The 144,179-nt window shown below is 37.8% G+C and overlaps 1 long non-coding RNA gene across 4 annotated transcripts; it reads right to left on the bottom strand.

The window, feature by feature from the left end:
* Window positions 1–68,517: 68,517 nt before the first annotated feature.
* Window positions 68,518–143,524, bottom strand: LOC148215882 (uncharacterized). Of its 4 annotated transcripts, none has more exons than XR_015796347.1 (6): window positions 143,461–143,524; window positions 112,342–112,384; window positions 105,170–105,300; window positions 99,218–99,353; window positions 72,440–72,624; window positions 68,518–71,502 (listed from the first exon to the last, which is right to left on the bottom strand). It is a non-coding gene; the product is annotated as an uncharacterized LOC148215882 (long non-coding RNA). The 4 variants fall into 4 exon arrangements; XR_015796349.1 differs by lacking the exon at window positions 143,461–143,524 and having other exon boundaries at window positions 68,518–71,270; window positions 71,365–71,502; window positions 112,342–114,758; XR_015796346.1 differs by lacking the exon at window positions 143,461–143,524 and having other exon boundaries at window positions 112,342–114,758.
* Window positions 143,525–144,179: the final 655 nt, after the last annotated feature.

Here is a 144,179-nt window from a genome sequence, read left to right as displayed (position 1 = left end):
AGTGGGACGAGAAGTTCACCCGACTAGAGGAGAGAGTCGAGTGGCGCCTAGACGCCATGGAGGCGATGCTCCAGACCCTGCTACAGAGAGTGGGACCATCGGCGGTGAGCGATGGGGCGAGCAACGGGGGTGGCGGTCCGGCACCCCAGCCGGCACCGCCCACGATGCCCCGGTCGGTGGACTGACGGGCGGCAGACGCCTTGAGACTTCGAGGCATCACTGGGAAGTTCTCAGGGGACCCTGAACAGCTGCCGCATTTTTTGACGCACGTTAGGGGGTTCATGCAGAGGGGTGGTCACCTATTCGCTAGGGACGAGGATAGAGTATCCTACGTGGCCGAGCTGCTAGATGGCCAAGCAGCTAGCTGGGTGATTGGACTATATGACGCCAACGCAGCGGAACTACGGAGTTTCCCGGACTTCATGCAGGCGCTCCGGGACAGATTCGAGGACACATTGAGCGCCAAGCGGGCGGAGGATGACATCCTGCAGTTCAGACAGCGGGGCAAGTCGGTATCGGAATACGCCCTGGAGTTCCGGAGGTTGGCAGAGAAGCTCACGGACTGGCCAGAGTCCCTGAGGGTGAAGTATTTTAAGAGGGGGCTCAATCCAGAGATCCTGGAGCGGGCACTGGGACGGGACGACCCGTCCACAGTGAAAGATTGGATCTGGCTGGCCGGAACGGCGGAATCGGCATGGCGGCAGATCCAACAAAGCGCGAGGCGACGGGACCAGACAAGGGACCAGCCGAGGGAGAGAACTCCCGAGGAAAGGCGGAGCAGTCGGCGGCAGTCCACTGGGGGGCGAGAGGCGACCAGAGCTCCGAACCTGTGCTTCCGGTGCGGAGGCAGAGGCCACCGAGCGGCGCAGTGCCCGACGGAGCGGGAAGGAGCCCCACCACGGCCTGAAGTCAAGCCCCCGCGTGCGACCGGGAAAAGGGCCGGCGACCGACCGCGGAAGGGGGCAGTGGCGGCGGTGACCGAAAAAGGACGCGGGGGGTGGTCGACCCCGGAGACGGCGTCCTCTGGAGAGGACTCGGAGCCGGCGGGAAACGAGGCGCGCTCGCACTGAACGGCGTCCCAGTGCGAGCAGGGGAGTCGAGGCGCGCGGACCCAATCGGAGACGAGGACTGCCCTCCGTTCCAGGTGAGAATACACATCCGGGGGGTGAGATCCGGAGGGGAGGCACAGCTGCGGGCGCTACTGGATTCAGGCTGCACCCACTGCTTGATGCACCCAGCTGTGGTCTCGGGGCTCGGACTACAGCTGAGGCGCCTCCGGGAGCCCATTGCATTCAGCCAGCTAGACGGCATGCTGGCGGGGGGGGGCCAGCTCAGTATTACACCGAGCCGGTCCAGATGACGATCGGGAGTCACCGGGAAGAACTAAGATTTGTGGTGGTCCCGGTGGCCGACTACGCGGTGGTACTCGGCTTGGCGTGGCTGCGGCGACGGAACCCACGGGTCGACTGGACGGTGGAGGCAGTGCGGTTCGGGGTCGACAGACCGGCGAAGTGCGAGAGCAGAGGGGACCGAGCCGTGGAGACGGGTGCGGCTGCAACCACAGACGGGCAAGTGGAGGATCCGAGACCCCGGGAGACGGGGCGAGAGCAGACGGAGCCTGAGACCCGGGCGGCAACAGCAGCAGCAGCAGCGCTGGGACCCCGGAGACTCGCAACGATCCCGAGGCATGGGGAGGCAGCGGCGACTGGCGAGACAACTGCAAAGCGAGAGGCAGGGTCCGGGGAACCCATGACGGGCGGCGGAATCCCGAGGCAGTATTGAGACCTGGTGGCAGCGTTCGGGGAGAAGGAGTCCGACCAGCTCCCTCCACACCGGCCCAGTGATTGCGCCATCGAGTTGGAGCCAGGGGCGACTCTGCCTAAGCCGAAAATGTACTTCCTGTCAAGGAGAGAGATGGGGGCTCTGCGGGAGTTCATAGACAAGAACCTAGCGCGGGGATTCATCTAACCCACGAAGTCACCATTAGCGGTCCCGGTAGTATTCCGGGAGAAGAAGGATGGCTCGCTCCGAATGTGCGTGGACTACCGGGGGCTGAACGCAATCAGCACCGAGTACAAATACCCCCTCCCCTTGATGAAGGACTTGATGTCGCACCTGTCTAAGGGGAGGGTGTTCACAAAACTGGACTTGCGCGAAGCTTACTTCAGGGTCAGGATCCGCGCTAAAGATGAGTGGAAAACGGCGTTCAACACGCCGCTCGGAAGCTACCAATTTTCCGTGATGCCGTTCGGATTAAAAGGGGCCCCGGGGGTATTTATGCAGCTAATAAATGAGGTGCTGCACGACCTACTCTACCGGGGCGTCCTGGTCTACCTGGACGACATCCTCATCTACACCGAAACCCTGGCGGAGCACGTGAGCCTGGTGCGCACGGTGCTCCAGAGACTGCTGAAGGCACAGCTGTACGCGAAGCTATCGAAATGCGAGTTCCATCGAGAGCAACTAGACTACCTTGGCTACCGAATATCCAGCCGGGGAATTGAGATGGACCCGGCGAAGGTAAAGGATATCCTGGGCTGGGAAGCGCCGCGAACCCGGAGGCAACTTCAAAGCTTCCTAGGGTTTGCGAACTTCTATAGACAGTTTATCCCGAACTTCGCCCAAATCGCCCTTCCCCTAACAGACCTGCTAAAAACCAAGGGCACTGGAAAAACCCCCAAGCCCGGCATGACACTTGCGTGGACTGCAGAATGCCAGGGGGCGTTTGAGGAGCTAAAACGGCGGTTCACAGCGGAGCCGATCCTGCGCCATCCCGACCCAGATCGGCGGTTTATAATCCAAGTAGATGCGTCAGATGTGGCAACAGGGGCAGTCCTGCTCCAGCCCAGCCCGGAGGGGGCCATCCACCCATGCGCCTACGCCTCCCGCAAATTCACCGAGACGGAGAAGAGGTGGATGGTATGGGAGAAAGAGGCGTACGCAGTCAAGTGGGCACTGGCCACGTGGAGGCATCTACTGGAGGGGGCAGCTGAACCATTCGAGGTGTGGACGTACCATAAGAACCTCAAAGCCCTGAAGACCCCGCGTAAGCTATCCCCCAAACAGGCACGGTGGTCCCAATACTTCGGGAGGTTCAGGTTCACCCTAAAACACATCCCCGGGAAGCGCAACTTCCTAGCCGATGGACTGTCTCGCATGCCCCAGCACGCCAGCCTACGGGAGGAGATTGTGGACTCCATCATCCCTGCCAGCAGACTGGCTGCAAAGGCGGTGACCCGGAGCCAGACCAAGGGGGAGCGACGGGACGCGGCGCCTGAAGTAAGGCAAGGGTTCGTGGAGGCGGCGGAGCGGGACGCTTGGCTCAAGCAGAACCGAGAGGCACTAACATGCCAAGAGGGGTTGTGGTGGCACGAAGGAAAGCTGTACGTGCCCGAGGGTTGCCGATGGGAGGTCATGGAAAGAGCCCACGACAGCCGGAGCGCGGGGCATTACGGCTTCGTGAAGACGCTCCACTTAATTCGGCGGCAGTTCTGGTGGCCCACGCTCCGTAAGGACGTGGAGGCGTACTCGGGGGGTTGCCCGGTGTGTGCGACGGCGAAAGGGGCCAAAGGCAAGCCTAGAGGGCTACTCCAGTCGGTAGCGGAACCCGACGGCCCATGGCAAGAGATTGCCATGGACTTCATAGTAGAGCTCCCGGAGAGTAAGGGGAAGACCACCATTTGGGTGGTTACAGACTTATTCTCCAAACAAGCGCACTTTGTAGCGTGCCGGCGAGTCCCCACGGCAGAGGGGTTGGCGAGACTATTCGTGCAACATGTTTACCGGCTCCACGGCGCGCCCCGACGGGTCGTCAGCGATCGGGGCGGCAACTTAGTCGCGCGGTTCTGGAGGGAGTTCCTGAAGCGGGTGGGGACGAAGCAAGCCCTTTCTTCCGCGGCGCACCCGCAGACGGATGGAGCCACGGAACGCCTGAATGGGGGGCTCGAACAGTACTTGCGCTGCTACGTGGGGCACCAACAGGACGATTGGGCGGAGCTACTACCGTTCGCGGAAGTGGCATACAACAACGCCGTCCACAAGAGTACCGGGTTCTCTCCGTTCAAAGTAGCCACCGGGAGAGACTTCGTCCCCATGCCGGAGTTGCCTCAGCCGGAATGCCAGATCAACTCCCTGGATGCCTGGTTCGCCCAAATCGACGCGACCCGGCGAGCGGCGCACGCGGCATTGCAAAGAGCCAAAGCCAACTACAAGAAACACGCGGACCGCAAGAGGCTCCCCGAGGAGCAGTGGAAAGTGGGGGACCAGGTGTATCTGTCAACCAAAAACCTAAAGACGCACCAGGCATCGAAAAAACTCAGCCCGAGGTTTGTGGGGCCGTTCCCCATTGCAGAGGTCATCAATCCAGTAACCGTCAGGCTGACGCTCCCGAAAAGCCTCGGGAAGATCCACCCGGTGTTCCATTGCAGCCTGCTAAAGCTGCACCAGCCGGGGAACGCCTGGCACAAGACAGAGGGAGTGCCACCACCCATCATGGTCGGGGGGGAGCAGCATTTCGAGATCAACCAGATACTGGACGCCAGGAGGCACAAGGGGCAGGTCCACCTCCTAGTGCAATGGAAACATTTTCCCAAGTCCCACAGCGAATGGGTGAGTAAAACCCACATAAGGGCGCCGGACCTAGTGCGGGACTTTTACAATAAATACCCCGGGAAACCGAAATAGAGCCGGGGGAGGGAGTTGTCTTCAGGGGGGCGGTATGTCAGGTTCGGTCAGCACGGGGCTTCAGGGAAGCTCGCAGCCAGACTACGCGGAATCCACCGGCGGTAGCTAGCGGGGAAAAGAGGAACTGAAAGTGCCGCTAGTTAACGGGCCACCTGCGCCCAGCCAAACAGGAAAACCGCAGCGGAAGCTTTTAACTATAAACTGATAACGGCGCGAGCCAACAATGAACGGGGCCGCAGGCAGCGAAACAAGATCGCAACGCAGCACAGAACCCTCGGGCTTGCACGTAACGGGGAGGGACCAACCCAGCCGGAGGGGAACTGGCAATCAAGGACAATGGACCCTGACCGAACCTGCCATCATGGACAATCAAGGGGGATTATTGGGGGGCCGATAATCCGCAGCAGCAACGTGATCGCGGGGCGGGAAAAAAGCGCGGGAAGGGGGGAATATAACAAGTAATGCAATTGTACCAAGCCAGTCCTGGCTTTGCTTGTGACTACTACGTTACGCATGAGTAAACCTTCTTTGTGAACCACACGTGTCACGAGAGTTTCTCTGTCGAACGGGGCAAACCTCACAAGAGGAACATATTTGTTTATATTGTATTATCCGAATTAGATAATTTCCACCAATAGATAGCAGTACCTACTTATATAGGAGACCAACCAAGAATATTCAGTCTGTAATGTAGACTGGAAAGAGCCCTAGCTACCTTATACATTTTCAAAAGTAAGTCTTCTTCCCCCCTGAAGAAGGAGGAAAACCACGGATCTGCTGGGAGAAAAACACATAAATGTTTTACATTCCTGGCAGAACATCTTATTGTTCTCCTTCCTTCTTTATGTATACTCCTATATGCTCTAGAAGATCCTCCAGTGTCCTAGAAGGCTAAAAAGGGAACAATCTTTATATTAAGGATCCATTTCAGTTCTATAACAGCATTTGACATATTAGCAACACCACTATAATCACAACCGATCCAATATAATGTAAACAAATGGCAATTTTGCTAAAATGGCATCACGAAATCTCACCAAAGTCTGATCCTCTCTGCTTTTGCTCCAGGAATGTAATCTGGTGAGGCAACAGGACCTGCAAAGCGGGGGGGGGGAGTATGAAAATTCTTGGTTGTTCTGTTTCTTGCTGCATCCTAAAGGTCCATAGCTAAATTGAAAAGCATATGCCATATTTATGCATTATGGGAGAAGGTGTTAATATATTTTAATATTATTTCATAAGATTTTGTTCTGCTTTACTCCTTTTGTAATTTTTCTTCTCTTTATGGAAATATTTTTTGTTGGACGGATGGGAGCGGTTGCTGAGCATGGATCCCATATGGCTTGCCAGATCTAATTTGTTAAGTGCCATTAGCTACTGGGAATTTGGATTTGTGCTATACCTCCTTGTTCTTAACCTGGGAATATTCTCAAGCAATTGCAACTGGAGTTTAGCCCGCCCCAGGGAAAACGTTCTATGACCAAGAAAATGGCAGGTAAATGTTAACATTAAAATTATTTTAAAAAACAAGCAAACAAAAGCACTCCATCTTAGCGTGAAGAAAAGTAAAATTGTCTGCTGTGGTATGTTGACAGTGTCCATTAACTTATGTCCCAGGCACGTAAGTTACACTGTACTTTTTTTCATATTGAACACATGAATGTTCAGTATTGATTGAATGAAGCAAGTGCACATAAATCACTGCAATGAGTGCTGTGATGGGCTGTTGGCCATTTAATTAATTTCAATCCAATAGGTGTTGCCCTTCTCCTTTCATTCATTCCCTACTGACTTCCTGGGAGACTTTGGTGAAATACCTGAGGCCAAGTTTATCAAGTAGGGCTAAGTCTTTTTGAAAGAACAACACGCTGTTAGCTGATTCAAAAGGGGTGACAGAAAGATCAATTTTTCCTGAGATTGTCCTATCAGTCCCATACAACTACATTAACGTTGCTTCACTGTGATCTTGTCAGCAGAGTCAATCTGGCCATATGCATAGTGATGCAGTGATTATAAATGTAGGAAAGGGTCTGCTCTAGATGAAAAAGGAGACCTGGAATAAGCAGACTAGTTCATCTGGCAAGAAGAGAGGAAGCAGGAGATATTTGCTCTGATGTGCAGACCTGTAGTTCATATTGATTAAGCTTGGCAAGCAAAGGCAAGGATATGTGACCTCCTAAAGCTGAGCAGCAAACATCTTACTTCAGTGCAAATAAGAATTGGTGGCTAGGAAAGGTATGCTTTGGACTTTTAATGTGTTGCCTGGAGTGTCTTAAGCTTTAATTCCAGCTCACCAGCTAGTTAATAGGGCTGTGCAAAACCTTCAAAGGGGGTTAGAGTAAGCAAAGCACAACTCATTAAAGCAGCAGCCTTGGAGAATTTTGTGCACTGTCTTTGAAGGCTGAGCCAGACGGTTTGCACACAAATGTGCATGTATATACTATATTTCTGCTGGGACTACCAGGAAAGTGAATACGTACATGCAGACAGACAGGGATACCCTTTGGTGCAACTACAAAGCCTTTTAGAGGGATGCTTCCTCATGCCAACACATTTTGAAATGTACTCTTCTGAACACTTTGTACAATCCTGCTAGACAAGCTGGAAAAACTGGAAGTGAACTAAGTCATTTGGAGGAACTTCTCAGCCCATAATCCTGTTCAACTGAAATCAAAGAATGCTTTGTGAATACGCTTGTGGAGGACATATTGAGATAGTCCCAACTGAATTTTCCTGTTCATTTATTAGGAACCATGTGCAGCAGAACATGTATGTGTAATTAGTTCTAAGGCCATTAAGAGAATCCAGAGAGAGATACTTAAGGTCCAAAAGGAGAAGTAAAGATTACAAAGGTGTTAGAATGCTCTGATAGAAAACCTGAATCCTTGATTTAGAAGACAGAAGAAAGAAGAAATGTTGGGCTTGGAAGACAAGCACCGAATATCAGACCAAAAAAGGGAGTCTCTTATTTATTATTTCCATTCTTCATGCCTCTGGTGGCCAATAGGATAAAAAGTTCAAAGAATCAACGTGTTTGGTTAGGCATCTCCAATATCTTATTCAATCTGATTGAAAAAGAAACTCCTTTTGATTACATCCAGTGAAGAAAAGTTTGGTGATTTTTTTTTTAAATCCTTTTTTTCCTGGTACTTTATTTAACAAGCAAAAAATAGTAATAGCAATAACTTCATAGTGCACACCAATGATCAATGCTAGCTTTGGCAAGGTCAGAAACAGCCTGAAATTGGAGTAGTCTGTTACAGTAATAAGGGACAGGCGACAAGCATTCTTCAGTCTGAAAGCAGAAGGTCTCCAACTTTTTGCATTGTGCAGACAGAGGAATAGGCACAAGAATTGAACCTTAATTTTATTACAAATAGTCTTTGAATGTTATACTTGGCAGTCACTAGAATTTGTTCTTACTATATTTCCTCAAATAGTTTTAATTATTACAGATTTGTGTTTGTGTAGTGACTTTTATTCTATAATCACCTCTCCAGCAGTTTGCAACCCCCACTTTCAATTAAATCCCAAGACATCAGGAAATAATTCCTTCCTTTGGGCTTTTTCAGATCAAATATGGGACTGTCAATTAACATTTTGTAGAACACAATTAACCAGTTCCATATTGTTATCAAAAAAAGGAACATGAGTATGTCCACAAAGTTCCAAAGAATCAAAGAAATCTTAAAGCTCACTACAACAGTTACATACTGTAGTTTGGCTATATTACAAAAAGCCACATATAGGATGCCCTACTTAATTTCTGGAAATTTCTGATGACTAGTTCTTCCTTGAAAACAAAAGTTGTTTACATATGCACCAAACTCTTTAATTGCCCAAACACATATCAAATGCAATTTAAATAATAATAATAATAATAATAATAATAATAATAATAATAATAATAATAATTTGAGGATCATTTTCTTATCTATGTAAATAAGAGTCAGTTGATCAGTTGTTCATTTATAGACTATTGCAAATTTTAAAATCTATCAAGAAAGTTAGTTTGACTATTCTATTTGTATAGCACATAGCCACATAATAAATTCCCAGTTCAGATCTTAAATAATCACATATTCTCTTCCTAAAGTTTGCCAAAAATTAAAATAATCTAAATCTGCCATCCCTTCAGGTTGGATTGTCATGACTTCCAATAAATTGTCATAGGGTCCTATATTTTTATTGGAAATTGTATTTTGTTCTATTTAATTAATGTGGTGTGATATACTCTTCTTACCTAACTTGACCAACAGCTTAGGTATAATATTAAAAAAAAAAAAAAACCAACACATTGTATGAAAAAAAAATGTATTCTTATTTATAAGTAACTTTAATTATGCAATTTTGAAAAGTTGGACATACATTCTGATATTAAACATTACAGCTCCTAATCCTAATTTAGGCCCCTTACTTGTTACAATCGTCTGCCTAAAGTCCAAAGAATTGCTACTGTTTATTCATAGCATAAGTTTTAGCCCCTGGTTTTCTATTTTTTATTTTTTAGGAATGACAGTGACAAAAGTTGATTGCAAGCAAGTAAAATGATCCGAACCCAACCCTCCTTTCAAAAGCTGAAAAGAAGGAAAAGAATAACAGCGGAGGATTATTTGTTCTTCTGTGTATTTTTTAGCTGTTACGCAAACACAGCTGAAATTGCACAAGATTATATGATCTGTAGAACTGCTCTGAGCAGTATCCATGGTGACAAGTTGAGGGAAAGGAAATGGGAAAATATTATTAGACTGCAAATGGTTACATTAAAATCAGTAGCATGGACATTAAAAGTAAAAAAAAAAAAAAAATCATTTGCCCAAACACTTTTTTCTTTTGTTATAGAACACAAATGCAGAATTATAAAATCACTGCTAACAAGCTACAACAGTCCACTTTGGAGAACAGTGATCATTTAATAACATAGGGTTTTTTAAGGGAAAAAGAAAAAGACTTATCTGATAAGTAAATAAGATCTGTCCACATTGTTCAATTTTAAAAAAGAATACTTTAGATAAGTAAATTATTTTTACTTTAAATGTAATGGTCCATAAGAGAGACAAAGGCTTGGACAAATGCATATAGACTTAAGACTAAATTTAAGACTAGGTTTAAATCTTCAATTGTGGGGCTTTAGAAATGTGAATTGTAATAAATAAATAAATAAATAAATAAATGGCCCCATTTATTCAGTGAATTGAAGAACTGATTGTGCTTGCTACTTATGAGCAGATTGTCTATAGATGTAGACTTTGTATGGACAAGTATAATGAAATATGGGACTCATTTATACAAAATACAGTAGGTTAAAAATGATAGTCATATAAATGTATTAGAAACAAATATGTACTTGAATAAAATTTGCATTATATATATATATATATATATATATATACACACACACATGTGTGTGTATATATCTGTATCTGTATCTGTATCTATAGCTATATCTATCTATATCTACTGTTATAATGATATGCTAAGTTTTTTATTTCTTTTGTTGTATGTTTGTCACATTTTTGTAGTAGCATTTTTTAATTTTTTTCTTCTTGATAGTGTATTATTATTTTTGTGTTTTATCTTTCTTTTTGTTATTAATTAAAAAGCGATAAAATTTGTAAAAAAAATAGAGAAGCACAAATTATTTTGAATAACTAAGACTTATTTCTGAGAAGACATGGACAGGATTACAATTTGTTTCTTAATGGATCTACTTTGCTTTAATGGCTATTTTATATTAATTTAACAGATGAAAATAATAGAGTGCTATCTTGAAAATTTATTCTGCATGTTTTAATCCATTCCCATTTCATTGAAAAACAGGTATTTTTATTTTTAAATTGGTAAATTGTCATCAGTGGGATTCTTTGATCTTACTTTCATTTTAAATGGTTGCATCCCTACATCCCAAAGGAGGACTTTATGCAGAAATTCATATTAGGAAACGAAGACAGATAAAAAAGGCTACAAAGTGATGGACTGGTAGGCATGAAAACATCTTTCTACCTACCTAGGAACAGCATGGTACACTCAAAAATACTATTAAAACATTCCAACAAAATCCTAAAGCATTCTCAAAATAAAGTAGAAAAACAGAAGCCTTTATTTTTATTTTATTTTTTGTAGGGAAGGTAGGTTTTAGTATAAAAAGGAAGCATTTTGGAGGAAGACAAGTCTCCAGTGCTTTAACATGTAATAATCATGCTTTATATTTATTTAGCCATAACCTAAATAGGTTGTCCAAAGATGTTGCCTCTCCTGCAAGTGGAAAAACTATGAGCTTTTTGTGAGAAATTAATAAGTGGCAGCTGTGCACTTTGATTCTCTGAGATTTAGTGGGTTGGCTTGAAGTTTCATAATGGACAGGAGCAGTCTCACTAATTAATAGGTTTTCCCATTGCAGGCATCATTTTAGAAAAGAAATGACAGATGTATCTTCTAACAGCTGGATATAACTATGAACTCCATCAAGGAGGTTTCCAGGGTTATCGAGGGATAGTGGAAGCCAAAATATTTCCCTCTATTCTTCCTGCTACCCCCTACATCTGAAGAGAAAAGTAACAGCACTTCATGAATCACCACAAATTAATTGTCAAACAATCACAGTAGATTAATGTCTGAGTCTGAATTAAAACATTTAGCAACTGGTAGGTGGTTTCACCTGAAAAGAGAATACTTCTTTCCAAACAAGCAAATGAAGCTAATTATGAGAAAGAACAGCTTTTCATCAGGATATGTCCAAAACAGTAGGCCCTATTGTACAGATCATTTTTTAAAGGGATTTTTCACTGAAGACATAGTTGGCATGGAATCTCTACCATACAAGTACTTCATAACTAGATTCAAATCTAATCCAAAATAATAAATCTTAGAATATTCTGGTATGAATACTCCTCTACCAGTATTTCTATATAAATGTTTTCATATCTTCAGGTGGAAGGTTGTCTATGGAACGGCATGGCACATCCTGTGTAGAAGTGCTAGATCTAGCTTTTGTGGGGAAAGAAAAAGATAACTATTGAAAAAAGTTTGCAAATATTTCCAGACTTGAATAGAACAGAGAAGATGAGTGTAGCTCTTACTTGCAAGAGACTTATCCAGCAACAGTGAATTAAATGAATAGGAAACTGAAATAAAATATATTTTATAAAATGTATTACATTTGGTGTAATGTACACTATTGCTCAATAATATTCACAGCCACTTCTTGTTTTCTCTAAGTGACACATTCTTGTATGTAAATATTCATTTTTGTGGTTGCAAATGTTTTCTTGTGCACATATCCTCTCTCTCTCTCTCTCTCTCCCTTTCTCTCTCTCTTTCTCTCTTTATGTGATAATAGACTTTCTGTTTTATCTGAGCTTGCAATTTTGGCTTATTGTTGAACCATGTCTGACCTTTAGGGACTTCATTTCCTTTTGGTCAATCAATGGTGTTCATGCATTCATCCAGAAGCTTTGCTATTGCTCAAAGTCTTCTTCTTAGCTTTGTAATAACTTGAGCCTTATCTTCTAGTTCTCTGGTTGGATGTTCAGTTTCCTAATCCAGTTTATAGACATTCCCATTACTTTCTCTATGAAGAGTTTAATCTGAGTTTTTTTTTAATTTGCTGTGGACCACAGGAATGGTCATAGGGTGCATGCAGTTACTCTTTTCACTTTATTTATTTTTACAGGTCTACATATATAGAAATATATCTATCTATATCTATAATTATCTATATGAATGGCAACCACTGTGGTATACAGGTAGTCGTCATTTAGCAATCATAATTGGGACAGGCAACTCCATCGTTAAGTGACATGGTTGTTAAAACATCACATGACCATGACGGACTTACAACGTCACTTCCTATTCGGTCATTAAGTGAGACATCACATAACCACAACTTGCAATTTCACTGCTGGCTTCTCCATTGACTTTGCTTGTCAGAAGCCAGTTGTGACGTGCACAAATGCGAGATGCTGCAAGAGTTGTAATGCAAGGACTGGTCGTCAAGTTACTTTTTCAGTGCCGTCAGACCTTTGAATGGTTGCTAAACAGGGTAGTCGTTAGGTGAGGTCTACCTGTAGTGCTAAGGTCCTGAACTAGGAGAAGGGGCACCTTTGGCACAGAAGTTGGCTAGCTGATCTCTCTCTGCCATAGACTGGGAAGTCCAAAATAATCTCTCTCTCAACTCATACTGGATCAGCATGGTAGATTACAGTCCAAAAACTTCAATAAAAAGGCCTCCATCTTTTTTCTTTTTTTAAAAAAGCCATCTGACAAATATAGTTACACTTCTACAGTTAGCCTACAATATTTGGAATGAGTTCTGCCAACTGCACAGCACCTTTTCTTAGAAAACATTCACTTTCCTTCCAAACTGAACAATTTACAGTATAGTGCTGAAGCACAGATCATCTTATTCATCATAGCTGACCTGCCCTGTTATTTAGGCTATAGCTTGTTCTATATATGGGTATTTTGGCACTAATTATAGAGCAGATTGTGTGGGGATTTCTATGAGACTGCACTATGGCAATACAGATTAAGCAATTAACCTTGATGTCACTGTAATTATTAAGATACTTTAGCAAAAAGAACTAATTTCCCCACAGGATGTTCTGCTGAAATCAACTTTTTCTCTCTTTAAGATGCCAAAATAGGGAATGCTAATGGAAAATTAAGTTTGTGATTTTTAATAAATCTGGAGGGTATACAGTTCTTTTGCAGTTTAGCAGTTTTGTGCCATGTAATTCCAGTTAAGACTTGACAAATTACATATGCAGGGACCTTTTTCTTTATCTAGAATTACAGTGATGCCTTTATTTTGTGAAATATATTTAACAGAATGTCTGCTACTGAAGATATGTGGAAATTCTGCCCGCACATTCCTATCCTTTAAGGAAGGGACTACAGATAATATGTGCAGACTGCTTTTATTTTTTTCCATATTCACAGATCTTAATGCTATCAAACCCCTGCTGCCACCTTTCTGACCAAGGCAATTACATTTCTACTGATGGTAGCTATATTTCCATGTGATTTCAATATATTCTCCTCACGTATTTCTTCGTAGGCCTATGTAGTTTGGCTGTGATCTGCCTTGATCAGGAGCATTGCTTCCTACAGAGATCCACAGAGAAGAGAGCCAATGAAGGATCAAAGAGAGCTGAGCTGCCATGATGGGTCACTTTGCTTAACAAACAGAGGGTTTCATACATATAGTTCATGCATTAAATTTCAATCCTATTTTTCCTTCCAGGACTTCAAGGAAGTGTACCTAGGGGAGCTGTGCAAGCCTTCAAAGAGATGCTTTGGTATAAGGTGCTACAGTGGAATTATTTCAGAGGGGCACATCAGCAAAGTAGAGCACAGAGGCTGCACCACTTTACAGCAGCTGCTTCTGGGGTCTCCAGAACATATGTAGCCCTCCTGCAGAAGACACTTGCCTTTATTTAAAATACTTGTATGGCCACCCATCTTAAAACCAGAACTCTGGGCAGCTCACAACCATAATATAAAAACAACATCAAACAAAATTGCAACCCAGGAAGAAAAACAGAAACAATAAAAAACTTGTAACCCACCATACTCTCTTGCAACACAGACTTCACCCTATCACAGTGCTTGGGGGAAAAGCCAGCTGTTAATGGCTTTCCAGAAGGTTAAAAGGGTAGAGGCCGGCTGGATCTCAAGGGTAAGGGTGTTTTATATGTCCTGCAAGATGGCAACATTTAAGGGAAGGGATATGGAGCATGCCTATTTTATCTGATCTGGCTGGACAGGCAGGCACCCTCAGGGAGAGGCATCTCTTTTCTGGTCAAGGTGGATCAGACTTGATGATTTGCTTTAAACAATGAAGCAATGAGGCAGTTTGGTCTCTAAAGCTGAAGCAGCAGCTTCAGGCATAGCATCTGCTATTCCTGTATTGAATTTTTCCACACTAGATTAACCCAGAGAGGTAGTTTGGGCTAAGGTGACTAGCCCAAAGTCACCCTGCAGTGGGAAGGGAAGGGGAAGTTGGAGACTGGATGAAAGTTTTTCAGATCAGCTGGATCCAAGGCTGGCCTCTTGAGGAAGAGGCATTTCAGGAGAGGGCTTTATGTACCTAGCTCAAAATGTTTATTTATGCCATTACTGTGCACTGCAGTAGGGACAACACCTTGGATGGTTCTTTGGAGAACAGGGCATTTATCTTCTTGGCCTCTGCTTCTCTAGTGTATCTTCTTAGCCTGGCACCCAGTGCTGTGAGGCTTTGTTTAGGAGTCTTTAGGGCTTCAGATAGAGTCGGGCCCATGTATTTTTTCAGTAGCCGAGTCTTATTGTTAATCTCCACACCCTTCTGTATTTCCACCAGCTGACTAATTTCTCTCCAAGTTGCCTTGATCTTAGCCTCCAACCTCATTTTCCAGGTGAAGGGCATGTGCTGCTGTTCTTCTTGACCATGTAGCCAAGCATCTTCAGGATTACAGAATCTGTAGCGTATACCAGTTCATGGGTTTGAATTAAGGTGGTAGTAGGGAGGGAAGGTAGTGTATATATATATGTGTGTGTATGCGTATGTGTGTATATATTTCATATATATATATATATATATATATATATATATATATATGAAAAGAGGTCATTTGTAATGAGACTTTGATCTCTAAAGTAAAGGTATTTTTAAAATAACTTTCTAGGTGAAATAAAACAGAATGTGTTTTTTTTTTAATTAACTTTGAAAACATGGGTGTTTGTAGGCAAAACATTTCCTTAAAGCTAGCATGTATGATGTTGTCAAAAATCAAGAGAAAGATCAATGGAGACACAAATGATTAACTGATTCCTCCCCCATATGTTCAATGCCAATCCATGCAATGTGGTCTCTTCTAGCCAAATATCCAGTGAAATTAGCTTCGGGTGAGATAAAAATTCTAAAACTGATGAAAATGGAACAGAAAGCAATTTAGGGAATTTGCATTCATTAATTGTGGCACATTCCTTTTACATTATTCTGCCAAAAAATTAAAAAATTTGAAAGGTTCATTCTGAATACTCGACTGACTGGGTTCACAAGTAAGCTAAACAAACAAACAAAAAACTTTAAATTATGATAATGTACATTTGTATAAAGTTAGAACTGTTATGAGATAGATTTGTTTTGAAGCAGAATGAAAAGCCAGCATTTCTTTTCATCTATTCCTCTATGCAAATTAGAGAAACAATATTGGGTGGAGAGGCTTTTATGTATATATTTTCTGTTTGATTCATACACGAAATATCTTGTAGCTATACACTTTTGCCTTTAAGGAGTAGCCAGTAGTTTAATTCATAAAAGGAAATTGTTTTCATCAAATGTAACCTCTTATTTTTAAGGAGGATGGAATTGATCAAATCACTAACTCATGATTTTCTCACCATAGGTATTTCAGAGAGTCCGCCACAGAATTTCAAAAATGTGTTCTATTTCCAAAGGAGATAACTGGTTACCGCAATTAAGAATGCTTAAAATAATTTAATATTAATTATACTTCATAACTTCTTACTTTCGTTGTATTGCTTGCTCAATTTATTAGTTAGATTTGTTAGGAACTCAAGGCAGTGCATTTTTTTTTCTCCACAACAACAATCCTGCAAGATAGACTGTGCTTAGCATGAAAATGATTGACCCAAAGCCACCCAGTGAGTTTCTATGGCTGAAGGTTGACTAGGTGGCTGTTTTTAGTCCAATACTTTAACCACTACACCTCACTGGCTCTCTATTCTAGACTTTTACATTCATATCTTGATTCTTTCTGGTCTGAAATGTGCCAGGGTCTTGCCCAAAGCCTAAAGGAAGAATGTTCCTGCTTCAATTCCAAAACCACGGAAACCTAAGAAGACATTAATAACAGCTTCAATAGACCTTAATGACATTATCGCTGATGCTATACAGCAACTTGAGGTAAAAAAAAAATGTTTTCTATCCTCCAATTTATTTATTTATTTATTTATTAAATTTATCTCCGCCCACCTCCCCCTAATGGGGGACTCTGGGCAGCTCACACAGTGCATTAAAATAATAAATACATATAAAATTGGAAAAAATAAAAAAAGTACAAAAAACTGTACAAGACATTACCAAGAAAAAAGTCCAAGAGGGAGATGGTTTCCCAGGCTGGAGATGAAAGGCTTCTAAGGGATTAGCCATCCCGCCACTTGATGTCTCCCCTCCTCCCCCCAAGCCAAGTGGCAGAGCCAGGTCTTCAAGTCCCTCCAGAAGGCCAGGAGTGAGGGGGCCAATCTCAACTCCAGGGGCAGGATGTTCCAAAGGCCGAGGGCCACAGCCAAGAATTGTCATAGAAATTTTTGTTCCCTGCAAAATTGGAAAATATCACTGAGAAGCTCAAGTCTCTTTAAATCATTTTAGCTTGCCAGCAATCAAGGCATGCTCAACTATGACTCAAATGGCCACTTTTTAAGAATTCTGGTAAGATGCACACACAAAGTTGCACATGTTGGATTCACCTGGAAATCAGTGGGGCTTATATTTCAAGTGGTGTTTTCAACCATTAAGGTCAAGCCCATTACTGAAACGCAGTTGCTTCTATGTCTTTATTTTCTGTTCCTCTTCTTCTGTTAACTTTTGTAACTTTCTTCTTGCAGCTATTCCCTGAATATGAGCTTTCCCTCCATTTCACCAAGTTAGTATTCCTTTCTGTTCCCCTAATTCTCCAAATTAGTTTCACGTATAGTAACACACTTTGGTTGCTTGAACATGTTCAGCTGACACACGTGAGGGTTTACAAGTAGAGTATCTGCATGCAAACTGCACTCCAATGAGTTCTGGAGTGTGCAAGTACCTCTGAGTCTTTTACTTGTTTAGCACTAAGGTTTGCTAAAAATTGTTAAGCACATGCAACTGAACACTCTTAAAAGTTTAACAGAAATTAGAAGTCCTGTCTCATCAGGATTCCCAGTTGTTTGGAAGCATGGTCTGCTCAATATAAGAGTCCAGCAGGGCTCAACACACAGCTGATCTTTATTTATTTATTTATATTTATTTAGGTTTCAAATGTATATATGCTGTCCATCTCACTGTAGAAGTGACTCTAGGTGGTGTTACAAGTATAAAACTATAAAATCTTAGAAAAGAATATACAAGTTCAAAACTACAAAAGGTTAAAATTAAAACTAAAAGTTAAAGCTATACTACAAACTTGGTTAAAAATCTTGCTTATTTAGACAGCTGAACAGGGTCAGTCCTAATGAATACTTGGGTATAACCATGTTGGAATTTAAAGGGGTTGACTAGACTGAAAAATTGAAGAAGCATCAACTAAGAAGAACAGAATGAAAAGCCACTACCATATCATATTCATTGCATTGGTATGCCCAGGAAGAGTCAAGAAAACTTCCACTGAATATATTCCACTGAATATACTTAGAGCCTCACTGCAGATCTTATCTGTGAGGTTCTAAGCAGATTTCATCCATCGAGTTTTGCAGAGAAGCTGGGTCCAGGGGTTGTTGGTCTGGGTCTTACATAAGCCCTTGCCTGCCTCTTCCTTCAGGTCATAATATACAGTATAAGAATAAAACCATAAAAAACTATAGAACTTAAAGCCATGTAAGAATACCATAAGAATGACATCCTCAATATCATAGCAATATAAGTTCAACTAAAAGCTCAAAGAAACAGATAATTGTTAACGGAATGCCAAGAGGTAACAAGCACCAACCATAACTGAACATGGAAGGAATTCCACCTTTGAATTTTTTGTGTTCAGAAGAGCAAATATCAGGTCTCAAATGATGTAGGCTTTTATATATAAGTACAAGGACCCTGAACCTGACTCAAGAATGAAGTCATTTCAGTACAAAAGTATAATATGTTCCCAAAAAGTCTCATACTTTTAAGTGTAAGCTGAATTCCTTATGGTTATTTGGTTGTCAGCTTACCCACATTCCACAGACATCCGTAGAATTCAGCTATTCAATTATTCCCCTTTGTCTCTTTTTCAGGTTTGGCTCATGCAATCAAGGCACCTATTGCTATAGTCATGTTTTAATAACTCACAATTGCATGTGACTATGGACTTCATTACCACACATCATGTATTATCTCATAGTGCTAATTAATGTGAACATGTTCTCTGCTGGATTTTTTCTGCTATGGTCAATTTTGATTAACAGATATGCATTGCCCAGTCATTAAGATTTCCCATGGTGGTCATTTTAAGTGTGTGTGTGTGTGTGTGTGTAGGGAAAAGGGCCAGTTTGGTGTAGTGGGTAAGGCACCAGGCAAGAAATTGGGAGACTGTGAGTTCTACTCCTTCCTTAGGCACAAAGCCAGCTGGGTGACCTTGGGCCAGTCCCTCTCTCTCAGCTGTAGGAGGTAGGCAATGGCAAACCACTTCCGAAAATATTGCGAAGAAAATTGCAGGGACTAGTCCAGGCAGTCACCTGGAGTCAACACTGACTCAGAGGCAGAAAGAAAGAAAGAAAGAAAGAAAGAAAGAAAGAAAGAAAGAAAGAAAGAAAGAAAGAAAGAAAGAAAGAAAGAAAGAAAGGGAAGGAAGGAAGGAAGGAAGGAAGGAAGGAAGGAAGGAAGGAAGGAAGGAAGGAAGGAAGGAAGGAAGGAAGGAAGGAAGGAAGGGAAGGAGAAGGAGAAGGAGAAGGAGAAGGAGAAGGAGGAGAAAGAAATATATGGAAAACTCATCTGTAATCTATGTTAGAATTATTAATACTGATTGAGATCCAATAGGATGGGACATCCATCCATCCATCCATCCATCCATCCGTTAGGTTTTCCTTTAGAAGTTTAAGACAGAATAAAGGGGCTTTTTTCTCTAATTTTATTTCCATTGCAACAACCGATGAGGTAGATTTGAGGGAGAGGTAATGACCAGCTCCATGTCATCCAGTTACATTTCCTTCCTTCCTTCCTTCCTTCCTTCCTTCCTTCCTTCCTTCCTTCCTTCCTTCCTTCCTTCCTTCCTTCCTTCCTTCCTTCCTTCACAAACTCATATAGCCACCCACCTACCAGAAAGAACTCTGGGCAGTGAGTACTACAGCTAAATGTGGACCTGAATCCATACTTTCCTTTTTTCTAGTCTTCCCTATACTTTACTGTATTCCTTTATTTAATAAATATATAATTTAATACACACTTCATCATGACTGTGTTCTAAACCAGCTGCAGAGATCTTCAATGGCAGTCCCATGAAAAGCACATTGCAAAATGTAAAACCATGCAATAAAACAATACAAAAAGCAGCCATTTAGAAAAATAATGTAGTTTCTAACTAACCTATCATCCCTACAAGATGTCCACTACACACTCTAGACCAAAGCCTAGGAGAACAGCCAGTTTTTAAGGGCTTCTTTGAATAAGGTCAGGGTGGGGGGCCCTACAAATCTCTGGAGGATATGATTCCAAATGGCAGATGCTATGATAGAGAAGGCCTACTTCCTGGGTCCCATCAGATGACATTTTTATTAATAGGCTGTGATCAAAATTCATTCAAAGCTCACTCAAAACTCAACTCAACTCCAGTTTTCTATTAATAGAACCCTTCCAGATGTCATCTTTCCAAACTAGATTACAGCATACTATCTTTCATTAATAGTTCTATGCATGTAATGACTTTGTCTCTTTGTTTTCTTCCAAAAGGTGAGAATGTTCTACATGCAAGTTTGGAACATCTTCAAGAAGAAATTGAAAATTTCATCTGATATCTAAACAAAATAAACAAATGGAAATTCCAAATCTTATGAAATATCAGAAATTTAAAAGATTTTTCCTTTGTTGAACTGACATATGAGTGAGAATCTGTTGAGATATTCCAATATTATTTCTCAGTTAAATCTTTTGGCATGTTTGTCTTCACAGCACAGTTTATATCTGCCTCTGATGCAGCTGCTTTATTTTGCCTTTAAAAAAAAAATCATTTGAACAATGCAACATGGATGCACAACAAAATCAGGCTTGTCTGAATATTATGATAGCTTTAATACTGTTTTAATAGACAGTTCAGGCTATTAAATAGTACTGAAATACTCTTTTAAAATAGCAGCAATAAATACTTTAGTGCACTAGAGACTTCAGCAGACTAATTAAGGCATGATGTTGGAAGTCTGGGAATTGTTGATTAACAACCAAGCAATTCCATCACATTAAAATTGTTGAAAGTCATGCAAAACCTGAAATGGTTTATGTAATGTATTCCCCCTTTTTGTGGTATTATGATATATCCCTGATTCTTAGTCAAACACAAATACACTTATAAAATTGTGCTGACCTAGAAAGAAAATTTCATCATGAAGATGGGTGATTCTGTGCACTTTAAATAAATTAGTTAAGTCTTAGCTTATATTTAGTCCATACTTCAAGTACTGGGTTACACAAGCATTTACAATCAGGTTTTAAAAACAAACACTCCATTAAAAAGACATTTTAAAAGTACAATTAAAATATATCGCAAAATTATGACTTTGGAATATATTAATATTACGTTTACAGTGCATAAATTATTGCTGCTTCAATTCCAGTTTCAATCAGGGTTGCTGGGCCATTAATGCATCATAAAATTCCACTGTCAGTAGCTATCATTTGGTAGTGAGGAATTTGCTCCAGGTTATTTCACATATAAATGGTAGCTTGAGAGCACAATGTTATTGTGCTCTTTTCTGTATTGTTAAAGAGTCTAAGTAGAATACTTGGTTCAGGTAGAAATGTAATGTTCAAAGTTAGGTCTTTGTTTTCTGCTGTCAAACTTGGAGAACTATGGAGTTCTACCTAGTCGCGTGGCAAAAGAGTATAAAACACTCTAAAAATAGGAAAAGGGAATGAGCTCAAGATCACCCAGTCAATTAATCCATCATTCATTCAGTCAAGAAATCTAGGGCAAAGTCTTTTCTCAGCAAGAGACATCTCTGTGTTGAAGTTATTCTTTTTGAAATGGCATGTTTAGCATTAGTGTATAATTATCAGAGAATTCTCTTAAAAAAGAAAAAAAAGAATACAATGAAATAATTTGGTTCATTTTCCTCTGTCACTAACTCAAGTTGAATGAAAACCATCGATTTCCGTTCTGAAGTATATTTCAACCAGGAGCGTTGTATCCACAGACAGTTCTTTCGGTGTCAGCCCCACTACATATTACCGGACCAAGAAAGTCACTCCAAAGGAAATTTAAAAGTACTTTATTATATTTGCTACAGTAACAGGGTCTTGCAAGTCTGATTGTATTTTGCTTCTCCTCCATACATTCACCTCCTGTGAATCTAAGGTGGTGTCTGTCTGAGCTGTTTCCTCCTTCCCTCAGGTTTCTTGGGCTTGAGTTGCACTTCTTACCTCACTGCTATGAGAATGGATCTGGTTTATCTCTATCAAGGTCATCTTATTTACTCTCTAAACTTGGGAAAAGGAAAAATTGACAGGCTACCTGCTACGTTTCCATCCCAAATAAGGAACTCCAAAATGAACAAAGAACAAAGCAATAGTAAACTACTTTTACACTGTTGCTAAGATGGTTGTGTGTATGTGTGTATGTATCACCAGGAACTGAGTTTGATGGCAATTTTAACTTTTTCGTACAGTATTTTCCTATGAGCCTCTTTTTAGTGGAAAAAGATAAGTGTGATTATATTCACCTTTCCCAGAAGGCAGACTTGGGAATAAAGTTTGTTCCAGAGGAGGTTGCAACTGGAGGTCCAACTGTAGCCTACTCTGGTTCTCCCTACCAAAAGCTGCAGAGAGAGGAAACTCACTTCATTGTGGCTTAGTCTATAAGCAGCCAACCCTGCAGATGAAGACTGTTCTGTTCTCTTACTTGGAGAAACTGGTGGTCCTGATCCAGCAGATGGTTAGCCTGAGGAGTTGGTAAGCAATTAACCCCCTGAGGCTGACTTAGCAAGCAATCAGCAAGAGCAGGGGTAGGAGGACTTAAGTGATAAGGGCACCAGTCCTACAGAGTACCTACTCCAAGGGTGTTCCAAGCACTTTGGAAAGCTGAGCAGAGAACTGCAGGTGTGAAATGAAATGAAATGAAATGAAACTTTTGAGAGGATGTAACCTTTATAGAATAAAAGATTTCTATAGCAATAGGGAACCTCCCACTAAAGAACAGAGACAACCATGAATGGTTGACCAATTGCCATGCCTTTTTGGTTATCAAATTTTATTGGGTAACAAAGATGTTAAAACATCATCAATTTGCCCTTACAGCAATTTTGAGAATGTAATACTTACTTATCTAGAAGAACCAAAAGAAACAATTAAAAAAAAATGTATAGGGTACTATTGCAATTAGAAATAGGAGATCCACCTCTCAGTTTAAAGGAAGCTTGATTGTGGTTAAGCTGTACAGGTGACAGAATGGCAGGCATTATGGAAATAAGGTGGATTCACTCAGCTTCAGTGCAAGATTAAACACTGATGGCACTTGACTCCAGTCAGATTGGCACATGTGTAGCATAACTATTTTTCTAAATGCTGGAGAGGATACCTACAAAAGGGGCTTTTTTCATTTGTGGTGTCATGTAATAGTTACATGTTTCTGGTCTATATATTTTGGTGAGATAAGTGTCATTACCAATTAAAGAATGGAATGTTCTTTGGAGTTAGGGCTGTTGCATTTATTTACAGGATTGTATCTAAAAAAAAAAAGTAAGTTATTATTTACTTAATTTTAGCAGATGAAATAATAATTGCCCAACGTTAGAAAAACTTAGGTAATCTAATAACTGAGATGTGGATTAACAAGGCCTCTTCAATTGTCATGTTAGAAAAAAATACTGATAAATTAAGAATGAAATCTCAGAGGCAGGAACTCTAATTCCATCAAACTTGGGTGAATGTCTATAATTCACACCTATATTCAGGCATCAAGTATCCTGACTCTTTTTTGGGGAACTTGACAATCTCAGGACTGCATTCCTGTGTCTTTACTTCCTGCTCTGCCTCCTTTGAGCCAGAGTGTCTAACTTCTTTGACATTTGATTCCTGGATTATCATGGACTACATTTGCATCTCTAATCCTATACTCAGTTTTAACTCTACCCTAAATTGCCTAGTGGCTCAGCTCTTGAGGACCACCTGTATATATATTTCAAGTCATGTGTGCACTTGCGTAGCTGAGTCTCTGCCTGCCTTTATGTGTGATGGCTTGCTACTTGCCAAAAACCATCTGTAAACAAAAAAAAAAGAATGTAAGCAAACTAAACAGGTTATCAATGTTGTAACTAAAACAGTTCACATGTCATTGGCCTGTAGAATTCATTACACCAAGATGTAGTGATGGCTGCTTTGAAGGGGAAATGGATAAATTGATGAATGATAGCTCTGTCAGCGACTCTTCACCTTGAAGGCTCAAGTTATGAGTAATTCAACCATCTTAAATGCTAGAGAAATTAATTTGAGTGGGGTGTGCAATGCTTTGGAGTTGATTCCAAAGGAGTGTTTTGGAATTTGAAGAAGTATGAAAGTAGCATCCATCTGTAACTCTTAAAGGAGCTGCATTTTTCCCTTATTGGATGCAGCTACTGAGAAAAGCCACCTGATCCTGAGAAAAGTTGCAGGAGGTACCACATTTGCACCCCTCTCTATTCCAAAGCACATTTATGGAATTGAATCCAAGGAGTTGTGTAGTCTTAGTTTTTAATATCATATTCCCAAATGTATCCAAGTTTCAGTCATTACTAGCATGTACAATATTGTTTTACTAGACCTGACTGCCATTCTGAACCATGTATCATGCCAATATCTTTGAAGTATTATGATTCTGAATATGATTTACTTTTCTGTAAAAAGCTTGACTGAAACACTGAACTTGCTTTTGAACTCCTATGTATTCTGACTTTTGGAATCTGCCTTTGATCTTTGTAGCACAAAGAAAAGCCCTCTCCATCTCTTTTCTCTTTCATGTAAAGCTTCCCTGATGTGAGAAATAAAAATTTCATCAGGCAAACATAAAACGAAATTTAAAATACAGGTGAGAATCTAAAGAGTTAAGGTAATGGTTTAAGGAGTTAAAGTGGCAGGACCTGACCTTCTTAGTTCCATCAAAACATCGGTGGAATGAAGATGTAGCAGCAAAAACTGAGCAATCTTTAAAGGAAAAAAAAAAGTGTGCACAGTTCTAAGAAGCCAAAATTGTATCACGTTACTTTCTCTTGTGCACCTTGGCTCCCCAAAGTATAACTGTATAATTGAAACTTGGTTTTGCTGGTATTTGAAGTGTGCCATCACAGAGAAGGACCTCACCACTCAACCATCATTCATGTGTAGAGGGAAAAATTACAGACATGCATTACAATATTCATAGGTGCATAGGTTCCTGCAAGTGTTATTGATCAATGAGTATGATAGAGTTTTCCCAATATTTTTAAACAAATTATACTCATATATATGACATTGACTGTTCTGATTTTCTTTTTTTTTCTGAATATGAATATAACACAGAATAAATTGCAGGTTTTGCAAGTTTGCTGCATATTTACTACTGGATTTTCCTTTATTATTTTGTTTTTAGAATGTCCTTGGTAATGCTAGCAATGCTGGTAGAGAAGTAATTGAAATATTATAAATAAAATGAAAATTCCTTAAAACACTAAAGAAACAATTGATTGCAACAGGTTATTTATGACTATAATTAACGTTTTACTGAATTCCTTCCTTCCTTCCTTCCTCCCTTCCAACTAAAAAGATGAGTGAAAACAACCAGAAAATGGACAGAATTATAAATAATATTCCTGGCATATCTACTAGGGCACTATAAAGTTTTTCTTTCAAAGAAGAAAAGGCTTGAGGAAAGAGCTAGTACTCCAAAGCTCATCAAGGAAGATGAAAAGCTGTTAAAAAGGCACAAGATGCTCTCCAGGAAGAGCAAAAAAAAAAAAAAAAGAAGAAGAAGAGAATGATACACAGCAAGCGGAGCCAGAAGAATAGCAGCATGTAACTGTGAGTGGCAGAAAGGTCAGGAGGCAGTTGAGGACCATAGCACTTAGCAACAGTTACCAGTCTCTGACTCACAAAACCAATATACTTCAACCAACAAACTTCAGAAAACATTCTGGTGAACATGCAGATCTCCACTGTCCAGCAAAATCCAGGTATCACCTTGAAGAAGAAAAGGCGAGTGGTGGTAATGGGCAGTTCCTGTTAAGAGGTACTGAAGCTGCTGTGTGTAGTCCTGACAAGACATTCTCTTCCAGGTACCCAAATTTATGATGTGACTGATAGGCTACCAAGACTTTCCAATCCTATAGATTATTACCCATTCCTGATTATACTTGTGGGAACTAATGATACTGCAAGAAAAGACCTTGAAGTAATCTGCAAAGACGACAAACACCTGGCAGGAAGGATCTGGGAATGTAGGTTGTTTTTTTCCTGTATTTTTCCAATGAATGAACATGGTTCAAGAAGAGAAAATAAGATCCTAGAGATGAACAACTGGCTATGTAGATGGTGTCATCAAGAAGGATTTGGCTTCATTGACCATGGATAGATTTACCTATAAGAATGACTACTGGCAAGACTACTGGGTTGTAGCTCACAAGGATAAGGAAGAGTAGATTTATCAAGAGAATTTTAAACTACCTGCCATGTTTGTCAAGACAAATTTAAACTACTTCAAAGGTAGTAAAACACTAGAGTTGAGTATACAGCTGACAAGGGAGGATGGAGAAAGTAGTCATACAGCTGGAAACAGAAGGGTAGGATGTAGGCAAAGAAATGGGCGAGAAAATACAAGAGTCAGGCCAGTAAGAGGTGCTAACTACGGACCAAGATGCCTTTATACCAATGCATGAAGTATGGGAAATGAACCCAAAGAACTGGAAATCCTAATACAGAAACATAAATATGATGTCATAGGTATTACTAAAACATGTTGGGTGATATACATGAGGAGAACACAGTGCTGGAAGATTACAACTTATTTAAAAGAAATAGGGTTAACAAAATGGAGGAGGTATTGCTTTGTATGTGAGGAGAACATGTGAATCTTCAGAAATTTATGTTTTGGAGCAGGTGAGCCCTGTTGAGAGTGTCTGGGCAAGATGAAAGGAAAAAGAAATAAAAGGGACATAGTTGTGGGAGTTTATGATAGGCCTCTGGGACAAACTGAAGAGAAGAATGAAATCTTCTGCAGCAGATGACCCAACTATCTTGTATATAAACCTTATTAAAATTCTACACATAAAATAGAAATAAAAAGAAAAACACACAGTCACACAATACATAAACTTATACAAAAACATAAACCTACAAACACAAAACTAAATATCTAACTTAAATATCTATCCATATAGATATTTAGTCCACTTCCACTTTCCGCACAGATCCATTAACCATTTCTTATTCTTTTAAATGACCCAACTATCAAGGAAGCATAAGATAGTGATTATGAGGGATTTTAACTATCCAGATATTAGTTGGAAATCTTATTCTGCTGACATTTACAGGTTCACAAAATTCTTGTTCTGTCTCACAGACAACTTCATTTGTCAAAAGGTAGAAGAGGAAACAAGGTGGGGGGAAGCGTCTCCTACCCTGGATCTAATCCTCACCAATAGGGACGAAATGATTGAGGATATAAAGGTAACTGGGAAACTGGGAGCTTCCTGTATTTCAGATAGCACAGGGATGAGAAACTACAAACAGACTTCAGAAGAATGGATTTTGATGGATTCAGAAAGATAATAGGAAGTATCCAATGGTTTCCTATCCTAAAGGATAAAATGTCCAAGAAGGCTGGGAGCTTCTGCAAAATGAGATACTGGAAGCACAAACCCGAACAATTCCTACAAGAAGGAAGAATGGGAAACACCTAAAGAGACCAAACTGGGTCTACACAGAACCGAATAAATTGCTTAAAAGAAAAAAGGAAAAGTACCAGAAATTGAAAGAGGGGAATATATTTAAAGAAGAATAATACAAAACAGTTTGCAAAAACTGCAGGTCTAGCATGAGAAAAGCTAAAGCCCAGTATGAGGTTAGGCTAGGAAGGGATGCCAAAAATAACAAAAAAAAAGGGGGGGGGTTCAGTGAAAAGCAAAGGAAAGTCATGGAATCAGTAGGTCTTCTGGAAAGACAGAAGGTAAATGTTTAAGGAGGATTATGAGAAGGCAGCACTTCTCAACTCCTATTTTGCTTCTGTTTTCTCTCAGAAGGTGAAAGAGCCCTTGGTTGGCTTTCACTGTGCCATTGCAGGCAGAAGGGAAGGAAGTGAAATGAAGCTCCAGATAAGCAAAGAGCAAGTGAGGGAATTCATAGCTAATCTAAATGAGTTATAATCTCCAAGTCCAGATGAATTACAACCTAGGGTATTGAAGAAACTAGCAGAGGTAATTGCAGAACTATTCTCTGTAATCTTTCAGAAGTGCTGGAGCACAAGATTTCTCTCATAGCATTCTAATTAACAAAATGGTCAAATATGCGTTTGACAACTCAGCTGTTTGGTGGATCTACAACTGACTCAAGGATCACACTACAGACTGGTTTTAGCTAATTTGTTTGTAATAGCTACAAACAGTAGCTGGAGTGACATCTCAAGTGGGTGCCACAGGGCCAAGTGCCATTCAATGCTTTTTCATAAATGTTATAAAATTGAGGGAGTTCTTACCGAATCTGAAGATGATACAAAGCTAGAAAGGGTGGCTAATACTTGGGAGAAGAGGGGAAAAAGTCAAAAAGACTGAGACAGGCTAGAAAGAAATGGAAAGAGATTTAAAAGGGGGAAATGTAAAGTCATGTATCTAGGTAAGAAATATGAAAGAAACACGTACAGGATGGAGAGAATCTGGTTTAAGAGCAACATGTGTGAGAAGGACTTGGGCATACTTGTAGATCACAAGCTCAGCATATCCTAAGAATGTAACACACCTGCAGAGAAGGCCAATTATATCCTGAGGAGCATCAAAGGGAGCTTAGAGTTCCAATCACAGGAGGTAATTTCTACTCTGCCTTGGTCAGGCCTCACTTAGAGTATTCCATTCAGTCCTGCATACCACAGTTTAAAAAGACATTGATAAACTATAGCAAGTCCAGAAAAAGGCTACCAAGATGATAAAAGGACTGAAAACCATGTCCTATGAGGAATAATTAAAAGAACTAGGTACGTTTAGCTTGCAGAAGAGAAGGTTGAGAGATGATGTAATAACTGTCTTCAAATAACTGAAGGGATGTCACATTGTAGAGGGTTGGACTTATTTTCACTTGCTCCAGAGGGTAAGACTAAAACTAATGGGATGAAGCCTCAAGGATATAGATACAGATTAGATATTAGGAAGAACTTCTTGACAGGAAGAGCTGTCAGTCAGTGGAATAGGTTACCACATGGAGTGGTGTCTTCCCCTTCACTGGAGGTTTTCAGCAGAGGTTGGATAATCATCTATCAGGGATGGTGTAGTGAATCTTGCATTGTGCAGGGGGTTGGACTTAATGACCTCTTAGGTTCCTTCCAACTCTCTGATTTTATGAAAGCTGTGATTCAAAGGCAATTCAGTTAAATCTCCTTTGAATCAAATCTTCAAATAAAAATGCCAGTTGGATTAGATGCATTGAATCAAACTGATTCAGTTATTTGTTGTCATTGGGGAACGCACGCGTTCACTTTATTTATTTATTTATTTATTTATTTATTTATTTATTTACATGAACACTTATTTTCAGATCAAACAGATTATGCAAATTAAATTATTTGATTGATGTCTCCATTAGAACATTTCAATTGGCTTATCGAATTGAACCCATAATTCAAACTGGATCTTGGGTGACTTGTACACACTACTGACTCTTGGCTGACACAATTTATCTTCATGTTTTATTTGATGCATTCTTAGGAGTTATTTTCTTCAAATAATACTTGAATCTTTCTGCTCCACTCAAGAATTCCCAAGAGGGGGGTGGCAAGAGAGGCAAGTGACATCCTGTGCATTATGACATGTGCAGTCCGTATGACATCAGTAAATGATGTGCTGAATGTCATTTGTAATGTGACATCTTGATGCGACTGACACAAATAACATAATTCACACAAATTGTCAATGATATCATGACACATGTGATACCACTGTGGCTTCTATCAGCATCTATGCAGTCAGGGTGGTATTTCTTTGCTAACCTTTAAAACAGGCAAATTGAAAGTGGTAAATGAGCATATCCCACATCTATCTATCTATCTATCTATCTATCTATCTATCTATCTATCTATCTTTCTTTCTTTCTTTCTTTCTTTCTTTCTTTCTTTCTTTCTATTTATTTATTTATTTATTTATTTATTTATTTATTTATTTATTTGATTTCTCTCCTGCCCATCTCGCCTACAATAGGGAACTCTGGGTGGGTTTTTTTTTTTTTTAATCTGCACTCAGTCATTACCGACTCTGCAGTGACTGCTTGGACGAGTCCTTGCAGTTTTCAAGGCAAGTGTTTCAGAAGTGGTTTGCCAGAGCCTCCTTCCTAGAGCAGAGCCCAGCTGGCGTGCGCAGAAGGCGGGATTTCCGTTGCTTTGCGCCCTTTTGGGGCGCACACGGTTTTTCGCGCTTACCGGCAACTGCTCCCAACTCCTTTTTGCAAGGCGCCGCCAGCATTTTTCCTCTCACCGGAGTGAGAGTACCCATTTATCTACTCACGTGAGTTTTCGAGCTGTTGGGTTGACAGGAACTGGGGAGGAAACAGGAGCTCACCCTGCTAACGCGAAGGCTGGACTCGAACCGCTGAAGTTTCTGGCCAGCAACTTTCAGCATCATTAAGCTGCTGTGCCACCGCGTCCCCTTCTCTCTGTGCCCAGAGAACTGCTCCTGTCTGTGCTCCTGCATTCAGAAGATGCCAGTCACAGATGCTGGCGAAACGTTAGGAAACAAAACTTCCAGAACACGGCCACACAGCCTGGAAGACCCACACCAGCCATTGTATTCTGGCCGTGAAAGCCTTCGACAATGCTTTAGAAATTGTTTTAGTGATGCAAAACCTTATTGTTCCAGGATGACTGAGGGAGTTACTTTCTCTGTCACCTGTAACACTCCTTTTTCTGAATGTGAGAAAACTGCAACATGGATTCTTTCATTATACCCTCTTACGGAACTTAACTAAAGCATTCACAGTTAGGTTGAAGATCACTGGAGAACTTATTATGCAATAGAAGATAGGATAATAATACACTCCTCAGCCACCTTGTAACTCACAAAACCAACATGCCAATTGATATTGAGAGAGAAGGATAATACAGATAACATTTTCAATGCAATCCTGGTTCAAAACAGAACAAAACAAGCATTGTTCCATGTTTATAGCAAAACAGCTCCACTCAGAATGTGTCACTAGAAAATTACAAGCAATTCATGTTCTAAAGAAACAAAATTCAAAAGGTTTAGTGTATTCCATCAAAGGAATTATGAGGATATGAAAAAAGCATGTTGCTCCATTATTTTTCATTCCAGAGCAACAAAAGTGGATTAAGTGCCAGTCTATGCTGATTGCTATCCACTGCCTAATCTACAGAAAAAACTGGCCAATGGGATATTTTTGTTTAAATTACAAAATCTTCTTAGTTTTCTAGTGCAATTTCTAAAGAGAGTTTTAAAAATTGCATTAGAAACTAATGCAGCTCAGTAAACATAATCCTGGAAGAGGTAAATTAAATATCTAACTGAGAATAAGGCATATAAGGTGAACGGGGGTTGGAAACCCTAGAGACATTTCTTTTCCTCATGTTTGAAACTCTGCTATGAATTCATTCTACTGCAAGTACTGAGGGAAATGCAAATTGTACAAAAGGAGCATTAAGGTATTTCAGACAAATAGCTGCATTCAACATGACTGTAAATGAAGAGTCACAAATTTCTTTCCAGAGAATTAACAGTGCAATCCTGTGTCTAGCTAGAGCTACTTAAAATGAAAATGAATTGATTTTCATAGTGGTCTTTGCAGGTAAATGATATGCTAGGGACATATAGTATCAATTTACTTTCTTGATTTTTCCACCAAACAAGCTATCTAGGAATCTTAGCCAAAAATATGACAAAGTAGAACTGCCTATTTTAATAGGGATGAATTCCTCAGGAATTACAAGAAGGAAAAATAATGTTGCTAAGGAAACATTTCACTGTTCCCTTATGGCCAGGTAAACCTAGCTGAACTAATGATGAGTTAACCCTTTCATGATGGATTGTTGTTTCTATTGCCTCGGACACAGAAACTTTGTTTACACTCTCTAGAGAGTGATGAAAAAATGTGAGATTATCTATGACATGCATATCTGAACTACCACCAAACATGAGATGGTTGAATGCCAGCCCCAGTTGGTGGACATTGCTCTAAGGACCTTTGTCCATTCGTCCATTCCCTGAGGTGGAAGAAGGATCTAGAAATCTTTCCATCCACTTCAATCTTGACCATTTTCTCATGCTGCTGTTCGAAATAAGCAGCAACCTCCAAGTGCCTCTTTTGAGAACCTACTCAGAGCAGCACCTATAGACTGACCAGTGAGACAACAACTCTGGCTTCATTCCAGTTCTCTTCAATTAAACAGTGCCAAAGATTAGGAGCCAGGAAGGGTGCCTTCTCTGTCATGTTGCTTGCCCTCTGGAATAATCTCACCCCAGAGATGTTCCTTAAATCCTCCCTATTTTCCCAGGCCCTCAGGTAAGATGTTTGTGGAGCCCTGGTATGTTGTTTGATGTGTGTTTTGTTTGGATCCACATGTCCTTTATTTTGTATTTTTTAAAATAATAATAATAATAATAATAATAATTATTATTATTATTATTATTATTATTATTATTATTATTATTATTATTTTAAATGTAAGCCACCCAGAATTGTTCTGGGGATCAGCAGTGTGGAAGAGCAGGCTGCTTAGAAAAATTCCAGGCACCGGGGCTGCCTTCTTCCCTTCCCATCTGAGTCTTCCCCCTAGTGTCAGCACGGCAGAGTCGCCAATAGGCTGCAACCCTGAATCAGGTGTGGGAGGAGAAGGGAGTTTTGGAAGCTCTCCAGCCACCAGCAAGCAGAATAAAGCAGCAGAAGAAAAGAAGGTGTTTTTCCTTCAAAGGGAGTGAATGGTCCAGAGGAAAGGAAGTACAGAGGCACAGTGACAAAAAGTGCAAATATAAAAGCACAGTGTGGAAAGTTGCAAATACTTTACATGCTGGCCATTAACAGAGAAGAAAAAGGCAGAAGAAATTCCAGAGAGAGGAACTGAGGCAGAACAGTGTTTGTAAGAAGAAAACTTTGCAATATAATAGTATTGCTACAGGGTATAGTATAGAGGAAATTCTATAATAGTAATTGAATAGTAATAGAGTATAATCATTGTTATAGTGGTAATTAGTATAATGTGGAAATAATAGCAACAGGATAGAATAGAGCCAATAGAAAGCACTCACCCATAGATTTGTATATTTCACTTTTGTATCTGTTTTTTTTTCCAAAATAAAATGTCTCCCCAACCCTTATAAGGAGACATAAAAAACCCACCTTTCCAGGGTCCCGTGCTTTTGTGGATCTTTTGAGTCTGGGTCAATCTAATTGGGTACAGTTTTAAAAAGAACCTGTGATGGACAGCCTCCAAATCTAACAAACTAAAAGAAACCATTCCAGAGAACAACACATAAATTGTCTGCTTCGGGCAATGGATTAGAGATTAGACATAGGATGGCGAGTTGGCTCCAATTTGGCTCCTGTCAAAGTCAGTGTTTGTAACAACTATTCTGTTTTGTCTAATGGTAGGATCATCCTAGTGTCCCTGCTACTTTCTCCAGCCCAATTTCTTCAACCTTTTGCCTCTTTAACTATTGCATTTGCTCCCTTCTCTCAGATGTTTGCAGCTTTGCTTTGCCTTGTTTTTAAAGCTTTTCTTCCTAAGATAACTTTCCTCTGCAAAATTCTCTGGGCTCTACATAACATGCAGTTAGGCGGTCCAACCCAAAAGCTGTCTAAGTACCTCTTACCACATTTTCATCCAGGCCAGTTATTATCTGTCTACTGTATGAGGTGGACTCCTCTTCTGAGTAATTTTAAGGTTGGTTCTGGGTGATACTTTTACTACATTATCCATCTCCCTATTCAGTGCAAGAAATCTAGAACATCCACAAAGGGCTGGTGTCCAGTCTTCAGAATCTCCAGTGGCTGGGCTGAGTTTAGTTGCTGTTGTTGTTCAATGAAATTTCTCCCACAAGAAATCATCAGAAGCCAATAAAAAGTACCTAAGTGGATGTGTTAAGAAGGGAAGCAAAGTGTACACTTACGTTTCAAATGCTAGAAAAGAAAACACATTATGTAGTTTCATGTCCTAACTGCTTTGATCTTTTCCACCAGATCCTATAACTCTTCTAATAGTGACCATACCATAAAAATGTTCAGTAGTTTACAAGTCACCCAAGTGAAGGGGGTATTATTCTAATGTTATCTCATGCAGAACAAGGGTAAGTCTTTGCATAAATTTAAAATTTCTATTACTAAATGTGAGGAAGTAGGTCTTTTCCCCATCACTAATTGGATAGAAAGTATTATATCTAAGGCATAAACCAAATTGTGTGAAACATTATGAGTAACAAGCATTACGATATGTTTTGCAGCAAAGGGGGTAAATCTAATTTTGTCCTGAAATGCTACTTCTGTGTATTTCATGCTGGGTATACCTTGTATTTTTCTATTAATATTAAAATGTTAATTTTATCCAATTGCTGCTCACACCACATTGGTACAGATTCATATATCATTTATAAGATGCTAAATCCCGGTGTTCAGAACTAAACAGAGCTTGATCTAGAAATCTTATTAAATTTAGATAACATTATGATGCATAATAAAGGGGGTGACAGAAATCAATAGTGATTTTTTTCTTTTTTAAATTATTCTTTTTTTCCTACTTTTTAGGCATTTTAAGTATTTTAACTTTTGTTAAACTTGCTTTGAATATTTTTGTTTCCTATATATACCCATTGAGTAACACTACAATGGAGATTTTAATATTAAGTCATTAGCTCAAGACTAAAACTATTATCATATAACTGATATTTTGATGTGAATTGTAGTTCTTTCTTTTTTATCTTATACTCATCTTTGGATGAAAAATTAAGTAATTTTATGCTAGTAACACTGACATCCTAAATGGCAATTAATACTGACAGAATTTTTACTTTTCTCTTTTATTTTTGATACTTGAAGCTTTTTAAATAATAGAATGCTAATAATTTTAATCATATCATATAAACATTTCTGCATTGAAATCTGCATTGAAAAAACACAATGTATCATGATTTACAACATGACAATAACAGATAAAAAATAATAATAAACTAAAAAAATATGAAAGAGGTGGGAAGAATATGGGAGGATGAAAATACCTTTCAAGGTGCCATGTGTTGACTTGTACTTGTCAGATGCTTGGAACATAAACATTATAATTAGAGCTGTGCAAACAGTACTTAACACAACTCGTTTTCTCTCTTGCAAACTAAAAAAAATGAAGACTATATAAATGTTTCCATGTATTTTCATTGATTACATTACTACAGAACTGGCTTTTTATTCTTTCCAATTCAACAAAGTGCTGAAAAGAAATTATATCAAAGGTCTTAGGAGTCTGTCCTAAAACAGAACACAATTTGTGCAAGGCTTCACCCAATATACAGGACTGGAGCTAACGAAGCAAATTCACAAGAATGCAAGAATTTCAGAGAAGTCATTATTATTGAAGAAAAGTTTGGAAGTCATAATGAAAGAATTCTAGCAACTGCTGTGTTTGAAGTGGAAGACTTATTTATATATTCAATTTCAAACCTTTTCTCTTGTCCAGTTTATGATACAGGCTATGTGGCTCTCTTTTGGGTAGCAGGCCCAGTTTTTCTCTGTCCCTTATTTTTGCAAGGGTTAGACCACATAAGAATTTTCTCTCAAAAATTGGTATGGAAGCAGAAGCCAGAAAAAGTAATTAAAACAAATAAACCATTCCCCCCCCCCCCCATTCCTATGGCATAATAGTTGGGCAGCATTCTAAGTATGCCACTCTTAAGACACTGTCCCCTGCTCCTTTCTTATCACGTGAGCTACAGCAATGCTATTTTCAAGGAGTTGGAAATAATTCCAGAAGCATTCCAATTGTTCAATTTAATCTTGATCAATTGCCATGCAGATATGGAAACTATCCGTCTGTAATCATATAAACTAGGTCTTTGTGTAAATCCCGGTTCATTGAATGAGTCATAGTGACCCAACTTGTGCGTCATGTGAAACCAAACACAAAAACTCACACCATGAATTAGCATTATATCCTCTGTTACAGAAACTATTCTTCTCATACCTTAAAAGGCTTGTTGCATCTTGATTTGTACTCTTATCTTAACATCATTTCACAGAGTGAAAATAGAAGCGTATGTAATTTTTAAGACAGAATAACTCTGGAATCCAAGTATCAAAAGTTCAAACTGCAAGACGGACCATTTTCCAGGTGCAGCATTGACTTACCTCAATTACAAAGTTATTTCCCTTTTCTTCTGTGATATGAAATATATACAGTATTGATTGCTGAACCTCCAGTCATTTCGAAATTAACCTCTCCGCCTCATCCTGGAGCAATTTCTCAAGACTTAAAAAGAAAATCTATTACATGTTTTTGTTTGTTTTGTTTTTAAGCAGCCAATAAACATATCAATTTTGGACTGAAGGAGAAAGTAGCAGCATGCCTCAATCCTACTGTTATGTCTCATTCATATGTTTCCCGCCACACATTAATGTATATATAGTAAAGTGTGTGTGTGTGTGTACATATACTTTTCGTGTGTGTGTAAATACATACACTTCTCCATAGTAGTCCCCACTGAATCCACCCTCCTGACCACCATCATTTAGTGGTTTTTTTGTTTAAGGGGATCCTTTTTCACACATCATAAATTGCATCTTTTCTTAAATCCTAGTTTGTTAAATAAGTCATAGTGACCTGATTCATGCATGCATATTTGAACATTACAGGAAACCAAACACAAACAAGTCACACATAAATTAGCATTATACCATGTGTTAGAGAATTGATGGGGACATTCTCCCACACCAAATACCTAGAACCTGGCTACTCATTACTATGTTTCCTTGACTCTGCGAACAGCAGCCAGTGATAGAGACCAAAGGGCAAGCAATTCATAGTGATAATGTGATGGACTGGAATGGAGTAAGGGGGGTGAAAATGGTGCAACGCTCTGGAGATAAGCGGAGAAAGCTGGCGCATCCCTAAACATTCCAGAAGATAGTAGAGACTTGTGCCTGGGAACTGCTGGTCAGTCTGAGAAGATTTTTTGTAAACAGGTGCTGGCTAATAAACCTTGCTGATTGAACCTGCATGGTCTCCAGGAGTTCTTTGGGCTAGGCCTGACAGATAGTACTTTATTTGATTTGTGTTACTAGAATTATAGGAAACATAGGAAAAAGAAATATGGACAGGTGTAGCTACAGGGTGTGGTTGCAAAAGTCAAGATGGGAACCATGATGGTGCTATTGAAGCTTTACCTTTTTTTAAAAAAATGTGCAACATGTATAAAAATCTGTGGAGCATTGATTACACCACCATGGCCACCATCTTGACTTCTTTGACCACACCCTGTGGATATCCCTGAACATGGAAAAGTCTTTTTCATCAGTAGCCACATACCCTGCCTAAGATATAGTTAGAACCCAAACATTGAGCATTAACTTCTAGAATGTTTTTCTTTCTAAAAGGTCCAAAAAAGGAAATTATGAAGAGTTCTCATTAAGAACTAGCCTTAACTCAGTTACATGCATGTGTGTATATGTGCATTTGTGTTAGCTAGCTGAATCATTAATCCGTTCTGTGTTCCTTGGCACAGATGGAGAAAAATAAAAATTACTTTTGAGAGTTGGAAGAGCCAACAAAGTAACTTCACCCTGTGGGGTTCTAGAAGTTCTTAATTTAAACTATGAATCACTTGCCAAACCTAGAGAGAGACTTCTGAAGCTCTTTCCTTTGGGGGTGATTCTGTCTTGTGTTCTGCACTATATATTTCCAGCATTTGGAACAATTTAGCTGACAGTAATCTTCTCACTTAACGGTGGTCGATCTGCCAACCATTCAGCTGTCCTGTAGAAAATATGTGGATTTTTGTACTTTGTACCTTTTCTATTTGTAATGGCAGATCCTCTGGAAAGTCATGTTATCCACTGTTTACACAAAGAAGCTTAATATCTAAATTTAGAATGCTTGCTTCAGTTCTCTAAAACTGAACGGGGAAGATGAATAAAAGGGCAGTATTTCTGGAATTCAAGAAGTTCAAGAAATTGAGACCACTTCAAGCTCAGTAAAGCCCACTGATCTGCAGATAATTTAGCCAAGCATTTATCACTGGTCATCTTAACTGACTGAATTTGGGTGCAAACCATATCTGAATTTATAAATAGGGTGATCTGGAAAAATATATGAAGCTCTATGTTTTCAACAATGTTTGATCTTTGCATGAAGTGCCATTGTGGGTGTGAGGGGGTAGAATAGTGACCAGATATAGAGAAAAAGTGGGACAATGAGGCATGTGTGCACATCAGCTTACAATAGCCATAGACAGATGGTGTTGAAGTGTTCATAAAGCTGTATCTGTACCTATTGAAATTCAGTTGAAATTTACTCTGCATCAGAAAAGGACCCTAAGCCCTAGTTTATCACCAATGAAGACCTGCTCTGGGCAGGCCCAAAGTCAGATGAATAAACATTCATAAATCTGTTGTTTGCATTATATCACAGAATCTCATATAACTGTTTAAGCTATGCTATTAGCTGAGTAGATAATGAAGACAAGAGTTTTTAAAGTACACTGTCAAACGTTCTGTGAAACAGGTGACTCCTGGGATCTTAGACACATATTTATGTGCAAATGATTATTGGAGGCAAAATCAAGTATTTCCCCCCTTTTTTAAATCAAAACACAAATTGAAACCAGTTAACCTGATTCTTTCCCCAGACAATGTGGGCGGGGTGTTAGCTGGGAGCTCCATCCTGGGTCCGTGTTTCTAATGGTTTGTGTTTTTACTGAGCCTGGATGAGGTTTTAGTTGGGTTTTGTTTTAATGCAATCCTTTCTTCTTGTTTGGTTGCCACCCAGAGTTTCTCAGATATATAAATTGGATAAAAATAAAATAAAATAAATAATTAAAAAATAGACTAAGTAGCAAAGGACTACCAAGTTAAGGTAGCAAAAATAGAATATCATTCAAATAATTAAGATGTTACCCACATAATAGGAGGAATTGGAGGGGGGGGATAACTGAAGTTCATTTTCAATCCATTCAATTTTTATACTTTTCATAATTGTATTGATTATTTAATAATGTCTCATGTTTGACACATTAATGAAATGGGAATGACACCATCTTCTCTCTCAAATTATAGATTTTTTTCCCCTAAATATGTTTTTTTTAATCTATGTATGCATTCCTAAGGCAGATTTATATAGTTAAATTTATACTCCCAACTAGCAAGAATCTCTCTGCAACATTTTCTTTTACAACTGTTATTATTCTGGATATCTGCATTCTAAGGAACAAAACAGAATTGTCCTGAGGAAAAATAGAAGAAGGCTCTGTTTACTTCCTTGAGCATCCGTATGAAAGATGAGATAAAATCTATCAAAGAAATAAATGCATGATTCCCTATAAACAGTTTTTTATATTTGGATGATGAATTCTTAGTTCATGTTTCTAGAAAACAATGTTTTTAAAAAGTCTAAATTATAGTTGACTGGATCCACACTGAAAGGCATCGTATTTATTGATTTATTCTTGCCTGCATGTTCCTGGCAAAGCCAGTGGGTTTAGAACATTAGTTAATAGTAAAACCTTCAATCAACAATAAAACATAGATGTCAGCCTTAATAAGGGCTAAAGTGTTATACTTTAGATGTCACTTCTATTTTCTGTTACCTTAATATTCCTGAGCTAGAGAGTTTTAGTATGTAATCATCTTTTTTGTTTAGTGAAATTTAACAAGCCTATTTCCTTTCAAAAGGAACCCAATTTACAGGATCTGACTGAGATCTTTAAGCACTGGCAACTTTTTTAGGCACAGGTTGCCATTGTACCTGCCATCCCCACCCTACAAAAATGAATTATCTGAAATCTTGCAAGATTAGCAATCTCACTCTGAGACTTTAGAAGATTTCATCTCATCAAAATCCAGAAATCTTGCAATATCAGACATAAGATCTCAGTGGTCTCTTGCGTAATCTTCAAAAATTGGTGATTTCAAGACTTGGTCTATTTTTAAAAAGTTCTAAAATAATTTGATTTCAGTTTAATTAGAGTTAAGCTACTGTTTATTGTCATATGCATGCAACACCTGAGTTTTTGTTAAATCTTCTCCCAAGGAATAACAACACATTTACATTATTATGTTTCTTGGTAGCAAAGGCAGTAGCATCCAATAAATGAATGGAAGGCTTTGCTGCAGATTTAAAAGATAAATCTAATATTGAGTTCCTTGTTTCAAAGATGCTATAATTTGACAAAATGAATTACCTACCCAAGCTGCTTTACATACCTTCATCAAGCTATGTTTCATAAAAACGGAAAAGCTGGGGGGGGGGGGAACAGAATCAAGTGATATAATACAATTCATTTATCTTTTATAACTAGGGAGACAAAGTCTCTTGGAGCTAATGTTTCATTTGCCTGCATTATTAAAACAGACTATCTGCTAGAAAGAAGAATGAAACTGAATACCACCTTTTCAACAGAAAGCTTTTCTTTGTATATAGTCCTCTTTTCATTTGTGTTTTACGTTCTGCTTTTATTATGAGTAAGAACAAGTGAGGGTAGGTGTAATGCTTCATTAATATTGTTCAATTTGAGGTCCAGGTATGATGAAGAGAATTCATATGTGGAAAAACTTTTGCCTGTGCACACTTCATTTTTATATACTGTATAGATCATTACACTAACATTAAAAATAAAAAAAGTGCACTGAAATAAATTTCTCACACCGTTTTAAAAAGTAAAATTAATTAAAAAAATCAAATTAATAAAAAGCATCTTCCCCCTCTCCCTCTCCCTCCCTCTCCCTCTCCCTCCCTCTCTCTCTCTATATATATATCACAGTTAATCTAAAAACTGCAACAGCCAATATGGTGTAATGGTTAAGGTAATCAGCAGCAGGGAGACTCAACGTCTAGTTTTCACTTAGGCACAGGAGCCAGCTGGGCCACCTTGGGCCGGTCACTCCCTCTTAGCCCAAATTGACATCAGGCTCTGTGATAGACCAGCTGAGAAACAAAATCCCTTCCCATATCATGTACCGATAAGGTTTGTGTCTGATAAAGTTGTGTCTGATAAGGTTGTGTTCTCTGATAAGAACTAGGCATGCACAGGGCAAAACAAGCATAGCCTGCAATGCAGCAGGACAAATGCTAAGATCATCTCTAAAAACTGCATTGGAGCATTTAGAAAAGGAAAAATACTAAAACTAAAAACAAAACAGGCAGATATCTAAATTCCAAAAGATATTTTACTCAAATAGTGAAAAGTTCAACCAATTCCCTTTGGAATTCAAAAATACCAAATTCTCCAGCCATCTCTATGGGATAAAAATTCTACAAAGTAGGCAAATATCCTGAGTAATAACAGGATCTGTCCCCTTTTGCAACCTAGAGCACAACCAGGCAGAAAAAAAGTCCTCTATTTCTTCTTCCTCCTTCTGGTTAAAATTAGAATGTCTCTCCTTCTTTCAAATAATTTGCAGAACTAGTTCTCTTTCATTTATTTAGTTATCTGGCCACCAAGACAAAGAAGTGAATATCTTGGCAGTCCACAAGCAATCATCTCTCCAACAGCAGTCTCCTAGACTTCCCATATTTCAGTTAAATCCCAAGGAAAGACCTCATAAGGTAATTCTTTACAAGGGCTTTTTTAGTAGATATTACTTGGGAGAAATGATTGGGGAATTTCTCCCTCCCCTGTAAGAAATTAGAGAAGTTACCTGGCCATTAACTGTGCTCATAAATTTGATTGAGGTTTTTTAGGTCTCTTAGCTCAGCAGTAGGTTAGACTGTGGTTTTCTATTCAGACAATGTACCATAAAATCAGAAAAAATAAATAATAAATGTACATATAATAAGACTCAGGTTTATAAATTTAAATCAATCTGTTAAATGAATACTTTGAGGTGGTACCAAGGTTAGGTCTATAGCTCTGGTTGATTTGTCAGCAGTAGGTTTATTTATCTTTTCCTAGTTGTCCAGCTTTTGCATTTGACATCCTCATGCTGTTTGCTAATAAGTTATTTAAGCTGTTTCATCAATTTTCATATGATAAACTAAGTTGACCTCATTTTTGACAGAGATATTTCATATAAAGATACACACTTTCATCAATGTTACTTTAAGCTAAGAACAAAAGAGAGTGAGCAGTCCAAAGCCACCTAGGGAGCTTCTGGGAGTGGCCTTCAGTCTGGGCCACCCTGGTTGATCCTTATTTATTTATTTACTAAACATGTTTCTATGCTGCTGCAATCAAAATGATTCTCGGTAGCTCATATAGGAAAAAATACAATATAAAACTTCCAATACAAAAAGAAAAATATAACAGCACTTACAACCAAGAAGACCCAGATATCTTTAGGACCACCTTCTCCAGCCAGCTTCAGCCTCTAACAATTAGAATCAAAAGGCTTCAAGATCACATCAAATCAGGGGAAAGTTCTTTGAAACAGCTTGGTCTTCAAGAGGCAGCCAGCCTGATCTCTGCAGGAAGGCAGTTCCATTGTGTGTCCTTCCCTTGGCCCCCTGAACTTACCAAAAGTGTAACATTTGCAATAGTTTCTTCTTGATAGACATAATTGTTCAGGCAGAAGCTGGCTGGAGAAGGTGGTCCGAAAGATATCTAGGCGCTAAGCCATGAAGTGCTTTATATGTCAAAACCAGCATCTCAAATTGGACCTGGAAACCAATTGGTAATCAATACAGGGTCCATAAAACTGGTGTTATGTGTTCCCAGTGTCTGGCTGGTAACAAAAGTCTATTGTAGAAGGTTGAGCTGATTTTACAGAATAGTATGTGTGTTGGTGACCAACCCTTTCTTTCCAATAGAAGGAGAGGTGGGAACCTCTAGTGAATCAGACTCTTGTGGATATGACAAGGCATCCTCAGCTCTAAACCATAGCTACATATCAAGCAGTGAGCTTGAAAAATGAAAGAAAAGGAGAGAACTACCGTATGTCTGGGATACTAATATTAAATAATTTGATTTGTTCCACTTGTTTCATCCATAGCACTTTCATGCTTAATTGGATTTTTGAAAACCATTTTTTTCCCTTTTTGCAAGTTCTGTTACTGCAAATTAGTAGCAACACTGTCTACTCTAAGGAACCGTTGTTGTATTAAGGTATTCCAAATGATACAAATGTCTGCAGATGGTAGAGGGTTACACTTTAAATGAATAGCAAGGGTAATTTCACTTCATTGTGAAATGATTTTAATTTTAATTTTACTTTATTACTGAACCAAAAAGAGACTAATTTTGTCTTTAATTTAACAAAGCCTAGTTGTAGCTATTGTTTTTAATGGCATCATTGAGTTTTGCTGTTGGAAAATATTGAAAGTAAGTACATTTAATATATAAAATTATATCAAAACTATTTATATATCTGCTGGAATCTGTAAATGGAAACTACAGCCAACTTAAAAATGGAAAAATCAGTTTTTAAGTATAATAATATTCTACCTCCAACATTCACAACATTAGGCCACTAATATAATCCACATTAAGTGGTAATACATCTATCAGCTGATAAGTGCAATTAATTTGTTTAATTACAACTATTGCATGGGTGCTAATATGAGAAGTGCTTTTTCAGTTTTCAAAGAAGAAAACGATAAACTTGTAGCCTTGTGTAGTTTTTTCCCTTAAGACACATAACATGTATGAAATGTATGAACCTGGAAATTCAAACCTTAAGAGAAGAATTTGCAGCAATAATTTGATTTTGATTGATTGATTGATTGAATTCAACATAGGCACCACCCAACTTCAAACTGACTCTGCATGGCTCGCAGTGTAATGAACAATAAAAGCACAATACAGAACAAAACAAGATGGTATCCAGTCACTCTACACAAAAACACAGCTAAAGCAATCTAACAAGTAGCACCATCCATGTCAACCCAAAGCCTGAAGAAACACCAGGTTTTTTAGGCCTTACAGAATGCCAACAGGATGGAAGCCACATGAATATCAGAGTGTTGTTGAAGTAACAATTTCCAGGATGAGCAATGAATGCTGGTGACTCCCCCAGGACTTTTCCCTGGCTAGTAATAGAGCTCAGCTCTGCCACAGAGATATCCTATCACAGGTCTATATTAAATTTAATGCAAGAAAAGCATCACTAATGAAAAAATGCAAGAGAGAGATGGACAGATTGAGATAAACTGAGGCAAACCACAACAACTGTGAACTGCACACTGCATTGTTTCATTTTCCCACCATTTAAACACTAAACATGTTCTGAAAACTTACATATTATGCTCATAACATTATTATGATTCATTGATTTGAAATAGTAGTTGATGCTCTTTCTTTCTTTCCTTTTTTTTTTTTACAAGAATGTATGTTAATATACTTTAGTGTTGTAGTTATAAACTTCACCGTTGTGGCTTACTGTACTTTTGCTGTTAGGTAGTCTATTTATTTATTTGTACACAAATGGTATTTTGCATATAAGACACAAATAAGCATACACTGCTGATGCACTCTTTCTTACTGTTAAGAAAGTGTATTTTGTCACATTATTTGTATCAGCATCAAACTTGTTGGAGCTGATGGCAAACCCTTTGATGCCCCTGTGCTTCCTTCTATGGGAGGAACTAGAAGACTTAGAAGCAGAATCATTTCTGGGGCTGCCAATTTCCAACTGGAACCCTCTTTTCTATATTAAGCTCCCAGTGAGGAAATTTACTGTAGCAGACACAGCACCTTTACCATACACTGGGGGCTTTTCCACTCACCACTGTGGTCATTCTCCAAACCCTCAGAAGCAGTCTGAAGGCAATCTAATGTGACCTTTTCTTCTGCCAACTTGAAATGTGGAAGAAAAATCACTGCCCTGACCTGAGTTGCAACAATAAAAATCCCTTCACCTCCACTACCTACTAAAAAAAAAAAAAAAAAAAGTGCAGAGAAGAACCTCAGTAGCTTGACCCTTTGCAAATTTTACTTCTGCTCATTTCCCCTGGGCTATTGAGGAGAAGCTGAAAAGCAGTCAGGCTCACAGTATATCTTGTTCTTGTTCACCTAAGAAAACAGGATGGAGAAATATGTGTATAGGAAAGGGAGAAGGGTTATCAGCAGGGAAAGAGATGCAGGAAGGAAATTCTTTACATAACATATAACAACATGACTCTGAAATTCTGAGCTTAAGCTGATCATATCTTTGTATCTTGTACAGGGGAGGGTCTTTATACAAAAACAATTAATCAAAGAGCAGTCAAATTGGAAAGGAGGAAATGGCTCGCAGTTGATATTTGCTCTCTGTGTAATTGAAGACACACATTTGTCAACCAAATAGATCTACTAAAGCTGTATAGACTCAATGCAATCATCCATAACTAATCTGTTAAAATAGCATTGCAATATTAAAACATGGAGAGAGAGAGATGGTGGGTGGAAAATAAAAGATCAGCCAGAACAGAGGTCAACAGCCAATCACAGCTTCCTATATGATAGTTATATTTACAGGCTCAGTTGTTACATTCACATTTCAGATACTATAGATGCTTAAGTTGACATCTGCACCACTAAAAATGTAATATGGGAAGTGGTCCAAAGCAGATTTTATTTGCCAGGTATGGATAGGATAGGAACATTATCAAGAGCACTGAACCAGATATGCTGTCTCAGATGTGACTGTTTAGCTTACTGCTGGCTAATCATACAAAACAAAATTGCTCTGAATGCCATATGTGTGCAGTATGTATTCACCTGTAGCACTGCAACATTCAACTGGAATGAAAAGTCCATCTGGCATGACTGCTTATTCCCACAACAAGTTCATTATTCCCTGGCAAGAGAAATCAGCCATCACATTTGCTTGATCCAGAGATATTAAAAAAGGGTCCAGGGAATTCCTGAGTCTAGACTTTAGGGTATCTTCTCTAAAATAACATTTTTTTCCAAACGATTAGCCCTTTCAAGATTTCATTGTGTGGGAACTGGCACAGCAAAACACAGGCCCACAGCAACTGCACACGGAGCTTGAGTTTGCAGCCAATGATGAAGCTTGATTAAGGAGCAACTGGATGGGTGCAATTCCCATTCTGCACAACAATCCACAAGGCGTCACATGTGCAACATTAGAACTCTCTTTCATTAAACTCGCAGCTCTCAAATGTGCTTTGTTTGGTGTGGGCCATTTGAGTTGTTTGTATTTTCATACTGTTCTTTTTCTTGTGAATTTGCTCTTACAATGGCCACTATGAAAAATGCCTCTGATCATGGGGACAATACCACATGTCTCAGTGAATTGTTTGATATGCATATATTTGGGCAGATAGCTATGAATATGCATGCCACCATAATTATATCTCAAGGAAATGGGGTTTCATCTGGAAGTCTACATAAACTGAAACTCTGGGTCAAATATTATTTTAATCACATTAAACACTTTCAGACACTGATTTAAGTTTAATTACAAGTGCTCCCTGAAACAATATTATTAACATAAGTTACTTTCCATCATTTGCATATCTTGACCTGAAGTAATAATGGAAGTTGTCACTGGAATGTAACAATGCTAATTATATTAATTAGTTTCTATGGACTTGTGCAAGAAAAGCAGCATACTTCTGAGCAGGTAATCCCCGATCAGGACAATATGATTTGCCTGCATTTATGAATTTGCAAGAGAAATATTGCTTCCAGCCTGAACTCCAGAAAACTCTGCTAATTTTCTGGAGGCCCCAAGCCAAGTGAGTCTGCATAGAATTTCAACAAGTTTTCTGACAGGAAATTCTATTATATACGTACTATTAAAGGGATGTCCAATTCTGTCCCTATATTCCAAGAGAATGGGAAATATTATTTCTACCTCATGAGGAGACAAACTATGGCCCCACATGCAGGTCTTTTTTTGCAGCACTTGGAATTTTCTCTGACCATGATTACCTCAAAATGGTTTCCCACCCTTTTGAGGTTAACGCGCGCACACACACACACACACACAGAAGAAAACTATATCACCAGCCCTAAATAGCCATAACATAGTTTAAACAAGCAAGAAAACTCACTCCTAAAAGTTTTCCCCAAATTTAGTCTGCCCAACTGTATGATGTGGCCAACTCACTTTTAGTCTCAGGTCACCCCAAATGCTAAGTGGTACCTTTGATTGTCAAAATATTGCTCTTCCTTATTCCACTTGTATTTCAGATCTTGGTCATTTAAGCTGAGACCTGGGGTCAGCTGTGTCCCCTGAATGTTTTGGTTATAGCCTTCATAGCCCTCCAAAGTTGTAATTGGGCAGAAAGAGGGAATTGTGAATACATATCAGGAGAATAGCCACATTGCCCTTAAATATCTGTAATTAAATGCAAATGGAAATGAAATGAAAGCATATCCTTTTCCCATCCTTTGGAGTGTGTGCCTGGGCATGTCATGCAAAAGCCAGATGTTGCTATTTTTTAAATGCCTTTGGGGGTGGGTGGGATGGGGGGGGGGGTAAAAAGCTGTTATTCTAGTCACAACCATACAAAGATCCATCCCTCCTGCACATTAAAGGATCTCATGCACATTAAAAAGGGGTGCAGTTTCATTTGCGCCCAACTTCCTTTTCCTCTCCTGATGCTCCAAAATAAGCTATTGCCTCAGTGCTGCCATTTCCAGACCTTTCTTCTTCCTTCCCTTAGTCAGGGAGAAGGGAAGAAACACTACGATAACCAAGGAGGTAAAGGAAGATACTTATGGGTTCAGGCCTACAGCTGAGTCACTGGTGGGGAAGATACAGCCATGAGACCTCCTTCTTCCTTTTCTTCCAACCACATTAAATTGCACAGCTGGTCAGGGGCTCAGCAAATGAGCTCTCTCATCATTGCAGAAGCATCCGAGGAGGTTTGTCTTGGGGCCCAGATAACATTATTTATGGTGTTGCTTATTGGGGCTAACCTAATCCATTATCAAGGGTAACAAGCTTCATGACGCAGCTGATGGGTGGTTCATTAGAAGAATTGAGATATAGCCATGCCACTGACAGCCAACTCCAAGACCATGGCTCAGTACAGTGGCTGTCAAGATGGGAGATGACCATAAGGGAAATAGGCAAATATGTTGTCGTTATAGCCGATCTCAATAAAATATAGTTCTAGCCTTCCTGTGAGATCTGTTTCCTGAGCTGGTCTACCCAATGGGTGTGCTTGAGCACAATGGAGGCAATTGTCTTGGAGAAAGAGGAAGAATATTCAGAAGGAAGAGGAGCATGGGAAGAGTACCAGAAAAACAGCCATCTGGAAGGCAAAGATCCAGGGATGAGGAAGGTTTGGAAAAGAGAGGATAAAAAACAAAATCAACAGATTTGCTCATCCTTATGACTTGAAGCACTACAGTCCTTTCTCACAACCCTGCTGCTCAAGAGAACTGTGCTTTTTTGGTCACATATGAATAAAAATGGGAAAACATAAGGGATAGAGTTCCCATCACTTTTTTCTTCCCCATTCATCCTTAAACTTGTACTTAAATGTATGTTCATTCTATGAAACTCTGAACATTTACCTAGGCTTAAGAATGGTTGAATTCAAAAGTAGTTCTGAGTAAATCAGTGTAAGGTTCTTCTGTTGATGAATCCATTCTGTTAATAGGATAATTAAGCACACGCTCAGTATTGATTGGATCAGGCTTGCTATTTTTATACATATATGATGTTATAACCAGTTTATCTGTCAGCTTTTTTTTTTCTTTCTTTCTTTTTTTTGGGGGGGAGCTAAAACCTTTTTTTTTTTGTTTCTTTCAATCCCTTTTATTTTTTTAACGTTGGCAGCTTATTTTAGAACATGGGGGTTGGGGGAAAAAGAAAACAATGTCAGAGTTGCTGGCCCCAGTTGTGATTGTTAAATGAGGACTGCCTGTATTTGTTGTCCATATTTAAGCAGGGCAGGTCTGATGGTCTTACCAATAGATTTGACTGACAGTAGCAGAAGTGACTTAGATTTTTGCCTCCTTCCTGCATTATAAGAAGTAAGCTGAAGCTTGTAGTGGGAAATGAGGCTGCAGTTAGTAGCTCTGCTACTACTGTTTAAAATATCCAGTAGTGCTGCTTCTTGGGGCCTGAAGCCTGAGTGTGCAGGATGATGTTTTGCAGATCTTTATCCACAAAGTATTCTTTACAATAGGAACCCATAACTCACAGGGTTTAAGGTCACATAGAACTCTTTGCACATTCAGCGATATGCATTTATTTATTTATGCATTGATGCATTGATGCATTGATTTTTTATTTATTGAATTTATCACCACCCATCTTGTTAAATGACTCTGGGAAATTTACAAAACAATTAACATTTGTTCATACTGTATGCACCGTATTTTAGGAAGAGGTGTTATGCAATTTGTGTGAAGTTGTAGGTAGTACCAGTTGGTCCAACTTTACTTTCGTTATCAGTTTACTACTAAATATAACCCTTCAATAGAACTATACTATTAATGTAATTCACAACATCCAATCCTCTTTACCTTTTATCACAATCTAATGTCATGCTCCAGATCATTCAAGTTTTCTAATTTCAGAAAGAATTTCTGGTGGCTCTATAGCTGCTCTGTTAAATCATTATTTATTGCAGCTAATGATATGGTTTATTAGAAGATTAATATGCATTGGACTTTCTTATCAAGGAAAAAAAGGGTTTGCATAATGAATTCTGTTAAGCATTGCTGATGTGGATCTATTTTCTTTAGTCTCAGAAAAATCATATTTGCCTTTCAAATCCTGTTCATGTACATTTATTAAAATCTAATCTGGTTAAAACATTTATATTTAATTCCAAAGGCAACTGGGGGGTAGGTGGGGGGAAAACATCCTGAATGTTTTTCAAACCATGAATTACAATGTTAGTAGGTTTCGGATGCTCTTGGAATGAAAATATAAACTTTTTACTACATGACTGCTATGGAATTTTACATATTCAGTTTATTATTATTACATTTTTATTCATCATGGAATAACAAGTGCAAAGAAAAAAAAGAAAAGGAACCATATGTTTGACTAGTGTTATTTGGAAATTTGAGTTCCAGCCAGGAACCTAGGAACTATCAAAGTAACAATGTAAGATGTAAGATGGGCTCAGCAAGATGGTTTTTGTTTTGTTTTGAGTTTTTTTTGTAAATCCATGGCTGATAAAACTGAAATAGTACTGAAAGAAAATGTTTAATTTGTCTGATATTCCACCGAATGCACCAATGGCTACAGAGATGAATTTGCAAGATCTTTTTCATAATCAACGCTTTTCAATCATAAGATCTTTGTAGTTTGTAATTTTTTTCCCTATTCTTTTTCTTCAGTTTTGCTGTCCCTGGGCATTGCCACATCTACAAAGAATATTATTTTCTTTTCAAATATCATTATATCTGGGATGTTGCATTCTAGATTAAGATTATTTTGTATGCAAAAATCCCATAAATTTTTAACATCTTTTTCAACAACTTTTTCAACACACACACACACCTGTACTGGAGATTCTCACCAGGACACTCACCCTGGTGAGATGTAATTTACAGAAAACCATACTGGATCGGTCATTGCCCAGGTCAACAAGGACCATTCTAGGTATACTAGTTCCTGGACATCTGGTGACAAGTGGGTTACAGGACTCGGGACTGTTGGCTGGGCAACCAGGGCCAGTAGCTGCAGAACTACTGGAAGAAACGTTGTTTACCCATTGCAAATATATAAAGACTGAACACAAAGAAATAATTATTTGCTATTATAAGTCAAGTCCAACAAGAAGAGGATATCTGAAAAGAATGCACCAGGTCTGGAAAGAACAACATCCAGAATTAGAAATAACAGAAGAGAGGGTAGCAGATCAATGTAGATTTATAACATAAAATAAAGTATTCACAGAAGTAGAATTGGAAGAACTGTAAAGGTCTACCCAAACCAAAGAAATCAAAGCCTTGCCAGAAGTAGCTCAGACTATAGAGGCAAACCAGGGGGAGTCATTTTCATTCCCAAACCAGGCACCCTCTCCTCTGCTTTTTTCCCAGAAAGAACAAAGTCCCCTAACTAAAAAACAAGAGGAATTGAAACAAAGAATAACTGAGCATCTAGAACAGCACAAAAAGAACAGAATAAGGTTGCCTGCATTGAAGCTTGTTACAAAGAAACAGCTAGCACAAGAATTAAATGATGCCAATACTATAATATCAAATATAAGCACCAGCTCACTGCAGAAGCAAATCAACTAATGTACAGCACGTCTGCAGCTGTAACTGAATACCTTCGATGCAAAATCAACAAACAAGAAAAAAAGCCAAACAGTGTACCACCAAAATGGAAGATCAGGTTGGAAAATAAGATCTGCATGCTATGTTCAGATGTAAGCAACCTAGAACAGATGAAAGAAAAGAAGCTGAAGAACAAGAAGACCAAAGAATACCTGATCAAGAAATATCACCTAGAAACAAGGAAAATCAAAGAAGCACTGGAAATAATGAAGCAACAAATAGCCATAGCCAAGAAGATCAGTAGATATGAAGCTCGTATTGCACACTACAGGCAGAATCTCCATTTTCAGTGGAATCAGAAACGTTTCTACTAATCCATCTATGGAAAGACTGCAAGGAACCAGTCAACACCTGACAAAGAAGAAACAATGCAGTTCTGGGCACAGCTATGGGACAACTCAAAGAAATACAACAAGAATGCAGCTTGGAGAGAGGAGGTAGATAAGAATAAAAAAGAAGCTGAAATGAAAGAACTAGTAATAAACAGCAGAAATGATGGAGAAAAGGGCAAGGAAGATCAAGAATTGGTCAGCACCAGGTGAAGATGAACTGCATGGTTTTTGGTTGAAACATCTGACTGCTCTTCACCCACTCATTGCCAAGCAATTTAACAACATAAGGCAAGAAGGTGAAATTGAAGGTTAACATCTGGCAAAACCTACCAGGAAAAGGGGCAACCCCAGGCAACTACAGGCCAATTACCTGCTTGCCAACAACTTTCAGATTGCTAACTGGTGTGGTAGCTGATGCAGTCCAACAGCACCTAGTTGAAAACAAGCTCTTTCCATCTGAGCAGAAAGGAAACTGCCCAAACAGCAGAGGGACAAAATATCAGCTCCTAATTGACAAGATGATTTTGGAAAACTGTAAGAGAAGGAAGACCAACTTGAATGTAGCTTGGATTGATTACAAGAAGGCATTCAACTCCCTGCCACATGACTGGATAATCAAGTTCTCAGAAATAACAGGAATCAGTGAAAACATCAGAAGCTTTGTGCAAAGATCAATTGCCATTGACAGTTGCTGGTCAATGGCAATATACTGGGAGAGAGGAATCTTTCAAGGAGACTCACTATTACCATTATTGCTTGTCATTGCATTGATTCTTCTGTCAACAATACTGAACAAGTCAGGACATGGCTACCAAACCTCAAAAACATTTGCCAGGTTATCCCACCTCCTTTACATGGTTGATCTGAAGCTGTATGGAAAAACACCATAAGAAATGGAATCTCTGCCCAACACTGTTGAAACATACAGCCAAGATATTTCAGTGGAGTTTGGACTGGACAAATGTGCCACCCTGACCATCAGCAAGGGGAAAATAGGGAAAACAGAAGCAATCAAGATGCCCAATGGAAATAACATCAAGAGTCTAGATGAAGAAGATCACTACAAATACCTGGGCATCCTTCAGGCTGACAACATCAAGCATACTGAAGTTAAGAAGAAGGTTAGTAGTGAATACATCAGAGGAGTGAAGAAGATTTTAAAGTCCAAACTCAGTGGCAGAAATACCATCAAGGCAATTAACACCTGGGCAATCCCAGTCATTAGATATACAGTTGGAATAGTGGACTGGACTTAAGCGGGATAGGAAGACCAGAAAAATAATGACAATGAATCATGCCCTTCATCCACGCAGTGATGTTGACAGACTCTACTTACCAAGGAGCATAGGTGGGTGTGGAATGTTGCAAGTTCACCAGACAGCTGAAGAAGAAAAAAGGGCATTAGAAGAATATCTGAAGGACAGTGAAGAAGATGCACTGAAGCTAGTACACCAGGAAGGCTTAGTGAATACCGAAAAAAAACCAAACTGGCCTATAAGAAAGAACAAATGAAGAATACAAAAGAGATACGGCAAGATAAAGTATTACACAGCCAGTACACAAAGAAAATTAGCAGGCAAAGCAGACAACAAGACCTGGGTAAGAGCAGGAAAGTTGAAGAAAGAGTCAGAGAGGCTAATTCTGGCTGCACAAGACCAAGCCTTAAGAACAAATGCACATAAAGCGAGAACTGAGAAGACAGCAACAGAAGCTCCTGTCTCTGCCAGGGAGCTGAAGAAACAGTGGACCACCTAGTTTGCTGCTGCAAGAAGATCACACAGACTGACTACAAACAATGGCATGACAAAGCAGTAACAATGGTACATTAGAATATCTGCCAGAAATACTTTTGGCCTGCAAGCAGGAACTGGTGGAACCACAAAACAGACAAAGTAATAGAAGATGAAGAAGCTAAAGTGCTGTGGGACTTTAGAATTCAAACAGACAACCACCTGCCCACACAACACCCAGACTTAACAATTGTTGATAAGAAAGACCAAAAAAAAAAAAAAAATGTGGCTGGTGGACATTGCAATACCTGGAGACAGCAGAATAGAAGTGAAAGAACTGGAGAAAATCACAAGATATAAAGACCTGCAAATAGAAGTAGAACGACTATGGCAAAAGAAAGCAAAGATAGTATCAATATCTTTTGGGTGCAATCCCAAAATATCCAGAGCACCACTTGAGCACCATCAGCATTGACAAAATCACCATCAGTCAATTGCAAAAGGCAGCTTTACTTCGAACAGCTTATATCCTGCAACGATACCTTTAACACCATCAAACAACCTTCCCAACCTTGGGAAGGACTCGATAGGTGGATGAAAATGCCAAATCCAGTCTAAACATCTGGCTGACTGTGTGAACAATAATAACAATTGCTGTAACAACAACAGCAGCAGCAGCAGCAATGTATTTCAAAAGAAACAAATCCTCAATACCAGCAAACAAATCTTGAATGATTCAAAGTAAATAGCTGGCGATTTGTCAATCAACTGAATTCACAGAAATAATTTGCAAAAGGATGGTGTGTGAAAAGCTATTCTGTGATATTTTAATACTGGTAATGGAATTGATCATGTATGAAGTTAATTGATTATGTTCTAACTACTAGGACTATGTAAATCTTTGAATGGGTGAGCCAGTCTAGCAGAGCTTCACAGAATCACCCACTGAAGCAAATTGGCCACAGAAGTGGGAACTAGCTTCAAAGCAACAACTGGGTGGCTGCAAACCACTGTGAAGATCGATTGCAGCTTTGGGAATTCTTACTGACAATGTATGATGTTGCAATTTTATTTCCATATATGGAGAACGATAGGTTGAATGCCGTGATAATATTGACAGAAGCTGTGGCCAATGAGATGTATTACCCTATTATACTCTCAGCCAGTCAGAGCAGCAAAGCTAATGCTATTTGGCTTTGTGCACTTTCTCAGTTCTCAACTTCTATAATGCGGCCAACCAGAAACCTTAACTTTGCTTTCCCTTGAGCAAATGGAACATTTACACTTTCAGGGTCGCCTTGCCAACACAACAATGCTTAACTCACAGCATTGGAAAGAGAAGCTCAAGAGCTAATCTTAGTTTTAAATTCTGCATCATTGGGACAATTTAAGTCTCTTGACAATGAATGAATGGCTGTTTGGTAATACTTAAAGGCACTGGCCCAAACTTTTACTGCTCTAAAAATAGGGCTCAGTTGGAAATGCTCAATTGCCTCTTTGTCTGTGGTTGTACAATTCAAGATTAGCATTAAGTAAAAAGACAGCACGGCTGAAAAAAAATACTCAAATTAATATGCTTGATTTGTATCAGACCTCTTTTCTAGGGAACTTTGAAGTTTATGTGTGGAGGATCCAGGAAGTCTCCCATTTAGATTCTGATCTATCTCATATACAACGTACTTTCAGGTCCCCTTCCAGAAATTGGCAGTGTTGTGCTACAAGTAACCCACATTGCCTAAGCAGGTTTCCAGGTATATAATACACCCAGCTATAACGTGTAATGCAAGACTTACAGTAAATATGCTCATATTTATAACTAGTTGTACTGCTTCATTCCTTAAATTCACATGTATGAGCAACTAATTTTCTGAGCATTCATTGCAATATACCTGCTTTATGCATGCACTAATGAGAATTCCACAGAGCACAGTGAGGATGCTCAGTTTCCTGAGCTTTTTTTTTTTTTTCCTGGAAATATTTTCAGATTTAGGACTATTCAAGCAGCCTTGGATAAGATGCCATAATTACCACACATGTCTATAAACATCCCAGTCTGGGCAATAGGAGTAAAGTGCCATATGTCACCAAGAATCCTGTTCCTATTCCCAGCTTAAATCGTTTGATCCATTGAAAATCAAATAGAAGGGATTGACTGATACCTTTACCACAATTTGCAGACAAGTTGAATTCATACAGCATTGAAAAGTGGCTGCAGTAATTATTATTATTATTTGTCCCTGCTTTGAGACTCTTGCAAAAGATGCCTTGATTCTTAAAAGAACTCTGCTGGTTGGCATGGAACAGATGGAATGGTAGTAAAAAAAAATCTATATATAAATATATAGATATATAATTTTTGCTATCATCACTAATAGCATGGAATCTCACACATTCTTTATGGCTGTATGTGTTTTGGTGCTTATGTTTTGCTTGGATATTTTCCAAAACCTTAGCTGTGAGTTTCCATGTTGTTTCCATTTTATTCCAAATCTGATGGTCCAACTGGGAGAAGTTAGTAGAACTGGCAGCAACAAAAGCTTTGATGATGATCATTCCTGTATCTCTCATACTCATTGAATTAAACAGAGCTATGTGGATTCCTTGGCTAATTAAACGGAAGAGAATTTCCTAGAGACATAGCAGAATTCTGCATTGGATTAGATACCTAGTTAGAAATCATCACTTTGCCAATAGAATGATATAAAAAAAAATCTCTGAAAGGCTAATCCAGAGTCCTTGTAGAAAACAAACAAAAAGTCTTTTGATTGTCTTAAACGGTTTACAAAAGTAAACTGAGTACCCGATGGTTCCCAATGATACTCTTGGTTCCTAGTAGACCGGCTCTTGTTAAAATAATCCCAGGATTTACCCACATATTTTTCCTTAATGGAACTTGAGCACCACCAAGAGTCATTAAATCTTTCAAAAACTTTGGTCAAAAAACTTTTGGACTTTTCTGCTTGGATTTGGAGATGTTTTCTTGGCTTTGATATTGCCACCTTGAATGTAATCAAGTTTGAAGGGCCAGATATGATACAATTCAGCTGTTAACACTTTTTTCAACTCTTCTGGTGCTTATTGAAAATGTATCCTTTCTGTAAATTTCTAATGTTAGAACTAGTGATTTTAGTGTTTAAGTGAAGAAACTATAACTGGTGGAATTGTACTATGTAAGACAAATTGTAACTGTTGGCTATTTTAAATTACATTTCACACTTTGAAGTCCCTAATAATGGCTTAATCTTCATTCAATTTTCCCATTGTCAGCATTATGCATAGAACCCATGAAATAATTTTCTTATTCCCCACTCCACCCCGGACAATAGTGTTTTTAAATGTGACCACACAGGCTTGATTTATTTAACAATTTAACACATAAGCTTATCTCTAATATCTAAATTCTGGAAAGCACCCTTGTGTATCAGTTCTTTTCAATTACAGGTAATCCTTGCTTAATGACTGCCCTTTTTAGTGACTGTTCAAAGTTATGATGGCACTGAAAAAAATAACTTTACAACTGTTCCTCACACTTATGACCGTTGCAGCTTCCCCATGGTCATGTGTTTGAGATTTGGGCACTTCTCAACCAGCGGGCATTTACAACCATTGCAGTGTCCTGTGGTCATGTGATCAAGATTCAGGTGCTTCACAGCCAGTAGACGTTTATGACCTGCAGTCAAGTGATGGCCATTTGCATGCTTCATAGCTGGCTTCCGACAAGTATAGACAATGGAGAAGCTGGCAGTAAAATTGCAAGTCATGGTCACATGATGTCTCACTTAATAACTGCAGGTGATTCACTTAATGACTGCAGTGAAAATGAGGTCATATTAATGACCGCATTGCTTAGCAATGGAGTTGCCAGTCTCAATTGTGGTCATTAAACAAGGACTACCTGTACATGCAAACAATACAGAAGTTGGGTACAGGTTTGAGCTAATTAATCTCAATTTTCAATACAGATAAAGCACCTGGGCATATATCTGTTTTTGAGTGCTACACATTATTTAAAACATCATTTAGATCAGTTCTTGATTGTGCAAGTCCATAGATGTAACTTTCTAGCTCTAACCATCTCAGTGCATAAAGTTTTCAAGTAAAGTGTGATATAACTGGGAAAAGCAAAGCTAGCTATTAGTACTTGGGACAGTTATAGTTTTGATAACAAGTGAAGTTTAGCTTTTATTGAATATTATTTCATCTAAGTCTAAAGCAATAGGTATACTGTAGATATAGATGTACACTTAGTCACTGTCACAGTTTCTTCAGGGCAGTTATAAATTTTTCTATGCAAATTTAAACTTCAATAAAAGAATGGAATATTGCTATCCATAACAGTATACAATAGATAGATAGATAGATAGATAGATAGATAGATAGATAGATAGATAGATAGATAGATAGATAATTATGATCACTGACTAGAATTAAAAATAAAATAAAATAAAATAATAAAATAAATAAAATAAATAAAATAAAAACAAAACAAGGTAAAATATTACAATTGGTGGTAAGTTCGTCAGTGGATAATCAAAGTCTGTCCAATTTTACAGGCAATATAACAAAATTTAGCTATGTTCAAGGAGACTGAATCATACTTTTCTGATAACAACCAGTGTACATAAAAAAGATTTGAATTTCCCTGGTGTTTTACCAGGTAATGTGTTTATAAGGCGGGTCCTTGAGTCCTTACAGATGGTTCAGTGTAGCAGGACATGAGCTGTAGTTTCAGCAGGCCCCTCGTCCACAGGGACACCATCTCAGCTCATAGGGGACTTTTTTGTATCAGCCCCCCAAAACTGCTGTGGGGAGAGCATTGAAGTGTGCTAAAGTTGGTGCTCTTCAGAATTTGGAAATAGTTATGTGTTGTAAGTATATTGCTGATTTATAAAAAGGGGCTTGACTGCTCAGAAAAACATTCTTAGTTAGAACAAATTGGTCCTGTTGGGCTTCCAGGTCTTTCATACATTATTATTGGAGACTGTTTCTTGTAAACTGTGGGAAATGCTCCATGGACCTCTGTGAATCTGGCATGAAGATTGATAACATGTTATTTTAAAAACAAGTAAATAAGTAACAGGTTATGTTACCTGACTGACATTAATTTACATCCACTGCTACTGATAGAAATAAAATGGTCTTCTTAGTGTTCTTTGGGTAAAGGTCTTGGACTCCATATTTTCTCAAATTATGGCATGGGGCATCAATTTTATTTACTTTAATTCCTTAGCTATCTCTGCCATCATTCCTCCAAGAGCTCAAGCCACTTTACATGTGAATTTCCCTTCATTTTATCCCCAAAATAACAACCCTGTAAGATAATGACTAATCCAAAACCAGTGAATTTCCATAGCTAGGGAAAGACTCAGAGACAAAATTCCTACCCACTACATCACATTTTCTTTTATTTTCAACTTCTCTCTACTACTAAATGTATTCCTGATACTCATTAGATTGGTTGTCAGCCAAGCAGCTAACTAACTAAAGATGCCATTATAAATTTATCTAGTAATACCTACACTAGCAGCCATAACAACACTTTGGATGACACTGGTATATTTAGTTTGTTCAGTATTATCTAGCAAATGTGTTGTAGATGTGGAATTACCTATTGTATATTTCTTCCTTATATTATTCTGACCAGAAAAGACTGCGTCCTGGCATAAAACATTTTAATGAGAGCAGATTTGCTGTTAAACCAGTTGGACTGACAATTAAACCAAATACAGACATAAGCAAAGGCTATGAAATGGATTTAACTACTGACTGGTGCATAGATCTCTTTACTGAAATATGTATTAAGTACTCCATTCTGAGATATGGGAGGAAGCGATAGGGAGGGAGAAAGGAGAGATTAGTATATTGGTATACTCTTCTGCTTGGCAAAGGATGAGTTTGGGCTATACATTTTTTTTTATGTTTTTTGAAAAAAAAAAAGCTGAAAACCAGAGAAAAGAGTTCTTCCAATAAAGGTGTTAACCCCATAAGGCAGGACAAGATCAAGAAAGCAAGACTGCACAGGCTTCAAATAAGGAGTTTTGATGGAAGAATTTAGGAAACTATAATAATAACCTCCAGCCTCTTTTATCAGTGAGTTGGTTAAGGTGGAGTTTCTTTAAACTTATTGAATCTTGTTTTTTCCCTTGAGTTTCTCTTTATTAGATAATTTCCTAACAAATTCCTCTTCCATCCACTGATTGTTTATGACTGGAGTTCCTCCTGTTTCTCTCTCTGACTCCTCACAATGGCTCCCTTGTAGAATTGTATCCCCTTATCAAGATCTTTAAACTGTATGATAACATAACATAACACAACACAACATAACATCAGACTCGATCTTGTTTCTTTCCTTAATGCAGTTCTCTTAATTCTGCTCCCCTTTGTTCCAGACCCACAAATTCTATGTTTGATATCTGAATGGCTTCTTCAGAGATACGCAGCTCCAACCCTTTATTTTTTAGGTTGCTCAAATATTTTTTGATCCTGAATTTTAATGCCCTCTGATCATATGGCAAAAACATTATTACATATACACATTTGTCCAATTGCCCGGGGTGAAAATTTGCAGATCATGCTTTTCCCCAATCTGTTTGATTTTGCCAGTATACTATTTAAAATAAATGAAACTGTAAAATATACTGTTGTTCTTCAGGCTGTTTGTTGTTTCAAATATATATCATATACTTTACATAAATTCAGTTATTTCTTTGGTCATTTGAAGTATATACAGTATATTCATGTTTTGTTAAACATTTTTAACTTTGTAGCGACCTTAAAAAAGGACTTTGAGATATCAGTAAACATTTTCTAGGCAGTTTGAAATCCATCTCCTCTATTTTTATTTTCAACTAGCAACTGGCAATCACTGTTGGTTTCAGATGGGAAATGCTTTTAATGGCCAAATGAAATGATCTCTTGTGCTATTCATGAGCACTGTGGTGCCAAAGCATACTGTATAGATATATAAAGCATATGATTATATAAATAAAACATTTATCCAGATTTAAACAGAACCCCGATTCAGTTAAATTTCCATTTCTTGATGTTGAAGAAACAAAACTTGTTATTTATTTACTTATTTTTAAAATAATATGTTATCAAGTAACACATGTTCTAGAAAGTATGATGACAATACAGTTTGTGTTGTCTTCTAAAACTCTAATTGTGAAACTGACCTTATTAAAATTCTACTTCCTCCATAAGGTTTTCTTCTTAAAAAACAAAACAAAACACTAATTACTGGTAGTATATGGAGCAGAAATGACATTTGCTGAGCATTAATATTCAACAAATTGTTTTTGAAGATGTTCATTCAGGGTTAGTAGTCAATCTTCAGTATTTCTGTTCATTTCATCTTTAAAAATCATCTGGAATAATAGTTTGCATTTTAATAGCACTTGTCTTTATTGAATTGACTTTATTTATAAAAGTTTTTATACTGCTAATTAATTTGTGGAAATCTCCAATGTAATATTTGTAACACATGAAGGAAAATGTGGGATGTAGTAGAACAGCTCGTGACTCCAGCTCTGGCAATGCTCTAAATGAGCATGAATATTGGCTTGAATTTTCATTATTCTCCCTTAGAAATGTCAAAAACAGGTTTAATGTGTCACACTTTTATGCACCTAAATTCAGAAGTCAATTTATTTAACTCCATAGCATTAAAGCATATCCAAATATTAAGGTATGAAATATTTTTTTAATTAACAGAAACTAATTAGGCTCTTGTGTTAAAGAGGTGCAAAGGATTGCATCATTTTAATAGAAGTTGATGCTAAATATCAGCTTTTGCTATTTAGGGCAAGGAGTTTATTTCTCTTTCTTTCTATCTCCCTCCCTGTCTCCCCACCCCCACTTTCCTGGATTAAAATTTCAGGCAAAAATTTACACCCAGAAAAATACATACTTGTACATAGATATGATTCGTGTAATAATGGAAATGTCTCAGTTAATATTCCAATTCAGTCTTCCTTTTTTCATTCATACAAACCCCAGAAAATGGTGCAGCATTTCTAAGTAATACTGTTACATCTGAGGATTCCTCTTGTTAACAGCACATACTGTTTAAAGGAACTTCAGCATATCTTTACTCTTTTCCCAAACTCCTGACCATTTCTTAACTGACTAGAATTCATGGTACGTTGAACCCAAAGTTCTGGAGGGTCCCTGTTTATCTGCTCCCAGAATAAAAGTTGATTGCATCACTGGCAGCCATTTCATTTCCTCTCTAAATTTAGCAGGAACCTCTACAAGCTGGAGGAAGACCTCCACATATAAGGCTACTTGCTTCTCTTCCTACTCTTCAAAGGTCTAAAGAGGCAAGTCCATCTCTCTCCAAATCACAGCCCTGTTTACTTGCTGTAGAGTAAAAAACAAAGACCTACACACTTTGCATTTATTGGGGTGATAGTTTTATCTTCATTGTAACTTATTGCTTTGGCTTGATTGCATTCCAAAGAAGATTGTTTGTTTGTTGCTTGCTTTAATGTACATGTTTCTATCATGTTTCTTGTCTATTTAGAAGTATATACGTACTATATACATATGTAGGCTTTCATGGCTGGTATCTGCTGGACAGTGTTGGGCTTCAGGTTTTACTGACTGGTCTAGAGAATAGATTTCTTGGCATCTGGCCTCTGAAGATTAGCACAGTTGCCAGTGAAATGTCCAGAAATCTGTTCTGTAGACTGGTCACTAAACCCTGAAGCCCAACACTGAAACACACACACACACACACACACACACACACTATTGAATTCCATAATAACTAGGAACTAAATTAAACAATGTGTGACATCATACTTCTGTTTTAGTGAGTCCCCTAAATTTAGTCCTTCTCTATGATTCCTTTTAAAAAAATGCAGGACTTTGTTTCAAAATCTCCATTAGCATGTTTTATTTTTTTTATTTTTTAAAATACCTCCATGCCAGAGCATGAGTATCTTTTTTTTTTCCTTTTTTTTTCAAAAGGAACAGTGGACAAAACCTGGCTATTTGTCTTATTAACAAAGGGTAATTTTCCTAATAAATTACCTACATCTTTACAATGTTTTAACTAGTATTATTATTAAACCACTAGACTTTAAATTTTTTTGTCTTTGTTCAATAAAACAAAACAAAAAGAAAAAGAAAACAAAACTCATTTTAAGAAGCCATCAATGTGGCTTAGAAGTTAAGTAATTCTCAATAAAGAACAATCTTTGTATAATGATTGCAGCTGTTAATCCATATGTAGGATACAATGGACAGCATAGTCCGTGTGCATTTGTATCTATTCCTTAATTTTCTTATGGGTGGTTTAGGTAATATCCCAATATCTTTTTGCCCATCAAAGGAGGTTCATGAACTTGGAAGGATGTGCTCAGAATTGTAGGTCATGTTTTATCAATTGCTCTATATGTTTTTAGAATAAAAATAACTTAAATACCACTTCTGGTGTTGTTGCAGTATTGAAGAGTTTTGATTCTCCATCCCTAAGCCTGTCTATGAAGGGAATTACTGTGTGTGTGCATGTGTGTGTGTATGGTGCATATTTTAAATCAAGCTATGTGGTCAGCGTTTAAAGGTTAAAGCTTTCTAGTTCTTTAACTGAGTGTGTGTGTGTGTGTGTGTGTGTATGTATGTATGTATGTATGTATGTATTTAAAGAAGCACCTGCCCAAAAATCTGTGGAAAGCTAAAAGGCAATATTAGTCAAATAAGAAATTTCTGCTGGGGAGGAGAAAAAATGAGAGCAAATGATAGGAGAAAATCAAATATGCTGTAAGGCATGTCTGTAAAAACAAAGAACAAATTGATAATAAAAGTAGAAGAAACTGGAAGAAATCAGAAACTGACTTTAAGAAATCAGTTATTTACTACTGAATTATATGAATCTTTCCATTCTGTCTGATGCTACATAGCCCTAAGGTAGAATGGCCTCTCCTTCATTCCCTGGGATGCTAGGCAATTGCTTTGAGGATCTCTGGCTATAACTCTCTTCTCCATTCCCTCCTCTGGATCCTTCTGTTTAATCACTTTCTACAACTTCTTTCCCCTCTTGCATTTCACAGAATGTCTTTACAAAAAAGTTATCTTCTGAATCTCCATGATCAGTTATGGATGGTAATAAATTTATCATATATTCAAGAGTTCACATTATTACTGCTCTGGATTTAGCTATGTACAGATCAGGTATGCATGTGTATATGCAGAAGCCCTCTTCAAGCATTTCATTTTTAAGGAGCTCTCGTAAAGAAATGGAATAGCTCATCTTCTCAAACACTATAGCCACAATCCAGTCATACTATCCCTAGAAAATACTTCTTCTGCTGTCCCTGGAAAATTATCTGACCCAGCAGCTCTTGAAAGACAGTGTAAAACATGTCATGGAAACTCCAACCTGCTAGAGTCTGTGAACATCTGGTTGTCAGATGTTTGGGAGGACCTGAAGGATATCTCAGACAGAGGAAGGATCTGTGTCTGGAGTACATTAGCATCACAGGGCAGAAACCCAGCTAACTATTTAGTGCAGTAATGCCTGACTAGGTCCTCAGAAAAAAATAGTTTACAAGGGAGTGAAAAGATTAATCATAGGTAACTATATGAGCAGGATTCTCAGTAACCCTGCAGCTGATGGGATTTTTGGCTAGCTCCATTCTCTTCCATCTTAGGATTACTGGTTGTAGGAACAATGTCTGAAACTGCCTCTCCAGTTTTAGAATACCATATTCCTCTAGCTTCTTTCTGGATCTTGTTTCAGCATATATACACTGTTTATTCCTGAACTTTGAATTTATTTTGCCCAAGGCTCTGAACACTGATTCACTTAGTTACTTGGTTCATTTGAATCTCAACAAATAGTATGCTGCCCAAGCCCCTTCAATTAGTTAAAATGGATGTTAGATATAATGCTGGATAAAGTAAGAAAAATCTCATCTGGGGAGCAATTGAAATCAGTTTGAAAAATACTGCATGTGCATGGGTGAAAAATTACCTGCTCCTATGGAATGAATTCTACTTTGGTATATCCATATATATGTAGGCTCCTTGCAGACTGGCCTATGCCTCATTCTCATCAAAACACTTTGCTTTAATTGAATGTATGGTTTTTCTCACAGACTTTGCCCATTCTGACCATCTATGAGCTTCTACACTGATAATCTTCCCTTCCCTTATAGAACTTCAACTCTAAAATCTCAACTTTGGTTCCTTGGCAGTTGAACACCAGTTCAGTTACTGAAATTTATCCATCACAGATAATAGCATGCAGTTACCAGAGTAAGTCAAGTTAGTAAGTTTATCTTGATAGTACATACCACAGCATAATTATTATATCAAACACTACTACAGAAGAACTATTTACTACATAGTATTACTAATTTTTGAAAACATTTTTATGCCATCCTGCTAAAGGGCATCATACAATATTATGATTACTTGCATAAGTGTTAAAACCAAATGCCAAGACCAACAGAAGCTTTCAACTGGTATTAAAATGTAAACAAATTCCCAAATTCTAAGGGAACATCCTTTGGAAAGTGAATTCTACAGCCCTGATGCCATTATTGAAAAGATTCTTTCTCTAATAGTTTCTTACCATACTTAAATAATGGAAACACTTCGATAAACTTTCAGAAGAAGATGTTAACATTTTGGCAGATATGTATGAGACAGAAAATTCAAGAACCGTGATATCAAAATATGAACGCCTTCTATGTTCAAAATTAGCACTTTAAGCTATGGTTAGAAAGATAATTTTTCAGACCACTATATTGGTTTCCACTTATGCAGCCACCTTTGGCTTTTAGCCAACTAACTGAAATTCTCCAGCTGTCTTCAAAGGGAATTCCATGTCTAATGCAAATGTAATCCATTTGGGATCCCATCACAACCCTTATCATTCTTTGTATTGTCGAAGGCTTTCACAGCCGGCATACGATGGCTGGTGTGGGTCTTCCGGGCTGTGTGGCCGTGGTCTTGAAGTTTTGTTTCCTAACATTTCGCCAGCACCTGTGACCGGCATCTTCAGAGTGCAGGAGCACAGACAGGAGCAGTTCTCTCTGTGCCCAGGGTGAAGTGACCCTTCTGTGGGTATTTATAGAGATCTGGTGGGGGGGAAGGGGGGTATGGGTGTGTGTGGGTGGGGTTGGGTTACTGAGTGGCTGCTTGTTTTGGTGTCAGAATACGTGTGTATCTTCCTGGGGATTAGGCAGGGTTTTTTCTTCTACTGAATTGTTAACGAGGGGCTGCTGGGGGTGATTAGCAAGTTCATTGTGTGAACTGTTCACATGTCCTGGTGGTTGAGCTGAGTTCGTTGACCTTTTGCAGGCTGTATTTTTCAGGATTGGTAGCCAGGTTTTGTTGATTTTTAGACTCTCCTCTTTTTTACTGAAACTGTGCTGGTGTTTGTGAATCTCAATGGCTTCCCGGTATAGCCTGGTATAGTGGCTGTTGGTGTTGTCCAGTATCTCTGTGTTTTCAAATAGGATTTTGTGTCCAGTGTGCTTGAGAGCATGTTCAGCTACTGCAGATTTTTCTGGTTGCTGTAGTCTGCAGTGTCTTTCGTGTTCTTTTATCCTGGTATGGATGCTGCGTTTTGTGGTCCCGATGTATACTTGCCTGCAACTGCATGGTATGCGGTATACTCCTGCGGTGGTGAGGGGATCCCTTTTGTCTTTTGCTGATTTTAGCACTTCTTGTACTTTTCTGGTGGGTCTGAAGATTGTTTGGAAATTGTGTTTTTCCATCAGTTTTCCCATGCGGTCTGTGACCCCTTTGATATAGGGCAGAAATACTTTGTTGGTGGGTGGCTGTTTTTCTTCTTCAGTCGCATGTTGCTTTCTTGGTTTGATGGCTCTTTTTATTTCATTCTTGGAGTAGCCATTCACTTGTAGGACCCAATTAAGGTGGTTAAGTTCTCTATAAATACCCACAGAAGGGTCACTTCACCCTGGGCACAGAGAGAACTGCTCCTGTCTGTGCTCCTGCACTCTGAAGATGCCGGTCACAGGTGCTGGCGAAACGTTAGGAAACAAAACTTCAAGATCACGGCCACACAGCCCGGAAGACCCACACCAGCCACCTTATCATTCTTGTTAATGAAATCTTTATATAAATAAATGCAACTGTTTCACATTGGCAGAAGAACCAGTTTGGTCTAATGGTTAAGACATCAGGCTAGAAACCAGGAGACTGTGAATTCATCCTGCCTTTGGAACAAAGCCAGCTGTGTGACCTTGGGCCTGCCACTCTCTCTCAGCCCTAGGAAGAAGGAGGCAATGGCAAACCACTTCTGAAAAACCTTGCCAAGAAAAACTGCAGGGATTTGGCGAGGCAGTTGCCAGGAGTCAAAAACTGACTTGAAAGCACAAATAAATAAATATAAAAAATATTGTCAGGCATCAGCTGTTAAATCTTACCCTTAAGACCAACTTTCAGTGTCACGTTTAAACCTTTAAATATGCAGTAGGGGCAAGGGTCATTTCAGCTCTTTAGCCTTGTTAGCTCAGCCCTTCTTCATGGGTTTGTTCTACAGAAGTTTAGAATAATATGTAGATCTAGAAAATTACATTGGGTAGATGATTTTTTTCCCCTTAAAAGCAGATCCTTCCTAATCTTTACAAAAACAAAAAAATAGAGAAAACCGTAGGTTATTGAATCTGTTACTGATTCAACATGCCTTGCCCAGGTGAAATAAGTAGTGTTTTTACCCTACCATGTGCTTCCTTTCTGATTCCATTCAGTCTTCTATTGCTATAATTTCTTCATGCCCCCTACCTTTATCTTGAGAGTGCTTAACTTTTCATTTCTATTATCATTTTTTCCCCAGCCAACTTTGTTTACACAGTCCTATAGTACACTACCATGCATTTTACAAAGGTGGCAGCTAGAATAACATTTTCCAATAAAGAGGTCAATAGGAACATCACAGGGTGCCCCATATTGGATCAGTGCTCTTTGTTTAAAGTGATTAAGCCTTCAAAGTCAGCTATGCTTATACATTCCAAGCAGGGCTTAAGAACATATCTCTCTTCCGAAACTGATTTCCAGAATTAGCACTCTGTGACCTAAACTACAGACTTAGATTCACAAAAGAAGCCGTCTGCAATCACATGGCGATGTATGAATAACAATTAGCATCAATAAGGCTCTGGAATGGTAAACATGTTATAGATGACATTTTTAGATCAAAGGGAAGGTAGAGTTTGTAATTGGGATATAGTGAAATTTAATACATCTATTAAATGTAGCAGAACTATTAAGATAAACAAAATGTTCTATCAGCTGATATACCTTCTTTCCTTTTTCTTTATCTGCAGGTAGATCTAAACAGCTTGCTGCTGCGGGATGGTGTATTACATGTAAAATAATGCATATTACTTAATTAAAGTTTATTATGCCTGTAGAGCAACTTCTTATTTATATGTACTTCAAACCGACTGCGATCCACCCAATTAAATAAGGTATAGAGTGGATTTGGGAGAACCATTGCATCAGGGACAACAGCACTGAATGAAATCTTTCCTTCTCTCTCTCTTTTGCACTGATTTTGCTTTCCCAATTCCCTTTTTATTACTTTTGTATTGCTCTAATATAACCAGCAAGGTAAAAAGAACAGGAAAAACAAAACCAATGCAAAAAAGGTAGCAAGATAAAAACCAACATTGACATAAATGAAAAAGAAACAAGGACAAACATAGTGAAATATATAAATAGGAAAATCACAGTAGCTTAAACCTTAATTACACAGATAATATTGGTTACTCTTTCCAACATGTACGTAGTAAGCCAATTCATAACTGAAGGGTAAGCACCTATTGCAGCCCAGGATTTTACATCTGGTGTGGCAGATTTTTTTCGAGGTGAGGAAAACCATCTTTTTTAGCTACAACTCCATGCACATTTATTTCACAGCACAAAGAACCTGCATTTTCTGCCAGCAAAAATCAGCACCTATAAAATATTTCTTTTCTTGAGAGAGGCATCTGACAAAGAATGAAGGTTTCATAATGTATAGTTGCTAAAAACAACAGCATAAAAATTTGGTTCAGGACAATTCACATTACAAAAAGCATCAGGGAAATATGCTTTTAAGAAAACATGCACAATTACTTTATACATAATTTTCATGTGTATAGTGAATGTTTAATGTTTCCAATACATATGCATATGTATAAAAGATCTTACATGTTTATAGAAATTTGTAAAAAAATAAAATTAAACTTAGATTTTTATTTTTTTAAAAAAAATATGGACTGAAATACTATGTTGATAACATATAAACAGATGGGTTTATACTTATCCACCATTCCTGAACTAAATACAGCCCACTAGCCCCCCCCCCCCTCATCTCTTCTGGGCTGAATAATCCATCTGGACTTGTAGTCAGACATCTGGGTGATGCTTACTAATTTTGTGGTTAACTTTAGCTGAAGAAACCCTGGCTTTGTCACTCCATAATGAGTAATACCTTTGCTGGTATGATAGCCAATGGAACACTCAGGATTGAGAAGACCAACTGCTTGTGGTACTCATGGTCATTGCATATCCTAACCAGTTGGTTTTACAGCATTTTTTTGAAGTTAATTTCCCTGATCCAGGTGCCATAAGGTTGGGCGTGTATCTGCAGTGGAATAAAATGATGTAATACGGCCGGTAGGTTCACATCAGACTGCAGAGGAAAGACGCTAGTTTTTATTCCTCTCTCTTCTGTAGTATTTCCCAGGAAAGGGGAAAAAATCAGCACCTGAGGGAAACTACTCTAGTGTGTTCCCTGCTGTGCCAGTTTTTCTATTTTCATGGAGTGTATAAAAATAAGCAGCAACCATTTTAGGAAGATTAACTTTATTGAAATCCATATAAGCAACAGTCCTCTTGTGCTTGACTGAATATAATCAATCTCTTGTGATGCAGATTTGGCACTGAAAAACCAAGCTTTTTTTTTTTCTTCTGTTATATGTACCTAGTACAGATAGATAACAAGTTCATTATGATCAGCCAAATCAGAATGAAATGAAATAACTATTCCAAACCAGAAGTATAAAAATTATCTCCAGGAAAATCTCCAGGAAAACCATGTAGAAGAATATAAATCTAACATTCGTTTTGGGGAGAATGTTTGCTTGTTTGTTATATTGATCTATATAGCTACCATTTTACAGTCATGACTCCCCATCATCTGCCTAGTTTTCTTGCATTCTTTCACATGGGTGCATTTTTTGTGGGTCTGTGTTCTAAATCCTATCTGTACCATTCTGCTTTGGCCTCTCATCTGAGGACAAGAGACAACCAAATATAAATTAATTAACAAGTAAATGCATGTAAATTAATTATTTGAAACTGAGCCTTTGGTTTCCCCCTTAAAAAGGCACTAAGAACCAGACCAAAATTTACAAAGCCTTAGGTCCTTACCGTTGCTGCCATGATGACCAGTCTGTAAAATGGGTACGTAAGGACTGTCTCTCACTGTTTAGTTCTACAAAGCAGTTTTTGACACGACATGACCTTTCTGTTGGCTTTGGTAGCCATGAGAAATTTACTTCCCTTGCCTGCCACTTGCTTCTTTTTGTTCGATATAAAAATAAACCAAACTTATTTACCATGCAGTAAGCACTATCGATCCAATTAAATTTATTTCTAAGGAAATGCACAGGTTAGCAACCTAAGTGAGTGCATCTGTGTTTAGAAATGCTTATGGAGCCAAGTGGTATAAGAAACCACTTCAGTTCATTCATAGCATAGTGGTTGAGATCAAGGCTGATTAGCTTTTACCGGGAAAAAATAGGTTTTTGTCTTCTATGTGATGACCTCAAGGTTTTTCTTTTTCATCTTGAGTAAAAAGATAAAAGAGATTGTTTCATGTCAGAAAGGACAACAATAAAGCATGTGTTAGGTAAAAATAGTGGTTGTTGTTTCTCAGAGGGCCTTCAACAAGTACCACAGAAAATGATTTTTTTTCTTTTATTTATAGCATGCATCAGAATGCTTACAGTATTCTGTACAAAATGAATTGTATAGGATAAGAGCAAATTTGGTGTAGTGGTTAAAGCACCAGGCTAGAAACCAGGAAACTGTAAGTTCTAATCCTGCCTTAGGCACGAAGCCAGCTGGGTGACCTTGGGCCAGTCACTCTCTCTCAGCCCTAGGAAGGATGCACTGGCAAATCACTTCTGAAATCTTGCCAAGAAAACTGCAGCAACTTGTCCAGACAGTCGCCAGGAGTCAGCACAATATATTTTGTATAGTGATGCAATTAAAACCAAGAAGACTTCTGAAGCATGAAGGTGCAGGTAGTAAGATGGAATTCCTATGTACAAAAGTGAAGTGAATAAAATCAATCTCTGTGTATTTTTCCTTTCAAGAATTCACTGTATTGTTCAATATTTTGGGTAATATTCCTATAATGCACATGGAAAAATTGGGCGTTTTTATTATGAAAATGGAAGCCAAGCTGAAAAACCACACTGCAAAAGTGTGAGTTAAATGCAAATAATGCCATCTCTCTGCCCTCCCCCCCCCCCAAAAAAAGCCATCCTGTATCCTGAGTATTCTTGAACTTTGATGTTGACACTTGGTTTTGATAAATCTTCTATAACAGGCAAGTATGTTGATAATGTGTATGGACAATAAAATATCTTAAATGAGATTAAAGTCAGATTACTCTGTAATAATTCAATGGATGATTTAGCTGAACCTATTAAAAAGCTACTGATTGATAGCTTTTCTGTAAGAACTAGGCAATTTCCAATGATATATCAGCTGCTATTGATAATCAGGATAAAGTTATAACTGACTTAAGCTAATTTAGAATGAACAAAGTGAATGTGTGGAACCTTTATCTGGCATTTTGTTTAACTTAAACCATCCTGTGCTTCAAGTTAAAATTGACTGGTGGTCTGCTTAAGTCATTCTTCTTTGGCCCTTTCTTTTTGTTAAAAAAATAATGTTTTCTCTATAATCAATGGGGACACTGAAGTTTAGGTTCAAATCTAACTGGAGTCAATGATTCTTAGTTACTTAATTTTCATCAGGTTATGGACTATTGTTCAGGTGCAGAGTTTGAGGACTTCAAAAGACAGGTTGGGACATATCACTCAATGTCTGAGTACGTGTTTACCTGCAAAAAGTTGAAGTTTTTTTTCAAATAAGATTAGGGGTAAAAAAAAAATGAAGGCTGGAGAACTGATCATTGCCAGTATAGAAATACAGACCATAAATGATGCTCATGGGCTAACTTGCTATCCACCAGTTTCCTTTGACTCCTGGGCAGGGACATCTGAGGCAGAAGGTCCAAAAGGTCAAAGTGACAGCTGTGGTTATTCACTCAAAACCCAGTCCCATTTGTACATCTGTTGTGACACATGTAAAAAGGGGGCAGGCTTCAATACTACTTTCATTTTTAAACCCCCCCACCCCCCCACAATACCCCTGCCCCTGTTCAATGGGTGACCACTTGCACCATAAGAAAGAGAAGAAAAGATCCACATACAAATTGACATGCAGGATGCTAGAAAATACCCGGCTAGGTAACATCTTCAGCGCTAAAATGGGCTGGGGTTTGCTCTCTATTTATGTGCTGTGGCCTGCCTTGCCAATGCTGGTAAGGGTGGGGGTTTTGTTTTGCTCCTCTGGTAATTCTTTGATTGGCATGTGTTTGCTGCTTGATTGTGTGCCTGGTGGTGACCTTTGCTTATCTGGGTGATGATGAATCCTGGTGATTGATTGCTGGTGATTGATTGCTGGTGAGGCGATCTTCTGTTCTTTTGTCTCTTTTGAATAGCATGTAGATGCTGTTTATCTCTATGTGTCTGTTAATTGCTGCCTTGTCTGAATACCAGATCAATCACCAGCAATCATCACTCAGATAAGCAAAGGTTACCACCAAGCACACAATCAAGCAGCAAACACGTGCCAATCAAAGAACTACTAGAGGAACAAAACAAAAAAACAAAAAAAAAAAAACACCCTCACCAGCACTGTCAAGGCAGGCCACAACACATAAATACAGAGCAAACCCCACTCCATTCTAGCACTGAAGATGTTACCTAGCCGGGTAATGAAATGTTTGCAGGAAAAGAACCAAGCTCAGAGAACCCCAAGGACTCCACAGTTCAACCCTGAGCTACACATATTCGCCTCTATTGGTGCTAGAAAATAAGCAGATATTCCTTCCCAGATCTTTTTAGATTAGCTAAATTCTTCCTCCCGCCCCCCCCCCCTTTTTTTAATTCAGAGACCACAGCCTAATAAAAATAACAATTCAATCATGCTTCATCAGGGAAATACCTGTCCACCATTGGATCTTCTGTATCCTGGTCTGGCTTCCAATATCCAGGTTTCTGGTTACAGATTTAATTTCCAATTGAGCTGGATTCTCCTGGCTTTGTTTTTCTGATACTCCACACAAATCCATGGCAAGCCTTTAGTTGTTCCAACATCCAGCATCCCAACAGCATCCAATTAATCTGATCCTTAATTAAATGTTAAGTGTAAAAGAAAAAAAAAGCTGTTTGGTTTGAAGTATATTTGATTTTCTAATATGTTTGAAATTTAGTAAAGAAGAGCAATAAATACAGTTTACACTGTAATTTCTTGCCGGTAATGGGAGAAGATGATAGATACATTTCTTATTAATGACAATTTTTCATTTCCATCCTGGGCATCTAATTCATATATGAATTTTAAAAAACATGCATTGTAGCAAGATAAGCAACCATTAATTCTAAGTGAAAGTGATTATTATTTTTCCATATTTCCCTGACTGAGAAATATAGCAAACCTTTTATTCTCCATTTTAAAGTACAGAAAATTTATTCTGAGCTACATTTCTATATTTATCTACCTATTAATCCAGTTTGGATGTTTGTGCTGAAAATGAGAAATGTTTTCAAATATCGAATACCTATTTGTTAGTAAGGGACAGAAGGCTAGATTTTGGCCAATAACCCAGTTCTTTTCAAATTTCTCTTCGATCCCAAACTTTAGAAGCATATCTCTGTTTCTCACCAAAAATCAGAACTATATATCTGAAACCTCAGATATGTGAAATCAATTTCCCCAAGTAACATGTTCTGGTCTATATTTTTCAACCACAGATAATGTGACTCTGGATAACAAGGTCTACATCTGTACACATACACATATTTGTGTATACATGTGTATTCAGATACATGTTTTGTCCATATACAAATACATATAGGCCTACTTTTCAGTTCCATTCCTTTAACTAATATTGCCAAGATTCCATAATCAAATTGAAACTGCCAAGCTATTATATACTTTCATTGGTTTGTCACATTTGTACCCATTATTTCTTTAAAAGTTTTGAAAGCTCACAAGTGGGTTTGAAGTGATCTAAGTACATTGGCCTTGAGTAGGCCTAAACTTGCTTCCAAGATAAAACTACATGAGGGATCTTATTCAGTCCCATCAGTGGCTTCCATTTTCACTTCATTGCTTCTTCTCCTTTTCTAAAGTTCATTGCCCTTAGAATATGTGTTTTCCTAAAACAGAAAGCATTCTCCTCTCCCTCCGCCCTTTGATGGAAAAGTTTTATCCCAGTAGGGGGTTAGTTGATGCCTTGAAGCTTATTCTAAAAGCTGCCTGACATTGGGCCACATTAATACACATTTTCACAGTTGTGATGTGGGACTTGAGAAAAGAGAGCCTCTTTGTTCCACATTGTTAAAGCCCTGTTGCTAATGGCCAGAGTTTGATGTGACTGTGCGGCAGCAAACAGAGACAAGACCCACAGGGAATTAATACTGCTCTTAGCTCTATTAACTCCCAGTCAGATTTGAAAGTATATGACTTGTCTGTGGAGACCAGTGCTGTAGAACATAACCCAGTTCCCAGCTGGATCTAACAACTTATTTATTCTGCTTTCTTAACAAATATTTGAAATCAGTAGTAAATAAGTCAGCCCAAACATTTGAGCTCTACAAACCATGGCAAATGACATTGTTATATATGTTACCTAGAAGGCCTTAAAAACTGCATCTTACCACTTCTCATCTGAGCTAGTTTGGATAATTAGGAGGTAATTATGTGACTTCTCCCTTTTTCATTTTTTAAAAATAGGCCTGAAATAAGGCATAGAGAATAAATCCAGATGAAGGAACAAATTATATGTCAAGACTGAGCATGTACAGATACAAAGAATGTTACTAGGATGCAGTACTTTGTACAGATACAAAGGATGATACAGGAATAAAGGCTTTAGAAAAATATGTAACACAAGGAAGACTGAATAGAAACTTTTATATGCTGTCTTGACCAATGGCCAAAAATATCATGGCCAGTTTGCATGGACACTGGGTATTAAATTCAGCAGCTTCTGCAGCAAGTCCAAACAGATAAGATGGCAGATCCAAGCCCTCACCCCTTTATATGCTGATTAAGCTGCTTAAACAGATGCTGTTAACTCTACCACCACTGGTTGTACTCCACCAAACTGGTTGTACTAGAAGCTGTACAGTCAACATTTCTCAGATCTGTCTTGGCTATTTCCATCCACATTATAAATGCAGTCCTTCAAAATGTAGCTGTTTATAATAATGAGGCTACAGCTTCATTATTAGGGCTCCTTCTTGAACAGCATTCTCCTCTAGGCTTCCAAAATGCTAAAAGACTCATCAGATGCCACATTTGGAACACAGATTGACAAACTGACCAGAATAGTTTCCAACTTCCAGACCCGCGCTCCTTTAATATCACCATTTGAATAATTCTGTGCCCGCCTCTTAGCAAAGTTAGATATCTTATGCTCTACAGAAAGTATCACAATATCCTTATTGTGCAGAGTCTAGGTTTTGTGGGTCAGAGGCTGCTAAGGAAACTTTGCTCCAGAATGTTTCATTGCTCATTTGTCAGGGATGGTTAGGCTTAGCAGGTGTATTCTGTCCTTTAGATGGCTGGCTGGGGAATTCTGGAAGTTGATGTCCACACATCTTAAAGATGCCAAGATTGAGAAACACTGCTTTAGAGAATCCCAGGCTAGTAAGAGCAGGCAAAAGCTAAAGCAAGGGCCCTGAGACCCCACTGGTCCATAACAATACACTGATATCAACCATAACTCTCATTGAAAACATGATTCTGTCATGGTGTAAAGGTAGGAGAAAGAGTAAAAATTGAATCTACAGACTGCTGTTGAGACAGCGTGCATCCCACAGTTTGCATCAACTGCTTTTCTTTCTTATTAACAACTTTTCATCAAAGTTGGGTGCTTGAATTTTTGCCTATGAGCCTAGTTCAAATATTGGTCTGGGTCATCAAGCCTGATGTCTTATCTGTTAGCTGACCTTTCTCCTGTATTCCCTGTACAATTGCTCAATTTTGTGTCCCTCTACCTATCATTCTCCCTGGATTGCAAAATATTGTTGCAGAGTTTTCTTGCCTTGTCTAGTAATGTACTTGTGCTCTGATTTAGTTATAAGCTAGTCATTGACTATAGATACATTTGAATTCCCCACACAAGCAAGGCATAACTAAACACAAAGGCCTACCATAATCCCCTATGTCAGCACCATAGGTCTACCCCCAAACTATTGTTAGTGTTGGTAGATATTAATTTTGGACATCTGCATTAAACATGGGATACCTGTCCATAGATTTATTCTTATTTGTTTTCTATTTGTTAGTTTGTCATCACTATATGGACCCCTAGATATTGATCTCTGCTCCCCAACATAGCTTTGTCCAATCAAGGCTTTCATCTAACCATTTTAGTAAAATAAAAAAGGCGTAGACCAAGTTAGTAATGACTTATGCCACATGAAGCATGATCTACTAATGATAAGGACAGTACCAGTCAGTGTGGGTTGGCCAATATGCTACAAACATGAAGTGCATTTTCATCTTAAACTTACTTTGCTTTTCTCTGCAAGCTAGGATTTTAATCAAGAGACTGTCTTGTAAGCTAACATGCAGAAGGGTCTCCTGTGGAATTGTCTTTACCTAATTGTAGGTCTAACAAGTCAATTACCATTTGGGGTTTTATTAACAACTTTAAAAAAAGTAAGGAAAAAGATAGCAATGAGTTACCTGGAAAGCTGACCAAGATTCTGACCTGCTGTATTCATTGTTTTCATAGAATCACAGAATGTAAAGTTGGAAGGTACCATAAGAATTATCTGGTCTAACCTTCTACAATGTGCAGGAAAATCAATGAAACCATCCTTGACAGCAGTGTTTCTTAACCTTGACAACTTTAAGATGTGTGGTCTTCAACTCCCAGAATTCCCCAGCCAGCATGGCTGGCTGGGGAATTCTGGGAGTTGAAATCCACACATCTTAAAGTTGCCAAGGCTGAGAAACACTGCTTGAGAGGCATGCACCCAGGCTCTTCTTAAAAAATTCCAGAGATGGAGAACCCACAGACTTCATAGGTAGTCTGTTCCACTGTTGTAGGTAATCAGGAAGCTATTCCTTATATTTAAACAAAATACATTTCTTATTTTGAATCTGTAGACAACTGCACTTAAATAGTAAACGCATGCATTCAAATTTACACGATGATGCCATGTTTTGGCTTTTTCATGCAACTGTATAGTTTACCCACCATCAGTGAGGTATATGCAGTGAACCAACCCACACTCAAGTTGCAACATGTGAAGCAGTGTATGGACATGATAGAAAGATGGTATGCAATGATAAAAATGTAGGGCATTGTGTAGTTAACTGGTAAATTAGTTAACTGGTTTTCACTATCCTCTTCTCTTCTCTTCTCTTCTCTTCTCTTCTCTTCTCTTCTCTTCTCTACTCTACTCTACTCTACTCTACTCTACTCTACTCTACTCTACTCTACTCTACTCTACTCTTCTCTTCTCTTCTCTTTTCTCCTTTTCTGCTTTTGGCATTATGTGGTTATCCTGAAAGGAACAGCATGATAGATATGTATGCATTTGTTTGTTTCTCAGTCTCAGCCAACTGGATAGACCTGATTGTAGTGGATTTTATATTTACTAAGGGAAAAAACTCAGTCTTCATACAAAAGCTTCCTTCTTTCAAATGCTCCCATGGGCTGCTGTAAGCTACATTTATTTTTTACAAACTTCTGTTGTAAACTCTACAAAGTGGGACACCAAGAAAAAGACAATGTGCTCATTTCTAAACCTTGCCCATCCCATGATTCCAGGAGCACAATGCTGTTTTGCAGCATTGGCTCTGAAAGACAAGCATTTACATCTGGTTATGATTCATACAATTTCAGCCTTGTATTATCATGACTGGGAACCATCACATTCTGCTATTAATTTTGAGTAAACTGCAGTGCCAGCTCCCTGCATTAAGAGCGTCCAGTGTTGTCATTGTTTCATATCGGTGTCTGACACCTGTATGTATTTTCTTCCAAAGAGAACCTATTAAATTCCTTTTCATTATCTACTTAAAAAAAAAAAAAAACCCTCAGGGCCTGAAATTTCAGTATGCTTTTAGTTACGCAATTAGAACTGACTTAGAGAGCAAGCATGCACAAGTTCCTACCTTGTTTGTGTTTGTAGATTGGTTGCTTGAAAGCATTGGTATGGCCATCCAACTTGAACAATGTGATGTACAATAAACCAATAAACATAGTTCTCAAAAACAAAATAAACAATGCCAACTAAAAACTGAGGATGGTTGAACAGCTCTAAATAGCTGTAAATTCTCATTGCTTGTGTCTATGAAATGTCAGTCTCTCCTCTAGGTTGTTCTTGCTTTCATGGAGTGGTATTAGTCACTTTTGAAACAATTTATGAAGTTTATCTCAAGGTAGCTGGCTTTACTGTTTGAAAAGAATGAGGAATAACTCCCCCCCATCCAAAAAAAAAAGGCAGGGAAGTTAGAATTAAAATAAAATGGGGTGAGAGTAGAAGTACACTGCAAATAGAAGTTATTTTTTAAATACCCTTAAAATAGCAATAGAGAAATCTGTCCTTTTTTTTTCAAGCTCATGTTACTTTTGTATCTTCCCTCCCTCCACAGTTCAATAGCATTTCCAAAGGAACTTATCATTTTAGGAAGCTATTTGAAATTATGTGTTTAAATATGCATTTCACTATATATTTAAATAGGAATGTTTCTTTAGAATGTGCATTTCTTTATTTTGATAATGCCAAGAACTGCATTTGGAAGAATGCAAAATCTGATCATAACCAATTTCCTGATCTGAATATTAACGTGAGTGGTGCAGATCAAGACAACTGTTACATGAATTCATAAAGGCAAAAATTCTATAGCCAAGGCTGAAGACAGGAAGCTGGGTAAAATAAAAGTGGTATATCCCATTTCACTGCTGCATAGCTGTAAATCATTCTGGCAACCCTAACATAGAGGGCGGGGGGGAAGATTCAGGGAACTTGATATGTACTTTAATTTGACTCATCAATAAAAATTGCTTTGTGTGATATGTGTTTCATTCATTCATCAAATTTAGAAGAGTACCCAACCCCATAAAGAATCTGGATGGTGTACAACATTAAAAACAGAAAGGAAAATAAAACTAAGAAAATAATGGCATATATCCAAAAGATAAAACTTTCAGACTAACATACAAAATCTTTACCACCACCCTAACTCAAAGAGCCACTTTTCAGAGACCTTTTAAACACAGTCAGGGTGGGGGGGCATATGAATGCCTGAGACAGAGGGTAGACTGTGAAACACAAAAAACCTGCTTCCTGAGGTCCTGAAACTAGAGAAGACAGTCCCTCCAATAGCCAGGTCATATGCAATGAAGGGCTTTATAGGTAGTAACCAGCACCCTGAATTATTCCTAGAGGCCAACTAGCAGCTAGTACAGCTCACAGAGTAGTAATGTTAGATGGGCATACCAAAGCGTTCCCATTACTGCCCACACCACTGCATTCTATAAATCTTCAGGGAGAGGAATTAAGAAGAATATAATAATAGCCCATTGGATTAAGGCAAGACCCTACTTGAATACCCTTTCCCATAGTGACCCTTCACAAGCAGTCTATGGGGACATACCTGTCTCCTACCAGTGTTTCCCTGTCACTGCTCTTTGCAGGCATGTTGCCAACCTGAAGATACATCTGAGTCTTTGAGACTAATAAACACTCAATAAACCTGGGCTCCATGAAAATATGCAACCCCCTTTAGAGCCATCCAAGTTAGCTGCCATCACCGTATTACCTAGTTATGAATTTCCTAGGTTAATTATGCACAGTAAAGAAGAAGTATCTTTCGTCTATTCTAAATCTCCTTCCAGCCAACTATACTGGGTGACCCTGGTCTCTTTAGGGGAAAATATTTTTCTTTCCACTTTCTCCGTGTTATACATGCTTTTGCATACCTCAGTCAGTCACCCTTTTTATAAGCTGAAGTCTCCAAAACTTTCTCAGAAGGAAGGGTTTTTGAACCATCTGATCACTTTGAATGTCCTGTTTTGTACTTTCCCCAATGCTGTTGTATCCTTTGTCAAATGTGGTAACAAGAACTGTAGACAATGCTGCAGTTGTGAAGGGATCACAGTATTGTTTGAATAAAGACATTACAATATTAATATTTTTATTTATGATCCTTTGTAATGATACCTAGTATGAGTTTGCCTTTATCAAAACTCTGCACCTTCAGTCAATATTTTTACTTAGCTAGCCATTAGGTTCCCAAGATATTTTTCTTGTTTAATTGAAGATGATTCTCTCAATCCAAATTTAGTGCTTATATACATTTTGTTACCCGCATACATGAATCTGGAGACACAAAACAATGCCATTATAAACAAAAAAGGTTCTTCAAACAGGAATAATATACTTAAAAAAAACCACTTTCAGTCTGGTCAAATGCCTAACAGACATTATCCAAGCCCTGCCATTTCTAACAAAAATATTTCAAGTTGGAGTTTGGAAATCTAAAATAATTCTGACTTTTTCCCCCTTTTGGCAATAAGGCAGGATTTTGAACTAGGCTCTGTATTGTTGTTTCAAAAACAAAATTTCCCATAAGCAGGTCTCAGTTCTAGCAAATAGACTGTGGGGTTATACAGAGTATAGGATTAGATATTTACTAAATTATGACCTACAAAATTGGTTTGGACTAACGTCTGTTCAGATATATGTGAGGTATTCACTAAAATGGTCTTCTGCATCAATTTCACTGTAATTTATTGTATCGTGGGCAAAAAAAGAAATGTGATCAGAGTAGTGATTAAAAATGCTACATGTGGAGGAGAGCACAGTACGGAGCCTGTTTTGATTACATGTTTGAGCTGCAATGAAAGATTGTGGAAAAGTGAAACTATAGCAGACTGCGCTGAAAAAGCTATAATTATTGCCTTGTACAAATACCACTCAAAAACATGTTCTTAGGCTATTTGAGTGAAAGGTTCATAACTTCAGATTAATTGGAGGGTTGCTAAGTTTATTGCTGATGTTTTATTGGAAACAATTTTGTGGTGCATAAGAATATCATGGGATGGCACCAGAGTTTTCTCAAGTCAAAGATCAAAACTTATTTTATTGGGCTTTATGACCTCCTGTAAGTCAACCTACAACTCAACCTAATTATGTGTCAGTGGGGTGTAGTGGCTAAGGTACTGGACTGGCACTGGGAAGACCTAGGTTTATGTCCACCCACAGTCATGGAAGTTCACTGAGTGACTTTGCACCAGGCACTGGGCATATTTGCAGGCAACTGAATGCAGTTCCTTCTTAGGCTCATGTGACTTAACTCAAGCCGGTTTAAGAAAACCCTGTCTAGACTGAGACACTTTGGCAGCAGCTTGCAAGGTAACTTCAGTCCAGAATGCTGATGATCACTTCCTCCCATTGGATAACCCTCTTCTTATGCCCTCCCATCTGTCTGTTCTAACAGTTCTGGAACAAAGAAACTTTTCCAGTACAATTGAGCAGGAGATGGCTCAGCTGACCTATATCAATATGTTCCAGGCTATCTCAGAAGGTCTAAACAAACAGAATGGGTTTTCAACGTGTTACAATTGTTAATTGATAAGGTACTTGTAAGGTACTGTCCCCCATGAAACCTTCATCTGCCACCACTTTCTCATCTCAGTGGATTTAAATCCTAGTAGTTAAGTGAGTATATCCAATGAAGTGAACTGCAGCCCACAAAACTTATGCCTTAGAATACAATGTGTTAGTCTTCAAAGGTGCTACCAGGCGATTTCTGATTTCTAGCTCCCATAGACTGAGGTGAAGTAAGCTGGCTTGAGAGAAGGTTTCTGACTCATACTTATTCACTGAGCACTGGATCTTCCTACTGCTAGTCTAACACTTAACCGCTCTGCTACACTGACTTTTGGGCTGAGAGAGAATGACAGGCCCAAAATTATCCAGTGAGCTTTCATGACTGAGGGTGAACTAGAACCTGGGTGTCCCCAGTCTGGGTCTAACACCTTAGCCAGTTCTTTCCACTGACAAATTTGAGAATTCACACAATAATTTTCTAATGTGGTTGTTCTGCCCACGTTACCTCTTTACTTGCATTTCACTTAGTCCTTCGGTATTTCTTCCTTTGCATAGATTTCTCCGTGTACAGTACTGGCTGCAATCACTAACCACTTAGATTCTAAATCCTCGGACAATAACCCAAGCCTTGGAGCTATCTAATCTTAGGAGGTCACAGAGTGTCCTGCATAAGAGAGCCATTCTGAGATCCTCCATTACTGAATTGTGACTCTAGGAGTAAAATATGCCTCCCAACTAAGCTTCAACTCTGTTTTAACTTGTCATTCTGTGATTTTCTTGCAATCTATCCATCATTCATAATCTCATTTCATCTTTACTACAGATTGACAGGACTTTCATCTTCATCCTAGCGCATCTGTAAATTGAATGCTTACATACTGATGTAGGCATAAAGAATAACCTTATTTTGTTTTATTAAAAAAAACAATGGAGTGATGTGACTTAATGGTGCCTGAATTGTGAGATTCCAGTTTCAGATTTAGATTCTCATGAGATCAGAATAGTGATACATTGACTTTTGACAACAACTGTATAATATTCTAATACAGAACAAACCTATCAATACTGAGTTTTACTGCATTTGGAATAAAGCACATAGTATCTTCTAAAGAAGTTAGATTCTGTGTTTCTTTGAAGTTATGCCACCCCTGATACTGATGGCACTTATTGAAATAATGAAAGAAACCCTCAAGCCTATTTAAATTATGAAGACGGCCTATCAAACAGATGGAGGAGAAGAATGGGTAATCAAAGAGTAGTTCAAACAAGTGGAAAAGGAAGATTTAGGTTACAAATGTTTCCCTGACATTTTTGTGCCTTCCTTCTTCTCTTTTGTAATCCCAAATTGCTCTTTACACAACTTGGGCTAGGCCTCTTTAACTAGCAAGATTCTTTTAAATGCTTCCATTTTAATTCACACAGACGATAGTCACAGCTAGTGGTGAGACAAAGCTGATTAGCTCATTGGCTCCCTACTGCTAGATTTTGAAAGACATTTTTGATTCTGATACGAAGATCTTTGAGGTTTAGCAACAACAAAGTGAAAGAATTGTCAGCATGGGCTGGTGCTTAATTGGTGTCTAGGCCCTGCTGGAGACTGAACTGGGTCTGAAATTCTAAATTTTAACACATCCTCCAAAGAAGGTTCCTCCTTCCCATTATTGTATATGGGGATATGTGAGCTCAGCATAATCATCTTGCAGATAGCTATTGCTGCTTATTTTCTACATCATGCTCACAAAATTCAGATGCTTGAATTTGAGAAGTTTTCTGCCCAGCAGAATACATGAAGCATGAATCTTAAACTTCATGAGGTGGCTAAGTGCGTACTGTATTGGCAAAAAGAAATTGAGCAGCATGTAACTACTAAAGGAGCATTTACATATTTGCTCACACTCTTCGAGCTACTTCTGTGGTTTATTTATACATTTGGATTTATTACCCATCTTCAGCTTCCAGGTCTATTAATAATATTTCAGATTCAGAGATAAGGAGCAGAAGTTAAAGGAAGATAAGCAATGGGGTAAGAAGAAAATTGAAATGAAAGGTGTAGTGAAAGTGATAGCAGTCCTGGCCAAATCCAAATGCAAACAGCATTTTTGTTACATGCAAGTCAGTAGACTGAGATTTATGAGAAGAAAAATGAAGCTTGGTGGGCAGGATCAATGCAAGTTAAGCTGCCTAAGCAGTTGCTGTACATTTCAACATCTGGAACAGTCATAGATAAACCCAGTTGCCCCCAGTTGGGAATCCTGACCATTCTTAAATGTCCTAGGCCTTGTGAACTTCTGGACCCATCTTTTACTGCAATAGTTATCCCTTAATACTGTTGATTATTAGCAACACCAGAAAAACAGGTTTCAATGTCTGGATTAAACACATTACATCTACATAATCAGGCTGGTAGATTTCCTCATCCTTGTGGTGAGTTTCTTCTGCTTTTCCCAGGCTTAAAGTACCTAGACAGATCTGGTTATCATTTTAGTGATTTTTTTTTTTTAATTTAACCAGGGAAAAGTTCAGTCTTAAAATAACTGTGGCATTCGTTCACTCATTTGCACTCATGCAATCCCATGTTCTGCTTAGCCCAGAAAGGTTAAGAGTGACTGAATATCAAAATACAGAACAATAGTCTTCTGGGGGAAGGGAGTAAAACAAAAATTAAGATTGTGACCACATGATAAAAGACCTGTTTTTTTAATGTCTGTTGCATATGATGCATGTAAAGAATGGGTGAGGCTTTAATTACATAGTTGCAGTCATCATCTTGCATGTATTGACCCCCTGCAGATGGATGTTCCTTCAGGAACTAGAAAATAAACAAGTTTTGGAACCAACCAACAAGTAGTGGAAACATTTCCTGTCTTCCTAACATTTTTTTTCATCTTGTATTTTTTTAGATGATTTGTAGTTTTTAAGATGATTATTGCAAGTTCCTTTTAGCATTTAGTTGTATTTAGATACCGTTTATTTTCAACATCATGTTAATGGAGAAAATCTCCATGTGTTTAATTCTTGCCCATATTACTTTTTGAATAATGTACTGTACAGTAATGTACTGTAGCAGCAGGCATTTTCAATACTTTGGGGGAGGGGGGAGATGGGGGAGAGCAGCTAATTAAAAAAAGTGTCAATGTTCAATCTAATAGAAATTCAAGGGATTAAATATTTTGTTTTAAGGCTTCTAAATCCTACTGTAGCTACTGGAAAGGTTGCAAAGCATCTTGGCAATACCCCTTTTGCTGATTTCCATAAATAAGCTACAGAGGATAATATAATCAAGCCTTCTTGTTGTTGTTACTATTATTTAAATTAATTGGCCTGAATCTGAATCTGAAATATTATTAATAGACCTGGAAGCAGAAGGTAAGATGGGTAATAGATCCAAACTCATAAAATAATTATTTAAATACATTAATTTAATGTAATTAATTATTTAAAGTAGTTTATTAGAAATAAATTAAATCAATTAATTAAGTGGACTCTGGAGTTATATTAGTAGGAAATGTATGGAATATTTTACTAATAAGTAAAATCATCATCATCATCATCATCATTTAAATGTCTGGAATTGCCATTTAAAAAGACACAGGTAACACTCCTCGCCCCGCCCCCATCACAAATATTTATTATTGAATTAATTCCTGGATAGGTAATTAGGTTCAAACTCCATATTAACTATATTATTGTATGCATTTCTTAAAGGTAACATTTTTGCTGGGTGGTGTCAGTAATAGGTCCCTCTATGAGAAAACTCTAAATATTCCAAATAGCAGCTATTTTAAGGTAACTTTTTTTTTCAGTTATTTTATCACTCTTGATGTTGTTTGCATCAGTTTTAAAATGTGCACATGAAATGCAATGCTCTAGTCAAACCACTCCTACTTAACCTTAAGTCTGCAAAAGAACTAGGGAAATAGCTTAATTCCATCATATCATGTCTTTAGAAACTGCTGAAATTTTCAAGCAAAAAGGAAAAAGAAAGGAAGAAATCACTTGAATCTTTAATAAAATTCAGGGGAATTTTTAAAATTCAGGAGAAAGCTTGAATTCTGCCTTTTTTACTAAATGGATCTATCTGAGCATTCAATGAGCATTTAATTAAAAGTAGAATGCTTTCTTCCTGAATGATCTGCTAGTGTGAAGGAATGGTTGGATGAAGGCCTCGCTCGGGGAGATAAACATTCCCTTAGCCCCCAACAGGAGTGTGGGAAGTTTAAGATGAGACTGGCACCACCCTAAGGAATTCATGGTGTTTTGGCTTGCTGGCTTGGGAAGTTAGATTCAGTCTGGAGAGATTTCTGTCTTGAGGTGGAAGCTAATAAACACAACAGAACTGTATCTGCACTGTCTCGTGGAGTTCTTTGGGCTGAACCTGACAGCTAGTTTTGTAACATAATTTAACTAGGTAATTGCTTTTGACAGCTAAAAGGGAAAACATTATACAATCTGAAGAGTTAGGATTAAGATAAGGCTCTGCCAATTTATTGTTCAAAACACATATTTGGGAATGGGCCTTTTTCTCCCTTCGGCCATACTCTCACTGGGTCCAGAGAAAACTGCAAAGCTCTAGATCCAGATGTCCAAGAAGATAGTTCCCAAACTTCACACTTTCATTATTTATTTCACTGAAGTGAAGGGATTCTGGAAAGAGTATTTTAGAAATTTGTATGAAATGATACTGATATATCAGAGGGTAGAATTGAATTGAATACTATGAATGTCAGTGGCAAAGAAAAAAAATGGATGAAAAGGAAGTCATAAATTCTGCGAGGCTGTTGAAAAATGCTGTCTATAGATATAGATTGTGTAACTGGAGACATGTTAAAATATGGATGTGGTTTGCTTTTAGAGTGGCTGCAAGACTTATTTAAAGTATGTGTGAAGACTGCATCTGTGCCTGATGATTGGAAGAATATATTGTTTCCCTGCATAAAGGATTACTGAATGAACATAGATTAAAGATACAGAGGAAATAGCAGTATGAAAGACGTACTTTGAGGTGGTTTGGTCATGTAGAGAGAATGAATGCAAAACAAATCACATAATAAATGTATTAAAAAGTGTGGATGGGTTGAGAGGAGCACTGAGACAGTTGTGGTTGGATGGAATTGACAAGAATCTCAGTGAGAGAGAAATGAGAATAATAAAGAACAAAAAGGAATGTATGAATCAATGCATGGATGTCCTGCAAACAAGGATGGATTTCAATGATAGGTATGGAGGGGTATAGTGAATGATGTTATTATGGATGAGAATTACTGTATTTTATTTTATTTTTAATTTCTTACTCTTTTCAATCTTTCTATACTGCTTACCTTGAAGGGGAATAGTATAATAGGTAAACATAGGTATGTATATATGTATGCAAGTATTTTATTCAAATTTGTACACTCCCAGACTCTCAACAACTATAGGTAGTTCACAAAAAATGTACAACTGTAAAACAATAAAATGTAAGCAAATGTGGTATTTATGCCCATGCTGGTGTGATAAAGTCTGCATTCTTTCAAAGCACTGACAAAATAAGGCTTGGAGTCCTTGGTACTCTCTGAACTTGGTTGTTTGCTTACAAATGTTTCCTTACCCAGGTAGGTAACATCATCAATGCTAGTGAGTGTGGGGCTTGCTCCCTGTTTATATACAGTAGCTTGCCCTGCCAGTGTTGGTGGGGGTGTGGTTTTCTCCTTGGTAGTTCCTTGATTAGAGTATTATTTTCTGTTTGATTGTTTGTCTGGTGTTAATCCTTGCTTATCTGGGTTTTGGGTGCTGGAGGGGATGTGTTCTGGTTTTTTTGTCTCCTTCTTAACTTTTTGTTGTCTCTCTTGAATGGTGTGTAAATATGGTTTATTTCTATGTGTCTATTGATGGCTGATTTGTCTGTATGCCAGGCTTCAATATAAGAAGTAGTCCGGCGTGAATTAGTCCAATTCAAATAATAGATTTGGTTCAGGAAATTGATCCAGCAGACTGATTCAAATTAATCTGAAAAGTCAATTTGATGCCATTTGGATACTGAATCAAATTTTGAATTACATGGATCTGAATTAGATTTCCAAAGCAGTTCTAAAAAAGCAGTTTTCTTGTGTGTGAAGAAACATTCAGGTTGTCCGAATCAATTTGGAGGCATCCAATTCAATCTGACCATTCAAACTGACTTTCCTATTCAATTTGAAAAGTCAATTCAATTTGTAGAGTCAATTGCATCACCTTTGCATTGAATCTCTACATCAAATATTTGCAGCACCCTAATGAGTTCAGTCTACAGAATTAGTTGTAAAATGCTCTTTCCTGAACATGTTATGCTTGCAAAACATGTTCATTCTGAAACTTAGAATCATAAACACCACATAATCATATCAATATTTATACAATCGTATGTGGGTTATTTATTATAGAGTTGTAGAGTTTGATGGCCTTATACATTTCTAAAACAAATATATATTCTATATTATTCAACAACTGTTAAAAGCTTAGGCTCACCAATGTTCCACACAAACCTTATCAGAACTACCTACTGTTCTTAGGACAGCTACAAAATAACTCTAGCATTTATGACATTTATGGCATATTTATGGCATTACTGTATTACAGAACAGGGAATCAGTCTATAACTGGGTTTTCTCTTCCATTTGCCTCAGTCTTCAAGAGTAGCATGGTGCATGACTAGTAATGTGATGACATTTCTGATGTGGAGAAGGCCAAAACTCTTGGCCCACTTTGAAATGATTGAGAATGTTAAGGATTGTATGGGTTTAATAAATCTTGCAGAGGGTTAATGCTCCTATTGTGGTCCTCAACATAGGGAGAAAAAGCTCCTTTTGGAGCTCTAAAACAAGTACTGGGGACCTCATGCAAATGACATCATGTCTACCTCCTTCCTCTATAGGAGAGCTAGGGATAATGGATCACTGTTTGGGACAATTTTTTAATCAGATTAATCTAATCCAGGCAACCCAGACTAATGTGTGGGTCACAACACAGTTATCATTCAGATTGTTCACTTTGGTGAGTTTGGTGCTCCAAAATTTCAGATAAACATTATCACGTAAAGAGGACAGAACCATCTTAAGGTCTATTAATATTTATTTTTTAAAAAATCACAGAACTGTTTCACATGGAAATGAACTGAAATGGAAACACTTGAAATCTTCCATCTCTGTAGCTCAGACAGGTTTATGTTTCTGAACTTTTATAGTATCTTGTTCCATACTATTCCTTTGCTGTAAACATATCTTTCAGGCCCTCAGGCTTATATGGTACGAATATGAGTTTTACCTATCTTTTCATATATGAATATGCTATTCTTCCTTCCTTCCTTCCTTCCTTCCTTCCTTCCTTCCTTCCTTCCTTCCTTCCTTCCTTCCTTCCTTCCTTCCTTCCTTCCTTCCTCACCTTAGGATGGGTTTTAGAATCTCATAAAGCTGAATTAAATGGGGAGGAAAGATTTGAGGAGAATCTTGATTTTACACTAGGCCCAAGTGATGCTGTACAGAAGAGGATTGTCCATCAACAGCATCTGTCTTGCTGGCAGATTCCTGGAATTGTTCAGTAACCTCTGCATCTCTTTTGTGGCAGATACCTTGTCCTTGCCTGCCACCTTATTGCACAGTGATTCAATTTGCTTCTGAATCATGTCTGTAATTTGATGTGATTAAGCTTCCAACACAAATCACCACTGAGATCTCTAAACCAATCCTGTTATGGTAATATGCTGGACTTATTAACTGCAGACAATATTCTCCTCTCTGCCAACAGAATATTTGCTATAATCAAGAATCATACTGCTAATTGCCACCCTGATCTGGAACACTGCCATTTTCTCAGTAGAGGAAACGCTCTGTAGATATTAAGCTCTAAGATTTTTAAAATGTTATGTGTGCGCCTTCTCTCTCTTTGACCACAGAATATATCACTTAAGAGATGAAGTGCATTGCATAACCTATGTAGTTCTCTTGCAGGTCAAAATGGCACTTCTAGTGAAAATGCCATTTGGATTACACACAGCTAGATGAATCCTAACATTTGACCTTTGATACCATGGGAGCATAAGCCCTACAAAGAGAGTAGAGGTGATCTGATGACATTTAGGATGGAATGGGAGGCTGAAGAGATGGTGTGACTCCTTCTCCAGCTGGAGAATGAGGATCACAGCTTGAGAATACAGAGCTAGAATGATTTCCTGCCTTATGGCTGAGTTGCTCCGGGAGACAGAGAAGCTTCTAGAGGCAATGAAGAGAGCAGTAGTGTCAGAGACAAAGACAGTTCCAACTGTAGGGACACTCTAGAAGCAGTAAGTATTGTCTATTAAATCCAAAGTCTGCTAAACTGAGGTCTGTAAAATCAAGTTTACTTTCTTTGTATATAACAATGATTATAGGGCTTGAGAAGTTCCCTAAGTGGACAAATTACTATGGTTGGGCCTTTTTCACTTAGAAAGAAAGGCAGGCAAAGGAGGATATCTTGGAAGCATATAGAACTATTACTGAACAGGAAAATATGTGTAGAAAAAAGTTTGTTTCCCTCTCTTACTATACAACAATCAGGGAAACCATCAAAGGTAAATATTGGGAAAGTAAGGATGAAGAAAATGAATTTACACACATAGTTCATTTCTAAATGTGTTGCCTTAAGATGTGGCAATTTAGATAAATTTAGTTAATAAAAAGGGACTAGACAAATTTATGAAAGAAAAGGTTATTAGTGGCTAGTTTTGGTAACTGTTCCAGAATTGAAAGCAATGAACCCTAAATACTAACAGCTTGGGAGCAAAAATGGAAGGGGGCTGTCACCCTCATCTCTTTTTGCAAACTTCTAAGATACTTCTGGTTCTGTGGTGTTATATAAATTTGGCAACCCCTAGTTTCAATAACTGGTTCCATCTTATCTTCTTCCCTTGTCCACTTCATTTGCAGCTGAACTGCAATACTTCTCTTAAGCACAGACAAACAAGTCAAATACATTAAACAAAGTCAATCTGCTCCTGTTCACTCATCCCCTCTCCTTCCCCCATTCCAAGCATAGAAGACAGGCCATAGTATTTATTCCCCTCCTTTCACTTCCCCTTCCTCACTTAACTCTAAGGAGATGGAAAGTTTTTTTTTGTGATATAATAAAAACACAACTGCTTCAGGTTTTTCAGTGCACTGGCCTCCCATCATAAGAAGTCCTCTTCCTGCAGGATTTAGAAGATACTCAGTGCTTAGGCTGACTAAAGCAAGTGTACAGGCTCAATGCCAGGATCCAGCATGATGTGCTTTAAGAAGAAGCCTAAGAACAGCAGAAAAAAGAAAATAACAACAGATTCTCATGAACTGGACTGAACTGGCTACTTATTTTGGCTATTGGGTGACACAGAATACTGCATAGATACGCTGCTGAAAATCTTTTCCATTATTGTTATACTCTTCTGTATTTCTTCTGATATATTATACTAATGGCATGGAAACCATTTTTCTGTGGTTTAATTCCATCGTGCTGCCCAGCCTCACAGGGGCAACATGAAATGTATGGAGATCTTCTCAGCTGATTATTAGTCCTATAAAGTCATTTTATGATAGAGATTGGTAATGATGAGAATATGGCTGCGGAATGTGAATTAGTTTCTGAGTTAGTTATTTTACAGCCATACAGTCTCATTGGTTTTGAGATTGTTCTAGTGGAGATCAGAAATAAGCACAGGAGGGTCAAATGACTGGATTAATTTGATATTTCAGTAGAATAAATGACTTCACAGGAAGGCCAAGTGTTAAGTCTAGGCAACTAAGAAAAAAGAGAAGGGGACCTAAGAATTTATTGCCATTTTTATCAGCTAAAAGATAGAGAGTATTGTAATAATAATGTGGCTAAGTAAAGGTGGAAAATGCAATAGATAAGAAGAGCCAAGATAAAGAGATATACAAAGAGCAAATAAAGATATAGAATTGGATGAAGCAAGAATGTGAAAAAGCCTAAAGTTGCAAAAAATAGCTGGTGGATACAGACCAAAAAAGCCAAAATGAGGAAGCTGGGAACTATTATTGGTAACTACAGGGAGGAATAAGGAACCAGTTTAGATTAGTTTTAGCAGCATGCATTTATTTCTGTTTTCTTCATTTGTTCGTCTATTACATATTGGGCTGTTTTAAACATTAGTGTTTCCCTCTTCCCATTAAAAGAAAGGATAACTAACATACTGCCTTATTAAACCTTTAAGTAAAAGCAACTTTGTTTTTGAAATAAGTTTTTGGGACATGTTGTTATTCACTCAGTATCCAAATGTATCATAGCACCAAGATTAATATTGGCTAATAGTTCAACTAAAGAACATTTGCTTAATTGTTTATCAAATGTGTATGTGGCCAAATCTTCTAGACTCCTGGCAGCTTACAACTTTATCTTAAAATACTATAAATATATGTAGTATTTCAATATATTTATAGTATTTTAATATCACATGCTAGCAAAATAATGCTTAAGATCATCCAATGCAGATTAGAGCCCTTCATGGAAAAAGAGATGCCAGATGTTCAAGCTGGCTTTAGGCAAGGCTGAGGAACATGAGACACTATTGCTGATGTATGCTGGATAATTGAGAAAAGAATACCAAAAAGAAGTCAGTATGTGCTTCATCAGTTTTAGAACGGCCTTTGATTATGTTGATCATGCCAAGTCATGGAATGTGCTCAGAAAAATAGGAATCCCAGAACATCTCATTGTCCTCATAAGAAACTTATATATAGGTCAGGAATCCACCATACGGACAGAACATGGCAAAACAGACTGGCAAAGAAGTGAAACAAGGCTGTATACTCTTCCCTTATTTATTCAACCTATGTGCTGTCCACCACCATATAGGGAAGGTGGATTGGAAGAAGAAGAGCATGGTTTTAAAATTGGAAAAAGAAGCATAAGTAATCTGTGCTATGCTGATGACGCTACCCTGACAGCTGAAAATGTAAAGGATCTGCAAGCTCTAGTAATAAGCAAAGTGAAAAAGTGGGACTAACATTAAATATAAAGAAGACCAAACTAATGACAACAAATAGAACAACCAACTTTAGAATTGTCAATGAAGGTATCAAAGTGGTGGATAGCTTCTGCCTTTTAGGTTCAACCATCAACAGTAAAGGAACAAGCAGTCAAGAAATATGCTGCAGACTGGCACTTGGTAGAGCAGCCATGAATGGCTTGGGAAATATATTCAAATGCTGTGATGTGTCCATACCTACAAAGATCAGAATCATGCAAGCCATAGTATTCCCTGTGACACTCTATGAAAGCAAAAGTTGGACTTTAAAGAAGTAGGATAGGAAGAGTATTGACACCTTTGAACTTAGATAGGAGAAGACTCCTGAGAATACTATGGATGGCCAAAAAACCCAAAACAATGGATCATTGAATAAATCAACCCAGAGTTCTCACTCAAGGCACAAAAGACTAGCCTTACCTTGTCCTACTTCAGGCACATTATGCAAAGACCTAGCTTTTTGGAAAAGGTTCTAATGCTGGGAAAGGTGGAAGGAAGGAGAAGAAGAAAATCACTAGCAGCAAAGTAGATGGCCTCAGTTACAACGGTAACTGTGACTATGCCATTGGACAACCTGAAAGACCAGGTTAGGGACAGATCATCATGGAGAAAATCTATGTGGTTTGTAGGAGTCGAAAATTACTTGATGGCAACCTACAAACAAAGCTGGCTGATGTTTTAATAATTAAAAAGGACTTGTGAAGAATAGATCAAAAAAGTGGCTTGTACAACCATTTTATATTGGATTTGCAAAAGGGAAATGTGAATGTTGTCTCCGATTTTGTGAGAAAATATAACAAAATGAAAATAAATGAAGTGTTGGAGTATTATATGAAGGGGCTTAAGATCAAGATATTTGGGAAGGAGAAAGAATATCAAGTGGACTTATTTGGCAATTTTTAATGGATTTCTTGGACTAGGACTGGAAGAAGATGTTTTAAGGTTCTGTTTTATGGATAAGAGTTCTATTTCTGGCAATATTTAACCTCTTTTTGATTATGAAGATGATGTTTTAGGGCTTTGTTTTCAAAATAAAGAGTTATGTGGGATTATTTCTTATATTTTAAATTTATCTAATTAACTTTAAAACAGTTACACTACTATTTCTGGTACCCTTATTTATTTTTTTATGGACTTTATTGGACTGATGAGATCTGAGGGATTTATTTAGGAAAAGTAAAAAAGATACAAATGTAAAGGAAGGAAACTGAGTGAATTTATTAGATTAATTTATAACAGATAAGTGGTTATTTCTGGTAACCCTTAATGGCCTTTTGCTGATTAGAGAGAAGACGAGGTTTTATAGATATATTTATAGTTAATGAGGTGAGATATGGGGTGAAGAGATTATTTGTTGTATTTTAAGGGATGGGGATAAGTTATTAAAGTTGTTTATACTTGCTAGGAAGAAGGGGGAAGTTACTTCTATTTCTTTTCTTTTTTCTTTTTTCTTTTTTCTTCCTTTTTTCTATTTTTTTCACTTTTTCTTTTTACTTTTTTATCTTCTGTAGTTTGTATTACTTTTATCTGTATACTGTAATCTCTAATAATTTTTTTTTTTTAAAAAAAGAAAATGACTTGAAGGCACATAATCAACAGACACACACACAAACACACACACAAAGAACAAACCAATAATGTAATAGCTAATAAAGAAATAACTAAAGATAGCAAACCTATTTTCTAATGGCCCTCCAGAAGAGTTCAGACTTTAAAAGTTTCTGGAAAGTCATCACAAGGAGCTATTTTAACTTTTTAAGGGTGGCTGCCCCTTTGGAATAATTTCCAAGAAAGGAGCAATGATGATGGGGGAATTGCTGGATTATTTTAGGGTTACCAGATCTGGATTGAAAAAAAATCTGGATGACCATTAGATGTCACCAAAGATATCCAGAAAACTTTAAACCATTGCTCTATCTAGAGGTCATCTGTTACGCTGACCACCAGGAAGTAGGCACTACATACCCAGTTTTGTCCTATTTGAGATTCATCAAACATAAGTAGCCAGATGTTATTCTCTGGGGTTTAAGCTATCCTCCAGGAATTTACCTCATGGACATTTGCATTTCATATTACTATATCTACAGTATGTATGTAGAGTATGTACATGAGATGACAAGATTGAACGTCGAGATCTTGGGAATCAGCGAATTGAAATGAACGGGAATGGGTGAATTTAATTCAGGTGACCATTATATCTACTACTGTGGCCAAGAAACCCTTAGAAGAAGTGGAGTAGCACTCATAGTCAATAAGAGAGTGGAAAAGGCAGTAATGGGGTACAACCTCAAAAACGACAGAATGATCTCAGTGCGTATCCAAGGGAAACCATTTAACATCACAGTAATCCAAGTCTATGCCCCAACCACTGATGCCGAAGAAGCTGAAGTTGACCGGTTCTATGAAGACCTACAACACCTTCTAGAACTAGCACCAAAAAAAGGTGTCCTTTTCATCATAGGGGATTGGAATGCTAAAGTAGGAAGTCAAGGAGTAATCGGAATAACAGGCAAGTTTGGCCTTGGAGTACAAAGGGCAAAGGCTAATAGAGTTCTGTCAAGAGAACAAGCTAGTCATAGCAAACACTCTTTTCCAACAACACAAGAGATGACTCTACACATGGACATCACCAGATGGTGAATACCAAAACCGGATTGATTACATACTTTGCAGCCAAAGATGGAGAAGCTCTATACAGACAGCAAAAACAAGACCAGGAGCTGACTGTGGCTCAGATCATGAGCTTCTTACTGCAAAATTTAAGCTTAAATTGAAGAATGTAGGTAAAACCATTAGACCACTCAGGTATGACTTAGATCATATTCCTTGTGAGTACACAGTGAAGGTGATGAATAGATTTAGAGGATTAGATTTGGTAGACAGAGTGCCTGAAGAACTATGGACAGAGGTCTGTAACATTATACAGGAGGCAGCAACTAAAACCATCCTAAAGAAAAAGAAATGCAAGAAAGCAAAATGGCTGTCAGATGAGGCTTTACAAATAGATGTGGAAAGACGGAATGTGAAAAGCAAGGGGGAAAGGGAAAGATGTAAGCAATTGAATGCAGATTTCCAGAGAATACCAAGGAGAGATAAGAAGGCCTTCTTAAATGAACAATGCAAAGAAATCGAGGAAAACAATAGAATGGGGAAGACTAGAGATCTCTTCAAGAAAATTGGAGATATCAAAGGAACGTTTAGTGCAAAGATGGGCAAGATAAAGGACAAAAAAGGCAGGGACCTAACAGAAGCAGAAGAGATTAAGAAGAGGTGGCAAGAATACACAGAAGAACTATACAAGAAAGATCTTAATGTCCCTGATGTCCATGCTGGTGTGGTCACTGACCTTGAGCCAGACATCCTAGAGAGCGAAGTCAAGTGGGCCTTAGGAAGCTTTGCTAACAACAAAGCTAGTGGAGATGACAGTATTCCAGCTGAGTTATTTAAAATACTAAAAGACGATGCTGTTACAGTATTGCACTCAATATGCCAGCAAGTTTGGAGAACGCAACAGTGGCCACAGGATTGGAAAAGGTCAGTTTACATTCCAATTCCAAAGAAGGGCAATGCCAAAGAATGCTCAAACTATTGCACAATTGCGCTCATTTCATGTGCTAGCAAGGTTATGCTCAAAATCCTACAAGGTAGGCTTCAGCAGTACGTGAACCAAGAACTACCAGATGTACAAGCTGGGTTTCGAAGAGGCAGAGGAACTAGAGATCAAATTGCCAACATTTGCTGGATCATGGAGAAAGCACGAGAGTTCCAGAAAAACATCTACTTCTGCTTCATTGACTATGCAGAAGCCTTTGATTGTGTGGATCACAACAAACTCTGGCAAATTCTTAAAGAGATGGGGGTACCAGACCACCTTACCTGTCTCCTGAGAAATCCATATGTGGGCCAAGAAGCAACAGTTAGAACCAGTCATGGAACAACCAATTGGTTCAAAATAGGGAAAGGAGTACAACAAGGCTGTATACTGTCACCCTGGTTATTTAACCTATATGTAGAGTACATCATGAGAAATGCCAGGCTGGAAGAATCACAAGCTGTAATTAAGATTGCAGGGAGAAACATCAACAACCTCAGATATGCAGATGATATCACCCTAATGGCAGAAAGTGAAGAAGAACTAAAGAGCCTCTTGATGCCCTCATGAAAGCGGAGAGTGCGAAAGCTGGCTTGAAACTCAACATTAAAAATACTAAGATCATGGCATCTGGACCCATCAATTCCTGGCAAATAGAAGGGGTAGAAATGGAAGCAGTAACAGACTTCATTTATTTGGGCTCCAAGATCACCACAGATGGAGACTGCAGCCATGAAATTAAAAGACGCTTGCTCCTTGGGAAGAAAACTATGGCAAACCTAGATAGCATATTAAAAAACAGAGACGTCACCTTGCCGACAAAGATCCACATAGTCAAAGCTATGGTTTTTCCAGTAGTAATGTATGGCTGTGAGAGCTGGATCATAAAGAAGGCTGAGCGCCGAAGAATTGATGCCTTTGAACTGTGGTGCTGGAGAAGACTCTTAAGAGTCCCCTGGACTGCTAGGAGGTCAAACCAGTCAATCTTAAAGGAAATCAACCCTGACTGCTCATTGGAAGGATTGATAATTAAGCTCGAGCTCAGATACTTTGGTCACCTAATGCGAAGAGAAGACTCTTTGGGAAAGACCCGGATGCTGGGAAAGATTGAAGGCAAAAGGAGAAGAGGACAGCAGAGGATGAGATGGTTAGATAGCATCACTGAAGCAATGAGCATGAAACTGAGCAAACTCAGGGAGGCAGTGGAGGACAGGAAGGCCTGGCGCAATATGGTTCATGGGGTCACGAAGAGTCGGACATGACTTAACGACTGAACAACAACAACAACAACAGTATGTATGTATGTATGCAGGTGTATGTGTACACACACACACACTTACACACATACATACATATACGTGTGTGTGTGTGTGTGTGTGTGTGTATACTTACATACATACATATGCTATATATACAGTGCATTAGAATTAGGAGGTATCCAAGTCTTGGCGCTTAGTGATGTTGCAGGAAGGGGTACATAGAATCTAATCAGAATGGTATATATAGTCCATCTTCCCTTAAGCTCTCAGAGCAGAAATATATGGATGTTACCTTATGTCATACTCCCAGGGAGCCTAAGGGAAAATGGACTGTATATGCCATTCAGATAGATTCTAGTGGTCATCTGTTTTTCAGCCTAGATAGAGTAGCCTAAGGCTCTCTGAGAAGTTTTGTTTGCTTGTTACTCAGTGTGAACTTCAATCAACAAGATGAACACTGCAGTTTTCATAACAACAGAAAGCTGCAGTGTGAGATAGATTACATGCCCCCTTAACTATCCCTATCCTGTACTCTGTCCCACATCATCCAGGATGATAGAAGATGCTTTGGGGAAACTGTAAACTGGTTTACAGTGATGGTGGCAACAGCTAACTTTTCTTCTGTAGAGATTTTATTTGCTTTGGAATCCAAGCTATGACCTTTAGATTACAATCAATCCTATACTACCCGCACTTGTTCCTCCTGTTTTTTGTTTCCCCTAATACTTTTATAGAGCTTCTTTTTGCTTGTAATTTAACTCAGATGCCTTCCAGGTACTTGGGACTATTTTATACAAGCAGTGATAAGAAAATGAATGAGTTTGTACAGTTGGCATAATGTGAAGAGAGGAAATGGTACATTTAACTGTTTATCAGGTGATGAATTCATACTTTGTATTTCCGCAGTGATTGATGTATGCCAGGCAATCATATGCTTGACCCATTTTAGTAACTTCTGCCTGAATGTAAATTTTTCTTGTCAGAAGTGGTAAAGGTTTGAATGCTGATAGCAGAGAACAGACTGTGATTATAGATGATAGATAGATAGATAGATAGATAGATAGATAGATAGATAGATAGATAGATAGATAGGGGAGTTTTGGATTTGAAAATTCTGAATTTCTTAGATGTATTTATATTCATATTATTTTGGTTATTATTGAGCAGTTGTACTGTGACAGAGATGCTGATCTGGCTTGGATGTAATGTGAAATGTCCCAGCAGGGCTTAAAAAGTATGAAATCTCTCCTCATCTCCCTCTTTCTCCTTTTCTTACAGACACTTGAATGAAGCTCTAGATAAAAAGTATATATGTTATTTACAGATGGGACAGATATGACTCTGCTTTTTAACTCTGCTGCCCTCATCTTGAAATATATTGATTATACTTTATAACAATATAAATTATGTATATGGCTTCTACTGCATATTGCCCAGGATTTCGCGCCCCTCCCCCCCGTGCCTTCAAGTCAGTTTTTGACTCCTAGCGACTACTGGAACATGTCTCTGCAGTTTTCTTTGCAAGATTTTGGAAGTGGGTTACCATTGCCTCCTTCCCAGGGCTGAGAGGGAGTGACTGACCCAAGGTCACCCAGCTGACTTCATGCCTAAGGCAGGACTAGAATTTACAGTCTCCTGGTTTCATTCATTCATATGTATGTGTGTATATATATATACACACACACATATACATGCATACACACATACATACAATGAAACTATAAAAAATTAAAGGAAAAATAAGAAAAAAAAGAGATGGAAAATAGGAAAAAAGAAAAGAAGTGAAAAAAAGAAAGAAAACATAGAATTATGACTTCCACCCTTCTTTCTATTGAGTAATTGCCAACCTACTCTTTCCCTTTCCTGTTTAAGCCTTTTTAATCCCCAAATTCACAAGTCATCAATTCAGTCTCTTCTTCTTTCAACAAAAAGTCCATATAAGGTTTCCAGTCTTTTAAAAAAAGTCTTTATCATTTTCTCCTTGACCAACACTCTTGCAGTTTCTTGTCTGGTGCCTTAACCACTACACCAAACTGGTTCTCCATGTTGCCCAGTAGGTTGCATTAAATCTCCTCTCTACTTAGGAATTTATTCTCTACTGTTGCAGCTTGTTAGGGGTTTTTTTGGGGGGGGGGTCCGCTTTGCTTCCAAGATCCTCACTTTAAAAAGATTGGCCTGAAAACGACTGTTGTGTGGATTTGTTTCACATGATATTGACACTGCTGTTCCAATATCCCAGATGAAAGATAAGCTGAACAATTTGCTCAGGCATTTACTCACCTTTAAATAACAATATCAACGTGACTAAAACAATCCCTTACATGTCTGTAATTCAATAACATGTCAACCAGCAATTCCTTGATGCTGAAATTTTATTTTCAAGGGTTCCAGAGAATCACCATTTCATGATGTCCCTCTAAAAAGAAACAAAATTAAAAATAAATTATGTGAAAAATAATAATGTGGTCTAATAGGTTACTACAATAATGTCACAGTCATTGTAAATATGGGGAGACAAATCTTCAACATGGTCAATAATTAAGAATCTCATGTTAAATGTTAAAGTCCATACAATGGGAGGCTGGAACTTACGTATGCGTGACTACCAGTTTGTGAAAGTGGTGGCAATGGTTATAGGTTAAAACATTTTTGTCATAAATATATAAAAATAGCTTCCATTTATTTTGAGGCTTTCAGTAATTCCATTGTGGGTTTTCTATTCCATCTCTGTGGATGTGTCAACTAAGATGAAATTATATCTCAAATACAGAATGGTCACTTAGAGAAGAAGAAATCATGCAATGAAATAATGAGTGACAGTGTAAGCATACCAAAGACTTGAGTTAAAAGGAAATGTGAGCACAGTTTATTCCCCCTGGCCTCACAAGGAATTTTCATGCAACTAATTTTAAGGGCATTACTTGAATAATATTTATGGGGATAGAAAAAGAGTTGCTGATGGAGCCAAGATGGTGTCTGAAAATTGGTACATTTTAGCACCTTTCCATGTAGATCTCATTAATATTTTAATGTGGAAACCCCTAAATAGTAGCATAAAACAGAAATAAGGAAAATTTGCTGACAAGCACAGCTGCAAATGTAGCTTTTACAGAAATGTGTAATACAGTTACATAAACTTCTAACCTCAGACTTCATGAAGTTATCCCAAACTTTCTACATCAATAAAATGCTTATAATACAATGAATGCAACCCATTCTTTCAATTAAACAGTTTCAATAGTTTTCTTTCTGTGTATTTAGTCTTATATCTGTTTATTTGAAAGAATAGATTTTGCTACAAGATGTTCCTGTTTGAGTGAAACAATTCCCATTCTTTGTGTTGGAGACTGATGGTCTTTTCAGAGCCCTTCTATATTTGAGATAGTACCACCCTGTGTACTTATTAAAATATTTTATTACAATGGTGATGAAATCAGTATAGGATATGTCTGGGCCTTCCATGTCCATGTTTCCTTCTAAACAGCTGAAATACACAATTTCCTTCTAAACAGCTGAAATACACAATTTTGGAAACACAGCTGACACACTATAATAGGAAATCAGTGTGACAATGGTAAGTTAAAGAACCTTAATATTCCCAAATAATATACATACAGTACAGTAGCCACATGGCACTTACTGTAGCTAAATGGAAGAATAGAGAAATTGTTGTTATGCTATTTAAAAAATTAAAGTTCTTTTACATCTTATACCAGTCAAGAATAGGTCAAAGGGCTATTTCATTTCCTTATATTTGATTTCTCATATTATTCTTCAGAATCATCTAAATTTGAGATATAAAATGTGAGCACAAAAGTTTAATATTTAATATTTAGTCTTATAAGAGTAAGCTTTTGAACTTTGTCATTAATCATGCCCTCCTTGAAGTGACATGTTGTGTCCAGCTGGAAATCAAGATGATCCCAATCTTCCCCCTTCATAGAACATCTGACAAAATTTGCAGATTTTTTTTTTCTGTACCATTTCTTGCATCATATTTAGATTTCAGGAAATTCTCACACACATTCATTCCCCCTTCACTCAATTTTCTTAGAAATCTCATTCTTCCATGGTTCAGTGTGTTAACTTACTCTACATAAGAGAAGCATAAAAGAGACACCTTTCTTCTCTGTTTTGTGTTAAAGAGTTGGTATTGATTAGAGTTAATTTTCTCAATTCCCAAGAATTTGCAGGCATTAAAAAAAGAAAAGGGAAAGGGAAAGTAATTTTCTTGCTTGCTACATACACTCAACATGTCTGCACTGCTAAAGTTTCTGTCCAATAATATGGCTTTTCACATTCAAGTTGAGATGACAGGTCTTGGAAGTAGCTTTTCCTGCTTACTGAATTTGATGTCAGAGAGTTTGATTTTAGTTGTACTTTCTATGGGTTTGATTAGTTTTATTATGTAAAGCACTTGAAATGCCATGCTTGGTGGCACAATAAAACAAATTCCCTAAGTTACAAAATAAACATCCTTGATAAAGTTACAAAGAAAACAAACAAGCAACTATTCAGCCGGCTTCATAGTTCATTTTAGTTTTGTGTCTAGGATAACATGGACCAACAGCTTATTAAAACAATGACTTGTATAGCTTTCAAGTAATTTCTAACTGAACTGAATAAGTTATAAAGCCTCTGTAGACAATAAATTAAGCTTTTTTTTTTTTTTTTTTTGCTTTGACTTTCATCTGTTTCACACAAACAGGAAGTTGTCCTTTTTCAAGGGCTCATAATGTATGGGGCACATCTGGAGAAATGTAACCATTTTATATTGAAATTATTTTATCTCTATCCAAAATTCTCAAAGTGTTTGTGACTATGGGGATGGGTAGGTGGGTGGCTTTTGATTGCTTGGTGTGAAGACAGCACCAATCTCACAATTTAAGTAAAATTAGGCATTTTCAAATTACTTCAGACATTCATTCATTCATTTAGCAAATGTACATGGCTGCCCATCTTTGGGTAGCTTACAAAACACATACATAAAAATAGACCCATGTAGAACACATTGTGGTGGTCCAACTGGGATATGATTAAGGCATTAGTGACTGTGAGCAGAGCCTCCAGATCCAGGAATGATGTTACAACTGGTGCACAAAATGAATTTGTGTAAAAACTTTCTGGTCATGGCTGCTACCTACTCCTTCAGCAGGACTCATGAGTCCAGAATGTCCCTCAAAGTGCATACCAACTTTTTCTTGGGGAGTGCAACTTCATCCAGAGTTCATGATGGAATATATCCAGATGGGGCTGGGGGGGGGGGAACTAAAACCCATATATCTTGCTACAGTTGAGTAAAAGCCTGTTCTTCCTATCTAGACCCTCACATCCTCCATGCACTAGGAAAGAACTTCAATGCTAAGAGTCCAGAACAGAGATTTATAACTGTGTATCATCAGTATATTGATGACACTTAACCCCATGCCAATTAATGTAGTCATCCAGATTTATATAGCTCAGATCTGATAGCCCTAAGAAAATAATTGGTAAAGAACCGAAGTGACAGAACTTTGTCTTTTTCATGGATTATAATAAGTCAGTTGTGTCTGAAAATGGAGGTAGCCCTGCCATCAGTGTCAAATGTATTAAGTACTCCTTTTCCTTGCTAACATCTAGTTTTAGGATTTCACTAAAATGTGAAAAGTTGGGGTCACTGACAACTGAGTACCTGGCAGGTTAATGCTTCTTTCTTAAAAAGACAGATATTTAACAAAATGAAGCTAAATGGTGAGAAATGTAGGATTCTGCATTTGGGGCGGGGGGGGGGGGGAAGCAGATGTACATGTACAAGATAGGTGATACTTGGCTTGGCAGTAGCACTTGTGAAAAGGATCTGGATGTTAAACATGATTAGTTCTGTCAGAGCTCACCTGGAATACTGTACCCAGCTCTGGTTACCTCAATACAAGAAGGACATGAAGAATCAGAAAGAGTGAAGAAGAAAAAAAGCAACAAAGATGGCAAGGAGCTTGGAGGTTCAACTCTTCTGAAGAACATTTAGAGGAATGGGTAGAAGGCAAAGGGAGACATGATAGCAGTGTTCCAACACCTGGAGGGCTGTCACAAGAAAGAGGTTGTTTTTTTTTTTCTCCAGAGCTCCTGAAGGTGGAACAAGAACCAAATGGGTGGAGGCTTTGCAGGGAGAGATCTAAACTTGAATTAAGAATGAATTTCCTGATCCAAAGAGCTATTAAATAAATGGAACAGACTGCCTCCTGTAGTTATACATACAGTACTCCAGTGCTGGAGGTTTTCAAGCAAAGGTTGGTTTGAGAATTCCTATCCCAACCAGAGGTTTGGACAAGAAGACCTCCAAGGTCTTTTCCAACCTATCATTCAATGATTCTGTGTTTCTATAATTTCATTTTCGAAGAACCCATTCAGCATTAAGAGGTAATCAAGAATCAGCAGCTTACCCAGTTCCCCACACTTCAGTGAAAGCCTAAAGGATGACATCAGTTCATAAATGTCATTTCCAGATCAGGAAGCACAAGGGAGGCAATTATAAAGAGATAAGTGATCTATAAAATCTTTGGATTCAAGAACAAAATGGTGCTTCAGACTATACAGGGGTGCAAATGTAGCAGCAACAGCAACTCCTTAGAATTAGATGAAAGGAATGGTTTCCCAGGAACATGCAGCTGCAAAGTGCAACTTCACGACCTTGGGAAAAGGTGCAGCTGCTTTAAAGAGTCGCAGACAAAGGCTTTTGTGCTGCTCTGTGCTCCAAAGGACCTCTCTGTGGGTGTGTGTTACCGAACCTGAAGCTCTGCAAAGCCTTAGCTATCAGCTTTTCATAGAATCAGTTTCACTGAAATTATTTCCCTGAGTTCTAAATGGAGGAGGAAGAGGAGGTGGCAGAAATAACTTTTTAAAGAAAGAATCAAAAACAACTGGTGTGATGCTGATTTGTATGTGTGCTTTTGACAGCATATTATCTATCGACGCACCCTGAAAGATTAAGGGAAAGTTGTGAACAAAGTAAGAGAACAATTAGATCTGACCGCAGTGGCAAAGTGAATAACTCCTAGCATCAGATTAAGAATTTGGGTAATAAAAACCTCTTGGGAGAAATTTAGAAAAAGAAATTTGCAGCAGTCAGCTCCACCCATCCATGATGAATATTTATATTGTTTGCATTAGAAAACATGCTTGGAAACACCAGTGAAATTGGTAAATACTGACTGAACATATCATCTGCTAATTGGACACCTCTCATTGAAAAGCCAAGCTGTGCTTTTTAAAAGGGCCGGGGGGTATGTTGAGATAATTTTAGACCCATGCTTTAAAAGACTGAGCTACACAAAATGCTGAATGCATGGTTTAAAATGCTGAACTAAAACGTGAATTTCTTGGGAAAAGAATTACATCAGGAGGAATGGAACAAAGTTATTTTATTTATGGGTGTTTACTTCACTGCTAGAGATGTAAAAGAAATCCATCACCAGCTTCTTTTACTGTAAAATACTGTAATCTGCAAAAATGGGTTCTGCTGCCGCACAGATGGCAGAAAAGTTTGCAAAAACGAGGGGCCCTTTGGGAAAGTGGCATAAAAACTGTATTTGTGAAAGCTGAGTAAAAACATACACTAGGGCTAAAATTGGGTTGAAATAAAAAAGTGTAATATGGATTATTAAAATATATTATTCTGAATGTGAGAAAACATTTATTACAGCAAAAATATATAGTCACAAACATTTTACTGGAAAAAAGAGATTGTAGACCAATACATATAACATCCATATAACAGTAAATGTGTATTTTTAAGGGGGTATGTGTGTGTGTATGTATGCATATACATATACTTATACATATTCATTCATTCATTCATTCATTCATTCATTCATTCATTCATTCATTCATTCATTCACTGGAACTGATACCGTAACAGTGAAAGATCCAGAATTTCCACTAATCTACATATACTTATGTAGAATACTCAAAGTTTTTGATAGAGAGTACAGGAAAAAAAGGGGGAACACTATCAACATTTCAGTATAAACAGGAACACCAACAACATTTCAATAAATAGCTCAGTAGATTAAAGAAAGAAGAGTGTGAAACAATAAATAAAATCATACATATATTATTTTCAAGTCCTAACCTAGAACCCACTGAAGAACAATAGAACATGTAAGACATGAATTGTCAGAACTATCAATAAATTATGCACTGAAAAATCACATCCCACAACCAAAGTTGTTTATTTTCCCCCTTCATCTCACTCACCTTGTTAGTGCCCATGGTGCTTGAAAGGCAGGCTCAAAATTCAGCAGCTGTTCTGAACATGTGGACTCAGAACAAGTGGTTCCAGGGGGAACAGATAAAAGCTCTCAATGTGCTTTTCCTCTCCCAACTGGCTATTTTTCATCAGAGAGAGAAAATTTATATTACTGACTTGCAGGAGAACCAGGCATGGTGGTGCACATTAATATGGGGTCCCCTTCTCTTCCTTTCTGCTCTTGCTCTCCAAAGTGACAAAGCAAAGGGGGCAATTTTGCACAGAGAGGATTACTTGCAAAGATTCTGGGGTGAGAATGGATAGAAGTTGTTCAGTAATTTCCAGAGCAATAAATGCTTGGCTTAAGAAAAGTAAAATCCACTTTAAATAATCTGTCTCACTCTCAGAGGCTCATTCCTGACCCCTGACTTAGAAACGTCTGAGGACTTTGATCTTTGCAACCCCCCTTTGAAAAACAGACCTGATCTGTATTTTCTGGCCTATGTTAATAATGTTCTGGCCTAACATCTGCTTTTGAACTTGTCCCACATTTTCATTCTCTGTACAAAAAAACAAAACAAAACAACAGCTTCTGTTTTTCTACTTTACTCTCAAGTTGCTTGAGAATTTCTTTCACATTTCTCTTGATAGTCCTTTTGAGCTTAGTTTATTGTTGCAGGTGGTGAAGGGCACAACTGCTGCTGGCAGTATTTTTGGTTATATGTTTTCTATTCTTCTGAAATGGATTCACTTTTCCCTTGGATTTTATTTAAAGTACAGGAACCAGGAAAGCTACAGACTACTAGATATTTGTTTGCATAGAATATTTACACATACACCTTGGCACATTATTACTAAATAATTCAACAGTAGTGTATTCCACCTCTGAGGATTTTTCCAGAATGCTTTTTCCTGAAATAAATTTTCAACTCCTCCCCCCTTTTTCCCTCCTACAAAACTGGATGAGAACTGCAGAAGACCATCTTTTGCATGGCAGAATATCAAGAGCCATGCTTTGGTGAAAAGTATGCAACAAAGGAATGAATGAAAGAAAGTAGTGACAAAGTGATGCATGGTATAAAAAGGAACAACTCTATGTCTGTATCAATCTAGAAGTGGTTTAATTAAGATAATTTGAAACAATTCAAGTTGAATTAATATTGCTGAACCAAACAAAACAGAAGAATCAAGAATGTGATAATTCAGCTTGTTGGCAACAATTCATGCCATAATTTAGGAGAACGTTTTGTCTGCCATGTATAAAGTAAAAGCATAAAGACTTATTTATATATGACTAATAATACATTCCCCTAAATTTAAATTTAGTTGGCCATACACACACACATAAAAATACACTCATGTATATGCATGTGTGTGTGTGTATGTATGTATGTATGTATGTATATATATACATATATATACACACATACATACATACACATACATACATATTCCATTATCTAACAGCAGCCTCACTGGAATTTTTTCAGAGTGGTTTTGAATTTCAAACTCAGTTTCAATTGGCTTGTGAATACAAGCATTTTTTGAGTGAAGATAAGCATAAATAAATACAGGACAGGCATCTTTATACATCCAACCACTTTTTTCTATAATGCAGAGTTTCGGCCTCAGCAACTTTAAGATATAAGGACTTCAGCTCCCAGAATTTTCCAGCCAGAGGTCCATACATCTTAAAGGTGCTGTGGTTGAGAAACACTGCTGTAATAAAAAGGAAACAGCAGTTTTGGAAGTAACATTGAAAAACAACCTTCCCCTCTCATAAGGAAGATTGCCTTTCTCCAAACTGAGGTTAACAAGGAAAATTCTATCATTCTTTTCTGCAGAAGAATTTACATTTCTTTGTAACACAACAGCCTTCACTAGTACCAAAGCTAAATTTAACCTCTCCAACAATGGTTATATTACAGTTCTCCAGTTTTATGGCATATTTTTAAATTCTCTTTCTCTCTACAACTGTTCATGCTTGGTTGTCCTTCCAATGTGAATATTTCTGAAATATTTGAGGAAAATCCCTCCAGCTATTTTGGAGTTATGCTAGCATGAATACACGCAGACATATTTACCCAATGTAATAAAAGCCAGTAGCCTGGGTTTTCTTTTAAACCTGGATCAGTTAAAGAGAACCAAGCTTTAAATGTTTCAAAGTTATCATGGGTTACCTTGCAAATTCTGTAAAACAGGTTCTACCCTTAAAATGTCCCTTTCTTCACTAAAAAAAATCACTGTGAGAAAAAATGCATTGTTTCAGTGATTTTTCCTTCCAAGTGGGGTGGAGACAGTGGTAGAAGTAATCAAGAGTTTGTGGACTTCAATTTATATTAATTTATTTGCAATTTTCATGAAATATTTTTCATAATATTTGTCTGGTACTCTCTGGAAAACAATTCAGGTAACATATGAATCTGTCCCATTTAAAATTACTGGAATGATAAACATGGGTAGCAATGCAATTATGAATTGGATTTTTCAAGGGTAAATCATAATTTTGGGATTATTTTGAAGAAAAACTATCGATGGCAAAACTACTTCTACAAAGTCTGACTTTCAAAATCAGTACTTTTCCACTGACCAATTTATCTTTTTCCCCTCCTTCCTGAAGAGATCAACTCAAGAGATAGCTATTCTAATTGGAAGTAAAACAGATGTATAAACATACTTTAGATATCTATTAAATAACTGCTGGATTGTTATACTCCTGTTGGTTCATTAATGAAAACTCAGTGGATTACTGCAGGTTTCTAAAAAGCCTTCCTCTGCAAAAACACAAGGAATATTTGCAATTTTCACCTTGTGCACATTAATTATAATTCCTTTTTTTTGTAATGTTATTCCCAATTTTATATCTTTGCCTTTTTTTCCTTTGTTTCTTAACAGAAAAAGAATGACAATGTTCTGACTTCCAGGAAAAGAGAGAGAGAGAGAAAGCCTTGCTGGACACATAAATAGATCGTGTGACATTCATTCACGTCAATCAAGGTTGAGTGGAATCAACTGAGAAATAAAACAGGCAGACACCTTTGACTGTGAAAGTGAAATTACTTGAAATAGTTTTTCTTTTCTTTTTTTTAACCTCTGGTCCAGATTGTTTTGGTTGTGTTTTTAAACTTTATCTGTAAAAAGGTCTCTAGTTCTAGAAGTTATGACTCACTGTTGCAGGAAAGAAAAGTCAAAAGCTCAATTTAAAGAAGCTTACTGGGCCAAACAATGGGCTTTATTTTTCAGCACTAACTGGTACAGGAGTAATGAACTAACTCTTTCCTCTCTGATGCTACAGATCAGAGATAAGCATCGCATAGCCACTCAGAACCTAAGTATCCCATGTAACCTTTGGAGGTTGCCTGGCTCAAGATCCAAACCCCTCTCCACTTAACATGCTGTATCTCTCTGATACGGTCTACTAACTGTCCCATAAGAACAAAACATTGTCATATAGGAGAATCCTGGTGGAAAAGGGGTATATTGCTATTCTGTGCAATGGAACTGAGATGAAAGGACTTTTTTCTAACAATTTTTTTTTTAATAGGCATATGGTAATCTCTGCCTCTCTTGGTGTCTGGCTCTCTCTCTCTCTTAGTATTTATTTATTTATTTATTTATTTATTTATTTATTTATTTATATTTCAGATTTAGATACCGCCCATCTCACAAAAAGTGACTCTGGGCAATATATATGCTTATTTGAAGCACAAAAGAAAAGAAATCAAAGGATTTATAGACAGGAAGGAATATGATTGGTGCTTGCACAGGTAGGAGGGGAAAGCAGCAGTAGAATCTACCAATCAAGGCCATGTGCAAAACACCTCATTGCCAAAGCCAAGGAACAGATTGAACTCTGGACAATAAAAGAGACCTTTTTCTGTGGCGGCACCCCATTTATAAAATTCCCTCCCCAGAGAGGCTTGACTAGTGCCCACCTTAGCATCATTTCAGTGCCAGGTGAAGACCTTTAAAATAATTGCATTTTAATTTGTATTATTTTAGATTTTGAACAACCACCTGCTCTTCCTATTTCTATTCAGTGTGCTTATTAGTATGCCTTATTGTCAACTGAAAGCATCATCTACTGGGTGGTTCAAACATTTTAATAAATAATAATAAAATTACTTATAAAATTAATAAGTAAATAAATTTCTTAAGCCATTTCGTTTCCAGCCAGGTTCAGCACAGAAGAGAAAGCAGTTTAAGGTTGCTGTGCTGGTGAGATCCAATCTGATGGCATTTACTTCAGAGTGTCCCATTGTTCCCTTTTGGGGATCATTAGAATATAACATAGGAAGATTTGTGCTGGATCAGACCGAAAGCTAACTTAATGATCCATTTCTTCCCATATTGGGAAGCCTATGAGCAGAACATTAGTCTTTGATTTTTATTCTCCATGAATTTGTCTCGTATCCTTTTAACATCCTCCAAAGTTAGTTGCTAGGACTCTATCTTGCAGTAGCAAATCCTACAGATTAACTAGGTGATGTACATCTGCCCTGAATCTCCCACCATTCAGTATCATAGGACTCTGACTTCTATTAACAAGAATCTCCTCTTTATTTTCTTTGCATGATGCATAATTTGGTTCTGAAAAGTGTTTCAGTATATAAAGTTATGTGCTCCATTATGCATAAAACATGCAGTAGAGCGCTTTGGCTAGAGGGTTTTGGGTACAAGAACCTGACCAGCAATGCTGGTTTGGAGGCTGCAGTCGATATTAAAAAGCCTACAATGAGAAAGGTGGAGAAATTCCAAACCACTTCTTCTCACCCATTTTTATGTCAAAAATTATGTTGCACTGTCCCTCATCTATTCATTCTTTCATTTTGTACTTCCCTGCCAGTAATAATGATTGCCCATAGATAATATAGAGACTGGGAATGTTGGTGGAAATGTAGATAATTCATTCTTTTATAACCCAAATTTAAGGGCCTGTTTGGGAGTTTATTTAAAGTAGGTTTGCATCATTAAAATGCTGAGGAAGGAAGGAAATATATTTCTACAGTGGATATGAAATTTTGGAGGCACTGCTGTCGTCCACACCAACCCCTTCTTCTCTGGCTATGCTGACTCTTAAAAAGAAGAGGGACTCAGGGTTGTTTAATCAAACATAAAACTGTTAGCTTGAGAAAGTGGCTGAAGCCAGAAAGAGGAACAAGTTGTTCTGAATATTCAGCTTAGATTCCAAATGCATTTAACTCATTCAGTGAAAACAAGGGCATTGTGTGCATAGCTCTAGGTCAGGATGCTAGTTCTACGCAAAGCATAAGTTCAGAATGCAAGCAATTCTGGCACATCTTCATACAGTTTATATAGGATATTGGCCATATTACAGAAGGGGATATTTTATAGTTGGTTGCCATGCCCATTCAATGGCATGAAAGATGCTGCAACAAAAAAAACATATGTATTGTAATTAAGTGACAAGAGAACCAACTTGTCCTCATCCATATCTGGCTGATTAAAAACCCAATGTCTTATTAATGCTTTTTCCTTCTCACCTACAGACAAGGAAGAAAATCATGGAAGGGATAATTGATCCAGGGCTGGCTACACCCACAACCTTAGTAGGATTTAATGCATCCCTCATCAGGCATAGCTTAAAACCCTAGGACTATGAAAGCATGATGCATTTTGTACAAAGTTATATTGCCCAAATGAGAGATTCTTCAAATGGCCTGTTTTCACCCTCTCTTAACCACAGAATAAATCTGGGCTTTGTAATCGTTTACCTGTCAGCCCTAGAAACATGCCAGTTAAGAAGTCCCATCCCGCTTGTAATAGCACAGGATCCTCATACCCTGCCTGCCTTTCATGCAGCCTACCTTGGAATGTCACTGTGGTACGGCACACTATGTTGTTACATAGGCATTCCAAAAGTGCCATCAGAACAAAATCTTGTTGAGGACAATCTAACATTTCAGCCATATATTGGGTAGTTTTAAATCTCTAACTTGCCTCAACAAAACCTCTAACCTTTCCATAATTTTGATTCTCCCCTGCAAAAAAACAAAAACAAAAAACCTTCCAATTTGTAAGAGATAGGATATTGATGGTGTCAAGCATCATAGCAGCTTTTCTGTGATGATCTTATTTGATGAAATGGTTATTAAAATAATTTCTCATGCCAGGTAGTTCCAACTTTAGAAGCTTTAAACTGTCCTCTTTATCTTGATCAGTAACAGTCTGATTTTACAGCTTGAGCATTTCAAAATGAGTCCTTCTACTTTTTGCAGTGTGGATTTTGTTACATAAAACAAATGCCTACTAATCATACTTTGTATGAGAGCAAAGAACTAGTGATAATCAACAGGTAAAACGTGCTCTAAATATATAAAGAATCTAACAGAATTATAACATTATATTATATTATAATTATATAAATATTTAAAATTTATATAATTATAATTATTATAAATTATATAAAATAATAATAATAATAATAATAATAATTATTATTATTATTATTATTATAGTATAGCATAAAGAATCTAACAGAATTATCTCTTGCTCATATTTGGAAAATGCAGATCTTTTCCTCTGTCTCTTTTGGCAGACATTTAAATCTAAGCATGTGATCAAAATCCCACCAAGGTCAATTTGATTTTTTCTGTCTCTTTCATTGACCTCTTCAATTTGCACTCAATATATGCGAAGGCTAAGAACATCTGCAAAGATAGTGCACAGCTATTAAATGACACACTGTAGATGCATTCACACTTCCGTTTGGTTATTCTTGCATAATCCAAGTCTGACACTGGTAGCTCTGCTAGCACCTGAGCAAATATTTATGGAAAGATGTGCTCCTTTCTAACCTTTTCCCCAACTGACATGAGAGTACTTGAAACTTGAATAAAGGCCATAGCTATTAAGTCTTTGTGCGATCTATTGTACTTCATCAGACAGCTTATGTGCTGGGCAGCCTTGAAAATATACAGCTTCTCTTCTGCCAGAAACATTCTCATGCTGCTATACACAGCTACTCATTATTGTTAAAGAAGAATAACCAAGCTGCATCTGTCACAGAGGCTTAACAGCCATATCATCAGCCTGAAAGCGATGTAAACAAGCCAACATCATTTGAATAGAGTGCCACAATAATGGATAAGAGTCCAAATGCACACTTAGCAATTTTGATAGACACAGAGCAGAGTTTTTATTATGGAGTCAAACTCACCTTCCAGGGTTTTCAAAAATTAGATGAGTGTCACTGCATCCATCTAAAAGGAAGCAGAGTAATGGATAAGTTCCTTCTAGGCATACTGTACATTCATTTTAATAGTGAAGACTTTCTCCGCTTGTCCTCCCATCATGGTCCACAGGGGGCCATTAAAAGAGGGGCAAATGACAAAATATGTGTGCAGTGTCATCATGCAAATGCCCTGATTTACATACTGGTATCTGATGTCACAGCACAAGTACATAATGGTAGCAGTTGCATGATGATGTCATTATTTTGATGCCTTTGTGGTTTGGAGGAGACACCAATGTGCCCATTCAGATGTGATTAGAATGCAGTGTTAGATTCCCCAGCCAATGTGCTGGCTGGAACTCTGGAAGCTCAAAATATTTGTTTCAAAAATCTCAAAATATATGGAAGACATTAGGTTGCAAAAGTAGGGAATGGAGAATTCTTGTTGTACAGTAGCAGATCAATAGCAAAATATTTTGTCTCCAGCTCACCAAAGATTCCCTGTATCTAAAAGGGAGCTCTTTTCCTCTCTTGAATAGGATTCCACTGCTCATATCCTTTGACTGGATCTTCTACAAAATCAATACTTAATAAATCCCACCATTTTTTGCAAATCCCAAAAAATTCCAACTGATAACTCAGTGCTGAAACTGTGGAAAGAATTTGGGATACTATGCTGGTAAGCTATGATACTTATTACTGAAATTATTTTAAACAAAGTTTTTTTTTTAAATATATATTTTATTTTATATAGATAGATGATGTAGAAGTAGACATAGTTGTACTGTAAATGTAGATGTAGACATAGACATAGATGTACTGTAGATACAAATTTCCTCTTCTGGTCCATAGACCTGAGATATCTTGATGGTCTTTGAACCAAATACAGGACAAGTCTGTTCCTACTTTTTGCTTTTTCTTCCCCAAGATTGAGGCTGGCTAGCTGGTGTGAAATACTAAAATCACAAGGATATTATCACCTATGAAAATAAATGTAGTGTGTGCTAAAGAAATATTAGTGAGCACTTTAGTCATTTAAGAATTTTAAATCATATTATTTTGCTCAGGAAATGAGAACTTTCACTCAGAATGGATGTAAAATTGATCCATTGAATGTTTAGATGGATATCAGCCTGAAAATATAGAAAATTATAGACATCTCCATTTGTTTATTTTCTTTTGGTTATAGAGGTGTCTACCAAAAACAATAAAACACACACCTGTCCTCTTCAGGAAGGACAAGTGAAATAGTAGACAGACAGACAGACAGTTATAGAGATATATAGAGATATAGGTTTTTTTTTAAAAGCATCACAATGGTTCCCTTTACTCCAAATTCACCCAAAGTTTGCCCTGAGCCAAAAAAACAAACTAACAAACAAAAAACCAGTGGCATTCTCTTCCCATCTTTACCAGCATTCAAAACTTTAGCTAAGATGGATATCACATATGAGTTGCAGTGAATGCCCCATGAACCTAGAGCTCAATAATAAGAAACCTTTTCCTCCAAGAATCCATCATTCCAATTTAGCTGACACCCACACTAGACCTTTTGCAGAGCTGAACTGCAGTCATCCCAAATTAGGCTCAAATACGAAGTAGATTTCAAGCAAAGAAATGAAGCCTGAATAAAAGAAACAAAAACAAATAAATGAAACAAAAAACTCCTAAATGATGGCAACTCTTTTGAAAGAAGCTTCCCTTAAAGGCTCCTACTATAACATTACCTGTGGAAACTACTGTCTATCAGTGGTTCACCCCCCTATATGCATATGTGTATGTGTGTATGTATGTATGTATGTATGTGTATGTGTGTATGTGTATGTCTGTCTGTCTGTATGTGTGTGTGTGTATGTATGTATGTATGTATGTGTATGTGTGTATGTGTATGTGTGTATGTATGTATGTGTATGTGCATATGTATGTATGTGTGTATGTGTGTATGTGTATGTGTGTATGTATGTATGTGTGTATGTATGTATGTATGTGTATGTGTGTATGTATGTATGTGTGTATGTATGTATGTATGTGTATGTGTGTATGTATGTGTGTGTGTGTGTCTGTATGTATGTGTGTGTGTCTGTATGTAGTCTCATGAGTATGGATGCTTGGCAACTTCGAAGCTGTTGGATAGATTAGTATCTGGATAGCAGCTGCAATGCAAATGTGAAAGAATCTGTTAATATAATATAAGAAAGCTTTGCAGTGTGAATGGCATCATTGCCTGAGGATAGAAAGAGGAACAAAAATGGTTATTCGTAGTAGCTACATTATAAGCTCTTAAAGTCTCGTTACTTTTATAAATCCATCATGCATATCCAGTTTATGGACCTACTAAAGAATATTATTGAATTTCCAATGGCTCTAATTCTCAACCCTTTTACTATAGGTTTTACTCTAGTATTAAGTAATAAGGATTTCTCTGACATTTTGACAGTTGAGACATATATTACCTTTGATCTTTTCTCCCACTATTTAAGTTACTGTCTTTCTACCTTTAATGTTCCTTCCACTCTCAACTATGGGTATGGATATACTTATTACTCGAGATTACAGACTTAAGTTGTCATCACTTAGACGGGTGTTTAAATAGCATTTTCCCCTGTATTCCAGCAATATCCAAGAATGGTCTGTAATTATGTTAGGTCTTGTCATCCCTTCTTTAGAACAAAATAAGGGGATTGGCTGTGACTAGGAACAGAAACAATGGAAGCAGAACAGGGATTTGCTGTGGGGACATCAACTTTCATCTTAATACAGACTTCTGCTAACTCAAGAATGGATTGCTGACTCAAGGATAGGTGGAGTGCACTTCAACTCAGCAGTGGAGAAACATGCTTCATATTACTTAATGAGTTATTTTAAATCTCATATGAATCATATCTCTTGTTACTGCTGGTAGAGTTTATTGCCATATTCATGATAAGAATATTTCAAGGTAGAGTCATGCCATAAGGTCTTCTGCAAGAATATGAGAATTATTCTATTCATAGATCAGTCTTAAAGCTACTCCCATTGATGTCTCCATCCCATGCTTCCCAAAGCAGTAGCATGCCTCCTCTGTGATTGTGATGGTACACAACAGCACCTGTGTTTATTAACTATTGCACAGTATTGTTCCATACTTTGTCTAGCTGTTTGCAAGGACCAAGTATTAAATCCATCTACATTCAGATTATTTCTTCATTCATTTCTTTATTCAAATTTATAAACCTGCCCAACTTAAACAACTCTGGGTGACTTACAATAACAATAGCCAATTAAAGCAAAACCAAAAAGATTGCCAAACCAGAATAAAAATAATGGAAATTAAAAAGAGCAAGACCTGATTGTGCAAAACATCCAATGAAAATAATATCCTATCCCATGGCATGGAAGAAGAGCCAAGTCTTCAAGGATTGTTTAAAGGATAACAAGAGTGGGGCAACATGAACTTTTTTTGAGCGGGTGGGGTGGGGGGGGCTACCATTCCAGATGGAAAGTTACTTGATCAAAAAAGCACACTTCTAGGGACCCATTAGATGACAATGTTTCAAAAATGGGACCCAAAGCATGCCAACTCTGGCAGATCTTACAGGATGGGCACAGATAATGGAAAAAATGTGGTCCATCAGTCCATATTCCATGATTCTCAAATTCTTATTGTAGCATTTTTCAACATTATAGTCTACCATCAAACTGTACCATGTTGCAGAGAATTCTGAACAATTTACAAGGCAAGGATTGCTATATTTCTTTTTCCTGAGATCTCAGTTGCCTCAAGGAGGACATACGATGTCAGGGAATGGGGCTACTCTTTTGTCATCCTGATTCACAGATATTGCACAGATCATTCTAATGGTCATATTCTTCATGCTCATATAAACTTTCATGATACATAAGCATCAGGCCTCATTCAGATCTATACCTTTATGTACTGTACTTGCCTTTACACACAGAGAAAGAAGTTGCCCCTTTCAGAATCCACAGAGAGCAAAAGAGAGTGGTCTAGCCATGGAGAAAGAGATTTGATTCCATGAGGGAGATGAGGGCCTCCACCAAGACTTGGTCTTGCAGAAAGTTCTGCATCTGTGATAACAGGCAGGCCAGATGAAATTCAATGCCGCTTTAGCTGTTCTAGTAAAAATCCTACCTGATACTGCTAGTATACTGCTAATATATCCTTGCCTAATATTTTCTTACATGAGCCAGTTTGGTGTAGTGGTTAAGGCACCAGGCAAGAAACCTGGAGGCTGAGAGTTCTAGTCTCACTTTAGGCACAAAGTCATCTGGGTGACCTTGGTCCAGTTGCTCTCTCTCAGCCTTAGGAAGGAGGCAATGGAGAACCACTTCAAAAAATATTCAAGTAAATATTCAAGTAAAAGTATTCAAGAAAACTGCACTAGTCCAGGCCAGGAGTCAACATTGACTAGAAGGCTGGCTAGCTAAACAAACAAACAAACAAACAAACAAACAAATATTTTGTAGCTACAACTTACAATGGTAAAGCTGGCAAGTTTCTTTCAGAGAAGTTTACCTATTATCTTAAGCCATCATTTTAGACAGGTTAAGGAACCCTGTTTTTGATGGAACACAACTTGTGGTCTTAGCTCTTTCTGTTCCTAAAATAGTCTCTTTATATCTTTCCTCTTCTCTCCTCTGTTCCTTTCAAGATGAACTGTTGTCCTTTCCTTAAACTTTATTTCCTCAAAATATAATCTGAAAATCATCAAATGCCACTCTTTCAGTGAATGATTGCTGCAAGATCCAAAAGGCCACTGATTGCTTCGTATTACTTGGTAAATGAGATTTTATTTAAAGAGAACCGCACCACTGTTGATTCCTTATTGTAGCATAGTTTTCTTCTGAACCTGCTAATTTCAAATTTGATTCTGGCAGCATTCACAATCTGTGTAAATATTTGGTAAATGTTTGAGATAATAGTTTATTATTCTCTTGTCTGTTTTTAACTTTATACTTTACACTTCAATTGTTCACTAAATGAACTCATTTTAATCAAAAAATTATCATTAATTATCAGCCATTCAATCAATATTCATTTTAAATGCACTAGATAAAAAAAAAAAAAAATCCCCTGAGTGATCACCACTAAGAAAACAGGAAATTTATTTTCATCAGAGCTCTATGCATCATTAAAAGATAGTTCGTCTTATTACAGTCTGTTATTAATGTTCAGAATCCATTTAATTTCACTTTTAACTGACTGTGGCAATTAGATAATTGATTTAATCTGCAAGCTTTGGTGAATTGCACTGCTCTGAATTAGTGCCAATATAGAATGTGTTACTAACATGCAAACTAAATTTATGAATACCCTGAAAGAAGTGATTAATTTAGGTCCTCTGAGGTCTGTGAATCACCCTTATGATTCTCCTGGAAGTTCATAATGACAGGGTTTTTTTATTAGCACCTTTTTTGGATATCAAGCCCTATTTTTTTTCTTTAAAATTTCTTTAATTTTTTTTATTCAAGATGATTAAAAACAGTGGGGCTGGGTACCCATTTGTCATAACATAATAATATCAGCAAAAGCAACAATAATATCATCGTGAAGTCAGGCTTGATTTCTGATGGCTATAGAGACAAAACTGGAATTTCCTTGGCAAAAGTACAGAGGTAGCTTGTGTACTATATGATTTTTATGGCAACCCAATTCGGGAATAGTGATTCTGGGCAGGTTTCATATAATTAAAAGCATAAAATAAGAGAACCAAAAACAAAATACACCTTAATATAGCATAACTATGCTTTCTCAGTGATGTCTTCTGCCTTCTGCATGATATGCCCCCTACTCCTCCCATTGTATTAATTTTTCAGAAATTGCTTAAAACCTGGTTGTTCTTCCAAGCCTTGGGGTAGGATGGCTGGTTGAGCCCCTTTGATTTAGGCATTTTTTGGGCTTTCCTGTTATGGATCAATGTTCTGTCAACCATCTCTTCTTTTCTTTTATATATGTTACTTTTTAATGTTACTTCATTGTAAGCCACACAGAGTCAGGCAGCCTCAAAAATAGAATATTAGAAGTTAAACTAAACCAAAGATGAAGCACAACATATTCCAATTCTAAAACTATTTCAGGATGGGCTCCTCTAACGCTTTGGCCTAATGCTCAGAGAAAAACCTGGTTTTTCAAGGTCTTATGGAAGGGAACATCCAGATTCCTGGAAGAATGCTATTCCAAGGGCAGGTGCTGTTACAGAGAAGGCACACTTCCTAGGTCCCACTAGGTGACAGTTTCATAGAGGAGAGCTGAAACAGATCCACACTGCTGAATATTGGGAAACAGGCAGAGATGATTGGAGGGAGATGGTCCTGCAGGTAACCCAGCCATGTACCATAAATGACTTTATGGTGATAGCCAACCTCTTGAATTGTACCTGGAAACTGACAAGGAGGCAGTGCGTCTCACAAAACAATGGTATTATATGGGCATAATTCCCTGCACAATGTGTTCTGGACTGCTGCATCTTCCAGATGGTTCTCAAGGTCAACCTTGTATACAGTACATTGCAATAATCCAAATGGGAGATGACCAAGGGATGAACTGAGCTTCCTGATCCAGAAATGGGTGCAACAGGTACACTGGAAATGAAAGACATTATATTCATAAATACTCTTGGCCACCACATAACATAGTGGAAGAACATCATATTTAATCCATGAGAACTCCTCTTCTTTAAAATAAAATTCAAAAGCATATTCATCAGACTGAGTGAGAACTGTAAAGGGGAAAATGCAGGAGGTTTCTGCACTGTGTTACCAATAGCCAAAAGCAATGTTACCTTCCCTTAATCATCATCATCAGAGAACCTATTGTCTACAAAATGATTTGGCATTTGAGAAAGGCTTCTTTACGGGTATCCATAGAAGTGGGCAGGGTGGGCAAGTGATGAAATGTGCCTGTGCAATCAGGTTATTGTAAAGCAACCTCCACTCCTTATGTATTTGTGTGCAATGTCATAACACAAGAACAAAAGAACAGAAAAAAAGAAAAAAAAAAGAACTGTGATTTTGTGAAGCATATATTATCATTTTTGTGTCATTGTAGCTAGTTCCAGATTTCATTGAGCACCAAGTTATTTTGGAAACCATGTTAGAGAATTATTTCCCTAAGGAGGTTCCCTCGTATAGCTAGATAAGAGAGAGAGAGACAGAATGAAAATTTGGATTAGAATTTTGTCTTCCTGCTTTTATCATCTTATTTTTTCATCCTACTCATAATATATCAGCCCAACAAGGTAGACCAGACTAAGAAACCAATGTCATATAGTTCAAGACTGCTTTATTGTAACACTTATAGTAACAGAGTCTTGCAAGTCTGAATATGCTTCCCTCTCCCTCACTTTATATTCATGTGAACTAGGGAGGGGCTTGTTCGAGACATTTTCTCACATTATTTTCTTGACCCAATCTCAAGCCCCTCTTATCTGACATTGCCTTGGTAGCAGTTCTTCCTCCTGTCCTTCAAGGCTATTCCTATTCACTCTACATAAGGTTTACTGTATAAAATTAACTTGAATAATTGGGTTTGTGTGTGGGGGGGAGTGTCTTTTGTATACTCTGAGCATTTATGTATCTTGCAATTGTGATCCAAAGTGTCTTTTTGTTTTTTAAAGAAAGCCAAGCTATACATGTTGAGATAAATAAATGAGTATTGGCAGCATTTAGTACTTATAATCTGTAAATGAGCAGGGTGGAGATAATAGGGAGGGTGGCGAATCCCTTCCATGTGTGTAAGCCTTATAATATGGAGATGTGCAAGAATTTCCATCAGCCTCTGTAGAGAATAGTTTGCCAATGAAATAATGCAACTGTCTAAAATGCAGAAGAATCTCAAGGATGAAATAAAACAGCCTTCACATTGTTTTTACTTTGTACACCAATTATAAACTGCATTGCTGGGATAAACAAGGATGTAGAAAAGACATTAGGCATGACAAACAGCTGTGCTTAATGCATATCCCCATTCTTATTTGTATAGAATTTGTGGGTAAACACCGTTACACTCCTCTCCCCAAAACTTAAATATATAAAACTGCTGCTACAAAAAGAGTCCTAAATTTCCAACAGATGGAAAAAACAGTTATCACACATTGTTTTCCCCCAAGTGCAAAAAAATTTAAAAAACCACACACATTAAATTTCAGGGTTGATTATGCTAGTTGTTAATAGTTGCACCAGTGCATTCAAAAAGCTCACAGTGTGACACTGTTTTGCAGTTCATTAAGGATCCTAAAGTGTGATCTCTCTCTCTCTATCTCTCTCTCCCTTTCTCTCCTCCTCCCTGGAGTTTCAGAAGACAATATTGATTCTCAGAAAGCAGGTGGCAAATTATCAATAATTTTCTTTATGTTTCCTAATGGATCTGAATCAACCTCATCAGCTCCCAAGTAAATGAACAGGTGTTAAGAAAGTTCTGGAGTTTGTGTGCATGTGCATCCATGCACACACATTCAGATTAGTGGTAAAAGTTATTCTTAACATAATCAAGCATCTTCCTGCTCTGCCGATTTTAAAATGTCTTCTTCAGAATATGAAGAACTCTCTCTCGCTCTCTTTCAGAATATAGCAATCCAGAAGGATATCTTAGTTGATGGTATCAAAAGCCAGAGGTTAAGAATAACCAACAGAATCATGTTCCAACTGTAAATCCATAATCTGATTGAGGCAGTCTCAACCCCAGTATCCACTCTGAATTTCTCAATCACCTTACCTCACCCTAGTAGGTTATAGACTGGCCTATAATTGGTTGTACCTGAGGGATGCAGGGCAGTGTCCCTCTTTCTTCTACCTGCCCCAATCTCTTTTTCAGAAAGAAAGAGTTGTAATCCTATAGTAGGCATCATAACATCTGCAACTTGTTCTCAATTACGTAAGGCACTTGGAGACTATTAAGAGTGCCTGGGTTTATTAAGGACATATTATCCAACCTCTGCTCTAGTAAAAAACTTGATATGCTTTTTTGTTAAAGATTACTAAAAGCACAGGCTGTTTCTTTGACGTCTATATTCTGTTTCAGATTGAAGGTGCTGAAAGCTGGTAAGAAGGAAGACAAGTTGGAATTGCTTCTCAGAGCTCATCTGCTCTAATGAATCCACTCTATCTGTCTCTTCCATGGCAGGGCTGCTGAGAAGGAGATATAATGTCCAACTGGCCATACATCACTTCCTTGACTGGGAGTCTGTCACTATTTGACAGCCTTCTTTGAAGATGGCTGTATAGAAAGGGTAAGGAGGCCAACTGTCATGCTTTCTTTGAAGCACAAACATTCTTTTAGATATAAAAATAAATTCTATCATGAATTATTTGTTGCCCACCCAAAGGCATTCCACCACTCTATGCAAAGAGGTAGTAGGTGGATTCTCACTGATGTCTGTCAATTTTGGCTAAAAACATGATACAAATTAGCATGAAAACATCTCTCTGGGCATGCTGCACTTTTTAAAAGGTACTTTAAGGCTAAGGAGGGTTTAAATAGAATTTAAAAAAAAAGAAATTTGCATGGAAGATACTGTCTTGTGGTAATAGGGTTAAAATGCATACAAAATCCACAATTGAAGATTTCAAAACACTTTTGATAATTCAGTGAAAAATGAGAAGAAACAAAGTGTATGTGTTTGGATTTCCATGATTCACATACCCATATAAAATAGTTATTTCTAGAATGTTGAGAACAAACAACATGTGTTCCTTCCTGAAGCAGAGATTAGTAAGGTATATTGGTGAAAATGAAGAAACTATTAAACAGGAAGTTCCTGGTTTGAATATTGTTCTGGGATTGTTGCTCAGTTCAGTGAACATCAATGATTGGGGCAGGCAGAAGAAAGAGGGACACTGCTCTGCATCCCTCAGGTACAACCAATTATAGGCCAGTCTATAACCTACTAGGGTGAGATAAGGTGATTGAGAAATTCAGAGTGGATATTGGGGTTGAGACTGCCTCAATCAGATTATGGATTTACAGTTGGAACATGATTCTGTTGGTTATTCTTGACCTCTGGCTTTTGATACCTTCAACTAACATATCCTTCTGGATTGCTTGAAACTTTTGGGAATTAGAAGCATAGCTTTGCAATGGTTCCATTGAGAATACTGCCACTCAGAGACAATTGCTCCTCAGAATGGAAGCTACTATAAGATATTCCCCAGGGATCACTTGTGTCTCCATTTCTTTTCAATTTCTACATGAAACACTAGGAGAGATCATCAGAAAATTTGGAGATGGGTGCTGTGTGTATGCTGGTTACACTCAAATCTATTTCTCCCTGACACATTCAGGAAATCCTTTGGCTCCCCCAAATGCCTATTTTCAGTCAATAATGGCGTGGGTGAAGGATAGCAAATTGAAACTAAATCCAGAGAAGATGGAGGTGCTTGTTGTGAAAGGGGGCATAATCTCAGAGAGGTAGTAGATTTGTCTGTCCTGAATGTCATTATATTTTCTCAGAAGGAGCAGCTTTGCAGTTTAGGGTTGCTTCTGGACCGAAACATTGCTCTGGTTTCCAAACTGAGGAAATGGGTAGCAGTCCCAACCATATTCTTTTCTGGAAGATAATACCATAAAACTGTTGTGCCTGGTGGGGGTTCCCAGACTTCTGTTGATCTAAAACTCAGCAGCCCAGATTGGTCTTGGAGAAAATGAAAACAGACCACATTATACCTCTGTTGAAAACAATGCACTGGCTGCCAGTTTGTTTCCAGGCAAAATACAAAGCACTGACCATTACCTTTAAAGTCCTGCGTAGCTTGGGCCCAGGCCACTTGAAAGAATGCTTCCTTCTAGATGACCCTCCATGCTTCCTGAGAGCATTTGAGGAAGTTCATCAAGACTTGCTGCTAGCTCATCTGGCAGTGACTCAGAATTAAGGCTCCTCTCTTGCCAGCCCAGCTCTTTGGGATGTATTCCCTACAGAATTTGGGGGCCTGTTAATTTTAATTCTAGCTGCTTTGCTTGCAATATTAACAGCAGCATCTCTTAAATTCCATCATGAATTATTGGTTGCCTACCCAGAGGCATTCCACCACTCTATGCAAAGAGGTAGTAGTGGGATGGGGATCAAAATCAGCAAGATGGTGGACTGAGCAACATGTTACAAGTCTACCCCATTGAAATATCTGCTATTCAAAAGGGGCAGGGCTTGCACTGACAGTTCATCTGCCATCTTCCCACTTTAGTTGCCCTCCACCTAACAGACACTGGAGTATATTAACCATTTTAACTGCCTTTACTGTTAACCGGTAGAAGACTTTGGTAATCAATGGTATGTTAAATAAATCAAGTGTTTTTCTATTGCTTTTCAAGGTTGAGAGTGAAAACTTCCAAACTGTTTCAGACAGTAATAGGATATGGAACAAAGCCTTCATTCATGATAGCCTTGATTTCATGATAGCCTTGATTCACCATTTCACAGCTATTTTGGTACAGTATCACTGGTGCCCAAAGGGCCTGATATCAGCTATCTATCATGGATTGGCTAGTTCATCACCCCTTCTCATAGGCACTGCACCAGGACAAGGGCAAATGACAAAATGAGTCTGATGACCTCATTGTACAAATGACATGGCCTTAAATATTACTCCATATGAAGACCAAAGTGAAGTACAATGTAGGATCCAGTTTACATTATTATCAATACAGAAATTCTGAAATCTCTCTCTCACACACATACACCTTTTACTATCTCCCTGCTGTGAACTTCCATCTTCCATCTGTGAAGGCAATCACAAATTAGGAAAAATCCATTTTGCATCAGCACTGGCTCTTGTTTGCACCTGTTTGAATAATGTTCCTCCACAGCTCCTCTTGTGGGAGGTTGAGTTGTTATTTTGGTAATGGAGTACTTGGTTAGTGTGGGTTGTTCAAAAAGCACACAAGCCAACTAAGGCCATCCAAAACATCTTAAGTAAATCAAAAGTCCCAGTAGCTCAAGAAAAAAAAACAGGAGTCATCTACAACATACAGTGTAAGGACTGTAACAACCACTATGTAGGACAGACAGGCAGGAGGCTAGCAGAGTGCACCTATGAACACCAACTAGCAGTCAGAAGACACAATGAAAATTCTTTAATATCACAACACATGGACAGACTTAACCATAGTTTCAACTGGGAAACTGTCAGCATCTTAGACCAAGCTAAATCCAAAAATGCAAGGGAATTCTTGGAAGTTTGGTATTCAGACAAGTCAGCCATCAACAGGCACATAGAAATAAACAACATCTACACAGTATTCAAAAGAGACAATAGAAAGGAAACAAAAAGAGCAGAACATCTCCTTGCCAGCAATCAACACCCAGACAAGCAGAGATTAACACCAGGATTAACACCAGACAAACAATCAAGCAGTAAACAATACCATAATCAAGGAACTACCAACTCAAATAGACAATCAAGCAGTAAACAACAGCCTAATCAAGGAACTATCAAGGAAAAAACAACACCTCCACCAACACTGAGTGGGCAAGCTACTGTATATAAACAGGGAGCAAACCCCACTCCTTCTAGCACTGAAGATAATACCTAGCTGGGTAATGAAATGTCTGCAAGAAAACAACCAAGCTCAGAGAACCCCAAGGACACCACAGTTCAACCCTGAGCTACATATATTATCTTCTATTGGTATCATTTCTTTATATATTCTTTCTCTTTTTTCCTGCACTTTTGCCTTTGTCTTTGTCTTTTTTCTTCTCTTTCTTCTAAATATTAGTTCTTGTTAGTTTTTATCTTCTTCAAATTTTTTAATAAAGATATATATACAAGTACTCAACAGGACGCCTCAGATAAGCCACTTCAGAATAATCTATTAGGCCATCTGCTTCACTCCGGATACACTAAATTAAATCATCATAATCTATGCAAAAAGAAAAAAAAAAAGAAAAAGAAAAGTGAATTTATCTCTCCTTGGGATCTTGCTGGTCAAATGTAGCCATCTTTATCAGTTTAATTGTCTCTTGTTCTGTAACACAGTTCTAAATAGAAGTCCTTGCATGTATATCATGGTTTGTAGATGAATGTTATCATTTGCAAAAGAACATTAATGTTACCTTTGAATCAAATCATATCTGAAAACATGATGCAAGTTAGAATACACTGCATTTCACATAGCCTACTAACATACTTTAATAAGATTGGGAATATCTGTGATGCTAACTTAACTTTATTTCAGTGGTTTTCAACTCTTAACATATATGTGTGGTGGTTGCATCATGCTGCCACCTACTGTGACTTTTGGCCAAAAGAAAAAGATCAATGGCACCCTTTTCCAAGAGAAAACATGCCCACCTCAACTCTGTATGTTGGCTTTATGTTTTGAGTTATGAAAGCTTAAATCCCATCTCCTTCTGCATTTGATCTCATAAGAATGAGTTCTTGAGTTCTTATCTATTCTACCAATTAGACATATTTTCCCAATTTTTGTGCCTAAAAATCTTCATTTCAATTATTACACTATGTATACAATGTATACTAGGCATGGCAAATTATTAGATTTGTCTCCTTCCCACTTCTTTTCTCTTCTTTTTCACCCCTAATTTCTTTAGCACTCTGGCCTCCTCATTTCCAACACACCAAACCCCTCTTTCTTTTCAAATTGCAAAATTGCAATGCTTGCCTCACTTTTCATTCTCTTTCTCTCTTTTCTCTCTCTGGCACACCTAAAATATATATTTTCTTTTCTCAACAAAGCTTCTCTCCTATCACAGTTTTGTACCCAGGGACATCCAGGAAGTGTGGAGGAGAGGGGGTTGGAATCAAGAAAGTCAAGATAATGTTATAAGACAAAGTCTGTTAAAAATATGGGTCCACCCAGCAATTTCACCATTAGTTTCATTGCAATTGCCTTTCATATCAGGGTTACCTGTAGCAAAAATCATCATCATCATCATCTATGTCATTATGGTACATCCAGATTCAGAAAACAGAGTAAAGATACAGCAAGAACTATTCAAGAAAGGTAACAACTTACCGTGGTTGATATATTTACAAATTCCTGGAATAATAAAAAAGTGATCTCAAGAAGAAGGAGGAATCTTGAGAAATATGACAGAATTTGAAACACTTATACAAAACCAACATAATCTATTAAATCTATACATTGTGATTAAAATATGACACACATATGGAACAAATCAAAAATTGTATGATAAAGTAGATGTAAAACTTCCAACAATGGAAGTACAACAATGGTGCTCCAAGCTAAAATGTAAGGGAAAAGTGGTATAAAATGTTTTACATGTGATATATAAAGATAACGGTTAAAAAGTGCTACAATAAACAAGGAACATTTTATCACATGTGATGGTCATGTTAAAACAAAAACCAAAACCTCAGGCATACTGGAAATAAATATATTGTAACATTCAGAAAATTCTAAAAATAAAATGTGAATGGGAACCACAACTATTTCCATTAGGTATAATCCCAGAAAATATAAATGAAAAATACCACAGTTTACTAAGATACATTCTGACTACTACAAGGATAAATTTGGAATAAGATAGAAAAAGAGAAAGTGCTGACAATACAAGACTGGAAGAACAATATTAAACAGTATGCAGAAACAGACAGTATTTATGCATAATCAAAGTCTAACCAAATTTAAGTAGAATTGGCTCCCTTACATATTACACATCATACAAGACAAACGTAGTTATTTGAAATATGGTTTTTAGGAAAAGAATTTTCCTAAAACCAATCAAAAATAATAGATAAAATGACTTAGATGGTAGCAATAACCCTCAATGTTCAATATGAAACATAAATATTTAGATTAGCAGTTGGAAAAAAAAATTCAAGGGAAGGGAAGAAAACATCTCTAAAAATATATCTATTTTTTTAAAAACTTTACAGCTTTTTTTTTTTTTACTTTGTGCTTTGTATCTTTAGCTTTCTAAAAATCAGTTAAAAGTTTAAATTAAAAAAAAGAAAAAGAAACAGTCACTGCCGCCATCGTGAGTTTGTTTATTTTCCCCTGTGGACACACCTGTCTGTCCTTACTTACGGTCTTCCATTCTGAGGCCATTATACAGTCTTTGCTAAAGTTTCTAAGACTGGCAATGTTATCCTTGTGTTTAGTTTGATAAGCATGCTTGTTTCTGAACAGCAAATCCTTAAACTGACTGCAGGGATCCTCCAAGAGAATATATCAGTGGCCAGGAAAAACCAAAAGTAACAATTGTTTTCTTCATTTATTTTCCAGAAGAGCTGATTTTCATCACTGAATTCCTTCAGAGCTCCAAACCTTTCCATTAGACTTTAGCAGAACTCCTTAATCCTCATTTCCATCCATATTTTCGACTACATTTCTCATTCTGATTACCTTTTAGTATTCTTTCCTCCCTCCCTTCCTTCTGTCATTTGGATTATATCTGTTTTAGGTCTCTGCAATGTAGCACCTGAAACTCCCTAAGGCACTAGTATGCTGATGTAATAACAATGTAAAATAATGAAGTAACAGTTTGGTTTCAGTTGCATGGAATGAGGAACTGTAAAACCTCATCACCAACAAAGACAGAAACACATTTGGAATGATGGTAATGTTATAAGATGCTATAATTTTTCAGGTGTTTTCCTCAAATTTAATCTTGAAATTTCATTTTAGGTAAAAGTCAGTGGCAGTTTTAACAATTAAGCCATGGAAAAACTAGCACCTTCCCCCCTTCCCCCTCTTTCTTCCTGTTCAGAATATAAAACTTTGTATATAAATATTTTATATATGTTCAATAACCCTCTAAGATGCTTGCTGGTTTGTTTGACCATGCAGTTGTAAAGATTTTCTGTTAAGAAGTTTTTGATGCCATGGCATAGTTTTTGTGGCCAAATTCTAAAGGCACCCTCTGATAGAAAGTCATGGGGAATATTTCAGTCACGTACAATAATTGTGTGGTTGCTAGCTATTGTTTTATGAAAGGCGATCATTCAGGGAAAAATATCAAATGGAGTCACTCTATAATAGAAACCCCTTTTAAACTCATTGAATTGCTTCTAAATATGAATATGTTGTGATTAAGCTAGGTTGCATAAAAGTCTCTGAGAACAATGGTCCCTACATTAGACAATTTAGCTGTATCTTGCTTTAATATTTATACTATTTTATTTTTACACCACTAAGTAGTCTTCTCAATTAGCCATCCTGATGAAAAAAGCTCCCGAAGATAAAAGTCTGACTACAGACATGCACACACACACATACAATATTATTTACAGGATTGATTAATGTTAATAATGTTGGTTCCTTCATTTTTTTCCCCTTTACTTCTTTATTTAGTTTTTGATACTGTGATTTAAATTCTCTGTCAGAAAGTCTACTATTGGAGGATCTGCTTTGAGGAAGAAAAGTGAATGTGGTTACCCTAGCAACAGAAAGTAGAGGATAATATCTAAACGATTTCAGAATGATTCTGTTCCCACTTTCCAGCTAGGCATATTTCCTATAATTCTTGCAGAAATAAAGGAAGGTACTGTTTCACCTGATTAATAGAAGAGCTGTGAATAATGACAACCTCTACGTGACCATGTAAAAAGGAACAGTAAAAGCACCTGTTTTTGCACAGTTAAGACCATATATAAAGTAATTTAACACCAGTAGTTAGGGTTATGTGTGTGCATATGTGTGCATGTGTGATATTCTATACATTAATACCAATAATGCATTAAAATATCACATTTTCCAATGTTATAGATAATTCTGTATGGAATTCTGTATAATTTTTATAATTATATATAATTTTGCTTAAACCCAAAGGTTTCCTTCTACTTCTGAGTCAGAACATGGTATTTTAAAGTAAAGAAAATGGTATTTTGGAACTTTTCAGATATTCTGCCTATCAGGGTATTAAATGAATTGTGCTTCTACTCGGATTTCCTGGAATACAGGTAGATCTCTCTGTAAATTTAGGAATCCTGAACAGCTGGTCATTTAAAAAAAATACTATTGCTACCTAACAACAAATAGCATAAGGTGTTTTCCACAACTTATATAGGAATAGGAGAGTTACATGCTTGCAGAAAGAGTGCAGAATCCCAGAGAATTTTGCTTTGCTGCATCATCACATATCAATGTTCACAGTCTCATTCTTACTTCTAAGAATAAGCAAAGGGGGGCTATTGAATGCAACGGCTTGCTGTCACTCTGAAAGCAAAAGCGAACGTGAGAAAGATGTGGGCACAACACAGGGGGTTTTTAAACTGTAAGTCTTCCATAACAGCAAGCTGTGCTTAATATTCACAAAAATTTTACTGTCTTCTAAAGGAGGCTGAAGTTCCAATCATGGTAGGGGGGAAAAAATGAGAGCAACCATGCTTTGAACTCAGAAAGGAGAGCAACTTTATTAGAAATCTCACAGCACTCAGTGGGATAAATCTGAGCTGATATGCAAGTGTTTGGGCTGAAGTTCACCAAAAATTATTTTAGCTGATTGCAGAAAATCCAGATGGAGATTCTTGTAGCTCTCTCTCTTGTCCATGGAACACCATTCCTAGACAGAAGAACTCTGAAAACATCAGTGTCTGTTTCAGTCCTAAGACCCAGTGCTACACTGAATACATTCCAGACTTTTGCCAAACTAGAGTGGTTTGGCAAAAATTAAATCTTGTCTTTTTTCATAAGCTCAGAAGCACACATTTAATCTTACATGGCATGTGCCAAAGCATTAGCATGGCTTAGATTATATTGATGAGTAGAGGGCAAATTGAATTTCCTCTCCAAAGCTTCTGCCTGGGGGTGCAAGGGTTTGCCACTGTTTTCTTTCAGGATGGTTTTTCAACTGCCAAGTCCTATAGCTTGGGGGTTCTGGATGGTCTTCCATCCAAACACTAACCAGCTCTGACTGGGGAAGAAGAAGGGTAAAGCAAACCAAAAGCAACTCTGGGGGAAGATTTATTGCTTGGATAATGTGTAAATGGGGTTAATATGTCATGTCCTTTGCAGAGATAGCATGTCCATTTTTATGCTGAGAAGAGCTTGCTGCCTCTAGCTTTCAAGGATAGAAATATCCAGAAGTAGGGATGTGAATAAAAAATTAACTCAGATTGAAATAATGTTCACATGTGGCCCCTTTATATGGACCAAATGTTTTACTCATTTGGACCAAGTGTTCAATGAATGTTTGAGAATATCTTTCTTCCTAACTCTTTAGATGCATTGTAGACCATGAAAGATGAAAAACATTGGAGCATTTAATAATAAACTCCCCAAATTCTATAGGGTTTCACTATATTTCCAAGGCTTTATTCTATTTGCCTCAGACATTCAAATGTAATATGAAATAAAGATTTTTCACATCTTCAAACCCAACCTACCTCAGTGAGAAGACTCAAGTGCACGCAGAACTGCTCTTCAAGTTTGTCATCACCTAGTAAATATTTGTTTACAACATTTTCCCCTGTTTTTCTGGGAGAAAGCATCCTGTGGAACTTAGAAAGGTGAAGATGTGAACCTTAAAGAGTCAGACACAGTGGAAAATAGGAAACACACAAGCACAAATTCATTCAGTTTGCTTAGACTAGCCATGAGAGACTTCATTTCAGAACTGTCACATTCAGTTCTGCCCAAGCTATGAGATTTCATGCAACAAAAATAGAAAGTTGCCATCCTTCTGACTGAGAATGGATTGCCCAACACCAGCAGAAAGGTCTGTGCAAAAATCCATTTGCTTGCTTGCTTCATAATATGTTTAATATCACCTTCCATGTAATCTACTCAAAATGGTTTACAAATAATAGAATTAATACTATTAAAATTTAACAATAAAATTGCAGTAATTATAGATACATCACATGAAAACAAACATTAAAAGGCTAGTGGAAAGGTAAACCCACATTTCAAGTTACTAAAGGAAGGACAAAGGAGAAAAAATAATATTCATCTATTCAGTAGATGCCCAACCCTGAGCATCTACACTTTTTTAAGTAGGGAGAGGATTCCAGTTGACCCCGTTCTGAAGAATACATGTATGTAACTGCAAGATAATATTTATAACATGTGGTCCACCATAATGGTTTGATTTGAACAAGGTTACCCAGGAATCCATTTTCAATATAAAGGTACACTAAGTATATGGACCTGGTTAATACTTGAATGGAAGATCACCCAAGGTTGAAAGCTAGAATGAGTGATTTCAGTTTATTGACTGTAAGCATGACATCTTCACTTTATTTATGTGAGCATGAAGAATAGAGTAAAATAACTTTAATCTATCCACTATATAACAACAGTAATTTTATTTTATTATTAAGCCTTTATAATAAAACGTTAACAAGTTGATATGTGGGTTTATGGATTTGTTTTTGTGATTATTTTGACATTGTCCAGTTTTTTATTTGCAATATTGCTTTTTCGGAAGGGATGGTATTTGATGCACATAGCTGTCAGCCCTTCAAGGTAGACCAGATTAGGATGCCAGAGTTATGAATGCTAATACTACTTTTATTATAAGGTTATAGTACAGAATCTTGCAAGTCTTCATGTGCTACCCACCTGTCTCCCTTTATCTTCATGAGAACTAGGGAGGGTCTTGTCTGAGATGCTTACTCATGCTACAGATCTGGCCTGGACTCAAATTTCTTTTATTTGACTGTTGTCTTGGTTGTGGATCTTCCTTCTGTTCCTCAAGGTTATCCCTTCTTCCTATTACATTTGCCCTGGATATAAATAGATAACTATCTAGATGTAAACAGTGCTACGTTTAATCTTTGTTTTCTATGCATCAAAACATTTTTATTTCTTTGCACAATTTAAAAGCATTGTATTTTGCTGTCAGTTTGAACCAAACTTTCAGGGAATCTGTGCTATTTATCTTTTCTCTTATTAGCAGCAAATCAGTATGATCTTGTGGTCTGCCAGATCTTCATATTTATTCCTATATGTTCTATTTTTGGTTTTTTGGTAGGTGCTAGATCACTGGACTGGAATAGCTCTGTAATCTCTCTTTTCCAACAGTGATTATCTGCATTTTAATACTGAAAGCTAAAAGGATCTTTTCTAAAATTTTATATCATTTTAAAAATAAAGTTTCATTTTGCTTATTCCCTGTGAGATTGGTGTATCTCCTAAGAGGAAGAAGGAACAATACAAGAAAGTGGTACACTAGCAGTTATCTCATCTCGTTTTTACCTTTTTACTAACAGAAAAGCATCAGGGTGTGGGAGACCTTTAGGTTTAGGGGAATGTACCCTAGAAGGTAAGTACTGTAGTACCCCAAAGGGTTAGGGTATGCAGACTTAGAGGGTTTTTGAAAGATGTGATTTGAAGCTTTCGCGTTATTGGCTCAGCCCTGTTGCTTCAAATGTAATTCTCCTTGCTGAAGAAAGGAGGTAATACGATTCCCCTTGACAAGACCTGTATGGCATTCTAAGCCTCTCATCCAGCAATTTCAAACCATCTCTGCATGTGAAGATGTCCCTTTTTGCTATTGGAGCTGCTGGATAAGATGATCAGAGTGACACAGAGCAAAGCAAATCCCGTTCACTTCAGAAACAAAGGACAAATTATTTCATGAATCATTCCTTCAAAGCTTTATACTACCCTATTTTATACTATAATTTGCTACAAAGTGAAAAGGATGCAAGCATTATTTGTATGTTTTCAGGGCCAAACAATAAGAATTATGAGTAAGTGTTGAGATTCTAAATCTTTGCTCCTCTGAATTTTCTTTCAAGTTTAGGCCCTGGGTTAAACTGTGCCTAGCCAAAGAAAGCTCTAAATCAGTCTAAACAAATCAGGCTATTTTCCAAATTGCTAATTTGGTGTTCATAAGATTCAACTTTTTAAAAATAATTTTTAATATACTTTGCACACCTTCTACTTTCCAGCTTTCCATTTTATTTCTGTACACTGTTTCCCTATATTTTCTGTCACTGTGATTTTTTAAAAAAAGCTTTGTGCCACTGTTTTATAATTTGTATTCTAAACCATGGTGACAAATTATATCTGATTACCAGTCACGAGCAAGGGAGCATGGTAATTAATCTGTAGGTCACATTCCTTAATTCTACTGATTAATCAAATTTCCATTTCAAAAATATCAAACTCTTCAGTGTTTAATAAACAAAAGTACTGCTGTACAGGTAAGAACAGTTACACACCTTGGCCACTTTCCCTATGTAGCTGCTAAAGTTTAAATGAAAGAAAGCCAATTAGGGGAAAACTGATTACTAAGAACATAATCAGGGTCATTTATAGTTAACAAATCAATCAACAAAATGCTAATCACCCCTTCTGTTGTAAGTTTGGATTAATTTATTAGTAATTCAAGCAAGGTGCAAATCAAATAACTACTGCACAAATTTCTTTCTGTTGATGGCATTCACAACCACTAACAAGATGGCACCATTTGGCACCATATGATAATGTGGATCCCTTATTCCGGATGCCTATAGAATTATATATTGATTAAAAAAAAAGAATTTAAGAATTTAAGAGATATGAAATGAATCAATGAAGTTATATACATTTGTTGCTCACAACTCCAGGTGGTGTTGGTATTTGTCCGCACATAAAGAAATGTTTGTGGCAAAATTTAAATATATTATTAGGTATATCAAACAAGCTCTTGTTTTAAGCACTTCATGTTTTGTTCTGTATTTGTTTAAAATTGTTTAAAATTGCTTTCTTTAAAATATGCTGTGGAAATCATTGAATAGAATTCAGAATTCTTAAAACCTCATATTACTTAAAACCTTGTATTTTATACACACACAAACATGCACACACACACACTCGCACACACAAATACACTCACACAGAGGGTTGTTCCAAAAGCCAAGCCCCATAAACAGCTTATTATATAAATTACATTAAATGTTCAAATTGATTGCCATTTACTCCTTACTAGTTTGATTCATGACATTTGAACATTCCTAAGTATGGTAACATTTTCTCTGAAAATAAAAAAAATAATAAATTTAATAAAACATATAGTGATTGATATATGGGGCCTGACTTTCAGTAATTATCTATCTATCTATCTATCTATCTATCTATCTATCTATCTATCTATCTATCTCCATCTCCCATGAACCTTTCTTCATCAATACTGCAAATTATGCTGAACCTGTTAACCAGGATGCACCTGTTTTCGATAGTTTGCAACAGTATAGTATTACAATAAATCCTGACAAAATGTGAATATAATAAAACAAAATGAGAATTATTTCACTGTATCCTCTCAGCGGCTAGTATTTCTGAAATTTCCAAGAAATTTTCAAGAAATCAATAAGACTACAGGAAATCATCAAAGTGTATTAGAACCTTGGAGTCCTTTTAGGCTTATCCCATATGTGTTTGCCTCATCTCAGAGCTCACTATCAGCCTTTCATCCAAAGCAAAGTTAAGGGAAATGGAAATCCACTCACTAAGAGTTTTTGTCATGTTGAAAGACTTCCCTCTCCAGTGACACTGTGATGGCTTACTTCGACCTCCAGAACAGTACAGAAATATGGTTGGCAGTCCTATTGGAATAGGAGCTATTTCTAATATAGGTCTGAGGACTTTGCTTTACCAGTTCTGGAACACTGCAGATCTGTTCTTTCCCTTGTCTAATGCCATTCCCAAACCGTACCATTAAAACAGATATAAAAAAGCCACAGATACCAAGCTCTGTCTTCGATGTGTGTTAGTCACAGTCCATTACAAGAAAAGAGCTAATTTTCTAAAAGTAGTAAATGACATTTCCTCTCAAGATTGATCTCATCTCCAGTCTTTCTACAACACAGGCAAATGCTGACTATAACTGATGAAAACTTTATTTTTCAGGGAAATAGAATTGTTGTGCTTCATAGTTTTTTTGGACATATATTGTATCTCTTTAGCACATGAAAGACAAAAAGCATTGTAAAGGCTAAGTAGGTCCTTAGAGATCAGGCCTCCAAAGATATACAAAGAAGAGGATGTGTGCATCAGATCCACACAGCCATCTCTTCCAGTGACATTTTGCCCTCTTATCTCTGTTTTTGCTTCTGGCAAGAAGTCAGTATTGATTTCTGAAATCTCCCTTTGGGTTTGTACCACATTATGTCACTGATGACTGTTTCTGTTTTCTGGTCATTCAGGCAATCACGTCCATCTCAGCTATAACTACCATATCCCATGTTTATTTTTTATTTATTTACAGTCCCAGACCAATAAAGCAGAGGTACAAAATTTAAAACACAGGGGGGGGGGGGGAACCCTAAACCCTAAACAATCAATAATGAAAAGAGATCATCTGGCTTCTGCAAGCCCTAGCTATCGCTAGAAACTTGGCAGTCTTTATAATGGTTGTCCAAGTTAGGTCTTGCAGAAGAAAGACTGCAATTTTTTTTATCAGAAAGACAACTAAAATTTCTGATAATCAGGTTTATCTGTGTCAAATGCCATAGGCAGTGTAACAATGCATGAATTACTGACTCAATCTCTGTATCTGAGCAGAAACACACACAATTGTTGTAAGGAAGACTAGTTTATTTGTCTATAGTCTCCATAATAGGTGGTATGCCAATCTGAGCCAAGGTAAAAAGTCTTCTTTGCAAAATAAGTGGGATGTTATAGAGGTAGCTAGAAATCATCCATGGAGAACCTGGATTTGTGCCATAATAGGGATGGATGATTTAGGCCCTGTCATTTTGTAGATCTAAATCCCAAATCCGCTGTTTAAGTTTGATCAGGCTTCATCTGGGATGAGAGATGATATTGCTAGGCGTGAGAGGCTATAACATGAAAAAAATCTATCCAGGAGGGTGAGGTGAACTGGAGACTTGCTCCAAAGGATTTGTTTCAGCCAAAATCTGAGAAAGCGAAGTCTCAGGTGGGCCCCAAGAGAAATACAATCAAACTGTAGCTGAACAAGGGCATTTGAAGCTGAGCAAGGGACATGAAGTATGACTTTTAGAAACTTAGACTGAACAGCTTCTAAAGTAAGAGAATCCTTATAAACACATCATCATGATGTTATATTTTTATAGCTGTCTCAAGTCATGCTCCCTATTCACAATAATAGCATAAACATTCACAGATGAGACTCTTACAAAAAGGCTATTCTTCCTTTAAGTTTGCTATTATGCATTCTGGCTTCTCGTATGTTGACAATATTTTTTTCATTCTTTGGTCTATCTGATGCGGTCAAAATAGACAATGGATTTCCTGTCAGTGGCAATTATCTAATTCATTTGCTTTTCATAATCAGAAAGCAATGCCACACTGGCCACAAGCTAAATGAAGGATTGGAATGGCTCATGTGTACCATCAAAGGTTCAGCAGAATGCAAGGGCTGAAGGACAAAATGTTAACCAAATACCAAAAAAATATGTAAAATTACTGAACAATCCTACAGTATTCTATACAATATACAGTATGGGTATGCTTCATTTTTGGATGTCCTCTGTGTACAAAATTGCACCATTGTCAATAAAGCAGGAGGATGATGCAGATGATGGAGAAGAAGGGAGAGTGGTGCAATCATGTCGAATAACCTGCTGTTATAATAAAATATGATGTTCTGGTGAGGAAGGAAGGAAGGAAGGAAGGAAGGAAGGAAGGAAGGAAGGAAGGAAGGAAGGGAGGGAGGGAGGGAGGGAGGGAGGGAGGGAGGGAGGGAGGGAGGGAGGGAGGGGGAGGGGAGAGGAAGAGGAAGAGGAAGAGGAAGAGGAAGAGGAAGAGGAAGAGGAAGAGGAAGAGGAAGAGGAAGAGGAAGAGACCTCCATTTTATGAGTCACTAATTTATTCTACCGCTTCCATAAGAGACACTGTGAACATTGTTCTATAGAGACAGCATTAGGTCACTTAGATTGTTTCTTATTTCAGCAGAAATCAGAATCCTGGAAACCATGTTCATGTAATAATAATGTAACTAAACAGATTTCTGTTTAGTATTTCCAGGAATACTGATTCCAGGAATAAGATGCTTTAAAGCTGAATTGTATTAGCATTCCTGAAAATTTCCTTTAAAGAAGGAATTATATAATATTATCATCCAAGGTTCTATTTGGGTCCAGCATATGCAGTATATACAAAAACCTGAAAGACCAGGTTAGTGACAGATCATCTTGGAGAAAATCTATGTGGTTGCTAGGAGTCAAAAACAATAAATGCAATGTAGTTTATTCTTAAAGGACACAATTGTAATCTATGTTGCTTTTCTAAATGGATTTTAACATTCTTTGAGAAGCTCCTGTGTTATTGTTGTCCCTTGGTATAATTGCTAAAGGTGACAGGCCCTGCTTTTTGTTAGATCTAAAAATGTTGGAGGATTGCTTAGCAACTGTGTATGTTTCAATGAAATTTTCATCCACATTGCTTAAGAGTAGCATGAGAAATGGAATTAGATCCCATTTTTACCTTGGTCTATGACTGCATTTTTAGCGAGATGAACAGAACTAAATAAAAGTCAAGAACAATTTTGTCAACTTTTTACCTCTTCTTGTATCAATGTGCAAAGCAGACACATTGTACCACTGAATTAGTGCACTCCAGCCTGATACTTTGTTTTGCACATGATAGATCCCATTTCACAAAACTCAAGCTAAGGCTGATCTACTTATCTACATGTGTTGCATTTGCACAGAGGCTGCTTTCTATGACTGAACCAAATGACATGGCTATATGCTCTGTTGCTCAGAAGTGAGAAAGGGCACTTCATTTCAATATTTCCTATTGATCATAACCAGCAGCTATGACCATGATATATGTGCTTTGCTTCATGTTTCATAGAAGTACTCCACCGAAGCGTCAAACATCTCCAGTAGCCTAGAAAAAAAATGAGCAGAATGCCAGGAATATTTTATGCATGCTTTATAGTGCTTGATATTAGTGCTCAGTTGCAAGATTTTTAGACTTATGTATTTTACCTCTCCGTGCAAATGCTCATAATAAATAATGTGTTCGGTAATTATATTTTCTCCAGTGAAGCAGAACTGAACTAGTAAATTATGTGTACCAGACCAATTATCAAAGGTATCAACCAGAACAAAGTTGAATCTTCAGTTATAGTTGAACCTGAATTGAACAACTATAGAACATGAACAAATGATTCAGTTAATCTCCTCTCAGCCCTATAATGAAACATTTTTGATAGCTGATACAGGTGACAAAAAACCAGTTTCCTGTGATATTACCTTTCAATATTAACATATATGTCTGTTTGTCAATATTAAAAAGTTATTATAGCAATCTACACTCATGGGTAATTGTTTTCAGACCATTCATTCAATATTAGTGTGAATACACAGTTTTCTGCAGGTTGTGTGTATTCTCTCACGTAGTTTCCTCCCTTCGCTAGGATGGTGGTTTCTTCTGGCGCGAGTTACAATGAACACCTCTACGGGGAGGAAACGTTCCGACAGACACGGAGACTAGGAACACTCCGGAACAAAAAAGCACACCTACTATGCTCCTTAACCTTCCTACTACGATGCAGAGACACTGGGACCATCCCAGCTTTTCTCAGAACGAAAAGGACTCTCAAATCTCCACAAGCTAACCGCATTTACGACCGACTTGAACAAGCCCTCCTACGTGAGAGAAACACACAACCCGCATAAAACATGCCATCACAGACAAAGAACTATTTGACACACACATCATCATCAGTCAGAAAATGAGAAGCCAGGGCTGGGACAAGATTGACAACCTAACCTACAGGAAAATGGAAAAGGATATCATTGACCACACAACCAGGCAAAAACAAAAGTTTAACAAATGCCAAAACAGTCAACCAAAACCGGCGCTGGATCCCGCCTGCATTGTCATCAATTTGACGGAACGCCAACTCGCACCAGAAGAAACCGCCATCCTAGCCAAGGGAGGAAACTTCGCAATCACCCCCCCCCCAGAATTCCTGTGGAAGATATCATTGCCAATGTGGAATCAGCCATCCGCCACCGTCCTGAAGAGGAAGCAGAGGAAATAAGGGGTGAAATAGCAAGAATCCTACAGAGAGCGAAGCCCCCCACCAGCAACATAACGAAGAAAGAGAGAAATGCCATAGAAACCCTCAATTCGGACCCCGACATCATCATCCTGCCGGCTGACAAGGGCAACGCCACGGTAATTATGAAAACAGATGAATACAAAGACAAAGTTAGAGAACTACTAGACCCCACCACATACAGGAAACTAAAACGGGATCCGACCAGCAAAATCATGAAACAAACCAACACCCTGACGAGGAGCTCCTCCCTTCACCCCAACGTACTTCAATGCATATGTAAGACAGAAGCCCTTACACCCAGACTATACGGACTCCCCAAAATCCACAAAGACTCAATCCCACTCAGACCCATCGTAAGCGCCATTGGCTCCCCGACATATGAATTTTCCAAACATCTGGCCACCCTTCTACAGACCCACGTTGGACAGACTCCAGCCCACATCAGAGACTCAGGACATTTCATCGACAAAATCAGCACCCTGAAACTCAACCCCACGGACAAACTGGTCTGCTTTGACGTGGTCTCCCTGTTCACCAAGGTACCAGTGAGGGACACCCTGGCACTCATCAAACAGATCTTCCCAGAAGACATCACAGCCTTATTTCAGCACTGCCTAACAACCAGTTACTTCCTATGGGATAATGAGTACTACGAACAGATGGACGGTGTCGCCATGGGAAGCCCCCTGAGCCCAGTCGTAGCAAATTTCTACATGGAACATTTTGAAAAACGGGCTTTAGAAACCGCACCCGTTACCCCAACAGTCTGGTTCCAATTTGTGGATGACACCTTCGCAATTTGGAGTCAGGATGAAGAAGACCTAGAGAAGTTCCTGAACTACCTAAACAGCATCCACCACAATATACAATTCACCATGGAAAAAGAAGTGGACGGCAAACTTCCATTTCTAGACACGTTGGTCATACGCAAACCAGACCTCAAATTAGGACACAAAGTCTACAGAAAACCCACCCACACAGACCGGTACCTACACAAAAACTACAACCACCACCCACATCAGAAAAGAGGCATTATCAAAACCCTCATGGATCGTGCCAATCGGATGTGCGAAACCCAATTCCTAAACTCTGAACTTAACCACCTTAATGGTTAATTCCTAAACTCTTAACTTAACCACCAGTCCTACAAGCGAATGGCTACTCCAAGAATGAAATAAAAAGAGCCATCAAACCAAGAAAGCAACATGCGACTGAAGAAGAAAAACAGCCACCCACCAACAAAGTATTTCTGCCCTATATCAAAGGGGTCACAGACCGCATGGGAAAACTGATGGAAAAACACAATTTCCAAACAATCTTCAGACCCACCAGAAAAGTACAAGAAGTGCTAAAATCAACAAAAGACAAAAGGGATCCCCTCACCGCCACAGGAGTATACCGCATACCATGCAGTTGCGGGCAAGTATACATCGGGACCACAAAACGCAGCATCCATCCCAGGATAAAAGAACACGAAAGACACTGCAGACTACAGCAACCAGAAAAATCTGCAGTAGCTGAACATGCTCTCAAGCACACTGGACACAAAATCCTATTTGAAAACACAGAGATACTGGACAACACCAACAGCCACTATACCAGGCTATACCGGGAAGCCATTGAGATTCACAAACACCAGCACAGTTTCAGTAAAAAAGAGGAGAGTCTAAAAATCAACAAAACCTGGCTACCAATCCTGAAAAATACAGCCTGCAAAAGGTCAACGAACTCAGCTCAACCACCAGGACATGTGAACAGTTCACACAATGAACTTGCTAATCACCCCCAGCAGCCCCTCGTTAACAATCCAATAGAAGAAAAAACCCTGCCTAATCCCCAGGAAGATACACACGTATTCTGACACCAAAACAAGCAGCCACTCAGTAACCCAACACACACCCCCAATCCCCCCCTTCCCCCCTCAGATCTCTATAAATACCCCAAAAAGGGTCACATCACCCTGGGCACAGAGAGAACTGCTCCTGTCTGTGCTCCTGCACTCTGAAGATGCCGGTCACAGGTGCTGGCGAAACGTTAGGAAACAAAACTTCCAGAACACAGCCAGACAGCCTGGAAGACCCACACCAGCCATCGTATGCCAGCCGTGAAAGCCTTCGACAATACATTTCAGTAGAGCCATTAGTATCATTCACACACAATGAACATATCTAAAGCATTCAAATTAGCAAAACTCTAGAGTGTATTGAAGTTACAGGTCTTCTTCTTTAAATGTTACTTGGAGATGTTGTTGACAAAAACACAGCAACCTTGTTACTATATTAACCAATTCACTTTTGTGATCCTCTTGTGTTTTATAAGACATGTTTTGTAAAAAGTATTTGTTACCAAGCAAAATGTGGTTTTTAACTTAGACACCTCCTTTTATTTCCCTCCTTCTTAGTATAATTCTGCTTGTGATGGAGAACTGCAGAATACTGAAGATATATGCAGAAGGAACAAAACTTCTGATTTCTTAGGTATCTGGAATCAATTCAAGGTTAAAAACAAAGGAAATATTTGGTGTGCATGGATCCAAAATAAGTCAAGATGAATTTCATTTTTGGCTCAGTTTGTTTGTTTACTGATTTGCTTGCATCCTAAAGCAGGTTGTGAAACCCAAAATATGAATCAGGCATTTTGAAGCAAAAGGAGACAAACTGCTTAGAAGCCCTTCCAAATTAAAACCACCTTTTTCAAACATCCTTTTAATCATTGCTTGCCATGAATGAGCTCTGCAAAGTACCTGACTATGTAGTTCTGTACTTATTAGACAGCATATTAGTCAGAATGAAAGACATCATCAAACTACATCCTACCTGAAATGCATAAAAAAGTTTATTGTATACCAAGAGTTAGGCTTTGGCATGTTTTGTTCATTTTCAAAAACTGAATCCCTTGGCTGAGAAAAAGTCAGGTATTTTGAAACTATTCCTTTCTATCTCTGAGAGGTCTTCAATCACTTGGATTATGTTCAGTATCAGGAGAAAAGTTACATGTCAAAGAGCTCGGAAGTAAAAAGATGTGGACATTTGTGTGGTTCATCACCCATTGGGATGCACAAATAGCTGCCGCTGCTGCTGCTGCTGCTCCTTCCTCCTCCTCCTCCCCCTCCTCCTTCTTCTCCTTCTCCTTCTCCTTCTCCTCCTCCTCCTCCTCCTCCTCCTCCTCTTTTGGAAATTAACATTTCCATTTAATTTAAACATAAAACATAGTTTTATGTTTAAAAATGTCTTGATATATACTACAGAGAGGAAGTATTCCTCTGACAAAACTGGTTCTTAGGGATCTCACTTCACATTATGCTATTGAGAGTGTGTGTGTGTGTGTCATTTGGGAGGGGTTAGTTCAGCATAATGCGTAAGCCAGCTTAGTGATGAATGACAGAAAATGTCAGTTCAAACAAGAGTGATGTAAAAATGGTGGGTGTGACCTTAAAACCAAAGCTCCACCCCTTTTTAATGTGCATCTCACAAACACATAAAAAGGTGTGAGACTTCAATCACCCAATTATGCCTGCCATTTTGATGTTGCTGAGTGCTGTTGCAGACACTTCTGAGTTGAAAGCCACAATCTGCTGCTTGTTTACTGATTCTAATTGTGATTTAATGTGGCAGGCAAAGAAAGGTGCATGCTCTGTTTGTGGTTCCTTGATTTATTCTTGGTTTGGTTTTTTTGCCCTTTCTGCATAGTTGCTAAGTTAGCACAGATGTACAAGGCAAGAGCTTTTTTTTTTTTTAAAAAGGAGGAAAATCAGTCAATCAAACAAAAATGCACTGTTACTTTGTTTGCAAAGTTGTCACTGATAGGGTCCATACCTTAATTCATGATTGGTTTAAACTGGTTTATCAAATAAACTATATTTGGCTGTGTTCACAGAGAACATTAAGCCATCAACACAATTAAATGTCTCAAAATGTTTTCCCTAACAATTCTTTTTCTCATCTGAGGAAGAAAGAAAGGAGACGCTTTTATTGAACATGTTAACCCATTTTATATATTTCATGAGGGTTTATTTTTAAAAGAAAACTTGAAATTCAGCACTTTAACCAATCATGGTAATAACCTCATCTGGTAAATTGCACCTAACATGGCAGCAGAACATGGACTGCAAATCCATATTGGTAGAGTTGTTTTAATTATGGAAAGGGTTGTGTTAATACAATTTTCCCTAGATCAGATCCTAGAAAGAAATTCTGAAACATACCTTAAATCCCCTTCCTAACAGAATGATGATTGCAGATTCATTGCAAGAGAGAGAAAGCTTTACTAAAAAGAAAACAAAAGAGAATTAAACTCTGCATAAAATTCAGATCTACTAGTTTATATGTGTATATGCAAATGTATAAATAATTATTGAATTTTAAATAGAAAACCAATGTAATGCACAACATAACTGCACATTGCACATCCACCATCTATTATCCCAGGATTTATTTTTTTTCTGGGGTCTTTCAAAGCTTTGGCTCTTGAGGAGGAGGAGGAAGATTTTAACCAGGACTGAATTGTTTTGTTTTGTTCAATTGTTTTGCTTAAACTGAATAACCAGTAGTACACTAGGGCAATTTTAGATCCCAGATTTTCAGATATGATTAATGGAAGGGGGCTTTAGGTAGTCCAGTATTCCATGTGAGAGTGCCACCATTTGATCTGGAAAAGAAAAAGTTATTTAAAATACCCAGAATAATAAAATGAACATCTACCATTGTTTATATGCCCTTTTAAAAAGAAAAAAAAAGGAAGCTGTGATGAGCAGCATTAACTATGGTAAACCTAGCCCCAGGTTGTTCATATCCCATCCATTTGCTGCCCCTCAAATAGTGATCAGGGACCTGGATTTTGGCCACCTCAGGATTGCAACTTCAAATGATGGCTGGTTCAAAAAAAGAGGGAAGTTCTCTTAAAAATACAACAAATAGCTTCACT

Source organism: Python bivittatus, unplaced genomic scaffold, assembly GCF_059951505.1.
Source record: "Python bivittatus isolate LINGU-HERP-01145 unplaced genomic scaffold, Pbiv_v1 ctg000330_np1212, whole genome shotgun sequence".
In the NCBI taxonomy this organism is placed as follows: domain Eukaryota; kingdom Metazoa; phylum Chordata; class Lepidosauria; order Squamata; family Pythonidae; genus Python; species Python bivittatus.
This window is presented reverse-complemented; position numbering and strand designations above follow the sequence as displayed.